The sequence below is a fragment of the Aulostomus chinensis genome, chromosome 18 (assembly GCF_037954235.1).
Source record: "Aulostomus chinensis isolate RoL2024-O1b breed Wild chromosome 18, RoL_Achi_v1.0, whole genome shotgun sequence".
NCBI lineage: Eukaryota > Metazoa > Chordata > Actinopteri > Syngnathiformes > Aulostomidae > Aulostomus > Aulostomus chinensis.
This window is the reverse complement of record NC_141337.1, coordinates 8,859,373-9,002,634: the sequence shown is the minus strand read 5'-3', so window position 1 is coordinate 9,002,634 and position 143,262 is coordinate 8,859,373. Positions and strand designations below refer to the sequence as shown.

At 42.1% G+C, this 143,262-nt stretch overlaps 7 protein-coding genes across 13 annotated transcripts in view; 2 read left to right on the top strand and 5 right to left on the bottom strand.

Annotated features, from left to right (window-relative positions):
- Nucleotides 1-3,104: 3,104 nt before the first annotated feature.
- hs3st3b1a (heparan sulfate (glucosamine) 3-O-sulfotransferase 3B1a) lies at nt 3,105-16,162 on the bottom strand. The gene is made up of 2 exons (XM_086184706.1): nt 15,374-16,162; nt 3,105-5,189 (listed from the first exon to the last, which is right to left on the bottom strand). The coding sequence occupies exons 1-2, from the start codon at nt 15,865-15,867 to the stop codon at nt 4,571-4,573; spliced, it is 1,113 nt and encodes a 370-aa protein (XP_086040832.1). The 5' UTR covers nt 15,868-16,162; the 3' UTR covers nt 3,105-4,570.
- Nucleotides 16,163-30,684: 14,522 nt separating this feature from the next.
- On the top strand, nt 30,685-57,782 carry arhgap44a (Rho GTPase activating protein 44a). 6 transcript variants are annotated; one of them, XM_086184415.1, is made up of 23 exons: nt 30,685-30,789; nt 30,908-30,982; nt 41,754-41,793; nt 42,315-42,434; nt 42,555-42,631; nt 42,785-42,896; nt 43,922-43,998; nt 44,117-44,231; nt 44,370-44,438; nt 44,591-44,672; nt 44,980-45,107; nt 45,406-45,517; nt 45,896-45,977; nt 46,078-46,158; nt 46,694-46,807; nt 46,887-46,978; nt 47,420-47,603; nt 48,762-48,779; nt 48,879-49,067; nt 50,160-50,672; nt 52,358-52,503; nt 52,586-52,987; nt 54,684-57,782. In XM_086184415.1, the coding sequence occupies exons 2-23, from the start codon at nt 30,930-30,932 to the stop codon at nt 54,836-54,838; spliced, it is 2,961 nt and encodes a 986-aa protein (XP_086040541.1). In that variant the 5' UTR covers nt 30,685-30,789; nt 30,908-30,929; the 3' UTR covers nt 54,839-57,782. The 6 variants fall into 6 exon arrangements, with proteins under 6 accessions (XP_086040541.1, XP_086040546.1, XP_086040544.1 ...); XM_086184420.1 differs by adding an exon at nt 53,618-53,669 and having other exon boundaries at nt 30,687-30,982; nt 52,586-52,660; nt 54,684-54,829; XM_086184418.1 differs by adding an exon at nt 53,618-53,669 and having other exon boundaries at nt 30,687-30,982; nt 54,684-54,829.
- LOC147245019 (RING finger protein 222) lies at nt 57,729-60,115 on the bottom strand. The gene has a single exon (XM_086184423.1). The coding sequence runs from the start codon at nt 59,803-59,805 to the stop codon at nt 59,185-59,187; it is 621 nt and encodes a 206-aa protein (XP_086040549.1). The 5' UTR covers nt 59,806-60,115; the 3' UTR covers nt 57,729-59,184.
- An 858-nt stretch (nt 60,116-60,973) lies between these two features.
- Nucleotides 60,974-70,101, top strand: ndel1b (nudE neurodevelopment protein 1-like 1b). Its single transcript, XM_086185414.1, has 9 exons — nt 60,974-61,130; nt 63,170-63,266; nt 65,605-65,758; nt 66,371-66,519; nt 67,111-67,247; nt 67,347-67,514; nt 67,599-67,690; nt 68,356-68,501; nt 68,636-70,101. The coding sequence occupies exons 2-9, from the start codon at nt 63,181-63,183 to the stop codon at nt 68,724-68,726; spliced, it is 1,023 nt and encodes a 340-aa protein (XP_086041540.1). The 5' UTR covers nt 60,974-61,130; nt 63,170-63,180; the 3' UTR covers nt 68,727-70,101.
- A 204-nt stretch (nt 70,102-70,305) lies between these two features.
- LOC147245017 (medium-chain acyl-CoA ligase ACSF2, mitochondrial-like) lies at nt 70,306-78,241 on the bottom strand. Of its 2 annotated transcripts, XM_086184370.1 has the most exons (18): nt 78,151-78,241; nt 77,739-77,784; nt 77,542-77,610; nt 75,639-75,834; nt 74,644-74,772; nt 73,899-73,952; nt 73,643-73,761; nt 73,374-73,536; nt 73,128-73,223; nt 72,902-73,053; nt 72,713-72,804; nt 72,540-72,616; nt 72,361-72,468; nt 72,137-72,288; nt 71,922-72,063; nt 71,663-71,773; nt 71,515-71,583; nt 70,306-71,429 (listed from the first exon to the last, which is right to left on the bottom strand). In XM_086184370.1, exons 2-18 carry the CDS (start codon nt 77,780-77,782, stop codon nt 71,379-71,381), a joined length of 1,824 nt encoding a protein of 607 aa, XP_086040496.1. In that variant the 5' UTR covers nt 77,783-77,784; nt 78,151-78,241; the 3' UTR covers nt 70,306-71,378. The 2 variants fall into 2 exon arrangements, with proteins under 2 accessions (XP_086040496.1, XP_086040495.1); XM_086184369.1 differs by lacking the exons at nt 77,739-77,784; nt 78,151-78,241 and having other exon boundaries at nt 77,542-77,685.
- A 12,183-nt stretch (nt 78,242-90,424) lies between these two features.
- Nucleotides 90,425-97,499, bottom strand: metrnla (meteorin like, glial cell differentiation regulator a). The gene is made up of 4 exons (XM_086184357.1): nt 97,119-97,499; nt 94,785-95,170; nt 92,098-92,157; nt 90,425-91,286 (listed from the first exon to the last, which is right to left on the bottom strand). The coding sequence occupies exons 1-4, from the start codon at nt 97,217-97,219 to the stop codon at nt 90,973-90,975; spliced, it is 861 nt and encodes a 286-aa protein (XP_086040483.1). The 5' UTR covers nt 97,220-97,499; the 3' UTR covers nt 90,425-90,972.
- Nucleotides 97,500-128,876: 31,377 nt separating this feature from the next.
- tbcd (tubulin folding cofactor D) overlaps nt 128,877-143,262 on the bottom strand; it is a 23,772-nt gene continuing 9,386 nt past the window's right edge. Inside the window, exons 14-39 of the mRNA XM_086184617.1 lie at nt 142,925-143,081; nt 139,427-139,484; nt 139,297-139,326; nt 138,900-138,985; nt 138,500-138,580; nt 138,336-138,409; nt 138,135-138,252; nt 137,846-137,906; nt 137,740-137,762; nt 137,598-137,629; nt 137,430-137,492; nt 137,265-137,323; nt 136,977-137,058; nt 136,106-136,224; nt 135,930-136,021; nt 135,538-135,678; nt 134,896-134,979; nt 134,307-134,465; nt 133,835-133,973; nt 131,874-131,995; nt 131,570-131,647; nt 131,406-131,492; nt 131,230-131,317; nt 130,794-130,903; nt 130,620-130,704; nt 128,877-130,527 (exon numbers count right to left, since the gene is read on the bottom strand). Of these exons, the coding sequence (XP_086040743.1) occupies nt 130,507-130,527; nt 130,620-130,704; nt 130,794-130,903; nt 131,230-131,317; nt 131,406-131,492; nt 131,570-131,647; nt 131,874-131,995; nt 133,835-133,973; nt 134,307-134,465; nt 134,896-134,979; nt 135,538-135,678; nt 135,930-136,021; nt 136,106-136,224; nt 136,977-137,058; nt 137,265-137,323; nt 137,430-137,492; nt 137,598-137,629; nt 137,740-137,762; nt 137,846-137,906; nt 138,135-138,252; nt 138,336-138,409; nt 138,500-138,580; nt 138,900-138,985; nt 139,297-139,326; nt 139,427-139,484; nt 142,925-143,081 (2,249 nt within the window). The 3' untranslated portion in view covers nt 128,877-130,506. The remainder of the gene's footprint in view (nt 130,528-130,619; nt 130,705-130,793; nt 130,904-131,229; nt 131,318-131,405; nt 131,493-131,569; nt 131,648-131,873; nt 131,996-133,834; nt 133,974-134,306; nt 134,466-134,895; nt 134,980-135,537; nt 135,679-135,929; nt 136,022-136,105; nt 136,225-136,976; nt 137,059-137,264; nt 137,324-137,429; nt 137,493-137,597; nt 137,630-137,739; nt 137,763-137,845; nt 137,907-138,134; nt 138,253-138,335; nt 138,410-138,499; nt 138,581-138,899; nt 138,986-139,296; nt 139,327-139,426; nt 139,485-142,924; nt 143,082-143,262) is intronic.

The following is a 143,262-nucleotide window of genomic DNA, read 5'->3' as shown; positions in this document are numbered from 1 at the left end:
AGTGAAATGTAACAATCTCATAGGGCAAACTGTTGCCGCTATCAGCTGCTCTGCATCATTTTAATGGGTAAAAGATCCAGAATGTTATGTTTTTGACCTCTGTACAATTGAACTGCAACCAGAGAACCCGGAGTAAACAAAATCTCTTGAGGCACCCTGACAACACTTCCATTAGCTTTCATGATACACACGCTTTAAAAAGACTGACAAGAACATGAAATGAAGCTATAATTATTGAAAGCTAATTAGAGTTAAAGCAATTACTAAATCAAAAAAAGTGTGATTAGAGAAGTCTGATGACTCTTTCCCCATCTGTTTCAGCCCTTAATGAACTAAAAATAAGCCACAGATCAAGAACACGGTGAGCCGCCGCAGCATGGCACGAGTTAGAGACCTGATTGTATCCACAGGTGAACAGTGAATTACAATGATGGACGTTTCAGACGAATGGCTTTGAAAGCGAAAATGTACTTTTAAAGAATGTAATGGGTGCTTAATGTGACTCCTTTTAGCTTTAATGTTCCAGTAAAATTATTTCTGATGCGCCTACATTGTCCTGATGATGTAATCTGTTCATCTGAATATTGATGAATCTCGTTAAGGGATGTAATAACTGTACTTAAATAAAAATCAAGGGTAGTTTTTTTTTTTTTTTTTTTAATACCTGTGTTCTAATTTATCCGACACACCTTTTGTCACAACGGGTGAAAATTGTCTGCCGAATTTCCTCTGATTTCTGAGATTTATAATACAGAGAAATGATAAATTGGACGGGGTTGACACGTTAGAAGAGAAGTTGCAGTCGCAGCACATCTAACTCTGACAGCGGTGAACTCAGCGTGTAGATTTGACCTGACAAGCCCAAGGTGTGGCTTTGTTATTGTTCAGATCAGTGATTAAGTGAAGCATCAGCCATCATCTCAACTTTTAAATTCTAATGTTTTGTTTTATTTGAAGTCTTTTTTTTTTAATCAAGTGGGTCTCACACAGTGCTGAGAAGCACTCTTGGAAGAGGATTTAGATTGGCTTTGTCAGCGCGTGTATGTCAACTCAGATTATTGCTTGCCCTGTTTATCGGATTAGGATTAGAGGTTGGACAATGCAGAGTAAAAGATTCAGAGAAGAGACAATTGTTTTAGAAATCTCTGTAAAAAAACTTTACCTAAAATGTATTATTATTTTATCCTTTTCATTCTGATGTTAACTTGTACTGTACTGAGAAACTATTTAAAGTGGCTTCAGCTGCATCAGGGCTAGTATTTCTGTGACTCATCCATTAACAATGCAGAACATTTGGTGTTCTTAAACTCTAAATCTTCTTTCAATTCTCAGAGAACAACTTGAGTGCATCCCTGACCATTTTCTGAAAAAACCCTCATCGCTAAAATTAAAGCGAAAATCTGTGCAACCTCGTTTCGCTGTCGCATGCTTTCTAAAGTTCACGCAATAACCCCCCTTCTTAATTTTTTTTAGTTAGTTAGTTAGTTTGTTTGTTAGTTAGTTACAGGATTATGCAACAACTACCAGACTGATTTTAATTAAACTTAGAAGCCATTAAATTATAAAGCTGATCCAGATCAACAGACCGAGCCATTAATTTAATTTAATTTTCTTTTACTTTCCTCAACATCGTGCAATAAAAAAACAGATTTAAATACGTTTCTCGAGAAATGTTTCATGGAACTTTGTGGGGAAACGATTGTGAACATCTAAATTGTGAAGGACTTACTTTTGGCCTTGGTGAAGGTGTGAACTCTCCCTCTGGATTGACTTTTTTTTTTTTAACCTTTGTCCGCTTGTACTTCAGTTATTTCTTGTTCAGATTCATCCTGACATTCTCTCCCCTCATCTGTCTTAATTGTTGTAATTGCTGTTGATGTCACATGAAGGCTTAATTCTCCGTTTGAAATGGTGGTTTTACAAAACGAGTTACGACATAAATGAAATCTCGGAATGAGTGACTCAGCCCACAATTAAGTTCAATGTAAAGTGGATAAATGACGAGCAATTCTGTCTCTGCAGGCGTTCGCCATGCATATTTATCTTGTTCTTGCATGACTGACACCTGACAAAGTGAAATGCAAAGACATTTTCAGTGAAAAGGTAATGAGGCTACACCTGATTATACTGCCTGCACCCAATCTCCACATTTCCTTACATCTGTTCTCCAAGCCAAACAGTCGACACTTGTGTGATGTTTTATTTTCTTTCCCTCTGATTCTATTCCCAGTGGTAGCTGCTGAGTTTATGTGTGAAGTTGCTCGATGCTCAGGGCTGCCAGGTGTCTATTTTCCTTGTCTTCCCTACCTTCAAACACAAGCAGCCTCCCTTACAACAGCCTGGAGGGATGTGTGCTAACAGCAATTCCCCAGTTGGGAGTCTAGCAATTACAGCGCTCCTCCTCTATCCCTGTAATTGCAAAGGGAGCTGCTTCCTGAGCGATCAGATTGCTGGCCTGCCACCAGGGAGACTGGATTCATCACCTCTGGAAGCCCCAGGTAAATGAGGGTGTTTTGCCGAAGAGTTAAATAAAGGTTGTCCGTTAATAGAGTGGGGTGATTCATATCTCACTTGAACCGTAACCTTTGCTGCATTGTTAACTGTTAGCCGCATGACGGATGGGACAGTTTGAGGGAGGCAAATGCGCAGACAAGCTGTGACGCCACTATAAAATATGACGAAACAAATCAACAGAATGTTTCTGAGATAAAAAAAAAACAAACACGTGCAACACTGGGTTCCTAATGTCAGAAGCTTTTGAAAGACCCTGATTGCTTTCAGGAAAAGCATCAAGTGTTTACATCCACATTTAACAATCAATAGAAGCTTAAACCCTGCACTTTATTCTATGAAGTGTCACCCAGGGACAAAAGAGGGGAAGACAGCTTTTCAGAATGTCATTTCATTTCTGATGAGAAACATGACGCTTTGTTATGTGTTTGTGGGGGTCATGGCAACAACGGTGGCAGCAGAGGCCTGAGATGCTCAAAGTGGGTAACAGCGCTGCGCTAATTAGCTCGTTACCTCTATAATGTGCAAGATAGTAAATTACACACAGCAGCGCAGCATTGCCTGCTGGGAGATGATACAGGTAAAGTGGGGGGAGTGCAGGAAAGTGAATGATGCAAAATAGAGAAATATTGCATGATAGAATGAAACAATAGGATTTTTGGTAAAACGGATTTATTCATTACTTCATAAAAATGACATGACTGCACCATTTCAATCAGTCAAACCTGCTTCATTTCGATGTTTTACAGCAAAATTGCGCCCCTACAACAACAGGGTTGCACTACAGGTCATGACACAATGACACCTGTAGCAAACCTGACAGATGTGTATTTAGAAATGTTGAATAAAACTCAACTACACATAAAATTTAAAGCGTTCATTCTGCCCCAAGTTTGATATGTCAACCAACGTTATCACCTGTGTGTGTGTGTGTGTGTGTGTGTGTGTGTGTGTGTGTGTGTGTGTGTGTGTGTGTGTGTGTGTGTGTGTGTGTGTGTGTGTGTGTGCGGGTTTGTTAGCAGGATATCTCTTAAAACAATTGGGTTGTGCTGAGTTTTGGTGGACAGATGAAAGATATTGCAAGAAGCGAGCGCTCACATCTTGGAGGTGATTTGGATCAAATAATAGATTATGAACACTTTTCTAGGTCATCGGCAGAGTTTTGCTATTTGCAGTATTTTTCTGGGCATGACAAATTTTCACCTACCACTGATTATAGACTCCAAAGATTTAGAGAAATATATCTAATGGTTGAACTGTCACTCTCTCCGTTGAAATATCACTGACAGGGGCATCATTATCACTTCTAATGTCACCTGTGATGAAACTGCTGCACATACGAATCTATGAGAGCCACTTCAGGTCAACTCAACCAATGTGATTGAATCATGTGACTAATGTTCATTTTGGAAAGAGAATTAAGCAGTTATTGAAAAATTGATCAAATCATTTTCAACGTATCACGACAGAATCCTCGAATCTATCGGCTACTCGTCAACATTCCCTTGTAGAAATAGCAGTTAAGACCAAACATTGTTGTGGAAATTTCTATTATTATATTAACTTCAAGTTGGCTCAAAGGTCAGCCGTAAACGTACGACCATTAATGGATTCATGTTTTATTGCAGTGCTTGAGAGATCCAGGCAGAGCCATCCGTCTGCTCTAATTGACATGATGAGGAGCTTTTACTGTATTGATCCACCTGGCAAGTGACACTGGATCAGCTGAGGCCTGTATCGACCTTACTAAGTGAGTCGACGGGCCCCCTGAGGGGTCAGACCAATGTTAAGGGGATTACTAGTTTGTACAGTTGGATCTCATTCAGGTAAAGTAAAAACAAGTGGTTGCACATGAAGCCAAATTAATAATAATAATAAAATAATAATAATAAACCTGGTTAGGCAGCTTAGTGAGTTCATATCGTAACAATAAATTATCATAAAATAGACTTCTGAACTTTGTACACATCCAGCAAATACTGTATATACACTCGATAACAATGTTTCCAGACTGAAGAACAGAATTATAAAAAACACAAACAAGGAAGCAGTTTTTCTCTCAGTCCCAGCCAAAGTCATGACCAGTCATCTGGTAAAACTTGCTGTTAAAGGGTTTATAAAAATCTCGTAGCCTCTGCACCACCTTTGGGTCAATATTCGGATGGGTCCTGCCTTTGGTTTTACCCAGGCAGTGTGGTTTGCTGTTCACCTCAGGTCTCTTCAGGCAGGGGAAGCCTTTTGCTGGGTTAAAGTGGAAATGCTTCTCCGTGACAGCCCTCCTGAGTCCGAGAAAGTCCTGAACGCGAGCTATCTCACCAGCGGGGTCGCTAATCAACCGTTCTCCACTGACAAACAGCAGCTGCTCCATGGGGAAGTACTGGAGCCAGCGCTCAAGGTGTTTCGCGTACATGCCAATTTGAACGGCACTCCATGTGGTGTCAATCAGACCTGCTGACATGTTTTTAAAGGTCAAACTCTCAAAAGAAGGAATGTCCGGCTTTTTGGAGCGGGTTTGGGTGTAGTCTGAGATGGCTCGTGTGACAGGATCCCGGACCACTACAATCAGCTTTGTTTCTTTAGACATGGTGTAAATACGAGCAGGGACCTCCTTGGTGACGTAGTAGCTGGGGGTCTTCTCCATCGTCAGCTGGCCGTCAGATGATTTAGGCATCAACTCCCTGCAAATGACAGAAATGCACATTTCAGTTGTGCCTCAAGCACCTATTGCAAACAAAACTGTACATTTTAGTCTTTGTATTCCAGCACCTGTTAAAACCAAAAAACCAAAAATATCCCATACAAGAAGCCGGGACTAACCTCGACACATCCTCCATGTTACAGGATTAAAGTTCTGTCAGGAGGGAGCTAGTCAATCCCAATCAGCAGGACAATTGTGGATATCATGAGCAACATTAATGGCGTCTGTGAGTACACCTGAAGTGACTCAGGCTGGTGGCTCAGGCTGGATTCCTATCAATCATATGTGATTCCGTGTGAGCAAAACACACAGTTCATGACATGTTCAAAATAAAAACCCTAAAGGGAGACATTCATCGACCGCCTCTCTATTTAATCCAACTTATGACCTCAATCTTCTTTCAAAACCCTAACATTGATATATTCCACACCTCCATTACAGAATACAAAGGATGGTTTAACTCTGAATAGGCAGTATTATGCCTCTTACTGCCATGCCAAGACAGATGCCTGCACCTTTCGTCTCATATTTGCTTGTAATTTTGTGCAGAATGCAAACCTTGAGAGCTGTCTATTCCCATTCTTCTTGACCCAGGATGCCTCTGGTTGATCATAATATAGCCTGTTAACTGCAGCCCTGACTGGATAATGGCTAAAGTGAGCTAAGGGGGATTAGGACTAAGCCAAACACACTGGAGCATTAATGGCTGGTTGACTGTCTTGCTGGCTGTTTGTCTCTTTGGTGAGGCGGCGTGGGGGGGTGGGGGTGCATGGACCCAATAAGGGGAGTCAAAGGGGAAGATTCATTCGCGCAAACTATAATTGCCCAACACAGGTTGTTAACTTCTTCAGAGACTTATGTGTAAAGGTTTCTGTGTTTTAGGAGGAAAATAGTCCTTAATGTACATCGCTGGAACATTCAGCAACGATCTAAAAATAACAAGCAAAATCAAGTCCTGTCATCAGAGTTTTTGAGGTTTTACCCCTCAAAACAAACAAACAGTAGAAGCTTTGGTCACACATTCACTTTTGAAACTTAAGTTTATTTTCAATACATGGTAAGAGCTTTTTGTTTGTTTCCATTACGATTAGTACCTGTCACCAGGGTTGTTGTCAGCATTTGGTTTATTTCATAGTAAAACCTCTACCTAGATTAAATAAAATAAATGGAAGCAAATAATGGCCGTAGACCTGCGAGAAGTACAAGGGAAGACAGCCACAACTTTGCAACCTCTTTGTTGTCATGATGAAGACGGCAGATTGTGCAAATTAATGTTGATTCAGTAACTTTAACCGTGAATGTTAGACTGCTTTTTTAGTTGGTGGGTTGTAGGGAAGCTCACCTCCAACAGTCGAGCCTGTTTCCCTCTTCATTTCGTGTAAGATAAACATGTTCGGGGCCTAGTTCATCCAACAGTCCCCAGCTGTTAATAGCATGTGAGACAAGGAAGAGGAGGTCGGTATTTCTATTGCAGGTGTGTTGAAGAGGACCTCTTCTCCTACATTCCTGCATGTTCTTTCTGCAGGCTCCAGATATTTTGTCCCCTGCAGTCATTCAACCGACCATGAGATTCAAAAACTGAGCTGATACCAAAAAAAAAACCTAACTCAGACTAAATGAATGATTTCTTCTGCTAAAATGTGAGCCTGAAAACAAATACAAGCGACTAATGTGCTCATGAGCATCAGTCCCCCCACGTACTTCTTGTAGATCTCATTTGATTTTTTTTCAGGGTTTTTTTTTTTTTTAATGCTGGTATTTAGTAATGCTGCCGTGTTTTGATGGAGGGTAGCTGATCTAAATCAAACAACAGGAAAGCAGAGGAGCCATGTCATTAATGTGATTACCATCATTTCCAACCATCTGTTGCCACACTCCCAAGGAGCTTCAATATTCCTCTCCAAACCCAGCAGCTTTCATCTTACAAATTTATGTGGTGGAAACAAGCAGATATTTATATATAGAGAGAGAGATATATATATACATTTATATAGATTTTTTTTTCAGAGCATAGGGGAAAGCTTTAGCGATTATAGGACAAGACGCAAACGCACACATTCTCTCTTCTGCAACGTCATCACCTACTGTCACCTGCTCTTTCGATCTGTCTGCAGACTATTATGCATTTATTCCACTTTCTTTCCCCAAAGGGCTTTAGCCATCACTGTACGTGGCAGGGAAAAAAAAAAACGAATCAAGGTAATAGGTATGAAAGAATCAAACACCTCTATCAGAACTTGCTGTAATTATCTTCTGCATCTCTTGGATACACACAAGAGGGCCACTGTAGGCCTTTCTGGTGGGTCACAAGGGACACAAAAACTTACAACCAATCAAACTTTCCACTTAGCGAAAAAACAATCTGTGTGAGAAGTGCATGTATTATTCATGGTAGTAGAGATGGAGCACACATCTAACTGTATGTGTGTGTGTGTGTGTGTGTGTGTGTGTGTGTGTGTATGTGTGTGTGTGTGTGTGTGTGTGTGTGTGTGTGTGTGTGTGTGTGTGTGTGTATGTGTGTGTGCAGTTAGAGAGGTGCCTCGGGGGGTTGCATGTAGCATGCTTTCACAATTTGTTCTGTTTCATAAACAGTGTTGACTGGAACAAATAGTGCATCCTCGTCTATCAATAAGCCGTACAAAGGCATCGGCGCTCGGTGTCAAGACAGTAAAAACCTTAACTGAGTGAATTTTTACCCTTAATGAAGTTTACATGTTTCTATTTGACATCATAAAGGTTTAAAATACTACTTTGCTCTAAAATGCGACATCTAAGTGGGTTGTAAAATGTTCTTTTTCAGCGTTGTAAAGCATCAAACTGAGCTTTGAAGTGTTTCTACCTATAACTGCCCTAATAAAAACAAATCTACATTGATGATTGCTCATACACATAAACACATCTGCTCTCTAACCTGCCTTGTTGATCCTGCAGGAGAACAGGGGAGATAACAGGGGAAGGCGTTTAATGACATAAACCAAGAGGAGTAAGGAGAGGATAACAAGGAGATGAAGACTGCATACATTGACCCCCGTGACCCTGAAGTTTAAGGTCTATTCTTGAAAAGCTGTGTCTGCATGTCCTTTGTAGATATACCTACTATAATATACACAGATATTAATCCAGGGTGGGTAATATGCCTGTTTTGTCTGCTGGTTAGTCAGGTGTGTCCATTAAACTGGCTGCTGGGGAGATGGCGTTTGAAATCTAGAGCCGTGTTTACATTCAATGCTATCAGGAAGCAGGTTCAAAGATAGGAATTTACAACGTGCGGCTGCTGGATGACGCCCTCGGTGATGAGTTCACTGTCGTGTGTTCACTGGTGAGGGAATCCATGAGTAACATCTCTACTCATGAAAGGAATGAAAATTTAAGAAAATTCTATACATATTTATTTATAAAGAATTGATTAACCTCAAAGTGATAGTGTGCTGTGCTTTTTAAGTGTTCACAAACAAGTGTACTGAGCTTAGATATTTCCCCCTCCTTAATATATGTGGCAGGATCTTTCTGCATTTGTCACCAAGCAGTAATACAGGAGGTACAAACATCTTTGTGAACTCGAGGCACTTATTTGTTATAAATTCATGCTGTAGCTGTGGTCGCTGCAAGAAGCTTATTTAGCTGTTAATAAGTGCATAATAAAATTGTAACAATTCCTTATTATTTGAGGTAGTCATGTCTTATAATCTTACAACACATTTTTATGGTGCAATTTGTAATTTATATATTGTCTTATTGACACAGACTTTATGGGCAATGACAATCTGTTATTAGCTATTAGTTGATGCTTATTACAAGCACCTCAAAAGAAGTGTTAGCCCTTTTCAGACCCCTGAGAGTCAGTCCCAGTCCTAAGGGAACGCTAGCTAACCTCAGCTTTATCTAATGTTCTGAAGAGGTTTTAATCTCTCCGCAGCACTGAGAGGAGCTTAGCTACTGTTCCCACAAAGAAAGGATGAGAGGTGGTGGTATGTGGCCACTTAGAATAGATTTACAATGAGACAAGTTCCAGACAGAAATCAAAGGCGACGTGATCTTCAGGAGAGGTGTGCACTGACCACCGCTCGTCATCTTATCATCACGAAAGTTGTCGTCATCCGGTTCTTACACTTAGGACCTCATTACATGACACTGAACAGTCTCTCTGCAGCATTCCTGCTCAACAATACAAAGACAGCCTTTTCCCATCCACCATTATTACTGTCTGTGTGCAGAACTTAAGGCCACCTGGCTGTCTGGTGGAGACAGGCCCGGTTTGAGGAGAGGGGGAGGGGGCGGAACAGTTGTGTGAGTCATCCTGGCTGCTCTCACACAACTGTCAGCCTTGTGTTAGCACATGATTCTGACGGTTGCTTGTTTATAAAACCAGAGAATACTTTTGATCAGCGTGTGGGTGCTGGTAACCTACATTGGTAAAACTTTACTAACTGGTAATAAACCAGTTATCAGACATGAATATCTGCTGTGCCGTATAGATATGTGGCTCTCAGCTGTCACACGAGCTGCTGTGCTGGCATGTGCCAGGGTGGAGCAAACACATTCAGTCAGTTTGTGCTCACATCTTTTTGTGTTTGTGTCAGGGATTTATCCACAGATGTGATATTTCATTACCAAGATTTTTAAAAAAAAAGAGAATGCAAGAAGAAATATTTGTTACAGAATATAACCAAGACAAATGTTCTTCCATAACCCTGCATATGTAACAGTATATAACGGTCTGGTAAAACTGGAGGGTGTCGAAATTTTAGAATAATCCAGGTTTAAATGAAGAATTTGATTTCGGCCATTTCCTGTCCACTGGTCCTAAATGTTACTGGTGATATTCTGGTCAGTTAAATTATTACTATTTTATGAATAAAACAGGTTTTCATCAAACTTTGTGTAGGGGGTGTAAAAAGGTTCCAAGAGGGAAGGATTCCATAGAATTTGGGGAACAATGGGGAGGTGATAGCATCACCTGGTGGCAACAGGAAATAACTTCTTTTTTTTTTACTTTCTTGATCTCTTGAAACTGGTTTGCATCTTCCTCTGTTTTGTGATTTTTTTTTTGTGTGTTTTCTAATACGCACTAACTAATAAATGCGTTTTGACAACATCCTCGGCTCAGCGTCTGAGGAAAACCCAGTGCTTCCTTTATTCTAAACAAATCTTTCACTTTCAGACATTCCAATATCTTCCACTCAGAAGGAAATGGAGATACTGCATAAGCTTTATTATTATAGGCCATTCAATAGAATTTTATTTATCTTGTGCCAATTCATAACAGCATTTAGGTGCTTTTCATGTGGAGCCGACCTTGCTCTTTATAGGACGACGGTGTTAGCTGAAGACTGATAGGAAGCGGCGCTTCTGTTGTCGTTGAATGGTTTCATAAGGCTTCGTTTGGTGTTGTTCTGTAGCTTAAATGTATTTTGGTCCCTAGGGTCTCTCCCAGCTGCAGTATAAGCACACATTTCAATTTTGCTGCGCTTCCATGGGAGACTGAGGCGTCACAACAGTAGGTGCTGTCACAAAACAATTTGCAAAAACGAAACAACTTATTAATTTATTTGTGGGTTGGTTATATTTGAAATATCTACATTTAAAAAAAAAAAAGTTAATATAGGTTTTTAGTTTTACTAAAATGATGATGTTGGAGCTTCCCTGTGATGGACTCAGAAATTCATTCATTTCCTCAGATGTGTAAGTCTCCACAGTTGCAAGCTGGTACGGGAGGATCAGCAAAAGCAAACAAGACTTCAAAGAAACAAAACAAAGATGGCTGAGGCAGATTGTTGCTTTCTAAAGTTGCTCTGACTTGCTGTCAGGGAGCCTCTACAGTGGAGGGGGAGATAGTGGCAGGAAACAACTCAATCTCTCTGAAGATTCTACAAAAGTGAGAGAGAGAGTGAGAGAGAGAGAGAGAGAGAGAGAGAGAGAGAGAGAGAGATAGAGAGATGAGGAAGCCAACAACTCGAGGGGATAGAACGGAGTGAACTTGTTTTGTTTCAGTGTTTCTAAAGTGCTGTAATAAGTGGTGCAGTTTGACAAATTGCTTCAAGCAAAAGCCCAGGGGGTTTGCTGCGGCAAATTAAATCTTCAATCTCCAGAATGGAGAGGGGAGGTGCACATTATCAGTACTGACAATCTAGTGGACTTGTTCTAGGAGAGCCGGCATCGTCGGACGGAGCACAGCGTGATATAGAGAAGCTATGTTTAGGTTTTTTTTTTAATGAAAGCTCTTATGGTTTGTGGAGATGTTTTAGGAGCATTTCAAACAAAAGCAAGCATGTGTGAGTTGAAGCATCTCATTATCAACCCGAATTTCCTTTTTTGCCTTTTTTTTTTCATGCCAGTGTGCTGACACATGAGTTTAAGCTGGGAGACACCTATATCCAGAGCTCTCTGACTTACACCGATCCCCCTGTGCCCTTGCAACCAGCTCGATGCGCTGACTAAGCAAAAAGTCCTGAGTGGACTTGAAGCAAACTGCTCTTGGGAAATTCAACTTTGCATCTTTGAAAGTCAACATTCAAGCAAAAAAAGGAAAGAAAGCAAGAACACTTAAGTGTTTTGAGTCTTTTCTTGGTCAGATTCCAGTGAATGCGTTTTGTGATGAACTCCTGCTGGGCTTCGTCAAAGGGCACTTTCACCCCTTTGAGCACATTTGCATACAAAGTGAAGGCAGAGAAAACATGTTTCACACTAATTGTCTGCTTCGTTATTGTCAGGGCTAATGCAGACCTCAGGGGTCCTCCAGCATCCTCATTCATTGAGCTCCATAATACTGTTGCGCTTTCTAAAGACTCCGTTTAAATTTACTGCCCTCTATCTGCTGCTGGCCTGCGGTAAGCTTCCCTGGGGCTATGAGGAGGATTAGCCTGTCGTCTCTGACACCCTCAGTGAGTTAGTAAGAAGGCTGCTCATTGTTCTATATATGGATCCTCAAGAGGAAAAACATGATTCGAGCAATTAAGTCACATCTAGTGAGTAGAACCCAGAAGACCTTGATTTGTGGAGCATGCAGTAGTGGTTAACTTGTCGAGAGAGAAGAGGAACTTGTGATGCTATAGGGAAGGAGGGGGTCCGAGGAGGAAACTGTTCCCACGGCTTTAAGAGTTGCCTTCTGTGCTCTGTGCGAGTAAGCGTGCACAATTGTTAGCTTTAGTGAAAACGTGCTGCATTGTGGTTGGAGTCCTGCCGTGTTGGGGCCTCTTCTCTGTGCAGGACACACACAGCAGACCTCCAGCAGTCTGGACACACCAATCACAGTAGATAAATGGTGTGGGCACAACTCAATGCCACCACAGGAGCTGATAAGCCCACCCAGCAGACTGCTCCTCTTCCCAAGCTACCGCTCAACATTTGTCCGTGGGACATGAAGGGAAACATATGGGCCAAACAAATCAACACATACACACACACATGCACACACACACACACACACACACACACATTCGCCTCTCAGCATATCTGCTACTTTAGACAAGATGGGGGAATCCATGATGAAGTTTTGACAGGCCTCACACAGATGGGCACGGAAGATTACTCTTTTATCAAATGGGGCGCTCAATGTTGTATGAAACAACTCATCTGTCCAACATAAAGCACCACCATGGCAGGACTAAGTGTCACGTTGCTGAACAGGGTCGGCCTGAGCCCCACCAAAACTGTTTTAACAAGCCCTGCCACTTCTCCCTGTGAGGAAGCCCTCATTAGTCATGTCCCGAGATGAAACGGCCTCGCACATCCTCTGGCTGTTTGTTTGTTCTGCAGATGTCACAGTGAGCACGAAGCCAGCGTGCATATCTAGCTGCTTCTTTGACTATTACTGACATTACAACATCTAACGTGTTTGCTTGACTACTTGTTCTCAAGTAATACCATGGAAGATGCATCAATTCTGACAACACCCGCTGGTTCGAGAACTCTTGGCGTTTTGCAATTAGAGGTGACCATTTTTGGACGTTAGAACCAGAAAGTCTTTATCATTTAGTTTACTCTAAAGGTTACGACATAGCTGCTGCTAGTCTCTAGAAGAGTAACGGCAGAGACTTGGTGACCAGTCAGCTCGGTTACATCACATTTCCTCCCACGCACTCATTTCCACTCCATCTCCTCCACTGGTCTTTTCGGCAGTGTATGTCGCTACTGCTCGACATTTATTAGCGCCAGTTCCAAAGTGATCTACTCAGTTTCAAGGTTTTTTTTTTGTTTTTTTTGTGAAGAACAGCACAAAAGCTCCACCACCAACCTGTGTTTTGATGGAGTAATTGCAGCCTGCCACAAGTATAGATGCTCACAACAGCACAGGACACGTGGTTAGCAATGAGTCAACATACAGCTTAAATCAGCCTTTTAGTGGAACCATAATTTACGCACACTTCTGTTGAATCCCATGTAAAACAAAAGATTTTTTTCATAAACAGAAACCTCACTGCAAACGGTACTAAACGGTACGAAGGTACTGATATGAATGTCACGCTACGCTGAAGAACACTTTGATAGAAATAGCTTGTGAAAATGTTTACTGACGTAATTCAGTAAGTTCATCTTATAAGCATCGCTCATTCATGTCTGAGCTCTAGCTTTTTTTGTGCACTGTAAAAAAAAACAAAAAAAAACAGCATGAATTAAGGTGATAACCTCACACCCGTCAGACTATTTCAGTCTGGTTGAACTGCTCAGTCTGTAAAGGTGGACAAAAGAGTGCTCTTCACAGACTGATGATCCAAAATGTTCTAAACCTGTCCGGAAATTCTTAAAGGAGCTTAAGCAAGAAAGTCCTTTGAACAATGCTTCACCTCCTCTATTGTAACATTTTGAAGCCGGCTTTGAAACAGTGTCCAGATCCTGTTAATCCCTCAGCTCTGTCAAAGGGACATTTTAAACAGCAGTATCTCTTATTATCTCTTATTAAAAATATGGTTGCTGTAATGTAAAGCATCTGCTTCACTGCCAAATCATTTCCAGGCAGGTTTTTTTTTGTTTTGTTTTTGTATGGGCGAAAAGAAGAAATCAGTAACTTCCAGGGAAATGGTGTGTTTGTGATTAGTTGTGTAATAGTGCAGCTGAGTCAAAGTAAAACGCTTTATTGGGATGCGAGAGCAGCTTCAGGAGCAAAGTTGAAGGTGCCTAAGATCCCCTGATCTCTGCCTCTGACACTGATGTCCATTTGGATTAAAGATCAAAACAAATTACTGCCACTGAATCAATAAGCGGGAATTTATAATCTTGAATCATCCCCCCTGCCCGCTCAAGGATGACAGCGTGATGTAACAAACTGACTCCTTCACCATAAATCCAAAGGCTTTGAACTGCATTCAGGTCAAATCTAAATGATCTCAGAATGTTCTACCTGTGGCCCACCTCCCCAACACGTCAGCATTCAAGGGCAGATGGAGAAATATTCCAAGAACACTGCAAAAGGTTACGCAAACACGCAACAAAAAAAAAGAAAAAATCGATTTGTACTACGTGAGTGAAGTCAAATATTGGCTCAAAAGTTTTTAGTTTGGAGAGAAATGTGTGCAAGTGGTGTTGTTACCTGCCCTGTGACATCCTGACATCTCAGGTTTGATATAACAACAAAGAAAGACACCATCTAGACGGTGAAGCCTGGTGCTGCTACAGTTTAGACAATCAGCTGCTGCTTCATTTACGAATTCATTTCAGGAAGGATGAAACCAACACGTGGGTTTCATATCTTAAAAATTACAGTGTGAAACTTCAAGTCAGCTTTAGTATTTCTTCCTCCTAAACTGACCCCTCCCGAGACGTAGCAGCTTCATCTTAGTTCATGTTTTCTTTTGTTTTAGAATTATTTCGTTTATGTGTAAACTTCGAACAGCTAGAGAGTATTATGCTGCTTTCTTTTCACATATGCAAATAATTCTTATCTTATCCATATGTTTGCTGTTGTGAAATGGCGTGATAGCTGCAGCTGACTTTACTGCAACTAGATTTTACTTTTTTTTCCTTTCCTTGATAGGTTATTATTGCTATTCATACTTTCATCATACATGTTCCAGCTTGTACAGACATTTGTAGAAGACTAAATAAAAACACCTCATAAAGATGTTCCTCTGGATTTACCAGAAACAAAATACGCTGCACAAAAACACACACACACACACACACACACACTGTTCGTCTGACTCCGAGTCATAAAATCACGTGTACTACCTGTACCACTCCAGCCCCTTGTCATAGTTGCGGTCGAAGAAGTGCGGCTCGGCTCCCACCGCTCTGACGTCCGGATGCAGGCGCAGAGACTCCAGCAGCGCCCGCGTTCCTCCTTTCTTCACCCCGATGATGATCGCCTGGGGCAGCTTTTTACTTTCCGACTCATTGAGGAAACCTGACATGGCATTATCATCCAACGCCTTCGCCTCGCCTCTAATTTCATCCCACTCGTCTCCTCTGCTGTCCAAATCGTTTTCGTTATTAAGCAAGTCCCTGGACGCCCCGAGAGAGGACCCCTGACTGTCAACTTCTGCGTCAGTCTCCGGTCTGTTCATGGAACTGTACGCCAGGTTTGGCACAGTTGAGCAGTAGCCGACACAGCAATAAATCATGTACACCCAAAGAGAAAGCATTATACAGAAAACAAAGAGTTTGTTTTTCACGTGGGGTGATGGCACAACATGTAGACTGTTTAAAATCGGACTATATTCCATAGGACCGCCGTGCAAAACTTATATTCCAGTTCACAGACATTTTGGCAAAGGTATCACTCCTCTGCCATGGCTCGAACTCCGGCCAGTCCGTGCGTAATTTCTCAAAATATCTCTGGAAGACCTGCGATCACACCCCCTGCTCCAAGATGTGGTTATTGTACGGTGTATCGTTTTAATTAGGCCTGGCAATAAATTTAAAATAATGTAAATAAAAACAACATCTCAAAACAAGAAAAGAAAATATCGCCAGGTGAGCGATACGCGCCTAAGGGACTAGATTCTTCTCCCATCACTTGCTCTCAGAGAATGAGCGCACAGACACCGCAGCACCAAGTTATCCGTGCTTGGAGGTATCGTGAAGTACCCGAGAGTATAGAGACGTGACTTCCGGCTACAATTTCAAAATAAATGAATTGCTGAACGTTGCAGCAGTTGTATGGAGGAAATATGTTAATCACAGTATAATCTGATATTTTCCTTGCACCCTTTTTTGTAGGTTTTGATGGGTTTATTTTTTCATTATTATGTGTACATCACTGTAAAAACTTCACAAGTAGGTCCAAGGTTCAAGTCCTGCTATTCCCACTTCCTATTCCTCACAGAGGCATCAAATTGTTGGCAAATCAAATTGTAGTAGGAATGGAGTTCCTCCAAATGCAAACATTTTAAACACAGAAGGGTAAATTTAACAACAATAACAGTTTCTTCCTCTTCTTTCTCTTTTTCTGCTTCTTCTTTTCCTCATTTTCTTCTTCTTCCTCTTTATCATCATCTTCAAAACCACCTTGATTTTTTTTATTCTGTCAATCTCAACATTTTGGGGTAAAACCACTCATATACTGGGATTATCTCAGCATAGAGTGTTATTGGATAAAGTGGAGGGGGGGGGGATTTAAAAACCTTACTTTGAAAGTTTGTAACTTCCGGTATCAGCGAGCTATTTTTGTCTTTTCTGACGCGTTAAGATTGCTGGGTTGGATGACTGCAAACACAGACGAACAGTCCCTTCAACCTTGACAGATTACTGCCTTTAAAGGCATCTAAATTAATCAGTCACTTTATTTTGAATAATAGTCGAGCCTCTAATCTTCAGACATTTCAGACTTTGATTCGATTTTAAAGTCCAAATTAGTTTCTTTGTGTCAAAAGAGCTGTCAAGCAAATGGGGATTCACAGCAGGCTTTAGGATTTTACTGAAAATCTGCATATTAATAAAATAAAAGCTTAGATGACAGGCTTCAGTACCTTCCAGATTTATGATCCCATAAAGTTGAAATCTGACATGCTTATGAAAAAGTATTGTTCTTAAAGAAGAGCGTATGCACTTATGCATTGTAAATGTTTAATATTCCATCATTTGAAAACATCATCAGGATGGTTGGAATTCCACAAACTTCAGGTGGCGACTAAAAACAAGCGTCACAGATCAGCTGCTTGTTTAACAACTTCACACGTTTCCTGGTATTGTGGGATGCACGGTCAAGTGAGTCGCAGTTAATACGCCTCCTAATCCCACCTAATTGAACCTCTGAACACTGTGAACACTGCGCCTCTACATAAACAAATGTTATTGGCACAATTCAGGGATCCATAAAAGTGAATCATTTACTCTTTAGGGCTGCCACTGGATATCACAGTTAAGATATGTGACTTTGAGTTCCATCAAAAGTTTGTCGCGCGTGTGTGTGCGTATGTGTGTGTGTGTGTCTGTGTTTTTGTTAGCACCTCATCTTGCGAGGTCAAAGGCCTCCGGTTCCACTGCACCCCTGAGCTAGCAGAGGATTAGCAGGATTACCTCAGAGCTGCCATGTCAGTCAGAGTTTCACCAGAGACAACCCTGCCCCCTTCATCTAAGCCCTTTATCTCATCTCTCAGACACTGCTACATATGATATATGTCCACAGTGCATATGTGTGTGTGTGTGTTTTTGAATGTGTGCTTCCTAATCACCGTAGCTGCAGTTCCACAGTGCAACAGCGCAAGATAACCTATTTGCAAAAACCGTGCGGTTGGTTGGAGCTATGCTGTCATGCTTTGCCCTTTCTGGTCTGTGTACAGATCGTGTTTATCTTTGCAGTGTGTGCTTGTTGCTCTCCGGGTGGAGTAGATGAGTTCAAGTGTTGTTGGAGTATTAAGTTTATAAGTTACTCTGAAGTCAGAAAAGCTACCCTGATTTAGGAGGTGGCGTTTTTAATTCTTTGACAAGTCTTCCCCAACACCTCCACGAAATGAGAAAACTGTTTGAAAAAGCAACAATCTGTTTGTCTAACTTGGCCTTTGACGTATCACAACCCACACAAGTTGCTCTGACAAATTCAGTCATTTCTGGCCAAGTGTAAATGTAGTGGAATGTGTTTGTGGAGCCCAACCTGTAAGGCAATGTGAAAATGTCTCTATAGTATCTCAAATAATGTTTGGAAATTGATGTCCTGATGAAGGGTTGTGCCTGGATTAAACAACAAAAAAAGACAAAAGTGAGCGCAGAAGCATGAGAACAAAAATATCAAAGGAACATGCCAACTTTTTGGGAAATACATTAATTATCCGTCCTCCCTTTAGCCAGAAAAGATGATAGTTACAATTTATTCATTCCCTCGTTAGCTTCACAAAACGAATCTGTCAAAAGTCACCAAATCCCTCACCAAGACCCTGAACCTTGTCTGTTTGTACCAGAGTATAAAGAGAATGCTGAGCGGGTGAGCCTGTGGAATGCTAATCTCCTCATCCACTACCAGTCATTGCGCTAAGCTAACTAACATCAGCTGATGACTGTGGGTCTTAGCCCCCTACAGCGCACATCCAGGAGGGAAGGGCTTCTATCTTCTTCCCTGGGATCTAGGTCTGTTTCCTGAATTGTTGCTGTGTTCCTTTAAGAATGTTCTTACATGTGAGGATCGACACACAGGCCCTTTTTAAGCAGATTTAGCAAAGCACCATTATTCAGTTCATTATTAAGAAAAATAATCAAGCTAGGCACCGTCATATATTCAAGGCAAAAGTTAATGCTAAATCATAGCGATGGAATTTAATTAAGGTTCCGTGAGAACACATTATTTATTGATCACTTGCATGACTTTTTAATTCATGGAAATGATTTATTAATCGCTCTAAAATGTATTTATAGGATAACACTTCATGTCATGTGTTTGCCCTTTTCTTCAGTAGAGCAGCAGCCTCTGTTGCGATTATTCCACGTTAATTTTATTTTGTGATCATGATCAAAAATGATTTATAGATGATGAAATAGTACACATTTTCAGCTTTTATTTAGGCATTATAGCCTTGGTCTTATTGACCTCCTTTCGTACAACTTGCTTTTGTGTAAAATAGACTATATGGTGAAACATAGACTGCATTTGTTATGAAATCATGTGAAATGTTTAAATAGTGGAACAAATAATAGCACTTGCTGTGCTCCTTTTCAAAACTGATGAGGTTTTTTTACTTATGAAGAGAGGGCTTTGACCTAAACCAATACATGAAAAACCCGTGACATAATCAAGAGCTTCACATGCTGTATAGGGTTTGATTATTGTGCTCAGGGACATTTTGGTGCCCAACAGGTGAGATGAGGATTTGGTTTGTGTTTGGCGTTGAGTCCAAATTTGTAAAAATGTTTTTTTAGTCTGCTAAAATTGATTAAGTGAGCCCAAAGTCTTAGTGGCCGTCGTATTTCTGGGGAAGTACTGGACATCCCCTTAACATTGTTTACATATTCCAAAGAGAATGCAGTGTGTGTGATGGCACACACTTCTGCTTATTACATTTTCTCATCTCTTGTTTTTTTATCTGAATATTTCAGATCAAAATTGGTTGTTTGGTGTTGTTTTCTCTTCTTCAACAGTTCCATTTCAAGTGGCCAATGGATTCTTAATCAGGACCAGCTATCATGACTACAGTACACACACACACACACACACACACACACACACACACACACACACCCACAAACAATCACATTTTCCTGAATTCTGTACTATGTCCTGATTTGTTCCATCTGTTATGCTTGATGATGCATGGAAGCAATACTTCATACACACACACACACACACACACACACACACACACACACATACACACACACAGAGTCATCTCTGAAGGACTCAGGAAATGTAAAACGGACACACTAACAGGAGTGCTTAACTTCCGTGCACATCCTCAGTATGATTACGCTTGCTGAGCCATTTAACACACCTCTCTTCTGTTAAGCCCTGACACACAGTTATACAGGCATATCAGTGACTATTTCCCTTAATCCACTAAACATATATCAATTAAATATGACTAAATGAAAGTTGATCTAACTGGTGCCAATGTAGCATCCTGTAGCATCACACAAGATGGCTGTTTCATTGCCAGGAGCTGAATCTTTCCTCCAAACACGTGAATATCCCATCCCACACATCTGCCAACTCAGTATAGTTTGATGGAGGCGCTAACAAGCTGCTTCTCTCCTTGTTTTCTCAATGTTTACAAAACTCAGTAGTCCTGCAGGTGTGCGAATCAGTTGTTATTTTGTGTTGTTGTTGTGAACGAGTCTATTATTTTGTCTAATATACATGAAAACACGTGATGTCGGACTAACGTCACTGTCGGAACAACCTCCAGATGTCAGAGATCTGAGCCTATTAGAGGGTAAAGTGGTCTGATGGATGATCTCACCCGCCGCCTCTGTCCCAGAAAGAACAAACAAATCCAAACAACAGCACCGACCCAGGTCTCACATACGCAAAGCTCTCAATCTAATGACAGGGTTATTAGGTGAGCTGAGAGGCAGCTCAAGACACAGCTCTGACTCCTTAAGTCTTCCTCCAAGGTCTTTAACTTTGGCTAAGGCCATTTAAAATATCTATAAATTCTCCAGAGCAACGCTGCAGAGCATCTATCCTTAAGGAAAAGCTGCAGCCTGAGCGGATTTCCTCAGTTGATCCTGTAGGAAAGGTTTTATCCCTCACTACTGTCCTCCTGGACATGGAAGCAGGCAACCTTGTGGCAGGTTGGAAGGCTCAAAAAAGGCTTAGCTCTTCTGGTTCCTGCCAAGTCTTGCACAAGTTTAAAGAAATCCCTTCACGCTGTTTGCACTTCAGTCATGTTAAGCGTAGAACAGTGGATCCATTACATGAAAGATGCTCTGACATTTGTGCTCGGAAATGAAGATTTATTGCCTGCAAAAAAAGAGAGAGAGAAGAAAAAAACATAAGGCAGCGTTTCCGTTTTTCCAACTGCTGATGACAAGACAGATGTGGAACATCAGGGCACTTTTATCCATCAAGACAAACGGGAGCTCAAACCCGAGTAACTGTGTTGGATCAAGAAAATCGCCTGATCAAGACATAGCCTTATTTGGACTTTCTTTCATCAAGAGGCTTGTTGTTTGGTTTTTTTTTTGGGGGGGGGGGTTGGGGGTTTGTCTCTTTCTTTCTTTCTTTCTTTGTATAGAACAGCGTTTTGTTATCCTGAAAAAAAAAAATCTTCCAGCCTTGGACTAATATGAACAGATATTAACAATCTATAAAATGTAAAGATAGCTCACAACTTGATTACCAAGGTTTGCTGTGAATCAAATATGTATAGAATCCAGTAAAAGAAGCCTGGGAATTAAAAAAAAAAATACAATGATTCTGAGTTTTTAAAAAAAAAAAACTCCAAATTATGAGCATAAAAGTGTAGAAGTCAGAATGAGGATGATGTGATATAACGCGACATGCAGGAGGCAGAGAGCAGCTGCCATTTAGTGAAGTGTTCATATCTGCTGACAGTCGGCCTCCGAAGGTAATTATCACAAACACGAAAGACCCTGCAGATGATTCCTAACTGCCCTTAGACACCGAAAAGTTTTGGAATATACATGATCTTTTATAAAAGGTTGGTTTTTTTGTTTTTCTCAGCATATTATACAGATAATAATTCCAGCAATCATTACTCTCCTGACGGAGAAACGAGAGAAAACAACACAGTCCTCTATTATCGTACACGCACACGATAACTTAAAAAGAGAACACACTTGAGTTTCAAAGAAAAAAAAAATAGATCCAACCGGTCAGTGAGCACGTGTTGACTGGTCGTGTTCAAAAGGTTGCAACGAACAATAAATTGGCAACAAGATATCCCTGAGTCGTCCCTATGGGGGTTGTATCCTGGAAGAAAATGCAGCCCGTTATTCCAGGGAAGAACAGGTGCTTTCAACAAAGAGCCCTGCATCATTACGGTCCGCTGGGAAATGAAGGGAAATATCAAGGGTCTGGAATTTACGATGTGGCCTTTGGAAAGTGAAGCAGATCAGATGCCAGGATTGTTGAGGCGAACTGGTGGTTTTAGAATAAAGTTGCACTCATAAGGCAGCATCAGCGTTAAGAGAGGTAAAAATATATCGAAGGTTAATTGGAAATACACATATAAAAATTATGAGTTGGTCAAAAGGTTTATTATAGCTATTACCGTGTATCACTGAATGATGCAGAAACGCATAAAACCTTGCACAAATATTAGATTTTATTATTGAATAGATAAATTCTCTGAAATCTCTTTTTTTTGTGACTTAAACAAATAAAACTAAGAAATATGTCCATGACTACAGCTTCTGCAGCCATTTGCTTCAGGTTTGTGCCTTAATTATTTGATCTTTGGTCTCCGCCAGTATTTATTGTTCAGTGAGGGAGACTGTGCATGTCAGCAATACTCTGAGGTCACAAGAAAGCAGGGCTGTGGCCAAGAAAAATGTCTCAGTGCAGCTCCGTCTGGGTGGAGGTCCACTAAAGACACGTTACGCTCTACATTTTTACCTCCTGTCTCTCCCCATGCTGTTTTTTTAACATTCCTGACGTGCCTCACATCCCACTCTATCCTCCCAGATTCTCGCTGCTCACATCCTTCAGCATCTTTCCAAGCTTCTTGGTCGAGTATCCTACTATCTTCCAACCCTGGTGTTGTTCAAGCTCAGCGCTCCTAACTCCATCTTTACCTTACAGCCTTCGACAAGGGTCCTTGGCTCCTGTCAGACCAGAGAGGGGTCTCTTTGATCTTGGCTGAAATGACAAGGCTGTGTGGTCCCAACGCCCCAAGCCTCCTCTGTCACCATGCCAACAGGCAGAATATGACAAGGTCACTGAAAGCAGGGTGGGGGCCACATCTCCAGCCTACCTGTTAGACCGGTAATCTAATCATCGCTGTCCGTAATGAACTCTTTTGAGTTATACATTAAAATTGAGTACCAAAATGTCATGTCTTTTTACATGTTTATTTCAAAATCCAGTTGTTTTCTTCCTCCTGCATGTACTAATCTATTTCCACCAATATCATAACCCATCCATCAATCTTCAACTTGAAACTGAATGTGTACGAGCCAGCAGAAACGGTACACTGCTATGTCTTTAGCTGTATATCAGCTCAAATCCTGTTTTCTTTCTCCAAAATACCATTCCCTCTGGTTTGCTAGCGCCAATTTATTCATTTTAATATTACGTTATGGCACGCTCTGGACACGCCCACTTTGCAATTAACTACTTCTCTGTGTTGTTTCCGGCCTTCCTACCCAGTTTCATGATCCAGCAGCAAAACACTCTTGAAGTGCTGTTTTCTGCAGGTTTGCTGGACATTCTCTGATTAGAAAGTGTATTAATGACACCCATTTTATGTGCATTACAGCATTTTGAAACAGTAGGCTGTCATATCTGTCGATTGTATCCTTTTAGATCGAGGGCTGAAATGAAGTAATGCTGGTTTTGTGGGCTAGAAGTTAACACCCCCCACCCCCAGGTACAGAGACTAACATGACTACAGGCTGTTGGTGAAATTACAGACTGCAAGCAGCTCTTAATGGGGTTCAGCTCAGGGTTGAGGGAAGTGAGGTCAGTCAGTCATCAACACGGCGGCGCTCATAACACTTCCTGCATTCCACAAATTCATCGGGAAAATGGGTTGATTATTGTTCAGTCTTTTAAGGAGAAATCCTTACAGATCAAAAAACACACTGTGAGGTTCAGTATTGTTGCTGTTCTAAAGAGAATAATTTTACCAGCACACAGATATCAGGTTAAAATGGCATAAAGCAGATGTATGAGGCCAATAAAAACACAGCACTGACTATGATCAGCTCTCTGCAGGACTAAACACATTCATTAGCAACACATTAATGTTCAAATGTTGCATATTTCATAAAGGTTATTACAGTCCAGACAAAGTTCTACCAGATTTACTTTGCTTGTCGTAGTATTGTGGGTAAAAAAGCATCATCAACCGCTGTTGTTACACATTCCTTCCTTGAGGTCACAATCAACATTTTTTGCCAAATGTACACAACACAAATCTGGATTTGGGGATTATTAAGAGTTCTGTGAACATTTGATTTATGGACCCTTCATTTCATTTTGCTGGAGCCACTCTTGACCCCAGTCTCTGAAGCTTTAGGTTACAACAAGAGCTGTGGGACCCGGCGCTTTAATTTACCTTTCAAGCCTGCTGCAAACGTTTTATGTATGTTCCATGTACATTTTCATTTTCCCATGGTCCATAAACAATCAGCTCTAATATCCTGCCTGTAAATCTTTCTATCACAAGCGGCTGGCAGCCTGGGGAGAAGCTGGCGTGTCCCTCAGGTTGCTCGCCTCACATCATAAATCCTGAACCTTCTGAGCGCAATCTGTCTCTCAGATCCAGGAAATGTCAAGGCTACCTCAAGGCAGGGTTTTCCACAAGTGTTAATCTCATAGCAAATGTGCTCTAAGTGTGTGTGTGTGCGTGTGTGTGTGTGTGTGTGTGCGCGCGTGTGCGTCCGTGCATGTGTGCGTGTGTGTGCGTGTGTATGTGTGTGTGTGTGTGTGAGTGATGTGCTAGGGTACATTTTTTGATGTTCCATCAACACTTACAACATCATGATATGGAGTTAACAGGAGCAACAGAATACTGAGGCTGATTTTTTTTTTTAATACTGCAACATTAAAGTGTTACTTCACCTTCTTCTTACAGATAGTTATCTTTAGCTCTCAAAGATGCTTTTGCTTCCTGTATTACTACTTAGTAACTCTGGAATGCAGTAAGAGTACAGTATTTAGCTTGAAGTTAATGAATTAAGGCTAACGAAAGTTACCAGCAAAATTCCCCTAAAGAAATCAGTTTGCAAACTCTCAAGCACATTGTCCGTAATAATCCATTGCTCTTTTATCCAGCTGTATACTCAGTATTTAACCGCCACTTAGATTTAAGGTAAAAGCAAAGAACTATAACACTTTCGGTTCAGCGCTTTTAAGCCCAAATCAAGGTGTTTGTGGATTACTGAGCATACAGCTGGACAAGGAGGATGTGGATTCAACTGGAGTTAAATTGATTTGTTAGCTGTCGATAGCCATTAGCTTCAAGCTAAAGAGTGCATGTTTGTTCGTTCTGAACACTGGAGTCACGATTGCAGTCCTACAAGAGGAAAAAACTGTCTTTGTGAGCACTTAAAGGCACAATGCACATTCTGATTTAAGTATTTTAAAGTAAGATTTGCTTATCGTCATTCGTAATCCTTTAGGTTTTTTTTTTTTTAAACACAAGCACGAATCATAACACAAGGCAGTCCAACAAAAACAGAAAGACTTGCCCTCTGGACTGTCTTTCGAGTAACACTCACAGTTTAATATGCATGTGCTTGCATGTGTGTACATGCGCCGTCATAAGTATATACACAATGTGCTGCAGCTGGAGCTCACCACACCCTGGTAAGCAGTGTTTGAGCTGGGATTCAGGAGGTGGTGGCAAAGACAAGTGTGCCAAGAAACAGAGTAAAATCGTAAGACTTAATGCGTCATTGGGTTTGCCGCAGGCTAATCCCTGTCAGTCTTGTGAACTCCTTCCTCCTTGTATGCTACATTCTGATAAGATGATTCTGAAAGCCTTTTGTGCCTAACAGAACAGTTCTGACAGACACCTGGTCCATGAAACTCCCATGACGAGGACCAAAGTGAGAATTTGATCGTACTCGGCGAGGTTGAAAGGTTACTGTCAGTGCTGCTTCAAAGTATTTCAGTCCACATCAGTTATATGTTAATGAGTGTGGAATGGTCTTCTCTGAACCACCACACTACTCAAATTATCTGTTGCCTTAAACAACGCCATTCAAACAAAAACAGCCTCAAGTGTCCGTGCTGTAAACAGGTGGGAGGTAAGAAGAGTTCCAGGTATCTGTACTTTACTTTTGTAACTTTACTCTTCTGTATTCTTTTGATCACTTTTTACTTTTACCTACTATATGTACTTATATGTACTTAAACTACTAACATTTTCAAAACACTTTTTACTTTAGTTTTAATGCCTTCATCCATCCATCCGTTCTATTTTCTACACCACACCCCCATTACAGGTCACGATCCTAAACAAAGCAATATGAAGCAATGCAAAACAAAACAATACGATATGATAGGATATACCGGTAACAGGACATAATATGACACGATGCTTTACAGTTTCTATCGTTGTATGATCAGAGGTTCAGTTAGTTTTCCACAAAAACAGCTGGTAGAAAGGTCATCCCTTTACTGTTTGCACCTTGCTTATGTCCTCTTACACTTTTGAATCTCCATATTGGGACATCATTTGTTCTATTATGAAGTCATCTCATCCAATGCATCACTTCTGTCATGGAATTTTACCCTTGCAAAGCTTATTATCCGTCAGTTTTTGTTGACTCTGTCAGAATGCCAATAGCGCTACTGGAAAGGATTCTTTTGAGGGATTTTCCTTATATTCTTCCTTTCATATCTTTAAACGATCTGCCAAAATATTAGAGACACCTCTCTTTGACAGTGAAAATCATAACTGAATATTATTGTATTTGCAAAGGCAGAAGTTTTGGCTGAGCTGTTGTCTTGGATCACATTAGGACCCAATGAAGTGACAAGTGAGTGTATCTCAAAGCAATAAATGTTCACTCGACCATGTACCTATTTTTAAATAGCAGCACATGTTTGGGGTGATTAGGTTTTGCTGCACAAGTTGCAACAGTGTTCATACTGATTTCTGCATATAAAAATGTTTGTCTGTGCCTTGAGGTGAAACGGCAACATGTTCCAGCCTTGTGCACTGCAGCAGACTTCTGACATTGATTGAAGCTGACAGATGTGGAGAAACTGAGTAAATAATTTCTGAGTTCATTTTCTTAGTAAATGCAATAAGAACTAGTTGACTTCTCAGATATAATCATCACCTGCTTTCATATGTTTGTATCTCAGAGGAGAATGGTGATAAAAGATAAGCTGTGAATGACAACACCCTCAGAGCTGATACAAGAGAATCATATCCTCAAACATATGTCCACACCTTATAAATAAACGTACTTATCTTCTTAAAGCGCCAACATTATCCTCTTGCTTGAACTTTTTCGTCTTTCATTTTCATTTTTTGTGCTCCTTCTTTCAAGGACCTCTTCTCCTAGCTGCCTCTCCAGCAGACCTGTCTTCAGTGTTGGTGATAACTATCATTTTCTGTCATTTGATGTATGTTAAAGCAGTCGCCGAAGTTAAGACCTATAATATTGTCCCCCTTCAGAAGTCACAGAGTCCCTATTAGAGCTGGCGCTGGGCTTGCTGGGGCTCATTATGGCCTTAGATAACCTTTTAAAGACACACCACAAAGTCTGGCCACAGCATCCCCCTTAAAGGGCTGATTTTAATGCCTGTGTGGGGGTTTGTAGTTCCACGTCCAGTCCTCAGAGACAATATCAACAGTGGCACACCACCATAACAGAGGTGATTGATCCATGATGATACTGGAGGTGGAGTTAGCACAAGTTTCTATGGGTTAAAAGGACTTCCTTGATGAATTTGTCAGACCAGACCAAAGGCTTGTAGCAACCCACCCCTCACACCCAGACTGACTGATCTGAGTAACACGATGCCGCATCACTGAAGATAAAACACAAGCATGATTTACATAAAAATCCCACAAATCTTCCCTTTGTTGACAAGACAGCTTTTAACCTGAGCTCATAACATGCCATTAGATCCTTCCTAACGCCCTTCTTTTGTTTGTTTGAAATCAAAGGCAACACTCGATGCACCATTATTGTGCTTCCAGAAAGATCTAACCCACCTAATGCAAAGTGTTGCTCTGCTGGTGTCAGTGAGGGAACCACAGGGCTGTCTGACTAGGTCTCAGTTCGAGGTCTGGCCATCAGGTGGAGAGGTCATGACCTGAGAGAGAGAGACAGAGAGAGCAAGTTATTCCCAAGATGTCCATTAGGGTGATATCTGTCATGTCATCTGGAGACCATGAAAGATTGTCATGAATGTTCTCTTTTTTCCACCATGAAGTGATTTTAATCCTAAGAGATCCAAAATTGTATCTAAGGGTGAATTCTTTCTTGCAATCCCATCGTAGACTTCCTGTTTCTCTGCATGACTGATCCTGGCAGAGCGGATGTGAGGAACCCTCCATGTTGATTTATACATGTCCAGAGACCCTTTTGGAACAGAAACTTTTGGGGGTGGGGTTCGGACTAAAGAAGACCCCTGGAGATGCTTTAAGAATGGTTGGAGAGGGGCAGGGGTGTGTGTGTGTCTGGGCTGGAGCTGACCAGCTTGTGTGAGTGGGGGCTAATGAAAACAAATGATCTGACAAGGTCAGAGGGTTGAGATCAAGGATGAGGGATACTCCGCCCCTCTCAATTTCCAACTTGGGAGATTAATGAGGCCACAGAACAGCCATTTCTCTGTATCATTTACTCCCCGAGGCCTCTGAACCTGGTGTTAGTGGTGTGTAGCCCACCTGTTGGCTCATTAAGGCTGTATGACACTGAGCCAGAGGGCATCCTGACTGGGGATTCTAACTGTTCTGTCCTGTGCTTTGGAGACAGCAGTTTAATGTGTTATCAGGGCAAAATCCTGCACAAGGGGGTGCTTTAACACGTCAATTTAAGAAATTGTTCTCCACTCAAACTTAAAAACCACCATCAGCGTTTAAGAGAGAATAATGAACAAATGAACGAATGAACAAATAAGGCAACGTTATAAAAGTTCTGAGTCCCATAAAGATAAAACAGTGTTATTAAATGTAAGTCGATTTACCAAAATTCTCCTCTCCTCACAACTGAGCTGGACATGAGGTGGCCTTTAGTGAAGAGCTCAGTCGTGACGCTGGAGCAGCTGCTCCTCAGTGAGGAATGAAGATGCTTTACAAGGCAAGACTGCTCTCTTCTGGACAGTTGAACTCAGCAGCACAACGTGTGAAACATGAATAAACTCTTACCCTTGCAAAAAATAAACATAAATTTAAGAAATGGATTATTATTTATAAACCCCAATATAAATGTCATTATGCCTAACAGTATGCCATTCAAAAATGTGTTTTTTTAAGTCATCTGAATTGGAAATTCTTTACAACATATTGTTTTTCCATTTGTGAAAAGTGTATTACACAAATTAAGTACATCGTCGAGGTACACATTGTACTTCATGGTGTGCTGTTCCTTTAATATATTTATCTGAACCATAACAAACTAATTACCTTTTTTTAAAGAAAAAAAAGAAAGTTTTTGCACAGAAAATATTACAAAACCTGATGAAGATGAAGTTTAAATGAAGAGGACAAAATCTGAGAAGCCCACTCATGCCATTGTAATGTAACATGAGAGCTCTGAGTTCAAGGAATAAATGCTCCTTAAAGTGTTTATAATGTGAAGTTTTACTTTTGAAACCAACATAAGCTCAACATGAAACGCCTTTTTTACTCATGTATAATTTTCTGGGGAGTCCTTTATATCTGCCAGAGCACTATTTCATCACAGTATTTCTAATTTGAGATAAGATAAACCTTTATTCGTCCCTCAGTGGGGAAATTGGCACTGTTAAAGCAGCAGAAACAGAGAAGTAGCAGCAGAAAAACGACAAGAGCAATAAATAGAAGAAACTATAATAAACTACAATAAAACTATAATACACGTAATAAACTACAATCAACTACAATAAATACTAGTAGCATAAGTGTGTGCTATTGCACAGTACAGTGTTGAGTATTGAACAGCAAAGTGTTGAATATTGCACACATAAGTAAAACCAAATTGCACACATAAGTAAAAAAAGAAAACTATGCGCTTCTTCTTCTGATGCTGTAAAGTTTTTCTTTAATATTCTCTTTAAATGAAAAAAATAGCTATTTCCATATTTCTCATATAAATGTTAATATTTGTTTATTTTTGTTTTTGTTTTTTTCTTATTTCATAAACCTATCTGTAAATGCTGCTGAAACTATTTCATTTTGCCGGTGTCGGATAAATAAAATATTCTTTTTCTTATTTCTTATCATTCTTGTACATTGCAGGGGCAGGAACAATTAGTCTTCGGTTGCATTTGCTCATGTGAGACACTAGATGGCAACGTTAACCAGGCTGGCTCTCAGTAACAATGGCCGCCGTTTGCACTTTAGTTCATTTACATAATTGCCCTATTATTTCTAGTTTGATTCCTCAAAATGTGCAATTTAACGCAGAACACATAAATACAACAACTTGCATTTATTTCCCCGACGAAAGCCATTAATGACCTCTGAAAACATTTTCAATTTTGTATCTGTGGATATTCTCAATTTTCTTCATGCTGTTAGAGAATGGCAATCAATTTAACTATCCAGCTATGAACTATTGCCTTTGACTATTAAGTTCTATTAACGTTCTACACACTAAAAGGGTACTGCAACATGCCCTTTGTTACTGAGTCTCGCGGTTCATTTAGAACCAAAATAATTGCTTTCTTTATGAAGAATCAGCCTCGCTACTTCATTTCCCATACTGCATTGCTGCGCAGCCGCTACTTGTCACTGCTGTCGCTCTGCCTGTGAGTGCCCGCGGTGAATAGCTCCAGCATCCCTACGCAGGCTGTGTAGCAAATGTAGATATAGGAGGAGGAGGGAAAGAAATCATTTGAAAAGATGTAATCGTGGAATAAATGTAAGGTGCGGGCAGATTGCGATGAGGAGAGGAAGATGTGGCAGACTGGAATTTTGTGCTGCGCCTGTGTAGTGCAAGGACCGTTATTTTGAGAGAAATAATGCGGAATATTCCTCCCTGTAGGTGTTAACGCAGAAAATTCAAGATGAAGAAGCAATTCAATCGCATGCGACAGCTCGCCAACCAAACGGTGGGAAGGTAAGCAAACCATTTACGTGCGCTATTCTCTGCGGGGCAGGTAAGCTGACCCCCATGTGAAATATATCCATGCAAATGGGATTTCTGCTTAATATCATACGTCTGAATATGTACTATATATGACTTATTAATGAGCAAAGAATAGTCCAACGCGCCTACAGCTCTACTATGCGTAATGTTCATTGGAATAAGCTACCGCATAGGCAGCGTGTAGGCGCATTGCCCCACTACAACCTGCCCACGGAAATACACCACATCTAGATAATTGCAGGATAGCAGCCGAGCGAGCTCTCCTGCAACAGCCGGCATCGCCTCTGGAGAGTGAAAATATGCTACTGAGAAGTTACATTTCGATTATATCAACCTCCACTCATCAAACCTGTCAATAGGTGATGCAGACGGATGCGGTGTGGGCTGCGACATGAGGGGGAAAATGGGAAAAGGCGCAATGTTTTCATTACGCAGTCAGCTGTTAGGAGGGGAAGCACCTCCTAGGCGTGGGTTATCAAGTGCATGAATTCCTGAAGGTCGTGTTTAGGCTCTGTTATTTACGTTGCTCTCCCATTATTATTCTGTTAGTTAATCCAACTAATTTATGTGGAAGGATTCCCTCTCCTCTCGGGTGACAAGTGCTTCCCCTCCATCTGGGTGGCTCTGATCCCCTCCACCTTCAGGAATGGATGCTTTGTTGACCTTTTGCACAAGTCCCAGGGTTTATCACTCTACCCCCACCCTGCTCATAGAGCAGCTTGTCAAGCAGTGCAGGGCCAGAAGGTGTTCTTTCCTCAGCACCGGGAGATTAGAGCCGGGAGGTGTGGGTCATTATTATTACAGGAGTGGAATGCTCTCAGAGGGAGCGCTTGCAGCCACTATTTGTGCTATCATACCCCCCCCCCCCCCAACCACCACCACCTTTACAGGAGGATGGGGTTTTCTACTTCCAGTCTTTCTATGATCATATGACTCATTGGAGAGTGTGTGTAGGTGTGATTCTAGATTTGTGAGTGGGCTGAGCCTTCAAGCTGAGGAGGGAGGGCGGCTCCTCGTTGCATGTGTGCGTGTGTGTGTGTGTGTGCATATGTGTGTGTGTTAATTTAAACCGCTCCCAACATGTAGTGCTTGTCACCACTGTCTCAGCAGCAACCTTTCAAGGTGGTCAACAGAACCATAAAATTCAACATTCTTTGAGGTTTTTTGACTGGATTTGGATCATTGCAGAAGAAGCAGGTCTTCCCTTAAGTTGACCTTGAGTAAGAGTTGGATGTGGGACATCAGTGGGAGAGATGGAGATGAACTAGATAGCTACCATCCCCAGCAAGGCGTTTTAAACAATCATGCAAAGACATCACATAACTTTCTCTATATGAACACCTGTGACTGACCCTGACACAATAACAGAATTTGCCCACTCTCGCAAGAATTTCACCCAATAATATTATCAGAAACTACCATAAAAAGAAGTCAAGATGTCTGTGCAGATGGTGTCACACGGAGGGCTGATGGGGGAGATGAGAATAGACTTCTCATATGTTTGGGTGTTAATGACCCTTTGCAACAACACATGGAACATGGATGTATGTATCTATGGATGGATGTGTGTGTGTGAGTGTGTGAGGTTTTCTCATGCATACATGTTTAGATCATGTTTCCTGGCACACATTAGTGTTTTAGTGCAGGATCACAACACAGGATCAGATGAATGTTAGCTCATGCAATCAGGCATCTTAATGTAGCATTCATTTAATTATAGTTCCCTTCATGCTACATTTCCATTCCTCGTTTTACCTCACACAACATTTGAGCCTTTTTCTCTGCGAGGAGGGAGACTTTTTGGTTTAAAACTCCAGCAGTCCTCTCATTTTCTGTAATGAATTACAATGTTCCTAGTTGCTGTATACATTTTTCCCAGTTAAAAAAAGGTGTGTGGGGGGGGGCATCTTGGGTTAGAATACATGAGCAGTGTTATAAACCCTCTATGAATTCATTTGTATCAGTTCATTCCCCTGGCCACAGCGTCTCGAGAAATGTGTCTACAGTTGTTTTGCAAACTAGAAATTGTAAATGCAGCGAGGTAACAACCTTACGTGTATCTAATGTCAGTGTTTTCTGCAGTATGTGTGTGTGTGTGGGGGGGGGGGGGGGTAAACCAGAGGAAGGCCCTTTATTCATCCAGATCAATAAGACAGAACATTTCTTTCAGATTCAACAGCCTGAGAGTGGCCTCAGAAGGCAGCAAGCTCCGTGCATTCTGGTGCTTGTAGGTTTTCTACGTTTTTATCAAAAGGTGATACCACAGCTTGAGTAGGAGCTGAGTCGGAATACGAGTCCTCAGGTCAGCAGCCAATTATACGTCCTGACCTTCACGTACGGTCATGAGATTGCAGCTACAAGCAGCTGGATGGATGGATTTAGGAATGGAGTGAGGAGCTCTGACATCTAACAGGAACCTGGAGTACAACCACTGCTCCTTCATGTACAGAGGAGTCAGCTGAGATGATTTGAGCATCTAGTTAGGGAGGCTCCTGGGTGCCTCTTGTTGAAGGTGGTCTCAAATCTGCATAGACCCAGAACATGCTGGAGGGATTATTTATCTATCCTGATCGGGGAATACCTCAGGGTTCCCTCAGGAGAAGTTAGAGGATGCATGGGAGAGGAACATCTGGGTTACCATGCTCAGTCTGCTGCCAGAGCTACCCAGTCCTGGAGAAGAAAATGGATGGATGGATGGATGGATGGATGGATGGATGCATGGATGGATGGATGGATGGATTTTCTCAACCAATTTTTATGAAAGGATCATCTTTCCAATGGAAAACTGCCTCTCTAATATATTCAATTACGCAGCATCATATAATTTCTGAGATTCTGCTGACTCAAACTTCACCCGTCTTGAGAGAGGAAACCTCCTGATCCTCAGCAGTAGAAACCACTTATCAAATCAAAAAGAAGGAACCCACCATGTTGGAAAAGAGTGGACCAAAAACAACATTTAAGGTCATGTTTGGTTCTGGGAAACAATAACCAGCTTTTTTTCCCACCACCATCTGGATAAAACAACAAGAGAACAATCTACCTACAATCAGTCATGAAATCAGTTGTTAGAGGAGCTAAACAAACCTGTGTGTGTGTGTGTGTGTGTGATGTCTTCATCAGGTGATTAAGCTTCGCCTCTCTAAAACTGCTGAGCCTTTCTTCTTTGACCGTTTTACCACAAGTTTGTTTTATCTGTCTTAAATGTGATGGAGATCAAAGGTCTTCTTTCAGTGCAGGGTGTGTGTGTGTGTGTCTGTGTGTGTGGTGGTGGTGGGGGGGTGTTGCGATCAGGTGTGCTGTGTCAGCATCCCGCTGCTGCTGCTGCTGCTGCCTGCCCGGGTGACATCCATGTCATGTGATTGCCAGTTTAACCAATCACCTCTGCGGGGCAAGCCTTCATAGACGAGGGTGTGCAGCCATGCATACTGTATAGCGTAAAGAGATGTGTAATGGAACACTGGGAGAGACAAAGGGAGCAAACATGCCTGAATGTGTGTTTGCTTTCATTTCTTGTGTCTTGTGAACATTTTAGCTTTTTGACTTTATTTCAGGGTTCAATATTTTATGTTCCATGTTGTTAGAATTCATATAAAAGGCTTGAGAAGTGTACTTATTTATCTATCTATCTTTAAAATGCATTGTTATTCTTTTGTTCCCCTCAAACAAGCCAGGGAAAGATTACTTTGCTTCAACAATCTCCCACCCTCCATTTCTCTTGACCTACTTCTCTATTCCCAATTCACTGCCCTATCTAGGTCTAAGACAGCCTGGTTCAAAAAAATAAGAAAAATCCATGATACCCGTCTGTAAGAATTTATGTCATTTCACATTTTCAAATAAGTGCATCTTAAAAGCAGGGAAAAAACAAAAATGAAGCCTTTTTTTCCATGTCTTCCCTTTAATCTTGGAAACAACTCCAGGACCAACCTCCTGACATATTGCCTCTCATCTTCATATACCGTCTTCAGCGATGTTCACCAGCATCACAAGCTTGTGGTAATAGCATCCACCCTGCTCTAGCCTTTAGGCTAAGCTTTATCCCCCTACCCAACAATACAATTATCAGAAAATGGCAGCCATTTGTGGTTTGGCTGCTGGAGGTGTATGGATGCTTTTGCATTATTTCTTTCGGTTCAGTCAGCCATTATGAACGAGTAGCTGACTACTGATGAGCATGCACACAAGCCTCTTATAGAAGTTAATGAAGGGTCATCGGAGGAGTAGATTGCAGGTAAATGAAGAATAACTCTCCGGGCCTGTTTTAACATTCAGGGCCAAATTAACATATTTGTCTCTTGTATGTCAGACTTTATAAAAGAGGAACCCCGATGGCCAAAGCAGCATCTCTTCGAAGTCTGACTCCTTTGTATCCATGTGGATGTTAGAGAGGCAGAAGAGCCTTCACTGCTTCGAAGTTGATTTTTCCGGTCATGTTTTGAAATATCAATTTAGAAATTTTAAAACTATTCTGCCTGTCTCTTGCTTGAGGTGATTTCCACCTTTTTCAAAGAGCAGATACACAAAATACCTCTGGTTCTAACGAGCTCTGGTGTAGCAGACCTTTACCTCACATGAATGACCAGCTTTTCTGATGCCCGTGTCATCCCAGATATTCCCAAACTTCGTCTGCAACGTTTGATAGTAGCTGGCACAAAAGAGGACTCACAACTTGTACAACTGATTCCTTAAGACCCCTCCTGCTTTTTTGCTGCGGATAGCTGGTGATAGCCAAGACCTCTTCTTCTACTGTTCATATTTTGTTACAGCCGTACTTAGCACTGGTATTATATGAAAAAAAAACAACACATAGCCTTGTGTATTCGCTCCAAACCAGTTAATGGAAATGAATCAAATTTGCATTTTATTTTTTGCAATTTTTCCAAGGTTTGCATTTAATTGACATGACAATGAAATATGAATGTAACTACACATAAATATTAGCTTGCCAATTACAACTTCAGCACATCTTGAGCTAGCAAATGTCATTTTTGTTCAGCTTTATTGTCATCAGGAGTCATAAATCAAGACTTTAGTGTGTTCGAATTCATGTATCTTTCTTTCGGTAAATGTGTTTTGCATTGCAGTGATAGCATCAGAGGTCCGTGTTGATCACTCGTCAATAACCCCATCAGTGCCTCTCGGTGACAGCATACAACAGTGTGGCATTAGTGATAAAGACCCTTTGTTAAGGGGGCATTTTGGTCATCAAAAGAGAGATGATGTAATATCAAACAGAAGCGCTCTCTCCCTCTTTCCATGCCACTGGTTCAATTAAAATCTCTTAAAGAGCCCCTGTACCATTCCACTGTTAGGTTACCAATAATGTATTTTTGGAAGAACATATGAAAGAAATGTCATATCATGAAATATCCTAGCACACAAATAGTTCATAAGTTTTCTTCGCAACTGCAAAAACTTCTTCCAGCTTATGCATCGACAAGGAATTCAATGGAAATTTGTTTGTGACACGTCCAAAAATACCACTAATATATCCTGCTAATGGCTTAGGCCTGTTGTCAGAATGCAGAATCTGCAATTTGATCTTTGTCTCCTCCAAAAGATAAACACTTGTTTCTTTTATTGTATCATTTCAACATTCCATCTATTAATTTTTGACATATGCTGCTCACAAGGTTCAAGCAACAAACAAACAAACGCAGATCGCATTAATGTAAACTCATGAAATGTAAAATAAAATTAGTTCATACACAAACAGGCTACAGCCAAAAATGGTGAGCAAATCAGCAAATACTGCAAACAGTATGTACACTGACTCAATAGAAGGGGGAAACTCTCAATCAGAAATATTAAGGCTGTAATATTAATCATATTTGTACAAATGTTGGGGTGACAGAAGGGTCCTTGCTTGGGAAGGTGATGACCCCGAGGGGTGTATGAACATTGTGGAACTGCAGTAGCAGAAGTGGAGTGGCCCTGTTAGAAAGCCAAAGGAGACGGACTACTTCCTATCAATATGCCCACTTCCTTCCATTCAAGAATGCCATTAAGCTCAAAACAGGAAGCGCTAATCCAGTAATAATAATAATTTTCTATTTTCTCTGCATATCGCTACATTTTCTGCTTTTGGTAATAACGAACAAAAAGAAGCTTCTCCATCCCCCCTCCATCATTCCATCCCCCCTTCATCACTTCAACTACAGTCGTGGTTTCATGTGCTTTGGTTGCCTAGAAACGCTCATTTGGTATTAGCTGTTTTAGCACATTTGTTTGGCTTCTCCAACCCACGATACAATATCAAAAAATGGTGCATAAAAATGATATCAGTACCATCAAAGAAGGAAGTGTGCTTTCATGCAGATAGACAATAACAGGGCTCCATTTGGATGTTGTGGCCTCAATCATTGTGTGTTGATGCTCCCTGCTGCTGGACTGTGGTGTTGTTTAGGTGCTCGGGCAGATGTCCAGTGTAAAAATAAAGTGAATTCAAAGTACAGAGTTCCTCTTGTGGAGATTATTCACCATGAATAAAGTTATTAGAGATAACTCACTGCCTGTGTTTCTCTCTCTCTCTCTCTCTCTCTCTCTCTCTCTTTCTCTCTCTATTGCAGTCTTTCCCTCCCTCTCTGGGCGTGTGTGTGTGTGTGTGTGTGTGTGTGTGTGTGTGTGTGTGTGTGTGTGTGTGTGTGTGTGTGTGTGTGTGTGTGTGCGTGTGTGTGCATGCGCGCGTGCACTGCTCTCACAGTTATTCTTGCATAGTTAACAGAACTGTGACCTAGTTTGCTGGACAACTACAGTAAGTGGGTTTTTCTGTTTTAGTAACCTTGTGTCCCATCAGCCTTCCATCTAGTCATTTGGTAGGAAATCAGTCGGTCCCCTGGATGCATGGCAAAGGTCTGCAGAAGAAATAAAAACAGGATTAAGTTTAGAAATATTCCTATGGCACAACGCTAGCATGTGTGTCTTTTTGTGTGTTGCTGACTGTGGATCTCATGCCAGCGCTCCGGGCCGTGCGGTGCCCTGCTGTGGCCCAGGGCCATCATTCTGCTCCACTACTCTCTCCTAGCACCATAGGAGCTACAGAACCGTCCAGCACAGGCCTCAGAGGGCGGTGCTTTTGCTAGCCAGACGAACCTGTAGACTAAGTAGTAAACCAATATAGACCGTGCATGTTATTTTATTCACAGTTTTGATTATGTTAACATGGATTATTCATGCTTTCATAAACCATGCACAGGGCCTAAGGCTGAGGCTGAGGCTGACCAACATTAACATTTCTCAAGATAGAAAATATTTATTATACAAGACATATTAGTATAGACTGTGCTTTACTGCATGGATTCTAATGACTCGGTATATTTAAGGCACTTGTGAAAATATTCACAATGAAATCACATCCTCAGCAAGCTGTAAATACACAAGCCTTGGTGTCCGGGGCTCAGACCCGTCGTCTTATCGGCGCTTTCTTAATGTTGCCGCCAGTGTTAGGGAGGGAAGTTATTCCGATTCTGGCAGTTGATCTCTCTGTAAATATTGTCTCAACCAATTTCATCTCCCTCTAGTCTTCTGCATTCATCCGTGTTTGAATTGCACAGATATGTTGCAGTCTTGTGTCACGGCGAGAGTCTGTCAACTTTAAAGCAAGAGATATATATCTCAGTGTTTTTACCTTACATGTATCAATCTGTTGGGTTTTGTTGTTGGTTTTTTTAGTGCACGCACATGTGTTTGTGTGTGCACATGTGAATGTGTCTGTATTGAGTCGTCAGCTCCAGGTAAAGGAATGCGGGCGAAGCGGCAGATGGTTGGCATAAACAATGAGCACACCGCCCACATGGCTGCCAAGTCTCCCACGTGTTTACTTTCCTCCCAGGATACATTCTGCACACTTGTTTGTTGAGAGGAATCACTCTCCAGCCTTCACCTCCAAAAATGTTCACTTTACATCAACTCCATTCCTCTTCATTGAATTATATGTTTCTTCACAGGCTGATTATGCTGCTATCCTAAAAGGAAATTCCACAGTTTAAAAACAAACAAGCTAAACAGAACATGACAGTTGGCTGACTTTGAACAGATTTATCATGATAGGCTCTGCTCCCTTTGAAGTCGAGGTCATAGCAGTGCACTAGATGTCTGTGTTTTACATTCTCATTCCCATGTTTTACACATCGGATGCAATAAAAAAAAGAAGTGCTTTTTTGTTAATCCACCCATTTGGCGTGAACAGCATTTGCATTCTTTCTGTTTAAAAGCCCTCAGGAAGAAACTCTCCCACACACGCTCAAACACACATCAGAGACAAACTTTCTGGCATATGCAGTCGTCATCTTGTCAAGACTGTGATGAGCCCCTGTCACCACCATGGTGGGGGGTTGGGGGGTCTCTCTCACAGGTTGTCCATCTCTCTCTCTTTGTGCCAGTAACAGTCTTTATATCTCAATTACTGCTGGATCTCTTGTCCCGTCTGTGCTATGGTGCCTCTCTGCCAGCCAATCTTGTACCAGATTGACAGTGACGAGCGTACAGCTGCATTGCAGACCTTCAGGCTACACACTGAATACATGTGATCTTTACCCACGAAGATAACGATGGAGATTTTCAGGGTTGTTTTTTTTTAAAGGCTGTTGCTAATAACTCTGTGCCAAATTTGTGTTCATTGCTTTGGGTTATTTTTGTCCCCCTCGCTGTCATGTAATCAGCAATCTGTGATCACACTTAAACATCGTGCCACAAAAGACAGAAGAATATCTCTGGCATTGCTGCTTATATGCGCATGCATAAATGTTTCCTGTTTTTGCTCCCTAGCTCAGAGACCAGAGTAGTCTTGATGTGATTATATTCATTGCTGACCCAATTCCCATGGCTTCGTTCTCAAATCTTGGCTGTGTAACCAGAGACGCTAATAAATGACATCATTACAACTTTTCTTTTGTTCAACAATGCATGGAATCTGGCATAAATGACTATTAAGATCAGTCTTTTCATGTCTGACATGTTTCAACTTTAATTTTCTTCAGAATAAAGGCACAGTGCTTTGACAGACTTGGTGGTGAGGCATTGTACAATAGCTTTCCTTCGTTCTTCAAATGTATTTTTCTCTGGTTGATAAAGGACAGATTAAAAACAAAGACTTTTTTCCTTTCTGTTGGTCAGCAGAGAGATAAATTTAGATTTAAATATAATGATACAACAAAGTTATTATTCTTGACTGGTATTGGCATGGTCAGGGCACAATAGCAGGAAGAGGCTGTGCAGACAGGAAGGGGAAGTGCCGAGAGAGTATGTGCACCACTGGGTGATTGTTGGGGTATGCTGGCGTGGTTTCTAAGAACTCAGACTGTCTGCTCAAGTAATCCCTCTCTTGTCAGCCTTCAGCCCCTTTGAACAAGAAGTACATTATCTTCCACATGGATCAGGTCTCGTAAAGGTCCTAAAGGAGATATATCCAAGCAGAGCAACCCAATTTACTGTAATATTTGCGCGCCAAGAGACGATTAACCTATTTTATCAGTACAACTCCATTTACTTATGATAGATTATGTCATGGCTCATTCACCAGTCTTCATCGGCAGTGCAGCTCGTCCCTGTCCTCTGGTTTTTGGCAAAGTCCCCAGTCTGCTGGATTCACTGCGGGATTTGATGCTCCTCAGTGTGAACTTGCATGTTTAAATCGGTGGCCTTCGCTCATTTTCCTTCAAACTGTTCGGTTCACACTGGCTCCAGCATGTGTACAGCGTGAGTAAGCTGCCATATCATTAAGGTGTTTGTGTGACAGGGAGAGACAGTCTCACAAACACATGGACACACTTACAAACCCACACACCTACTCCAAGGGGACATGTGCATACATTCGGTCCAGCCAAGTTGAAGCACTGTCACATTGATCGTGTGCAGAAATTTGCTGAATTTTGTAGCCAGTGTGTTTGGGTCCATCTCTTCAGAGCTTTGTTAGCTTAGCTCACAACCACGCTGCTTTCCACCACGGTCGTAGTTTAAAAGCTACAGTTGTACGGCTACTACCTAATGGTACATCATCAAAATAGCGGCCACGTGTCTCTCTCTAATGTCACACCGGAGTTAAAAGACAAAAGTAAAAGAGGAGGTTAGAAATATGTTTTCATCCAAAGCTGCTCAATCACTAAGGAAAGAATGGTGCCATCTAATGCTTTTGTATATAGGAACATTGCAGAATTTTGACAGCTACATGTGCAAAGCAGTGGTAATTATGGCGCCTCTATCAAGAAGTTTTCACCTTCATCTGTTTAGCATTGGCAACGGCTGCATCTAGATCTGCATAGTGGTAACATTATGTGTTCTACTTTACGCCTTCCTTTTTTCATCAGGATTATGCAAAAACTACCCGTGCAATTTTCACAAAACACGGTGGAGGTTTAGAGCAGAACATAATAACATGTGGAACTGCTTCCAAACATGACATACAACCATGTTTTATCATAAGAGATGTCATGTCAAGAAGATTGCATGATTATAAGCGGACGCAGACACCTGAGGAGCATCCCAAATGAGACGAGAGATCTATGAGTAATACTCATCATCACAGGCCATGTAGCTTGTGATGCCACCTGAAAAGATTTGTTAGAAGCAAAATGAATCTCGGTGACATAATGGAAATGTTTTGTTCTTTCTAACCTTTCGCGGATCTGTATGACAGTAATTGACAGAGTCAGCACATGTACGGTAGCCTTTTTTAAAATACTGTCATCAGCTGATTTGTGTCACCCTATCCTCTGACGACTTCAATATTTTATCCTTGCAGAGCGGAGAAAACAGAGGTGTTAAATGAAGACCTTCTACAGGTGAGCACGCGTGGAGTACTTGAGTGAATGACGATCATTTACTAATGACTTTGCTTATATTACTAAAAGAGGTGTAATTAGGATTTCAACGGCTGTTTAGCCATGATGGAGATCGTTTATTATCTCATCAAATCAAGGCTTCGAACAGTATATGTATGAGTTCTTCAAACAAAGAGAACGTTTTTTTTTTCCTTTGAATGATAAGTAGAGGCAGGAAAAATGAAAACCCAGTATGATGTTTGAAAAAACACAAAACTGTATTATCTATTCATTTTGTCTTTATTCTTTTTTTAATAAAACAGTAATGCCTTTACTTGGTTTGATGTGCGATACACAATCGAATTGGAGGAATCGCAGACTGATGACTTGTGTGTTCTCAGTTTGCTGATACAGTAGCTGGCGCTGATGCATGACACTACAGAAATGTGTTTTATTTGTACAATACATTCTGCATATATTTGCGTGTGTGTTTGTGATCGTTCTGACAAGAAGTTTTTGATGTGGATTCGACTGTCTTCCAGGTGGAGAAGCGTCTGGATCTGGTCAAACAGGTGACACACAGCACTCACAAGAAGTTGACGGCCTGCCTGCAGGGTCAGCAGGGGGCTGATATAGAGAAGAGATCTGTCAAGTCCCCTTCTGTGAGTACCCGCGCTCTCTCTGAGAGTGACATGAAATGATATGATATGGTTTTGTGATGATGCATTGAATCTTGTGTGATTCAGGAGGACTTGTGATATGATTTCTCTCTCTGCTGTCAGAAAAAACTACCACTCACCATCCTGGCACAATGTATGGTGGAGGGAGCAGCAGTGTTAGGGGATGACTCTCTCCTGGGGTACGTCCCTACTGTTAAGTGACCCGCACATACATACATACATGCTCATCTTTAATTATCGATTTGGTTATTGAATCCCTCTCTGTCCTTATTGCTGTTGTCTTTATTTGAACTGTATTTGATTGCTTATGACTTTTTGTGTCAACCAAACAGGAAGATGCTAAAACTGTGTGGGGACACGGAAGAGAAGTTGGCCCAGGAGCTGATCCAGTTTGAGTTCCAGATAGAGAGAGATGTGGTGGAGCCTCTCTACGTGCTGGCTGAAGTGAGCCGGCACTTCTTCATACACCAATTAGGACATAACACGTTACTGATCTTTCAATTTTTCAAGCTATTGTGCAGACCTTTTGTCTCTATCTTCTGGCAGCAAGTGTTATTACAAGAAATTGTCAACATGTTTACGCTATAGACTCCCCTGTAACCTCCTCTAGGTAGGTAAGTCTAGAAGAGTCAGACGATTGACTAATTAAGCCGCAAACAACTTAGTAGAAGGCTAACTGAAAATAGTTAGCCGTTTATTGTTCCATTGTTGGAGCTGCTGCTGTTTAAAACTGCATAAATTGTTTTGAGTATCACAAAAACTCTGCAACGTGACTTGTTTCGTCATCAGAATTTGATCCATTTGGTTCTGATAACATTTGGAAAGTCTTCAAAAGCGACAGAATTAACTTAGTAAATCCACATTCTAGTTAGCAGAGGGCTAATCAGAAGCAGGTAACTTTGCTGTAGCCTGTGAATGCGCCAGTGAAAAAGGGATGCATTGTGCATGCAAAAGGACTCAAGGCACCATCAGAATTTGGTGGCTGTTGTCTGAAGGAGGTGCACAATCAGTTTATCCACAATCGAGTTAGCAAAGGGCTAACCAGAAGTAGCGAACTCCACCAAAGCTGCTCATTTGTTACTGGTTTGATTTTAAAATAGCGGATGAAGTGTTCTGAGTGTCAAATAACCCCATGAAATAACTCATTTCACGATCAGAATTTGATGCAGTGTGTCAGAAAGTCAAGAGGAGCTGCACAATTAAATTATTTATCTGCTTTCAAGCTGCAAAGGGAGCCTATGTCTCTGTGTGCATGTGCAAAGAGCCCATATTGCATGTGCAGTATGTTACTACATAAAGAGAAATGCAGAGAGATTCACCTGGTAGCAATGAGCTTACTGAAGGCAAAGTTGTTTGGCAAAGGACTTAAATATAAGGGATGTACAGTTATATGAAAATGTGAAGCGCAGTATAATAAAAGAAAATAACAAGCATAGCTCTAGTCATGCACTGAAATTTTCCTTTTGCAGGTGGACATTCCCAACATACAGAAGCAAAGAAAACACTTAGCTAAACTCGTCTTGGACATGGACTCCTCACGGACAAGGTGAATGGCTTCCACATTTAGAAAAACCTGTTTTTATTCATTTATCACAGTGATTATGGAAATGAGGTCTGTAAAAGAAATATGATATAAAAGCAATTTTTGTACCATTTACATACAGATATCAGCAGTCGTCCAAGTCATCCAGTCACCCGAGCACCCTGCAGCCTGGCGCCAAGTCCGAGTCCCTCAGAGAGGAGATGGAGGAGGCAGCCAATCGGATGGAGATTTGTCGGGTGAGCCCCCAAATATATTATCTTGTTACGCTGCATTTGATGAATCATTCTCCTGCATGTGTCAGACCTAAATGGACAAATGCCAGGATGATATTACACTCTTAAGTAGGACTGGAATCAGTTTGCTTTTTGTTTCAGGATCAATTGTCCGCAGATATGTACAATTTTGTGGCCAAAGAAATAGACTATGCAAATTACTTCCAGACAGTAAGTATATCGAAACATCAATGCTCCCAGAGGGGAAATACTATCTTTTTTTTTTCCGCTAATAAAATAGTTTGCTTTTATTTGAAATAAATTTGAAATACAAATATCATTTGTAGATGATTTTGTTTTTCTCCTGTTGTTCCCATCTCCAGCTGATAGAAACACAGGCGGAATACCACCGAAAATCATTAGAGATTCTTCACAGCATCCTGCCCCAGATTAAAGCGCACCAAGGTCAGTCATGTACTATGTGCATGTAATGACTTGCTCCAATGCTGCACCAGAAGTAAGATGACAAGGAATTTAATAGCCCTGGCATGTCGCTTAACAATCTCATTAAGCTATAATTAGCCGCCTTCGTATTAAAGCTAGTTTACAAGTACTAAATCAAACATAGATATTGAAGATCATATTTTCCTAATTATGTGGCTCCGGTTCAAGTCTATAAATTGTATCTAACCTTGTCCATACATGTCATTAGTTTAGAGCCACACATGGTAGGTGTCTGTGTTTGACTCCGGCTGCTGTTTTGTTATTGCAGAAGCGTGGGTGGAGAAGCCGTCATTCGGCAAGTCTCTGGAGGAACACCTGAATATTAGTGGGAGAGAGATCGCTTTTCCCATCGAAGCTTGTGTCACCATGTTGTTAGAGTGTGGCATGCAGGAGGAGGTAGACAACACACACCTGCATAGATATACTGTCCACACTTCTCAGGCATTTTGAGTTTGTCTTATCTTGTCAGATAGCAAAGACATTGGTCTCCATCTCCATACTTTTTGTTGCTATCATCTTAACCCCTGAATTGAAAATGGTGTAAGTTTGAAAAATGCCATGACTGTGAAATAATTCAGTTAATCTAAAATATTCACTAGTATGTACTTTTTTCAGGTGCATTACAAGAAATATGCAGGTCATTTTTCAGCTTATAATTAGGCATAATGAAGTGTTTCCTATGTGTGGGCTGCAGGGCCTCTTCAGAGTGGCGCCGTCAGCCTCCAAGCTGAAGAAGCTGAAAGCCTCCCTGGACTGTGGAGTTTTAGATGTGCAGGAGTATTCCTCTGACCCACACGCTATCGCAGGTGACCTACACCCCCCCCCCCCACACACACACACACACACACAACCTGACATAAATCATGAAAAGGAGCTTATTTTCTTAGGTTTTTGGATTCATTTTGAGGTAGTTCGAGGAAAATATGAGTCTTTAGGCAAGGACACCAATCATTAGTCTTCATTAGCTTTGCCCCCAGTGCCCCTTCTCTGATGGCTCTGTTTTGATATCACTGTCCCTTTCACACATTAGCATAAAATCTGTGTTGAGTAATCTGAACCTGGCAGCTGCACTTGCTTCATTGGCCCAGTGTGGGCCAGTGCAAATTTGGGACACGGCCTCATCATTGCTCTTCTCTCAAAAGCTGATCAGTTTTTACTCTTCTGCTTTTTTCCCTCATCCACAGGGGCTCTGAAATCATACCTCCGTGAGCTACCAGAACCACTTATGACCACTGAACTCTATGATGAATGGATTCAGGCCTCCAAGTGAGTGACTGATTAAAGCATTTTTCTGGAAATTACAACCACTGACCAAGAGTCATCATGTAAGAGCCTAAAAATGTGTAATGTGTTTGTGTTTCCCTAGCATTCAAGATATGGACAAGAGATTACAGGCATTAATGGCAGTGTGCGAAAAACTCCCTTCAGATAACTTGAACAATTTCAGGTTAGTCACATGGCTGTGCTGCTGTAAATGACAAGAAAAAGAGATCTTAACGTGAAAAACGTAATGATCCCCAAAGCTGTCCTACAAGTCGAGGCTATATCCCTTTCAAAAAGTGCATGTTGTCATCAGCTAATTATCCAAACTCTAGATGGTATCCAACTGACCTGAGTAATCAGGTAGCTTCAGTTCACACTGCACCACCTACGGGCAAGAGAAGTGACCTTGCGTTTGGATCACTAGACTTGGTGGACTCTGCAGTATTGACTTGAACAGTTTTAAAATTGAAGCTACCATGATGCTCTGTTTTAGGATAAACCATCGTTACCTCTACATTCAGCACTGAACTGCTGCTACCACATTTAAGTTGCAGATGTGTGAAACTTTAATTATCTGATGGAGCAGCTCCACCTTGTGGAGCATCTGCAACCTGTTACAGTAAAAGTGAGAAGTCTGTAGGTTTGTGAATTGGTTCAGAAGATTTGTGTCTGACAAAATTTATCTAATTCCAATGTCTTCTTATGTTTAAACACGACAGATATTTAATCAAATTCTTAGCCAAGCTGAGTGAATATCAAGATGCAAACAAGATGACACCTGGCAACATGGCGATTGTCCTCGGCCCTAATTTGCTTTGGACGCACACTGAACCGTATGTATATGAGTTCTTACATGAGAATCACACAGTTTGACTTGTTTGTGCAGTAGTTTATCTTTTCTTTCCTGTACAGGAACATGACGGAGATGATGACCACGCTGTCCTTACAGATTGTTGGCATCATAGAGCCGATTATCCAGCATGCAGATTGGTTCTTCCCTGAAGGTGGGGATCATATACTGAAACAGTTGCCGGGCAACATATTCTTTACATTTTTAGTCTGTTATTGATCTCTTATTATAGAATTTATGTCATATATCGTGATGTGTTATGCAGTAATTAATTTCTTAGCGAACAACTCTTGAAAATCTTGACTTAACTGACAGAAATTATACTAACTTAAGTTCAAATAACATCATGTATCTTTCTTTTTGTTCACCGTACTGGTAAGACATCAGAGAGTTCAGATGTGCATCAGCTTCATGTTTGTTTCTTATTGAAAGAGAAACACCAGACAAAACTGAAAGCTGCTGTTTTGAATGGATTTCATTTAATTTTGGTACATTCTACTGCAGCTTTTCATTAAAGACTAATTTCCCAGTGCAAAATTGCTACTCCCATGATAATTTAACATAAATGCTGATGATGTGTCTGCTTCTCCCTCAGAAATCGAATTCAATTTGACAGGCAGCTATGGCAGCCCGATCCACACCAACCACAACTCCAACTACAGCTCCATGCCTTCACCAGACATGGACCAGTCTGAACGCAAGCAGCAGCACGACCAGGGCCGACGCCCACTAAGTGTTGCCACTGACAACATGATGCTGGAGTTTTACAAGAAGGATGGGTATGACGCCAAGTGCATCCTTATTCTTCCCACTTCTCACTCACTCTTTCCACCCACGTCTCCGCTCAGGCATCTGATATTGGATTTGTGTGTTTGAGGAGTGCAACTCTTCTCCAGTTGAAATTCAATATCTGCAAGTTGTTGTTCACATGAGTCAGAAGGCAACAGAGACCTGATGTTTTTACTTTATAAATATATTCCCTACACATACAATTACTTCCCCTATTATTAGAATTCATCTGATGAAGAGGCCAAAAACTCATTTGAATACAGGGGGAACAAAATGCCTTAAGTGGCATTGTCGCCATAGCAACAGGCTCTGATAGAGGGCTGCTTGTTTCTTCTTTTTCTCATGAAATATTTCTCCAGTACCATCCACCCATCCTCCCACACCCAGCTCTTTCTTCACAGTCTGGCTACCACGTCATGACCTGAGTCATTCATCCAGCTGGTGGAAAATCACTGGCAAAATTAGAACCAGTCCCTTCACCAAAATACAAATTGAGAAAAGTACAGGCTGTGATATCGTTTGTTCATCTTATAATCAGAAACAACTAATATGTACCAAAGCTGAGCTGTGCTCGTCATTATTTCTTCAATGCTGTTATCATGACGCCGCGAGCGTTACAGCCAGCCATTTTTTGTGTGTGTGTGTGTTTTGTTTGTAATGATAGTAAATATCTCCAGGCAACTAACTGTAATGATGGCGTAGTTTTTCTTGGTTAATGAACACATTATTTTCAAAGAGAATGAGTTAAATATACCTGCTCTCACAAGAAAGTGATAATTCACTGATGGACTCAACATAAAAAAAAGAGTATTTTTAAGCACCTGTGCACTTTATTTTTGTAGAGTAACAAGATACTCAGGAGAAACAGATTTAATTTGGAAATGCAAATGACTAATTGATGCTCAGTAGACATCTCATCTGTATTGTCTTGCCTCTGGAACATTCCTCCCTTCCTCTGCAGGTCCAATCTCCCTGTCATTTACAGTGCATATAATACACACACACACCCACACACACATAATTGTGTTTCCCTGTTTGACCCTTCATGGCGTTTCTCAGACTTCATCCAAACTCAAGTTTTCTGTTTAACTAAGTGTGCATCATTTCTCCAATCATTTCCCTTTGCCTCTCTTTCCTTACTAATGCAGCATTAGGAAAATACAAAGGTACCGTATCATTCTCTTTCCCCTACTTCTTTCCTTAATAACCAGACTCAGTTTTTATTTTTCTTCATTGTTAACAACTGTATGTGTGTTTCTCTCCAGCATGGGTGTCCGAGTTATGGATACTTCCTGGGTGTCTCGCAAGGGCTCATCCACACTGGCACGCAAGGCCTCCTCCACCCCTCCAGGCATGCAAGGCCCCAGCTCTCCTGCAGACACTCTCATCCCTGAGCAGCCCGGAGAGCTCGCCACCTCCCCGTCTGCGACGCCACCGCTTGGAGAAAGGGTCGGGTAAGTCGCGGAGGAGACAGCGTTTCCCCTCGTCCTGACGCATCTAATCCAGTTCATTGTTACTGTCATCATCATCATCACCATCGTCGTCATCATCATCATCATCGTCAGTGTTCTCAGCTGTGTGCGTTCTTTGCTCTTGTGTTAATTACAATGCCATTCATTTGATCTTTTCTCTGTCATCTACTTCATGTTTCATTGTGTTATTATTATGATTTCTCACCCTCTACCTAGTCCAACTGTCAGGTCACTGTGGGACAATCAAAAGGATAATGACTGATGTGTTTTAGTCCAAATGCTGGATGGAAGTTTTGTTTATGGCACTAAGCTTCAATCTGCAAGTCTTTTATGAGCATGCTACAGTATCCCATCGATGTGGCTTGGCTTTCTTGGCTTTGGTCATAACTATATCAATTTCTGTTGACTTATTTTACCATTTTTCCATATGGTATGATAGATATCAGCTCATGGTTGCTGCCTGTGTGGCAGACAAGAGATAACATGGCTTCTGGCTTGGCTGCCTCTCCCCCCCCACACCCACACCCCACCACCTACCCCCTACCCCCACCCCTCTCCTGTGGCTCTTTCAGCCAATGAAAGGGTTTTGTGTCTGTTTCACACTGCCCTGGGCTGACTGTAGGACCTAATGCAAACAAGTCATATAGGATTAGAGCAGAAAGGGTTGCTATATACATCAGAAAAGACATTTTAACCATAGCTAAGCTTGATAGTGTTGCAAGCTGCAGCTCCGTAGATGATCCTCGCAGCTCCTTGCAGTGTGCAGACACAAGGTGATCACAAAAAGAATGTATTCCTTTCTTTTGCAATAAAACTGCTTTCTTCCTTTGCTGTTTCTTTGTGCTTGTCTATGTATTTCCACTGAGCTGACAGTGTGCAAAGCTTGGTGCCCACCACCCACCTAAAAGGCAATTTTTTTTTTGTCTTTCTTTTCTTCTTTATTTGGTTTCGGACCAACTAACACACTAACACCCTAATCATTAAACCAGCTTATCCTATATCGCTCCGATGCGTCTCCCTGTTCAATCATTAGAGCTGTGTCTTTTGTGCTGTCTATTCTCTTAATATCTACAGCTCAGACAACGTGTTGCCCAATCGGCCGGACACCTCTCATGCCCACCCACCCCCAGGGGAGGACCGGCCACCCCCCCCTTATCCTACCTCCTCGTGCCACACTATTCACCACCACTTCTATCCCAAACCCCCTCCCTGCGCTCGCCCCGTGGCACCGGGTCCAGAATCCCAGCCCCCTGCCTCGCCACCGCCCCCACAGCGCTGGTCTGGCTTCACTCCCCCAGCCCCACTACCTTCCTCCTCTTCTTCCTCCTCCTCCTCGTCTCTTGACATCAATTCGAATCCCAAACCCAGCTGTCTGCACTTCCCAAAGCACAGCCCGCCTGGTGATATGTCGCATGCACCCCCGCCAGACACTAATGCTTCACCGCTCTACATCAAAACCCCCTTGGTACTAACCCGCCATGACCAGGCCCTTGGCAATCCCCCTAGCCTCCCTTCAACCGCGCCCCCGCCCCCTCCGTGGGCTGCCTGTCCATGTGCCAGAGAGCGAGGACCCCCCAGGCTGACTAGGTAAATATAACACACCCATGGCGAGTGGCAGCCTTTATCTCTCCTCTCCTCCAGCTCGCTAGCTCATATTTTCTTTTTTGCTTTTATTTTTTTCTTCACCCTTCAAAATATACCACAGATTGTGTAACATTCAGGTTGTCCGGCGATGCCTCTCATAGGGGTTGCCTAGCAACTAAGGATGTTACTGGCTTATATAGCATTTGTTTTGATGCTGGTATTGAGTGGAAAATAAATACATGGACATTGCTGCATATGGCTATCAAGTTGCATATGAATGTATTTATTCTACAGTTTGCAGCAATATTTTGATGAGAAAGCATCTGGGTTTTTTAGTAAAGGTTTTCACAGTTAATGATATAGTGCTTTGTTTAAAATAATGTCATGGTAACCTGCAATATAAAACCTTCAGACATCAATCAGCTATATGATGTATAGTGACTGTGGTACTTTCCTGACTCATGATCTCTTAGGTGTTACAATCAAATAAGCCAGTGTGATTCATGACAACATATTTTCTTCAGCAGTCAGAGTGGTCTCGCCAGATAACGCCTCGTCTTGTGACTCCACGAATTTCTATGCAGATGGTTTATTTGTTGAAGACACACATATCGGTGTCATAACCCCAAATAGGACTGATAGACACCATTATTTGCTCTATGTGGGTGAAGTTCAACTGAGTCTTACATTTGCATGTAAACTATGCTGATTTATAAAGTTACAGACGATTGTTACATCATCTTTCCTGTGCATCCTCAATTCTCAACTGTATTTAAATTAATCTCAGAGAAACCAACCGGTCAACTTTTTAGGATGAGCACTTCGAGCCAGACAAGTGGCTAGATTCCCTTCTCTTTGCGTGCAACTGTTACGTGCAGAACCCCACAGGACAGCTAAGAGCTAGTTAGCTTCGCAGCACTGAAGGCTAGCAGACAAGCACTAGAGAAAGCTGTCTCAAAAGTCATCAAATCCACTTTTCTCATTTCCACATTCGACATTTGCCTGGAGTAATAAAACTAGGGTTGTGCTTAGCATTGGTGTTAGCATTCATTGCAGCTATTCTAACTACCAGTCAGGGGGTCTGGAGTTCAGCAATGCACACAGGGAAAAGAGCAGGGTGTATTTAATCTGCTTGTCTGGCTCTGATAATGATACACAATAAGTATGAATCCCAAAATGTTGACTTGTTCTTTTAATGCTGTAGAAGTTTGATTGATGAGTTTCTGTCTGTCAGTGAATGCCAATGTACTTTCAAAATTGACACAAGCTCAGTTGTGTTTGGTCAGAAATCTCCTGCTGAGCTGTAATTATGTCCCTCAACATCACGAAATGACCTTGGACAAGCTTTTTAATCTTCTATGTTAAGTGTCCATGTATTGCACTCATGCATTTACACTTTGAATGTTCAGAAAGATTCACAGCTTCAGAGAATTCTGTGCCTTATTTGTGTTTGTTAAAAATATGTGTTGTGAAATATCCTTCTTTATCTGTTATCAGCCTTTTTCTCGTTGGTCGACTTGATTTATGGGTTTCGGTGCTAACATTGGAAACGATGTAATTAAAAGTCATGAAAGTCTCAATAATGATGGTGGTGTGGTGGCTGGTGAGGCAGTGACGTGATAAAAATGACTATTCTGAACTGTGTCTGATACCATACATACATATTAATGTATTTCTGTGTTTTTCAGTTCACTGAAGAGTAAAGAACTCTCCCCTGTAATTGGACACAAAGCCATCCAGGTGGCAGGTCCAACAGTCCCCCCCAACAGTAGTCCTCAGAGCAGCAGTCAGTCTCCCCATTCCATCGAGCACAGTCCGCACACGCTGCGCAAAGGTCAGCACCTCTGCTTTTTCTACGCTTTTGTTTTTATTAGTGTCAAACAGGAGGCAATGATTTGAAATGATATGTGTTCCAGGTTCCAAGAAGTTGGCCCCTGTACCTCCCAAGGTCCCTTACGGCCAGTCTGGTGGGATGTCCGACCAGTCGACAGGTCAGCCGTCACCAGTCAGCCTGTCTCCCACCCCTCCTAGCACCCCATCCCCTTATGGACTGGCCTGCAGTCCAGGGCAAGTGCCCCCATCTTCCCCAGGGCAGACCCCATTGGGGGCACCTCACTCTCTATCATCCCCACCCTCCCTAACTGGAACGCTTACCAAGTCACGGCCTGCCCCTAAGCCCAGGCAAAGACCCAGCCTGCCCCCTCCTCAGCCGCCTACAGCCCCCCCAGGGCTAGGTGGCCCAGCCACAGCCCCAGTTCCCCAGCCCCTGGAGCAGGGCCTTCTAGATGGACTGTCTCCTGGGGAGAGCATGTCTACAGGTAAACATCAGCCCTTGGCAACAACACCCCCGCCACCACCTCAGATGGGGCTGCAGCGGCCCTCTCTCAGACTCGCTGTGGCTCTGTCCAACGGAGATGGTGGACGAGTGTAGGACTCTGTAGAACTTTAGATATGAAAGATTCCAGTCCCCCTTATTGACTGTCCCCAAACGAATGTCTGAATAAAATTTGCCTTTTAGACGCAGTTGCCTGAGAAAGATGCAGTGTAAATATTTTTGTGCAATTGTAGTTAGCGGAATTCCTGGCCTATGTATTCATTGCTTGTGTTATGTGACGATGTTTCCGGGTAATGTGTGGAAACATCAGAGAAGCATAGCTCGTCCTGCTTGTATGGAAGTTGCCATTAGATTCATCATGTGCTCTCTGTTTATCTGTGTTACCCGAACACTCATTCAGCAGGGGTAGACCAGAGCGTTTACACAGTCCACCACAGGTCCAGCTTCTCTTAGTGCGCTGCAGGCGTAGAAAGCTAGTCAGACAAACCTCGCGATATACCTGCAGTATGATGTTGTGATGATGAGGTGCTCTGTTAATTTATTCCAATCATCCTGTTATTTTGTTATATTTATCATTCTCTTGTTCCCCCTGCTACTATTGTGTACCTTGCAGCTGTGTGAGGCCAGGGATTCAGTGTGGGCTAAGTGTGAGGGGGACTTTTAGGGTAAGCCAGACCGCCCACGCCCAACGCGCTCCATCTCACTGCCTGGCCTCGTGTTGTGGTTGCCTCTGGGGTCTCCTGCAGCCTGCCTCAAACACTTTCTAGCTCTCAATCCAAACATTCTTCCTATTCCCTCATAGGCGGTTGACATGATTGTCTCTTTGCATGATAATGCATGGCTCAAGGACTTCCCAGAGTGCACCACACTGCGCTCACATTGCAGACGCCGTCGCTTACAGAGGTCCATCTTAAAGCCCCCCTTCTTTCTTTCCCCATTACCAGCCCTATGCTAGCAGACATTGCCTCTGCCACGGGTACAGGGGGGCTACAGGTAACCCCCATTCCTCCTTTGGCAGGTTCATTGCTTTTTATAACCTCTGCTCCGTTTTACTACACTGCCACGCTCCATCTCATTCCTACACAGGAGTAGCCAATAGGCCCTGCTGCTTTATGAAATAAAATATAATAAAAGCAGCAGCACTGTAGAATACCAATATTTAGACTGAATATGGTCGTCATGAGTTTCCATTGTTACCCAAAGTCCACTTGGTGCCATTTTTTCACAGAGTCCCACATACATCCTGTTGCCTCTGTGTTGGTTTACCTGGCCATCGTTGTAAAAGTGTAATGTGTCATTGTGCAATCATATTGACCTGTTATTGCATTTTATCTGATACAGTATCTGTTGTTGTTGATGTCTCAAAAGACACAAAAAGCTGTGACTAACCGCTCTAGTCTCTACCTAGCTTGCTCAGGTGTGACTAGCAACACACTGAAAACATCTGTGTAGAATGTAAAGCACATGTCTAGCCACTGAATACTTCAATCAAGTAAGACATCATATGCCGCTTACCATGAGTTCAGTCCCAAAAAGATTAATATTATTTCTGCTCTCTTCCGTTTTTTACACCCCATCGCCATCATCATACGCCCTCTTCTCCTCCTTCTCTTGCTCATCATCACCATTCCCACCATTCTGCACATCACACTCACCTTTCCCGCCATGCTCACCATTAGATATCTTCAATTATGAAATCCCCTCCATCAATGTCAATCTGGACAGCCTCATCGATGAGTTCAGCGGTGCCCCCTGCAGGAGGTCCCTGGCAGTGGCAGACTCTCCAGAGGGGGATGCTGTACCTGAGGAGGAACCCCAGAGTACCACTCTATGACCTATCACAGCTTACCAGTACCCCCATGACTGTACATACTCTTTAACTGTCACCGCCAAGGCCTGATGGAAACACCAATTGGCCTCACCAATGCCCACCTGAAACCAGAACCCCCTCCTCATATCTGCTACAAGCTGCAAAGAAACAGTTGCTCGCTAGTGCATAAATGTGACGACAATAACAGAAAAAAACAAAAACACCAAAATGCCATTGTGGAGGAAAAGCTGCCTTTAGGAGGAAAGACTGGAATATAGAAGAGTATAAAATGAAAATTGTTTTCTTTGCTTTGCTTTGATCATTGTTGTAGTGGCCTGTATTTCTGATTTCATTTGATTTCTTCTCTTTTTTTTGCCTTATTAGAACATGCACTTAAATCGCAATATGATATTCACATGTTGTAGAACTTTTGGTTGAGGAAACTCAGAACCTCCATCAGGGTGAAACAGAGATTCGTCTGGTTATATTTCTCACAGGGTATTCAAGCTTTGTGCACATTAGGAAAATATCCATACAAATAGGCGATTTAAGGCAGTTTAATTATGATAGTGAACCTCAGTTTTGACTCCCACACACATCACATATTGCAACTTTATCTGCCATTTACCTCCATATAGGTAAACTCACTCTGTACCAGCACAATATGAGAAGAATGTTACTTCAAACTCAATGAACTCTTTCTGCTTCTCAGCTAGTAGGAAGACAACACCATGATGTGTTTGCATGACAAGTCGATATAAACAAACTGCTTAAGGGCCTCAGAGGGGCAGTGATTTATTTCGCGCGAGTGCTTTCGTTATCGTCGTCCTTGGGCGATAAATTTAGACCACCCATGTGCTGTTGATAACAATGAATGGATGACGACACTGCCTTTAGGTTTTTTGTATGTTCTCTCTTAACCTTGTTTAAGTGCTTCAGGTTCAGTGACCTTAGACCCCAAGTGTAAATACAAAGACTGTACATAAATAGATGTATATAAATCTGAGAGGAAAAGTATATGTAAAATGCATATCTTGAATATTATAATAATAATAATACATGTGCTGATATTTATCATGTGTAGGAAATGTAATGATTCGAAATTTGATGTTATTTTTGTCCCTGCACACACTTAACAAGCTCACATTGAACTCCAGACAACCATGATGCTGCAGCAAAAAAAAAAAAAAAAATGCAAGATATTTCTGCAGGAAATGTCTCCTGTGGTTTTATGAGTTGCACACCAATGCCCTATCTGTTTTTGTTCATTTAACCACTTATTTAGATCTCTGTGTAAATAATTCAAGCCTGCTTTGATTGTTTCATATTGAGGACAAGTTTAGTGTGTAAAAAAAATTTCCTTATGTGATACACAGTCAAATTTGGAACACTCCTTACTTTTAAATGTTCTGCTGTGTGCTTGGTTCTCACCACAGGAAATAAACTAGAAGGCGATATTTGCCAAACCCAATGTAAAACACAACAACAATGACATTTTTTTCAATGTTAAATAAGTCCCAAAATGTAGTGGGTTCTTCCTTGGCTCATGCTACACCCCTCCACAAAATTTGGTAAAAGTCGGCCTCGTGGTTATGACTTAATCTTGTTAACAGCCAAACAGCACTAAAAACACAAGGTAATTTGGCATATTTCAACTTCTGACAACAGATGCTGCAGTGTCACCTTTTTGATTTCCTTTCAAATACCTTAGGGCCATCATTTACTCAATTAAAGTGCAATTACAGTTTTTTAACTGACCCACCTCTGTCCAAAAGCGGTGACCAATCCCAAAAGAACAGAAAAAGCCATTAATTTTCTTGCGAAGCAATGTTTTTTCTTTTGTTCCATGTGTGAGTTTACTTGAAAAAAAAAACAAAACACAAAAAATATTCTCGACGAACCTCTCTCCAAAAAGTGATCTATGATATGCCTCGCCGTGTGTTTTCAATGGATATGTTTTATGGAGATTTTGGTGATGTTAATAATTATATTGATAGTTGTGGTGATTATATGAGCTGAGTTGCAAAGTGCCCTCACACTGGTTGTTATTTTGGAACGATAGGCATAATCAGTATGTACTAAGAGATTTTTATTTTCTGTGCTGGATCCATACGTTTCTACAAGGAGGCAGGGGTATCTCGCTGTGAGTGCTGACTGAATGTGACTCGCTCGGACAGTACAGACTACCTGAATTTTGTAATAAATAACAGTGAATGAGTGCTTGTATTTGGATGAAGGTTAATTGGAGCTTGCTGGTATGTATTATTAACATCATAACTGGAACTTTCAAAACACCTAAATGCATGCATCCATATTCATTATTGGTGTGATTATTATGCTGCTGAAAAGAAGAATTTGTAAACTCCTCCCCACCAAAAAAAAAAATAAAAAATGAAAAGGCACAATATCATCATTCTCAGCCAGTAAATTACAACATTTTTAAAGGATACTGACAGGAGCAACCGTGTGGGAGTATTTTAACTACTGGAGACCTGCTAACTCACCTCTCCACCAATAGGCTGCTGGGCTGAAGTAATTTGTTTACATTTCGTGGGGGGGGATTTTAAATTTTAAAAAAGAAATTTCTGAAAAAGTTTCATGCATGCGCCTAGATAGTCTTTTGATAATCCATGTTTTGTGTCAATCACTGTCTTTTTAGGGATTGTAAGAGGGGTACAGAAGTGCTAGAGAATGTGGATCAGGATAAATGGTCCTTTGTGGGTGTTTGAGCAATACAGTAGAGGAGTGGATGTTGCCTGTGGATGTACTGCCTCCTTCTGCTTTCACTACTAGTGTACAAACAAAAATCTGCCGCTTGTCAAGACCACCATGCCCACCCACCCACCCCCAACCCACCCCTTTCCTCCTCTGCTTAGCATATCAAGTGGAACACAGTGTGTACTGTGAAGCCTACCTGCAATCCTTATCAGAATGTCAGAAATAAATATAAATATATATATATTAAACTCTACATTTTTAATAATCTCTGTACGTGTGTTTTTTGGGGGGTTATTTTCTTTTTCATATATGTGGAACTGTCTGTAAAGAATGGACTGGATGGAAAATTCTTTGGAGATCATCCCTCCCTGTGCATACAATAGCATTTTCTAACACTCTGTGCACTGACAAGAGTCACAGAGTGACCCTCAATTATCTCCATGATTAGACAAGAAAATACTTGCTTTTTGTGCCACAGTTAATTCTGAGTCCATTTCATTTCACTTTAACTATACAATGATCTGAAGTCTGACTCATCAAATGATCTTAATCATTACAATCCTCCTCCCAGAAATCAGGTTTGGCTTATAAACCGAAACCCTCCAGTCGGTAACCTGCAGGACTGGAAGTGCAAGAGGCTGAACTTTTGTCACATGAACAGGACAAGAATGTTTGTCAGGTGGCAACACTCAGAAGTTCCTTTTGTTACTCACAAGTATGTTGACACAATGTTTGCACAGGACCGTTAAACTTAACTCTCATAAAACTGTTAGCGCCTTTCCAGTCTCTGTTTACCTGACATAGATTTGTCTTTCATTAGCCCGGTTCGTTCGAATCAGTCTCGATCTGGATTCTTGAGGTGTCAGTGGTAATCCAACGCTGGTGTATCTTCTTACAACAGACGGCTCATCTTTACCTGCAAGTCTATCTCCTTCAGAAACCAAGAGTGCATCAATTATTTCCTCCTGAAAGTTTAAAAAGTCTCTCAGTTTACGAGGTGCACTTGAACGGCTTGTTATTTGAAAGAGAGCAATAGCTGATCCATGTGACCTCATGGAGCGGTAAGGGTCTGATGTTTATGCAATTTGTTGTCCTTCTAACCAAGTTTGCACCACGCCCTTTCCCTCTTGAGGATGTACACATGATGTTATAACTAAAGTTTACAGCTTTGGCCCACAAAGTTCATGTCTGCTGCCTGGAAACAGTACATTCAACAACAGAGCAACACAATGAATTGAGCCACCTTGAGCCACAGCATTCGATATGTTACATGCTTTTTATTTCATTTTTCCTCCTTGTTCCCCTCCGCGTTTTAAATGTTGATTTAAATGTCTGCATTATTTGGGGTTTTGGAGGGGCTTCAGGGGAAAAATGTAAGCGTCTCATTTGACAGGTAGGACACAGTCAGGAATGCAGAACAAAAGAAGTGTCGAACCTATAATCCTCAAGTTTAGACTGTTGCTAGGTAATGCAACATAAAGCACATGACCATGCCTTTAAACTAGACACCACAATGTAAGGGAAGGAAATAGCAGCTTATGTTGAGTACCACACGTGGACTATGTCAACATTTAATAGATTAAGGTTTGTTATTTGCAGTGCATTCTCATTCTCTATTGGCACTTCATAATCCAGAGGTACATGTCGCTTTACTATGCCAGTAAAATCCAGGGTAAGGTTGCAGCCACCAGTGCAAGAATAGTAAATGCTGACAGTAAAATGAGCAGGCATCGCGCAGTTGTGCAGATTCTGCGTCTTCGTCTGCGCCGAGGCTGAGCCACAGTCATCACGACGCTGAGCGCATCATCGTCAGCCATCGGTCGCCCTTCAGCGCTTATGATAAAGATCTGAGATGCGTTGTGACTCGGACGGATCGACCTCTGTCGACGTAATCGCTCTGATATCCCCCTGAAGCAGCGCGCCATCCACTGAACACCCCTCCGTACAGTGTCCCCGGAGTGGCGCCCTGCGTCATGGAGCTGCCCCGGTGGCAGCGGGAGAGGGACCTCCAGAGTCTGACCTTCATCTGGATCTTTATCCGCCGGATGGGAAGCCAACGCTTCTTTCTGTTTCTTGATGAATGTAAGATGTCGGCAGATTGGGCAAACAATCGTGTCCCTGATGTTTCCATCGACGGTGACCAGCGTTTTAACCAAACAGTCGTGGCAGAACACATGACCGCAGCTCAGAGTCCGCTCAGTGCCTGACAGACACTCGTAGCACACCGGACACTCAAGCGCGTCCTCCTGACTATCGTCCTTGTAAAATGCCATAGATAGAAAGGAAAAAAAAAAGACAAAAAACAACAATCACCAGCAGCAGCTGCTGCAGAAGCAGATTAGCCAAAATCCACCAAAATTATTTAAATTATACTCCTTCGTGTTGAGGTATATTTTCTATCAGCGCATGACTTTCTTCCCATCTGAGGTGGGTGCAGCAGTAGAACCGGGCCTGCCACCTGTGGCTCCACTCGCTGCTCTGACTGGGTCCCCTGAATGGAAGCATGACTGCGACGAGTCAAGTGGACAAGCCGGTTCACATGTCAGCTTCCTCTTATAACAAAAGCAAAAAACAAAAACAAAAAAAAACAACTACTGCCATTCATAAGATTGGCCACACTTACATAAGTTAATTTTCAAAAACAGTTCTGTTATAAAGATATGGCGATATCAGCGTTTAAGGAATCTAAATTAAAGCTTATCAAATGGGGGAATTTATGGGGTTTAGGTCTGCCCTGTGACCAATGTAATTAAATATTGAACATTTCGAGCTTGCACACTCAAAAAATGCACAATACACGCTGCTTTCGTGTATGTGTGCTAATCTCTTCTTCTCTTCTTTCAGTAATAATATTTTTCCATGTAACATGTATGGGGCTCTGGAGGGGCCATAGACGGAGAAAAACAATGAGGGCAAAATATTTTGAGGCCACAAGATATAACTTGTTCCCTCAATTTAGTTATTTTATATTTTTTTGAACAAGTTATATCACTCCAAGGCTTTGTCGTGATACATAAATTACAATAATACACTGTATGTATGAAAAGGGTGGAAAAAAACAGATTGAAAAGACTGAAGCCAAATGGTCATAAAGCATAGCTGGCACAGTAATATCGGTGGAGCAAAGAATAACGTAAGTAGTTTAAATCCGCTACTTTATCAAGAAAGTGACTCCTTTTTTTTGTAGATGTCACAAACATACACAACAACAAGAGGAATTTTCCTCTTGTTTGTGGCGCAGGGTCGTTCATGCGTTGGTAATCTCGTGCCATCTTGTGGTCACTGCAGTGAAAAACTACAAATCTGCAGCACACACATCCACGATCCGCACTCAAGAAGGTGCGGTCGATTCTAGCAGATCTACTTCTATGGCAGCCCTGCCCAGTTCTGATGTAAACCTCATGACGTAAGCGCGTTCCTCCCTGTCAGGATTTACGTCGGTTCCGGGAGACGCGTTGGCAATTTCCTAAACACAGTAGCACAGATACTTGTATGTTCCCAAGGCCGGAGAGAGAGGTGGTGTGTGTGGGGGGGTTCTGGGTGTAAAGCCGGCTGTCTGGATTCAGTAAACTGTTGGACACCGACTTGACATGAGCAGGTACGTGTTTTTGATATGAAATTCTTCATTTTCGGTGTGTAATGTTCGACCTGTGCGTGTGTGGAGCCGTCGTGACCCCGGGTGAGATGACAAGCCGACCTCCCTTGAAACGTCGACAGGTTTCTGGTTTGAGACGAGCTGAAGTTTACGTCTCCCATGTATTCCGCACCTTTTTTGTTGTCGTTGCTGTTGTTAAATTGAGTAAATCGTAGTGTTTAGCCAGGTCTAAGTTAGCTAACCACAGCCGATTTACACTGGGTTAGTTAAATCGGGTGGGACACGTTTGAAATTTTGTGTGTAGCTGTGAATTCAATACGTTATTATTGACGAGTTCTTTTTACTCGCTGTTGCTGCTCACGTTTACAGCTCTCATGAATCTCCTATCATGACTCACTAAGAACCCAATTTAGGGGCTACCACCACACCCTGGGAAGTATGATTATTATTCATATCGAGGCAAATCAATACCTCGAAATATATGGAAATGGAAGGATGTTATGTTAGGATGTTGAATCATCCCCCCGCCCCCAAGACCAAAATGTGACTCAGTCAGCACTTGAACCCTTTAAAAAAAAAAAAAATCACTTTCCTGGAAAAGTGAACGTAGGGAAACTCTCCTCCTTCTCTCATCTGTAATTTCCAGATGGCTCCTCAGATAGCGAAGCGTCCCCGTCAACATGTCTGCTGACTACGGGTATTGTTACGACAGAGAAGTAGACACAGGGGTCAGGCTGACATCTGTGAAGGATGCTGAAATTAGAGATAAGAGGAAGTGTCCTGGCAGCCATCATGTTAAAGCATAAGACCTTCCTTAATTGTGCTGTTGTTCTATGTTCTAAGATATCACACGCTGAAACTTTGTTAACCTGTTTGATTTCAGTGTCTTTTCATCAGTCCCTCTCTTTTTTTTTTTGTATTCTGGGTGTGATGTTCTTTTTCTTTTGGTCTTTGATCTGCATCACCATGGAAACAGCACCCCCGTGTTTCCTGTCCGCTCATGTCTTTTGGAGTTTTTTAACCATGATCAATAGACACCCCCATTCAGTCTATTCTGCATCACAACAAACAGGGATTTGTTACATTTGGTAATCACAGTCTCAGCTGGTAGCTTTTCTCTGGATATCTTCAAAAAGATCAGCAACTTCAGATGTTTCCCTTTCTCCACCCTCACGGTATTTTGGTCTCCAGTTTCCCTTGTGATTTTCAGTGTAGTTTACTGACACGTGAGGGGCCGGCAGCAGACAAATTGTTTATGACGCTGTCTCTGAGGAATGTTTAAAGAGAGGAGCAGGCGGTCTGGACCCTCATCATCATGGGAAGGGGAAATGAAAGGTTCTCCCTTTCAAGCAGTCAACAACCACCTGAAACGGCTGAGATGAAATAGTTTGACCCTCGGTGCGGCTAACATTTTCCCGTGTTGCCTCATCTGGAGGAGGAGGAAATCTTTATAAGCTCTGAGCAAATCTGGAGCTACGCTAGTTTGTGTGTAGTGGGTTGAAGCTGTATCCCCTCATGAAGAACACACATGGTGGCTCTTTTGAGATGTGTTAAATTATTTCCTCAAATCTGTCTCGCAGATCCACATAGATCAGAGTCAGGCAGAGCTTAATAGCTCCAGAAGGGAAGCAACTGTCTCCTAGTAAATTGGTAATACCGCAAACAAGGAGGGCGATGGAGGAACTTTGAAGCTTTTGTCAAAACTGCAGAATCGGGCTGCAACTTTGATCTCCTTTAGCGTTAGCTGCGTTTCATGACTGTGGAGTGCAGATGATGAATTACAGAGGCTGAGATCTTGAGACATTTCACAGGCTGCTGGTTGCATGTTGTCACTGAGCGGCAGTCACTTTTTTTTATGTGTCCACGGATGTTTAGACAGTGTTTCACCATGAAAATGATCCTCACAACCAGGGGAGAAAGACCTGTTGACCAGTTCATCAACCTCATGAGCACAAGCTTGCATCACGTTCATTTATACTAACTGCACCCTACATCCTTGTTGAAATGACAATCTGTCTAATCAGTCTGTCTGTTATTTTCAGGGAACCCTGACATGGACACAGAGATGATTCCCAAATTTTCGTCAAAGGATGAAGAAGTTGATTACTGGAAGTCTCAAGCCCTGAAATACAAGAAAAGGTAGGAATCAGTTACCCTCGAGAAGGAGATCGTGTTTCTGCTGCTGCTCGTCTGTTAGCAGGATTACACAAAAACATGTGGCTTCTTGTTGTGAAGAAGTGAACTTGTGAAGGAGTTGAGTGTGTTTTCGGGGCAGATCCTTTTCCTTTTTCCTTTTTTTTTTTTTAACATTGGGTTTGGCAGAGTTTCCCTCAGCGGAGGTGCAGTATCTCATCTCCAAGTGCCCTCTGGTTGCACTGGCGATAATTTAACACAACATAACATTTGCATGTATGGGTTGACATGTCAACTAGATACTCTGACTCGTATATGGCTTTTTGCTCATGGAAAATATGACTGTTTGCTTACTAAGCTCTTCCCTCTAAATTGCTTATATAACAACGTTTATTTTGTAATCTGTCTGGCGAGAACTTTGAACCAAATCAGATTCATAGACGGACTCATTAATAAACACTGAAAAATCTCTCAGCAGCAGTAAGTCGGCTTTGTTTAAAAGCTCCTAGACGCTCCGTCTTATGTAATAGTCTGATTCTAAGTTGGTGAATATGTGGTTGTGACCAAATGTTTTTTTAGAATACTTGTGGATATATTTCTGTTTTAGGTTTCAGCACACAGAGCTCAGCCGCGCTTGTGTTCAGCCATATAAGGCAAATGACCAGACAGGCGTTTTGCAATCCAACCACAAACACTGGTGGCCTGCTCTGGAGGAAGTGACTACATCTTTGACTTCTTAAAGGGAGACCACAGCTGATATTGGGATAGACGGCAGCGGCACACACGTGAGGGTCCGTGTTGAACCGCTGCCGGCTTGTCTTTGTCATTCATGAGATTGGGACTTCTGTCTTCTCTCAGAGGAAGAATCAAATCCTGTGTGGTTTTGCAAAAAAATTCCTGCTGTGGGTCCATAGGTGGAAAAACATCAACCAGTGGAAAAATAAGTGTTAAGCAGCAGTTTGCCTCTCGCATATTTTGGAGTGTGTATATTTTCTCAGGAGGCCCTGTACAGTGACCCACTTACTGTCAAAACGCGCTGGATTTATTAGTTACTTATTGGAAGTTATCTCCCTAAAGTGACATTTTTTAAACTTTTCCGTTGTGTTGTAATTGGGTCACTGTGACATCGCACAGTTAATGATCTCCCCCAGAAGCACTTCAGTCCCCAGATTCGAACATTAAAGCAATACTTCACCCAAAGTGTTTTTTTTTTCCTTTCAAACCCTCACAAATTGGTATCTTGAGCTCATTAAGCTGCTTGTTTCCCTTCCCACAAACAAAAAGCCATTCCAATCTGAGTCTCGTTCACGGCAGCACCAAACTCAAGGTTTTTTTGCTTGTTTTTAATTGTAACAAATTACATTGTTTTGTTTTGTTTTATGCATGTTTGTTGTTTCCGGCATCACAAAGAAGTGATGAATAAAGGAGAAAACATCTTCCGGAGCTCAAGGCATCTATTTGTTGGTACTTTAAAGGCAAAAAAAAAAAAAAAGTCTTTGAGGGAAATATGTCTTTAAATTTTCAACCGTGACATGCTGTCATGGTGAGGAGGGGCTGTTATACAGCCCAGCGTGCTGATGAGGCGGCCCCTCTGCAGGGCTGGTATGTGTGCAGCGACTCAGCACAACAACTGATTCATGGATTCCAGAGCCACTGTGAAGCCATTATCCCAGCAGGGGTCAGCTGATCACAAAACTGTGTTAGCCACGGTGACATCATATGTGCACACCCTTGACATACGGTGAAAGGTGCATTCAGATGACCTAAATTCATTAATAACGCATCACACATTCTTGAACAATCTTGAAAAGTATGAAGGGGTCGGTCCTGAGCAGAACATCCTGTATTTTAGCCACTTCCTCATCCTGTTTCTGCCCTCTCTCCCTTTTTCATCACCCCTGACCTTTAACCTTGTTCACAGCTGAGGACATTTGACAGCAGGCCTGTTTTTCTGAGTTACCTGGAAGTCCCTTCTGTCACCGTTCAGCTGTCTCTTTAGAGCCGTATATTTAGAACGCTTAGCTGGACAATGCTGAGTTGCACACTCTTTTCCTGTTTGGCAGGGGCCAGATTGACAGTTAAAAAATCTCCAAATATCTCACAGGCGCTCGGTTCAGATTTATTTTCAGCTATCAGAGATAGAGCTACTAGAACATGCCCGAGCCTGGCGCCTCTTACTGGACAAAAGCTGGTTTTCTAGAGCTGTTACCCACAGCCATTCAGCTCTGCACAGCTGAATGGTGGACAGACAGTAGAGAGGGTCGTTGCTCACTGACAATGACTGTCTCTGTAACCCCGTCCAACACCCACTCTCCCCACCTCCCTCTCTGTTTGTACCATTCAGCTGCCATGATGCACAAGAGGAGCTGCAGGAGTTCCAGGAAGGGAGCCGGGAGTTGGAGGCTGAGTTGGAGGCCCAGCTCAGCCAGGCTGAACACCGGCTGCGAGATCTGCAAACTGAGAACGAGAGACTGAAGAACGAGGTGGCCAACCTCAAGGTAACTGAGCCTGGTGACTCGCCATGTTGGTTATTTTAAGATTTGGGTTGCCTGATCCCCCGGTTATACCATCAATAAAGTCATTGGTGGTTACTTAAGAGGTTATCTGAGCTCCGTAAGATCCCGAGGGCAAAGTCCAGTGACTTGTATTTATTTTAGGTGTCAATTAGGTGTGTCTGTAATCCTCCAGCACTCTTTAATTAGTTGCAGGATAAAGAGGAGAAAAATAGAAAACTACAAGAGCAAGTCTGACGGTACCATTGGTGCCATAACCTCAGCACGCACCCCACAGAGAAGGGATTTTTCACATGGCCTAACATGCCATTGTTATAAATTGTTAAGTCCTTCTGCCTCAGGAGCAACAGTTTGGGCATGCAGCCTTGCTACTGACTGTTCTGTTAAGTATTTCAGAGAAAAGGAGGCACAAGAACTCCCTGAGGAAAAAAGAGGCCTTTTGAAAGTGAAATAAACTGGAAGAAGAGGTCTTATGTTAGCTGTCTTATGATTCATCAGGTTTTGCCCTGTTGTCGCACATGACTTTTATACTTAGCACATCATGTTTTTCCACATTTCCTGATTTCCAAACTCACGTCTCATGTTCACTCTCTCCAGGAGAAGCTGGAGCAGCAGTACGCCCAGAGTTACAAACAGATATCGATGCTGGAGGATGACCTGGGCCAGACACGGAGCATCAAGGAGCAGCTCCACAAATATGTCCGGGAGCTGGAGCAGGCCAACGATGACCTGGAAAGAGCCAAGAGGTCAGATTGAGACTGTGTATTTTTATCCTTCAACAGATTGTCTCCCCCTGCAGTTCAATCAGAATCACCTGAAATAAAGAGCAAGGAAATGCGCATCTGTTCAGGATTTATGGCTCTGGCTGACTGGACACGGCCATCTTACATGGCATGTTCTAATAACCCTAACCTGAATAAGGTTATGGTCGGAGTAAGCAATAATCAAATCAAGGCATGTGGAGTATTTTAATCTTAAACACCTTAATCACACACTATGAAGTCCAGCTAGCAGTCGAAGTGCTTTATGATGCAGCTTTAGCCGGTGCGCCAAATTCAGCTCCAAGCCCATTTTTTCCCATTGTAAGCAAGTCAATACTTAAAATGTTAGAACATCCAGAAAGAACCTCTGATGTAGGGATGAAGTGCGGCAGGCGTCTTCAGTCATTCGTCGAGCTTGAGCTATGTTGCATGTAAACGGGAACATGAGTGGAATGGCTGTAAGAAACTCCACCCTCTTGAGACTCTCAACAAAATGGGCTGATATGCTGACTCAGAATGATTTTGGAGCTGCTGTGATGGATGGACCATTCATTGCCTCGCTGGATCTCTGTGCAGGGCAACCATAGTGTCTCTGGAGGACTTTGAGGGGCGTCTAAACCAGGCCATTGAGAGAAACGCCTTCCTGGAGAGCGAACTGGACGAGAAGGAATCTCTTCTAGTATCTGTACAGCGGCTGAAGGATGAAGCCCGAGGTATGGACACAAAGCAGCTGGAATAACTGTTCCCTTCAGGCAGTATCTGTTTAGTGTAAGCTTTGTTGGGGGAGAATGTCATGAAACTGTTCTCCACAGACCTCAGACAGGAGCTGGCAGTACGAGAGAGAACCACAGACAGGATGTCAGCACCCAGCTCACCTACCCTCGACATTGACAAGATAGATTCTGCTGTCCAGGCGTCTTTATCGCTCCCAGCCACACCTGTAGGAAAGACTGTAGAACACCCCTTCATCAGCTCCAAAGGTCAGGATTAATGTTCCTCTTCTTCACACACTGGAGATGGCAAATCCACATATATGTGAACTAATTCTGGCTTGTGTGCTCCAGCACTGACCAACGGCTGCGCCAGCTCGTCCCTCACTCCCTCTGCCAGAATCTCAGCTCTCAACATTGTTGGGGATCTCCTCAGAAAAGTTGGGGTAGGTGTTACTCCATTGCCCTGCCTCACTTGTCCATATGGAAGTGTTGTTAATTATACGTGGGTTTAAGGGCGCTTTCACAACTGTAGTTCATTTGACTCATCCGGATCTATTTGAAATTAATGTATTGGTTTGTTTTTCTATTTTAGTCCCATTTGGTTTCACCAAGCATGAAAGGAAGCAGATCAAATATAGTTGCTGAGGGGTGCACACGAAGGAGAGAGCTGGAAATGTGCTCACAGAAGTCTTTTTATTAGGTCAAAATCCTGCGCCTGAGCCCAGATGTCTGGGGAACATTCCAGTAGGAGGCCAAGTCATATCATGCTCAGTTTCAGTCAGAGCAAAACACAGATTGCACACAAACATCCTCCTTTGGGTTCCCTACCTGCAGTCGGGTTGGATGAGGATGAAATTGTGCTCCCACTGCAATCAATTGTTTGCTTGGTGTAGACAGAGACCAGCTGGGAGAAGACCTGTTGTTGCTGGTCCGCATGAGAATGCGACTACTGCTTCACGAGAACCCAAAGGAACAGACCAAATATTTGGGTTTCGAAAGCACCCTGAGATCCAAAGAAAATGCAGAAACTTACAGGACCTTTTGTGAGGAGTACTTCTTTATTAATGTTGAGGCTAAATACAGGTTGTGTTGCCTGCTTTGTCTCCAGGCTTTGGAGTCTAAACTCGCCGCCTGTAGGAACTTTGCCAAAGACCAAGCAGCAAGAAAAAACTACTCCACCGACACTGGAGTGCTCACCAACGGCAACGCCACCAAGTTCTCTCACGCCCTACACACCACTTACTTTGACAAAACGTGAGTCTTTGCTTTATTATTGTGTCTTCCACATTCTCAGCAACAATGATGCACCACAATCCAAATATGCAGGCAATACTAATACCTGATGATCTAGACGTTGTTTTTCTGACACTGTGCATGTAAAATGGCAGGACTGTTAACGGATTGGACCCCAGCCCCTTGACTTCTATGACATCATCCAGAAACGTGTCTCCACCAGGCTTGGTGCCTCTAAGTGTGTGAGGTGAACCCATGCAACACACACTTCTATTAAAAAGATTCATCCAAAACAAAAACAAACAAAAACACCGGAGGACACTTGACAGACCATTACATTGTGTTTGTGTGAGAGAGTGAGAGAGGTGATGTTTGCCTGGGGGTGTGTGTTTTTGGACTTGATGTGTGGGGCCTACAGATTGCAGCTGTAAAATGCATTTGTGAGTAGGCGCATACGTTCCTATCACACACTTGCATGTGCCTAAAGCTGTGCTGTTGCTCGTATGAGTGTCACTGCAAAAAAAGGTGTTGCTCCTCAAGATTACACAAGCCCCCCCCCCCCCATTTCTCTGAAAGCTACTATGACAAAAGGTCCTCAACAGACTTTAGCTTCTACTTCGCCCGTATTTTGACTTAAATTGCACAGTCATTTCAATTTAGAATGTATTATATTTAAAAGAAAAAAAGGGAGGTGTTCATAATTTATCCAAAATGCAGTATTTCTTGTTTCTGTTTTGTTTTTTCGTTTTTTTTTTTTTTTTTTTTTTCTTGCATGTGTGCATTCATAAGAATGACTGAAGTGAATGTTGATCGTTCAAAGCCACCTAGCCGGAGTGCAGTCCTTCCTCTTGGCTACTAGCAGGTTCGGAAGCATGTTAAAGTTTGGAACTTTCAGCCGGTTCTGTCCTCTGGGTTAAACCTGCACTTAAGCTACCTGCTCCTCACAAGGTTTGCTGCAGTTGAATGTGTTGGAGTTGAGTCTTTTTTTTTTTCTTCTTTTTTTTTCAATGTTATTGATTTGTTTGGGGTTTTTTTTTTGTGTGTGTGTGTTTTTAAATCTTGCAAATTTACCTCATTCTGATTTGCTAGCAATGAAAGGTTGAATTGGCCCTTTAAAAACTCGACAAACATACGTGAGCAAACTTTAAAAAAAAAAGAAAATGTTTGTGAGTTTATTGTTCCTTTTCTGTCAAGCAGCACATTTTGACAATTTGAGATATTAGCTTTTGGATTTTAGCAGGTTGGACATCAGCTCTTCATCCTATTAACCCACCCAAACTTGTCTGATCCCCTGTCCCATATTTCTTCGCATTATTCCGTCTTGACATATCGGGGATTTGTTTAAAATGCGCATTGTTATTTAATAATTGAAGCCGTCATTTTGAGCACAGTGAGAGCCTGTTACTAGGCCGCGTTCCGTCAGTGTACATAGCTTGTAAGGATGGTAAATTTTACCACATTTGTACATAACTGACAGTTGGCATTAAGGTCCTATTTATTTCAAATATATGTATGGCATGTGTTCAGATATGAGTTTTACAGTGGTCAAAGCCATTGTGCGATGGTATCAAATTGTTTGTCAGAGTTGTTTAAGTAAATAAAGGTTGAGATGAGAAACATGCTTTCTGTGTGAACTGTTGATTCCCCTTGGATGAACTGTGAAGGTCTGTGGAGGTCAAAGGTCACCGGCACCTCCATGATGATGAAATCTCTGGAACACCTTGAGGGACTACCTTCTGATAAGGAAGGAATATACACTTGAACCTCCTCTGTCCATAATTCCAAATGATACACAGTGAAATTCCCTGCAAGAAACTATTTTTTCTTTACAGATGGATAGAAACACCACCTCATTAGCTGGAGCACTGCAGACATGGTAATAGCTGGCTAATGCTAGCATGCTGTCTATGGCCTCTCTCAAATCTGCAGCAAAAAATAAAGATTTTTCAACATACTCAAGGTCAAATTTGACTAAAACTAACTGAAGAGGACACAAACACAAGCACTTAAGTTCTGTTGGGAATCAATTCTGGTGGATTATATTGATTTACAAACAATTGACTGAGTGGAAATGAGTCGTAGAAGACGTTAAGGTTAGATTTTGGTGCCTGATTTCAAGTTGCCAATATCTTATCTGCTGATACTGTGCAACAGATGTGGCCAATGGCCCATATTTCAGAATAACTGTAGAAAAATGAATATATTTGTAGAAAAACAAGTTTATAAGATAGTCACACGCCAAAAAACACACTGCTAATTAAAAAAGTAACGTTATTCTGTCCAAAACATTGGGAAAAGTCCATCAATCCTTTATTCAGTGGATTGTGTCCTTTAAAAAGAAAGCAGAGACATCAAGACGATATCACTTTATTGTGAGAATGATCTGTCTGCTGATTATCATGCATCCCTAGTCAAGGCCACTGACTACACAAAAACATTCCGAGCTAGAATTCTTCACGCACTTACTAATTATGACATTTCACTCAGAAGTCTAATAGAATGACATGAATTCAAAGGTCAGCTTCGATGTGACATCATAATGCTTCAGAAAAAAACATTGTCTTCGTGAAACCTTGAGAGCTGTTTGTTTTTTTGCAATTCCCTCACAGTCTGCACCACATGTATTAGGAGTCTGGACAAACATCAATGTAAAGTGCAACTAGACTGGCTGGCGGTGGCAGACGACCTCCAGGCGGTTATATTTATATTAAAAAAAGTTTGGCACCAGGTCCACACATTGTAATGAGGAGTGAAATCACGTCTCCTAAGATATTTTGTAAAAGGAACTGATGATTGCAGGAGTCCCAGTTCGGCTTTAATATTCTTTTCCACAGCTCCGTTTATTACCCTCTACAAATAATTCTATAAAAAGTCCATCAGCCCAAAAAAAACCAAAAATTAAAGCCCAAGTTTCTCTTCTATTTCTTCCTTTAATTTGTTCTTTATGACCTAGAAAAAATTAAAAGCATTTCATGCTAATAGTCTATAAATCATTCGTGTTATCTTAATAGTGTATAGAGCAGAAGCATCGTACCTTTCCAGAGACCGTTAGAGGGTATCGGTCAAGAAACATCACATAGTGAGGGATCTTGAAGTGAGAAATCTAGAAGAAAAACAACTGGCGTTCATCTTCTTGCCTGATTTCGATAATGTCGACTTTGTTTTTGATCAACTCCTCTCACCTGGCCTTTGCAGAATTCTTGAATCTCCTCTGCGCTGGAGGTTTGGCCTTCCTTCAACCTGATACAAGCACACACCTGCTCCCCCAGCCTCTCGTCTTTCACACCAACCACCTTGGAAACAACCCAGGAAATACAACACCCAGGGCTCTAGTTTGTTGCAGCATAACAACCATCTCAAGCAGCAGTAAAATGTGACAGGGGTCAATGGATGTTATCTGTTAATGGTTTTTTGCTACCCTCTAGTGGTTGTGAATCTCACCTGCACCTCCAGCACTTTGGGATGCATAAACAGAAATTGTTCTATCTCAGCAGGGTAGACGTTCTCCCCTCCTCGGATGATCATGTCCTTGATGCGTCCTTCAATGCAGCAGTATCCCAGACTGTTCAGACTGGCTGTGTCCCTGTGTTAACATGTATATAATATTTCCCACAATCCTCCACTGTGGCGTGATTGTTTCATAGACATGATCTTACCCTGTCCTGTACCAGCCATCTTGGGAGATCACCTCTCTGGTTTTCTCAGGCTCATCCCAGTACCCATCCATCACGCAATAACCTCTGATCATCAGCTCTCCTGTGACGCCCAGAGGGACCGTCTCCCCGGTGGTAGGGTCAACCACTTTAGCCTGTTGTAACACAGTCATACCATCAATCACAGTGTTGTCATGGTGACATGCAGAAAAAATAAGGCCTACTACCTCAGTGAGGGGCATGATGCATCCAGCAGTATTCAACATCAGCTCCTCCTGACCTCGTGGGAAGCCCATAAATGTGATGGGACTATTTTCAGTGGTTCCATATCCCACCTGTTCAAATACACATCATCCTGAAGATGCCTCAAATGATTAAGGACAAGAGTATCTGAGAGACCACTTACTGCTATCTCTTCTATTTTCATGTTCATTTTCAGTTTTCTCACAATCTCAGGAGGGCAAGGAGATCCTCCCATAATTGCTGGAAAACACACACACACACACACACACACACACACACAAATACCTTAAATAGTAGCTGACATCACACCAACTTAGAGAAATTTTAGTCTCTTACCCGCTTCAACAGATGATAGATCATAGCTGTGTAAATCTCTTTGGCTCAGCATGTCTATGTACATTGTAGGAGTTCCAAAGAGGAAATTACACCTTGAATTAAATGATTTTTTTTGGAAAAAAAGATGAAGTTATTTGAAGTCTTTTAAAATGTTTTAAGTCCTTTAAATATCATAAAGGTGTGCCGTACCTTTCTTTCTGAATAGCCTCCAGGTTGGCTCTACTGTTGTAACCAGAGGAAGGAAAGACCAGCGTGACACCGCTGACTGCCATGCTTATTCCTCCGAGCACTGAGCCAAAGCAGTGGTACAGTGGTACAGGTACACACACTCGCACCGGAGGCTGATGGGAATATAGAAACTTAGATCATGTACATTTCAATCCTTCTAATAATCAAGAGACAAATATGGACTTACTCTCTGGGCGTAACTCATCCTGAGACCCAGGAAGTAGGCATTATTTACAATGTTGTGGTGGGTAAGAATGACCCCCTTTGGACTTCCTGTAGTCCCCTAAAATGAATAAACCAGCAACATGGTGAAATCTGTTAAATCTACACACACCAGAATGTCACTCCAGGAAAACTGTGTATTATTACATCTGCCAAGGAAGTCAGTGGTGTTTGTTTTTCAGTCTGTTAGTCAGAGTGTTTTCTTGTTTACCGATGTAAACTGGATGTTGACGGGATCATCAGGGGACAGCTTCATCTGCAGGTCCATCAGCTCTTTGTGGTGCCGACTCTCCGCTGCCTGAATCACGTCCTCCACATGGAGCATCCCTGGCTGTCGGCTATCCATCACTATCACCATCCGCAGATCTGGCAACCTAACACAACCAAGACTTGATCTTTACACCAGTCACACATTATTGAGTTTGAGCTATCAGAATATTCTACAGGAAAAAAAGGTATCTGATATATTAAACATCATACCTGGAGCTCTTGATGGCGGCCGCTGGCGTGGTGCTGATCTCTGGGCAGATCTCTCGCAGCATCTCACAGAACTGTTGGGTTTTGAATCGAGTGGGACAGACCACTGCTTTGCACTGGACCTGCACATGCAAATATCAGTTCTGTTCAATGTACAGTATGTGTGTGTGTAGTAAACTGCCACGTAATCATCTCGGTTGACTATTTGTGGATTTTGATGAACCAATCCAGTGTGACGTAGCTCTGGCCTGAAGTCTACCTTCTTTAGAGTAAACTCCACTTCCTTCAGCTGATACGCCGGGTTCAAGGACACCTGTGAGGGTCAGAGTTATAGTGATGTATGTACAAAATAGTTTTTGTGTTTTGGGCAAAAAAAACACAATCATATTTCTTGCTATCACACACACTGAAGACCAGAAGAAACCTATAAACACTAAATGATAGACCATATTTTATCATTATTATATCAAAAAATACTGTCATTCTATGTATGATTTTTATTTGTTACATTTCTTTTTGTCACCAAGCCTGAAATTGAACATCCATTCATGCTTAAAATTCAGTTGAATATTGATAAAAATAAATTAACTTTAAATACATAAAAATGCACATTTTAATTACGCTCTTAAAAAAAATACTAGTATTTGATGGGGGTTTTTTTCCATAAAAAGAAAAACACTCGACCATAGAACAAACATGTCATGGGAACAAAGCAGATGGAAAGTGCATAACTTTGTCAAGATTTCCTCCTTCATAGTTGAAGGTTTGCACTTTAACGATCTGGTAAACATTAATCAGCGTAGCTCCATGTAGCCTCTGCTGGACCGGTTCAGTGTCCTGCTCACTGACACTTGACAACACTTCAGGACAACATTTAAGTAAAACAAGCTGACAGTGGCTCATCTGATATCTTACATCTTTAATAAGAGGGCAGGATTCAGGATGAACAGTTAATTACAACATGTTCAAAGCCGCTACTGTAAATGTAAGTTTTCTAAACTGACCAGTATGATTCCAGCCTCGGCTGTAGCAAACTGGAACAGGATCCATTCGTACGTGTTGGGTCCCCAAACACCCAGACGCTCACCTCGCCTGAGGCCCAGAGCCAGGAGACCTGCAGCCAGGTTGTCAACCTGTCAGAAAATCAACGGTTTATCATTCAGTTCTTCAGTGGCATTGATATAAATCAAATCATGTCAGGTGTCAAAAACTACAAGGTAGCATAACGGAACCGAAGTCAGTGTAAATGAATCAGGATGTTTTTTTTCTCTTTAATTTCAAGTATCAACCACAGAAGGACCCCCACCGACTGTCAGATCATCTCCATGATGCTAGCATGTCATTTGAACACATTACGTGTCACCACTCCCTGATGCACGGATATGCAGTTGTGATCATTTTCATGGTCTGAGGTGGGTCACATGTTATGTCCCAGGGCTGCCACATGAGGTGCCAGAGGGTCAAACAATTAACGTGTTCAGGGTTCCCTGTGGGGCGGCACGGTGGTGCACTGGTCAGCACTGTCACCTCACCGCAACAAGGTTCTGGGTTCAAGCCCCCGCTCCATCACAGCATCTTTCTGGGTGGAGTCTGCATGTTCTCCCTGTTCCTGTGTGGGTTCTCTCTGGTACTCCAGCTTCCTCCCACAGTCCAAAGACATCAAGAGAGGACGAGGCTGATTGATACTCTAAATTGACTGTAGGTGTGACTGTGAGTGTGAATGGTTGTCTGTCTCTATGTGTTGGCCCTGTGATGGACTGGTGACCTGTCCAGGGTGAACCCCGCCTCTTGCCCGTAGCCGCTGGGATAGACTCCAGCCCCACACTACCCTTAACAGGAATAAGTGGAAGAAAATGGATGGATGGATGGATTCCTTGAGGAGTTTCTGTTCATCATAAATATGGAGCAAGACCAAAGGAAGGAAGTACGGAAGGAAGGAAATGTGCATGTCAGTCGGGAAGGATTACAGTTATTGAAAGGCACAAAATCTGAAACCTACCTCTTGCTGAAACTCTGCAAAGGTTTTCCGAATGCCATCCTGCAGGAAGACCACAGCTTCACGGTCGGGCCAGCGCTGGACCGTGGCCCTCAGGATCTGGCCCACAGTCAGGTGGAGCAAAGAGAAAGAGGAGGTGCCGTGGACATAGCTGGTGGTCAGAGACGGTTTGTGAGGAGGACTGTCAACGTGGAGTGAGCTGGTATGGAGGACAACATTGAACAAAATTTCTGTTAATGCGTGATTTTCCTATAAAAACATGCATCGTGTGCTTCATATGAAGGAAGGTGTTTCAGTCTCAGTTTAAGCATCCATCTGGTTTATAAATGTAGCAATTGTATGTTTTTTTAGGTTGGAAGATATATACTTTCATCATCTCACTGACATGGGTCTTAATCTGAGATAACATCAAGACTTGCAACCTCAGATTTAGGTAGTTTAACCCAGATTACAGCATTTCTATTGTTTTTAATTCTGCTCTCGGGCCGACAACTGTATGACTATGGATACTCTGGATATCACGGTCAACCAGCGAGAATAATAATCGGTTTCCAGCATTTTCTATGATACTACTGGAAATGGAAGTTTTGCCAAACAAACATTGGCTCTACCAAGGGAAGTTGTGATTACAGTGGCTTTTGTTTGTCAGCAGGATTAAGCAAAAACCTGTTGCGGTTCGATGACTGTTTTAACACTGTACTCTACTGCTCCTAGTGGGCCAACCACATCCATTTCAGTGTCAGTCAGAGAAACCTTAAGAACATGGTGACTGGTTCTTCTGAGGACTGGGAGTTTTCATTAATCACCAGCGTTGCCATGGCGAGGTTGGCCACATTTCATCATAGAACTGAAAACTGTTTCGAACCCTTCATGGATAGACATTTTCTAAACTTAATATATTTGATAAGAATCCCAGCCTGAATGCGTTTAAAAGCTGAATCCAAGTCATAACTATAGTGCCACCTAGTGGTTGCAGGACGTAAACCTGATATGGCAAATGTCATTTAATTTACGCACAATTTACTGTGTTTGTTGACAGACCGCAACAAAATATCATGTCTTTGTTCTCTTAACGCCACCTAATGATTGTAGGAAGTGATATTTGTGTCTCAAATTCCAAATATCATCAGGTCTCCTCGTCCCTTCGCTCCCCAGAACACCCCACTTTAGTTAGGGCCCCAAACATGAAAGACCCAGGGGCCTCTACAGACGTTTGTGTTCTCTGGGTGCTGACTCCTTGCTATTTCAGTGACGACACTGTTTAACTATGGAGGATTTCTCTCAGTTGTGTGCTCCTTTTTTTTTTAAACCTTTTTACCTTTTTTTGGAGCAGCAACAAGGTCTTACTGACACTTTCAACCATTATACTTTATATACCCTCGGACTCTGAGTTAGTACCACACTTTATCAGCTCTTAGAGCTCGTGACAGAGTAGTAGTAGTAGTAGTAGTAGTAGTAGAAGTAGTAATCGTAGTAGTTTGAAGTAGTGATCAATATGTTAGAGGTCACTTTCATGTAATGATAAGCGCAGATAATTCTGCTTTGAACTCAAGATGTGACAAGCCTCTGTCAGTTGTGGCATTTAGCAGGCTGAACGAAGACAATGCGAATAGTTTTCCTCAATCACATTTTTAACTGGCGATGACATGAAAGAATGGCAGTCCGTGACCCTTAAGTCAAATGATCGTTCTTATTTATTCAATCTGAATTGAGCAAGAAGATAACCTGTTGAATTTTGAGCGCTAACACGTAGAAAACCATGTCGTTTATTAACTTCACACCACTCAACACGCTCATTTATTTCGTAAAGATCCTACAGAACAGTGTGGTGCATAAGGAAATATCACTATCCAACAAGATCAATGACGCATGCGGGTCAGTGTCAGATTTTAAGCGTAAAACTTACCGACACAATCGGAACCGACCCGTGCTGCAGAAATTCCACTTCCCACCGAGTTTAATTCCACCCATGGGTCTGAGAGAACGAGCGCATGTCTTCAGCCGTGAGCACGACATCAGAGCTGACATGGTTCTGAGGTGTGTCACACACTTCTCAGTTTCATCTAAATGTGGACTGAACACTTCTGATTGCGTACTACTCACCTAACCTGTCTGTGCTTTTGTGTAATGTTGAAATGCTCCTTCATCCCTGAAACAGAGACATGCAGTTAAGAAAAGATATTTCTTTAATTTCAGCATTTTTACCACATTTATCCGTCAATATACTCGTTATGTAACCACGAGGTTAAATAGTCCATTTAATTAACTTAAATAGAATCTACATGCAGGTAAATTGGACTTAATGAGTCAGAAATGTTGTCTGCCTGACAGAATTCATAACATAGCTCATCCTTTTTTTGTTGTTTTTATGTACAAGTCGCTTATGTCCAAACAATTAAATTCGCACATTTATATTTACAACAGTTGATGTCCGCAGCTTTGAGATGTTATGAGGACAAGTGGCTCAGATCCGCGCATAAAAAGATGAACAGAATTTTAGAATTGGGGACATTACCATCATCCAGGAGATTTGAAGTGATTAGATGTGATTTGAGGCCCAAGACAGTTGCTACTCTCTGTTTTGTTTACACGATTTAATCTAGTGAGGCGCTCGTAACCAAGGTCAACATTGGACAAATGAAAAACATTAACCCCCCCCCCCCCCCCCCCCCAAAAAAAGCTCAGTAAAAATCTAGTAATAAAGAAGAGGCCCCCCTGCTGGTCTGGAGTCGGTGGCGAGCTCGCCAGCTGTCCTGCATGCGACTGACATGAACCAGCCAGCGGGAGCGGCTTTGAGTAAAGTAAACCTGATCAGTGCTCCTTCCTGTGCACTACATTCTTGCTTGGAATGCTGCTGTGCCATGTGACGCCAACAATCCTTGGACAGCATAGATGAAAGGTTATGATGTTCTCGTGAGAGTAAAGTGTCACGTTTACTGGTGCGCCCTCATCTTGATGTTACTGTGGGGTTGATGCCGCAGTGCATGTGTTCAGCTGGGAGTTGAGGGAGAGGTGGCTATGAATGATGGAGCAAAGGTAGGTGAAGGCCTCCGCCACCTCAGGCATGGAGATGTTACAGCTGACGTCCGGGCCCATGATGTCTGTCCAAAAAGAAGACATCTGAATAAAGACCTCTTGTATTTTTTTGTGAGTAGATTGCCTTGCTACTTCCTTTTGGATTTCTTCCCCCAGTGTACGAGTTGTGTACTGTATTTTATCACTCTACTTCCCATTTATTAACTTTTAAAGTAGACAAACAAAGAGTGAAGTCCAGTCCTGGTGAACTACTGGATGTAGCTGTTTCATGCGCAGAAGAAAATCAAACAAACCTGACAGTTCAGATTCCAAAACAAATGTGCTCGGGGGGGGGGGGGGGGGGTGATCCATCTGATGATATTGCATTTGTCTGGATTGGAAATCTGGAGAGTCTCCAGGATGGACAGCTGTGAAAAATAAGAAAGGTTTGAATTTTACAGCTCACGTCAACTCCCACTGAAAACTGGCCCAAGGGGAGCGATCCAAAGACACACTGCATGCAAATCATCTCTGCAAGATTTTAAAATGCGAGTGTTGTAAATGTAATATATTTCTTCTCATGCAACTTCCAAGTTTGACAAACAAGCCTGTGCTTTGAACCACTTCCTGAAGCTTTCTGTTTATGTTCACAGCCTTCTTCCTTCTGGTGTCCTCAAATATGAAACCGCAGCCAAAGCCACCTTCACACAGGAATGTCTGGATCCTTTGGAAGGAGACGAGGAGGGAATATCAGCAACGGAATATCGGAAAGTCATCAGTGGGAGACACAGAGAGCAGGAAGGGTGATTTAAAAACAGGCTGTAAGAGTCTGTCAGGAGTGTAAATCCACACCACCGAATCGACGTCAGGAGCAGTTTTCAGTACAACACGTCCGTCCGTCCGTCCGTCCGTCCGTCCGTCCACTACCACTTATCCTGTTAAGGGTAGTGGGGGCTGGAGCCTATCTCAGCAGCTTTCAGGTGAGAGGTGGGGTTCACCCTGGACAGGTCACCAGTCCATCACAGGGCCAACACATAGAGACAGACAACCATTCACACTCACAGTCACACCTACAGTCAATTTAGAGTATCAATCAGCCTCGTCCCCTCTTGATGTCTTTGGACTGTGGGAGGAAGCTGGAGTACCAGAGAGAACCTACACAGGAACAGGGAGAACATGGAGACTCCACACAGAAAGATGCTGTGATGGAGCGGGGGCTTGAACCCAGAACCTTGTTGCGGTGAGGTGACAGTGCTGACCAGTGCACCACCGTGCCGCCCCACAGGGAACCCTGAACACGTTAATTGTTTGACCCTCTGGCACCTCATGTGGCAGCCCTGGGACATAACATGTGACCCACCTCAGACCATGAAAATGATCACAACTGCATATCCGTGCATCAGGGAGTGGTGACACGTAATGTGTTCAAATGACACATGATGCCGTATTTTAAGATACTTTCGGCATTAAAATTCGTTTTTGATAACAGTTCGTCATGACCTGCAACCCAACGCGCGCGCACACAAACACACACACACACACACACACACACACACACACACACACACACACACACACACACACAACTATGATCAGGGGTATCCGGAATCCCGAGTGATGTAACAGCCTCCATCGCCTCCCTCTAATGCAATACCCCAATTAACCAGCGAGAGGCAGCAATATGCCGATTGGCAGCTAGCCTGCCAGGAAAGAAGGAGAAAAAGCAAAGAAGAAGAAGAAGAAGAAGAGGAAGAAGAAGAAGAAGAAAAACTTTTCCCGCGAATTCCAAACTCGGCTTTCAGGTATGTATAATCGATAATTCGTTGATTTCCGGCGTGTATGTGTGTGCATGGGTGTGTGTTGGGTTACACAGTCATATATATAAATATATATGTATATGTGTGTGTGTGTGTATATATATATATATATATATGTGTGTGTGTGTGTGTATATATGTATATGTATACATACATATGTGTATACATATACATATACACACACATGTTGCAACATTCCCTGAAAGTTTATATATATATACATACATACATATATATATATATATATATATATATATATATATATATATATATATATATATATATATATATATATATATATATATAAACTTTCAGGGAATGTTGCAACAAAGACCCTACCAAAATCTTGAACATCTGCATCCAGTTTTGAAATGTAATGTTTTTCACCCAAATCTGTTGCATCATGTGATTCAATGTAAAAAATATAATAAAGTATTTCCTCATGTTTTTTTAACACAACTATTTATTGCAAATTTTTGCCTGTTCAGACATGCAAAACAAACCCCGATACTGCACCATATAATAAATGATGATATACAAATAGCACTGGGTACACATGCAGGAATCACACACAAACTTACTCTGCCAACAGATGTGTATAAATAGACGTATGTTAGACGTTAATCAACATGACATCTTTTGTTATAAAGGTCATATTGTGATCCCAATGTTTAAAAAGTTACCATATCTTTTGTTACCTTATCTTTTGCCTAACTGCAGTACCTTTACTGTCCACCAGAGAGAGGTAGGGTCCACTCACCTGCATGATTGATCATTAATAATAATTTTGCAAAACACAAATACCCAAAACTTTTCCTTTATTTGGCTTCCACCACCTTTATTTACCATCAATCCTGTTTGTCTGCATTTTGTTTTGATATGATGTACATTTGCTCTCGCTCTCTCTCTCTCTCTCTCTCTCTCTCTCTCTCTCTATTTTGTGCGTATTAAAATCACTCTTTTTGGTCCATTAGAGGTTTGTAGAATCACTGAAATACTGGAGTTTTTTCTGTTAAGAGAACAAGTGAAGAAAAAGAAAATGAAGCATGACACATTTGTTTTGTTTCTTCTTAATTATACTTAAGTGATTCATGAAATTGGATAATGGAAAAATAATTTCTTGCTTTATGTAAACAACCCCGCAGATTCCTTCTCAGGCAAACAGCTGTTATTTTATTACTGGATTTCTTATGAACTTAACTTGATCCGTACAGCCATGTTTTCTTTCTAAATTCAGTGTTAAATATCCTCCAACACTTAGTGAGAAACAAACCTTTGCCGATGGGTTTTTAAGTGCACCCTCGGACAAATCACTCCCGGCAGAAGGCAGAGTGTGGTTTACGTCCCCGGTGGACGGTGTGACTCGTCAGGTTTCAGCAAAAGAGAAGAACTCTTTTTTTTTCTTCTTTTTTTTTGCCTTTTATATATTTCTGCAGGTATCAAATGCGGGTAGATCCACTGTTAGATAAGAAGAATCTGCGTCATCCATCAGTGCGTGTCCGCAATAAACATAATCACCACTTCAGCCCCTCTTTTGACAGTCTTGTTCAGAGTTTGTTATGACTACAGCATAAAGTTTCACCTCACCACAGCTGGAAAAGTGATCTCTCTGGGATTGGAGAGAGCCTCCAAACCAAAAGCCAGCCTTTTATATTATCATATTATTGTGGTTTCTGTTCTAAAATTGTACACGTCCATCAGTGCAGACCCGGTTGTGATCAGTAAAAAGAGTGTTGGATCACGTCTATCTCAGAGCTGCTGCAGGTGAATTTCTTCCTGCAGGGGCCAGCACTGACCTAAGAAAGACAGGTCTGTGGGCCCCTCGTGTGTTTCCAGCATCAGCAAGAATGTGAAGTTCAGTCATATGATTTCAAAATCCATTTATTTACTTTTTTTTCTGTCTCAAATTTAATGGCTGAAACTGCGGTAATTCCCAAAATGGATTTGCGTCAGAGGTGTTTTATGTCACATCAAACCATCTTGTAAAACCACATTTCTGTGTTAGAAATTGGGATTTAGCGCGCATTCACTTGAGTGATCAGTCACAAGTCTGCTTTCATGTTTAGATTCTTACTGAGATAAGACAAAGGTCAGGTTTGTTGTCATTTTATGTACAGAAACAGAGATTAAATAAGAGGCAGTGTGACGTCAGATAATTGGCCTGTGTTGGAACTCTTCTGAAAATGGAACAGTGAAGCAGGGAAGGAGCGAATTTCACTGGATTTACTTTTATGGGGGGATTTTAATGAAGTATTGTTCTACAGTCCGTGAGTTCATCAAAAGTAAAGACATGGAAAGATATGAATGTGAAAATTACATGGCACCAAAAAATTCAATATGTGAAAGGGTTTTTTTTTTTGCGGGGAAAAAAAAAGAGGAAGCACATGTTAACTCGGCGAGCAAAGATTGTTCGCACGACGTTGGCTAATAATGCTTTTAAGTTCTAAAGATCTTTTAAGAATGTATGAACAGCTTTTAATGAGTTCTAATCATTTTCCCGTAAGGTTAAATATAGTTTCTGCAGAATTCTTGGGATGTTTTGTGGATTGTGATGAGTATATGATTCTGATGGGGCAATCGATGATTCACACGAGGGTATTTTATAATGCAATGCATAAATACCACAACCGTCTGGAGATTATTAATCCCGGGCCTCATTAACATTCTCATGACATCATCTGAATGTCGCAGTTCAGCTATGCTGAGAGCAGAGGAAAAAAGATGTCTGACATCGGAAAAGTTGCTAGGACCCTTTGTGGTTATTTTATCAGACAGTTTTTGGAGCAAATATTTATCGGGTACGTGACGTTGAGGAGAAAAAAGAAATAAGTGAGAGAGAGCATAAAAAAAAACAACAACAACCATTTCCTTACTCGCAATAATAATCATGATAAGTTCAGCAACCAGGATATAAATACTGATACTGATGGCTAATGATTTCTTCAATGCAATGCAAAAGCCAAACTTGAGCTCTATAAATTCAATCAACAGAATATGGAAACATGTTGCGTGTGTTTTTTTTCCCCTTATCCATTTCAAGATTACAAATATACCAGCAAGTACATGGCAGCATTTCAACAGTGCCTCTTTTTTAGACAGCAGGGTGAAGGAAAATGTAGCCGTCAGCATGTTCTGTGCCTTCTCTGCCACTCTCTCCTCCTCCAAGCAGACATGTTATGCGTTCCACAGCGGAGCGGCGATAATCCTCCCTAAATCTACACATGGTAGCATGCCGAGGATCGCTGGCCTCTTGGTTTCGAAAAAACCTTTGTGAACCTGATGTGACTGCGGTGCAACTTGAGCTCCGTCGCAGCCTTTCTCAAGAAGCTGCTTGACACAGAGACTGAAAACACAGCAAGTGGAGAGCAGAATTGAAACAGGCTGCAAATCAATGGGGATTAAATAAATATGCTCTCCATTCTGAATTGATTTCTCATGTTTGTGGTCTCATGATTTGAACCCATCCTGTTTTTTTTTATTTCATTCCTCTCTTGTCTTCGCCAAGGGTTTATTTTCTTTTGGCTCAACTTTTTTTTTTTTTTTTTAAACCTTGGTACAGTTGTTGATTATATCCTCTTAATCAGTCGGGTTGACCTTTAACCTTTTGGAATGTGACCAGGTTTTCTCTGACCTTTGCTGAGGGTCATTTTCTGTCACCTGTGCCGGGCTACTATGTGCAGCAGCTATGTGTGTGTGTGTGCGTGTGTGTGTGTGTTAAGAAAGAGACAGTGCCGTTCCCTCCACCCTGCCCCCCCCCCCCCTCCTCCCCAGCTCTACTTTCCCTCGGCTCAGCCATTCTTTTCCCAGCTGACCGTTCAGCTGTTGCCAACACTTGTCCACTTGATAACTGTTGACATAGCTCAGAACTCAGCACGCTGGTTTACAACCAATAATGGTTTTAATGAAATCCCTCTGCTACCAAGACAACCCACATAACTGAATATTTGACATTAAGACATACATTGGTAAGTTAGTGATTAAAGTCATTTTAATGCGTTCGAGCCTCTGATACATTTCTCTGATGATATCCTAAATTATTCTACATACTTATTGGTTTTGGTTTTTCCATTTAATACACTAAGCCCTACTTGGCAAAGTTCTTTTTTCATGTATTTTTATAGCCCTGTATTCTTTATATGGCTAATAAAATTTAAAATAATTTTGTTTTGCACATATTGCAACAATCTGTGTTTGTTTTTTTTTCTTCCTTTTCACAGCAGCTTCAAAAGCACGTGACCCATAGGGATACCAAATCAGTCATTTTTAGTCCTAGACTGGTAATATATGAAACACCTCTTCTTAATGCACTTTACTGTCTCTCATGTCTCGTATGAATTTGCAATTCTTTTTCAATGCCCTCCTCTCGTCTGTGCTCGCAGAAGGGAGCTGAGACTGACTGACCGCTAGTTAGCTTAGCACAATGAATGATAGTAAATGGGAAGTATCAGCATTAAAAAAAAAAACTCGAAATGTTGTCAAATGAACTTTTCTCATCTTTGTCTGCTTTCATAGAACCAGGATTAAGCATAACATTAATGTGAGAAATTAGGAGATTTTGAAATTCTGGAATGGGTTACAGATCTGGAACTACTTTCTTGACAAGGTGCAGTGATTTCACTCATCTCTTTCATGTGAGAGAGGATGAGGAGGATTACGTCTGGACGAACCAAGATCCTTAAGGTTTTGACGGAGGCTTGCCAAAAACATTTCATTATGCTAAGCTAACTAGCGGTCAGCCAGTCTCTGTGGGTCTCAGCTCCCTCGTGCAACCACAGAGGAGAGAACAGTATCCTGTGTGGTTCTGGGGAAGACCGCAATGATTCGATTTCCCAAAAAGTTTGCTGTTTGAATGGATGTAGCCATATAGACAATAGACATATTGTGCATGTGGTTCTGTGTCAAATCAGCACTTTATGTCAGATTGGCTTCCACCTTAACAAATGTTACATTCGTAAGTGAACATGTGATGATGTTTAACTTACACTTCACATGGCAATTAAATCAAGAATATGATCTTGGATCAACGCAGCAGTCCCTCTTTTGCTTCTTCCCTCCTGAACCGATCGATCATTCCCTGTCCCATGAGCAAACAGCTCACATCCGCTCTTGTGTGAAAATCTTAAGTGTTGGCTTCCTACCTATCCATCATGCGGCCTATTATACCCCTCATTTAGACATCCGTCAAACGTCACATGTTCAATTATTCAATCCATCACGCTCTGCACTTGTCTCGCCCTTGGCAGAAGATCTTTGTCACCTCACAATACCCAAAGATGTGTGTTTCCTTTAGAGGCAAGAGGGTACACCCCGTCTCCTCCTGATTCTAATGGCTGGATTTAGACAGGAACCATTTTTCCTCCTCTTATCCATAGGCCACAACCAAGGTCAGAGGTCAGAGGGGGTTGACCTGGTTGCCATGGACAACTCTTACAGCAAGCCACAGCCACTGCTGCCCATTGAATGGTGCAGACAGCGAAACGTGAGCCTGACAATCTAGAGAGCAAAGATTGTTGTATACCAATTAGAAAATATGTAGGTTGCATATTCTTATTCAAAAATAATTTTAGACCAAGAGGAGAAGACAAACTCTTGTTGCTGTGCATCAAATTCTGCTATTCTCTCCCAATAACTCATTGAAATGGCACACAACTTGACTTTACCGCCAAAGTGAAGCTCGAAAGATTCAAAGGAAACATCAGGGCCCTTCATCATCATCTCAGAGCTAGCAGACCCCGAACCCTTATAACCAACCGCCAATCACCGTTGCATGTTGACATCATGAGAAAGTTGTACCCCTGTTGACAAGATCTGTTGTTGCCATGGCGCGGCTGGAAACGGCACCGCGGCTTCCCAGTAAATGAAGGCTGCTGGGGGAGGGGATGCAAACGCAAGTACATAAAAGTGCCATTTGCAGCGTGTTTGCTTGGCGTCTTCTGAGCCAAATTCTACTCTTGTTATTAGGCTGCTGAGGATTGGGGGCTCCCAGTTGCTCCCTTTTTTTGGGGGGGGGGGGGGGATTCTTTTTGCACCAAGACCCCCAATTTGAGAAGACATGGGTGTGTTTGCTGAACTGGGAGCACCCCAATGCGGCCTCTGTGAGCTGACACTTGCTGAGAAAGGACAAGGATGCAGGACAAAAGGAAGAAGGAGACAGTCTTGTACAGGCAGACTGCAGCCATTCTGAAACAAGAAATAATGAGATTTAATACAGACATCAGCCAAAAGAAAGGAATCTGCATGATAAAGCAAGGAGTTTTCCATAACACGCACAAGTTTCCAAACTTTGCGTTCATTTTTGGGATCCCCAAAAGTATCCAAATTTAAGATAGAGTGGAACATCATCTTGACATCAGCCAAAATCATCACATGAAGACTGTGCCTGCTAAACTTCATGCACGCCTCAACCCCGATTCCCTTTGATACCTGATATTTAGACGTTAGCCCCCACTGTGACCCCCACAATCAGTTTTTGCTGGAGACACCCAACACCCTCTAACTTGCCGTGCTGCTTCGGTGAGAAAGGCAGGGTGCAAGAGGCGTCTGCAAGGCATTTCATGACTGGAAAACTCATGACCCTCTGGGGATTAATAAGCATTTTGGGAGGCGCCTTGTTGGCTCGTTGACCTGCACTCTCCTGACGTGTTCATCTCTCTTTTTTGCTCAAGTTGGGGGGGGGGGGGGGACCTCACAGACATATAATTGTAGAAATAATGGAAGTCAAACTGAATTTAGATGCGATAATGCATTTGGAATATAATGGTCAATGTAATAATCTAAAGAGGAGAGTTTCTCTGTGATTGCTTTGAGGAATGAATTTGAGAAAAAATAGGAAGGTGAATCCAAAATGCAACTTAAATGCATGACAAGTCCAACAACATCTCCATTTTTCTGCACAACAGGACAAGACATCTTGTGTGGAGCAGTTGAACTGTTTAAAAAAAAGATGGCACGTACGTCCAACCTTTAAATCAGACAAATGTATTTGAATTGTTTGTGGAGAAAATATGATGCTGCCGAGGAGGAAATGTGGTCACCAGTGTGTGAGAGTGTGTTAGGTTTTGCTTTTGCAGGACATCTCTGTAGGTTTTAGACAGACCTGGGCGAAATTTGGCAGAAAGTTTAAGATTGGTTTTACGTGAAATCAACAGTAAACGTTTGGAGTCGGTCAGGATGCAACGTTGAGTATGGATTATGAGCGTCTGCTAGATATTAAAAAAATAATTAACAAATCAGGCTCAGGCCCTAATAATTAAGTACTTGAGTTTTGGCCGAACTTTTGAGGTTTAGATCTTCAAGTGTTTTTGAATGTATTTTACGCTTTTAAATCAAAGGAGGGTTTCTATTCATGATACATATGTGGAAAAGATTCTATGAATGGATTGAAATTATGGTTTTAAAAAGGCTCCGAGTTCTGTGATTGGACACAAACGAGACAGCTGTCATCTGGTGGGTTATGTTGTGCAATTCTGAATGAAGAGATGAGATTTTCATGAATTTTAAAAATGCGAGAGCTGCATTACAGAAGAGTCAGGGTGGCGTTGTGTCACCGGAGGTGTTCCGACCGCAGCCACACAGTGAATTGTGGCTCAGTGTGGGTGGCGGCTATCTCTCTGTGGGGCGGTGTGTTTATGTGTGCTGGGGTTAGGGCCACGCGCATAATGCAGGAATAAGTGCTAGGGCGCACACACACACACACACACACACACACACACACACACACGCAAAAAGAAAAAACACAGAGACTCTATTGATTCCAGCTAATCAAGGCAGCCAGGCCGAGGGAAGCTGCGCACGCGTGTGTGTGAAGTCAACACATTCTCCACATTCCAGCACTTCCCAAAGAGGCATAAAATATGAGCCACAGCACTGAGCTCACCAGCCTCTCGACTCTGCAGGGGTCCTCCTGCTCTTTCACTGTATTTCTCTCCACCTGACAGTTTTTAACACTTTAGTTATTTTTTTTAATTCCACCTGTGAGATAACCAGGTATAGTGATGTCTGGTTAAATGTCAGCGATAACACAACGGCTCCCAGATACTCACGTCTGGTTCAGACTGGTCACTCTCTGCTGGTATTAGCAGATAATCTGACCTCGCCCATGAAGTTGCAACCGATTATATGTGCTTATAAATAATTCTGTCAGATAAATTGAATTAGTCATATCAAACGCTACTGCAGCCATGTCGCTCTGAGAGAAACCTGCTGAAGGATACACGATTCTTTGAAATTCTTTCAGAATTGCAAATATATATTTTGTTTTTTCAGCCAAATGCAACTTTGTTTAAGCCTGGTGACAAATTCTATTTCAATTTTTAAGAAGCATTTTTGCCAAATGTCCCCAACAAGCAGTAGAGGTTTACATCAATATTTAGGAGGATATTTCTCACAGACGTTTACCAGAGCTCAATGATAATAACTACAATATATCCATGATGATGTGCAGTACAGCAACAAATGGAGAGCGTAGAGCTTCAGAAAGAATGACGCTCGAGAGCAGACTAAAAAGTGAGCACGTGCCGGTTAAAGAGCTGCGTGGCTTACTGGATTCTCTTCATCAGCTTTTATTTCCAGGAGCTGCTGGTATGAATAGTGATGTGCAATAATCTGAGTATGTCATCAGTATTAGCAGATGTCGGTTATCTTTTTGATATGATACGATATTTAATATGTGCGATGAACTGATATTTGTATCGGCCTGTTTTTTCCTCAGCAGACGATGAAGATACAATATGAAAAAATAAGATTGGAAATGAAAAGCATTGCTTTTTTCACAATGTTTACAATATGAATATACTGCAAACTTGTTCTTAAACAGATATCCGCATCCGCAAACCGGATTTGAACTACATCGGATGTAAAATAGACACACAAAAAATCCAGTTTCGTTCAGAGTTGTTAACAAAACAGGTCAGACGTGGCAGGTCAGGGAGGATGATGAGTAAGCTGGACCAGTTAAAAACCCGACTGCATCAGAACCAGAGCAATGCCCGCTGACCCTCCTCCTCCTCAGCTAGAGAGTGAGAAGGTTCACAGTAAGGCATCGTTACCATAGTGACTCTGTTTGCCTTTCCCAGTGAGCACTTCTAGGACCACTGGCTTTCAGCTGGAATTCAGACGTCCAATTCAATGCTCAGTGCTGTCTGGAAAAGTAATTGTCTATGAGGGGCAACTTAATAAAAGACATTCTAGGTGTGTTTCCGTTCAAGTGAAAAGGCAGACAAAGAGAGCTTCAGCCATGGCTGGATGTCACCGTCACAGGCTGCATCATCAGCTGTGGCAGCGGGGCAAAGAGCTCCAATAACTTCATTTGTTCCTGGTGGGAGATACGAATGAAAAACCTTCATGAAAAAAAAAAAAAAACAGGGAGCTGGAGCAGAATTCTACATGCCAATCAAAATGTGAGAGTGCTGTGCTGCAGCGTGCCCAGTCACAGGACTGTATTCAGGTCTGTCTCCAGTCCTCTTGCTCATACCAGGCTGCTGCGCCTGAACAAAGAGGCCTTTCACATTGACCTTGACACACGGCCACCCCCATCACCACAGGAACCAACGCGGAGGAATCCACCCCAACCCTCTGATATCAATCTCCCTGCACCCCAGACAGACGGTCCAAGCTCAAGGCTGAGGTGAACCTTGAAGAGTTGGATAATACGTATCATATGAAAGTGTTTTTATTCCTACTGAGAATATGGAAGAAATAAGCCCTTAGTACCGCTGCGCACATTATCTGTTCTGGAATTACCCACTATGTCCTCAGTCCAGATGTAATGTATTACACGAGCCTTTTCAAGATAAATTTCATTTAACCAAAAAAAAAAAAAAAAAATCATCCCTTGTAACAATAAATTCAATACAATACCCAGAGCTGAGCCAACAGTTAACAATGCTATGCTTACATTAATCTGTTATTTATTTGACTTGTAAACACCACAGACACGGATGCTTTTCCAAAGGAAAAAAAAGCTTTAATTCTCGAGGGCAAAAAAAAAAAAAAAAAAAAGATTTTGCTTTTTTTTGGTGATTTTTTTGAACAATTGTAACAGCCTGTAATGCACATAAATTCAGGCATTCAATTGTGCATCATTTTTTTTTAAACAAAAATAAAAATAAAAGGCTCTCACTTAATATATTTATGTCACAGGAAATAACTTCAGAACTGTACATTTTTACAAAGCACGTGGAGCTTCAAAATATACAACGTTCATTCACATTTTATACATATAAACGGAGTCTGCTACATTTAAAAACCCGCCAGCTCATCGTCTGCGCGGGGGGAGGCAGTCCGAACTCTTCGCAACACGTTGAGAACAGGGTCCAGCTCGCATGCTGCTTGGCAACATTCAGGAGCTCCAGTCTTTGTCCCGTGAGAGTCACATGACTGCAGGAGACAAGAGAGATGCTCTACCACCGGGCGAGTCTGTCAGGCTCCTCAGCATGAACATTTGGTTCAGCTCGCCCCATCCAGTGAGGACGAGTCCTACTTCCAAGTGTGAGCAGGTAACACACTCAGTCTGTGTCCACGTGACAAGGGTTGGTCCCCTGCTGCTGTGCCTCGTGGTACAACCGCAAGAAGTCTTTGTAGCGCGGGGCGCAACCCATCCAGGCCTCCCCGAACCGCACCGTCCCTGTGAAGAGGAACTCGCCCTCGCCAGACTTCACCCCGCACTGGAGGGGCATCTTAATGTGTCCAGTCCAGCTCCGAACCCTCACACCCCCAGAAATAAACACCTGGGTCTTCTGTCTGTAGAGACGGCTGATCTCCACGGTGACGGACGACTGCTCCTCCTCCTGCTCCACCTTCTTTATGCTGCCTTGCGCCACTGGAATTCGAAGACACTGGTTGTGAATAAATCTACCGCCGTACAGCAACAGCAGCCTATAACATGCTCGGACACTTAGGGCAGGTTCAAGATTACTGGAACCATGTTTTTGATGCCAGTTATTATTTCCTCCAAGTTTTTCTCCCCAATTACACATTGCCAGGTCATCCTACCAGGCTGGCCAGGGCTAGCTCCACACCCTGGGAACTACCACATGATTCCTGTCACAGGTAGAGGCTTTTTCTCACTTGACAGTGAGGCCCTCACCCAGAGGACGTACCACGTGGGGTGATACCCCCCCCCCCCCCCAACACACACACACACTTCCCTCCCTTTACCCCCAAACAGAAGCACTAAATGAGCAGAGGAGGCGCTGGTGCAGCAACCAGGACACAGACACTTGTCCAGCTTCCCACCTGCCAAATGGTACAAGCTGGAGGCAACACAGGGGCCCGAACCAGCTGACGACTAAATGCTGCACTACCTGGGAGCTACACTTTTTTCACTTTTTAAAAACATTAAAAGTCATTGGTTTTAGTTTCCAGCTCCTTGGCATTTTCAAAACACTCAAGAGAGCACAATGAAAATATGAACCAATTTACCAAAATGTGGTTTTACTTCACTTGTTAACTTTCAACTCTTGAGATCTTTTATACTCAAAGAAGCTTTGCAACATTCAAAAATAAACCGCAACATTGAGATTTACCCCTCGGCTATTAAATGACAAGGCATCTTCTGACCCTTGACACAACTGAAGAAATTAGGCCAGTGATAGAAAAGTATCACCCCTATGAACGATGTGGTAACTCACCAAAGTCTTTGGTGCAGACTGCTAGAAGCATCTCGGCGTCGCTGCAGGGCTGACAGGGCGCTAAATGGGAATAAAGAAATAGGACTGGATAAGTTTGATGACATCATTCCACTGAGAACTACAAACAGGAACAGTCTATGATTTCTTGAGCACTCTTGCAGCAGCATGATAAAAATCTTGTTGACCTTGTTGGTCCACAACTTTCCAGAATCCTCCCATACACAATCAGAACTGCGGTCGTGGTAATTTCCATGCCCGCATACAATTATTTATTTGAGATTCCAGAGTGGGAGTCAGCTGACACGAGCTCCGGGTTTTACACCAAACAGAACAGGGTATCACTGCTTATTAAAAGAAAAAGAAAAAAACAAAAACGCTGATGAACGGATGTGTGTGTGACTGTAGAATTGTCATGGGAGTTGTGCAGTCAGCTTCCCCACCACAACAGGAACCCCTTGACACTCCATGACAAACAAGGACCAGATGAAAAGGATAAGGAGGAGCGAAGAGACGAGCGTTGGCCTCATGGCTGACCTGAGCTTTGTTAGCACTTAAGAAAACCCTGCTGGGACTTTCAGGATTCATTTGCGACTGCAACACTGAAGGTTTTTGACAGTCATAGAAGTAGGAAAATAAAAGAAAAAAAAGAACAGGAGAAATTACACAAAAACCTCAGCCATCATCATGTCTCCATTTATGACGAGTCATTTTTCTAAAAAAAAAACAGCACAAAAAAACAAAACAAGAAGAGGGAATAGAATGAAACGTCTGCAACTTTAAAGCATGCCTGAAGCTACACTTCACCTCTGACTGATGGTTGTGTTTTATAGCAGGAGAAAGCTTCCAATATGAGAGCAGTCAAGTCAATGATTAGTTGACTCAGGTGGTCCTCTGGCTGGCCTGACCAGACTGTCTTTATTAGCCATTGACCTGCTGTGGGTTTTCCTTAGTGGCACAGAGGGGCCGAGGGATGGGTGTCAAGTCAGCACGGGTGGAGGGTGGGGCCGAGGCAATGAAGGGCAAACTCGGGTAGATTTGCAACAATGGAAACCAACCTACCAACGCTTTCCGGATAAAAAAATAAGTGGCGTATCATGTCTATAAACAATCCTGCTAAAAGAAGATATTTGTGTCCTCTGGCCCCTTTAGGAGCAGAAGCGTATTTTTAGCTGGCTGCTCTGAAGTGGAAAGTATGGGGGGGGCATGCATTAGGTCAGCATGTGCAGCAACACGAGGCGCTGCCGCATCAATAGAGAGATCAGAGGTCAAAGGGCCACAAGCTCAGGCAGCTCGAGAACAGCTGGAGAACCAGGAGACTTCAGAGCGACCCACCTCGCCCAGAGCCTGGAGCCGAGAGCAAAGGAGCCTTTGAAGTGAGCCTGCGTGCTGCAGCATCAGACGGCACAGCCAGCCTCGACCTAAACCCTGTGGTGTTTTTGCTTTCCTCCAAAGTAGAGCCGAGCGGAGCTCGCGTGTCAGACATGAAACAGAACCACAGGAATGAACGGAGTCAGCATCTCACTCTGGCCCGTACACATGCAGCAGCGCTCTGATCAGAACCACTTCACAAGAGCATTGAGGGATGGGAGGAGCGGCGTAAGGGAAGGGCGGAGGAGCGTGATATAGTGTCCCTGCAACATCTGGACTCTGACAAATTCCACTGTAATGGAGCACAACTTGCTAATACCACTCAGCGCAGATGAAAACCACTTCACATAGCCAGGAAGGAAAATAACAGACTGATAAATATACAGGAATGAAACGGCAGAAATAGTGAGGGAAAAAGGAGGAAGAGGGGGTTATGAGGGGGGGAAAATAGACGAGGTCCTCCCAACATCTGGTTGGACGTACATTCCAGCATGATGGTGAACAACTCAATCCCAGCACAGCGGGTCAGAGAGGAGGAGGAGCGGAGGGGGAAGAGATGATGAGAAGAAGCAGAGGAGCAATTAATCCGGCAGTCCGAGCCTCCGATGACACGAGACCACTGTCTTTGTGAATCACGCCAGGACTATCTGAGGCGGCCACATCACAGCGCTGCATCGTGCTACTGATGTGGTGAAAACAACTCCACGCTACTTTCAATTAACCCTTTCCTTCTTTCTGTAGTGCCAGTGGGCCATAACAAAAACCCCCATGTGGGCCAGATACTACTAATATTTTGCCTTAGATGGAAAAAAAACATTTGGCAGCGTAGCTTGAAACTATGTAGGTTTGGCAGGTACGCAGCGTGAAAATAGATGGTTGTTTTTCGACGGAGGCCCACTGTTCCACCACTTGGCTTCTCACACACACACACGCACACACACACACACGCACACACACACGTAGTCAAAAAATATTATTAAAGGATTCAGATTTTTATGTTTTGATACTCAAAGTGAAGGTTTGATTTTGACAAGATATAAATTCTTCCAGAAAAAACTGTGAGAAAAATACACGTTGGCTTGGGTATGTTGGAGCAAATGTTAAGTTTCCTACTATTAGAGTCCAACTTAATAAAAGTTTCCACCAGTAGATGGCTGTATTCAGAGTCCACCACAGTCACAGCACAGATTTAGAAGGAATCATTCAAAAAACAAGGCTGCAAATCTTTATAATTACTGCTTTTAGTGAAATGTGAGACAATTATCAGCAGTTTTACCTCTAAATTCAACTGTGGAAACATAGTAATAAGAAATAACTACCCAGTGAATGCGCTTCAGCACCCAGCCTCTCGCTGATCAGCTCGTACTGGAATGCCGTGATCCTTCGGCTGATGTCCATATGTGGAACCGCCTCAATGAAGAGCGCCCCCTCCTGGATGCTGAAACAGTGCACCTTCGCCTGCGCCTGGTCCTGTTCCCGCAGCAGTAACCGCAGTTTTCCATTACGGTCCAGGTAGATGTTGGTGCCACTGGATTCTGTGGAGGTTTTGATGCAGACAGAAAGGTGGGCGGCAGCAGGGGAGACGGTGTTGGGTCGGAGATTGACGATGATGGCCCCCGTGGGGTACAGCCACTCCAAAGATCCTTGGGAGCAGCGTAAGTACACCTGTTCCACGTCCCGGGTGTGGCCCTCGTGAGTCAGACCACTGGAGGAAAAGAGAGGGTCGGATGTGAGTCATCGTCATCTTAAAGCTTTTTATTGTGGTGTTTTTCAAGCTAAGTCGTCAACATGTTTTGAAGCATCGCATTAGAAAAGGTTGAGAGAAGCCGCAAAATTTGAAAGAAAACCTTCAATTTTGTGAACATTTGCTCCGTTGAAGTGGTTTTGCACTTTTTTCGAGAAAGAGTGAACATGCAAAATGGGAGCTGGAAGCCACTTTTTTGAATCAGCACTGATGTAGCAAATCTGACGAGTACGGTGGATCCTTGGTGGGACCAAAGAACACCTACAACTTGCCCAACTGAAAGCAATCCCTCAAGAACCCACCGCCATTTTTCACTGATAGGTGGCCAAGACGACCTCTTCTACTCTCCAAGATTGTGTGACGTTGCCTACACTGCCATCTCCCGTTGCAATTACACACTGCACAATATCGTTGATTTGCTCCAAACCAGCTGATGGAAATGCACCTAATTCCTTTCCAATTTTTAATTCCTTTCCAATTTTCACTTGAGTATCACATGGAAACATCTACTGGCGGTTTTTCCTCTTAAATACAGGGATCAACCGAGATCAAGATCAAGACTGGTTAGCTGACCAAGGTGAACACATTACGTCTCGCTCCTGCTAAAGTACTGTGAGGGCTGTCTGTGCACAAGACTGGCTGCATGACCAGTCACGAGCCGAAGCAGCCAAAATGACCTCAGCTCCAACACACACTCCCCCATACTGCATTGTCCTTCCCAGAGCTTTGGCAAAACGCACCGCTGGCAGACTGCCTTTGGGAAGAGTTTGGAAGCAGAACTGGATGAATAGACGGACACAGGGGCCTCTAGGCAGACAACGGCAGCAACAGTAGCCGGGCCTGCAGCATGCAAGTGCAAATGCAGGTCACGCACCGAACCTCCCCTTGCTTTCAAGCCACCAAAGAGAGTGGAAGAGACTTGTCCGGGCAGCACTTCGGACTCTGGCGCCAGCATGACCAAATGACTCCCTCCAGAACTTAATGCCTGGTCAGGGTTTGAAAAACTCCAGTCCGTCAGTCATTCTGTGGTAAAGCCAGAGGCAGGAAGCCATCAGCCGTCCTCCAGCGTGCGCATGCCAAGCTAGTGGTTTGATTTTAGAAGGAGAAACGCCCAGTTTCCTGAAAATGAGATGCTGAAATTCAAATTTGCCATAGATCTAAAGTAATCCATGGCACATGCTGAGCATATGCAGTCGAAGCCTCATAACCAAGCTCTCCTCAGCACGCCTCTAATTAAGTCCTTTCTAACTTCATCATTTCTGCATGCAATTAAAGGGGCTTAGTCAACAGCCTCGCTAATGAACAACAGATTATTGGTTAAGAGCTCAAAGTGGTGAATGCTCCTCCTGGCTGAAGGATGAAAAACTAAACCACACTGTTTGAGGCTGCAAAACAGCCTTCAGCAGATGTTTGATGGAGGGGTGAAACTATATTCTGCCTGAGTTGAAAGAAAAAAAAAAGGGTTTAAACCATGAAGTAAAGAATTAAATACTCCAGGGCAATTTGCGCTTATAATTTATATGTGAGGAGTATTAATCTGAGACATATGTGGACTGCTGAAATCAAAAGATAGTTTGATTTTAGTTCAGATGGTCTTGAGTGTTCTCTGTTCACTAATCATTCACTCAGGTAAGCCAGTGAATGATTAAGTCCATGAATAATTCCTAAATAAAAAAAGGAGTCTCTCCAAATGTCGACTGTTTAAAAATAAACTTTCATTTCACCAAGTTCATATCAGTTTCTTTCAGGTAATTATTTTTCTTCATTTTCTGCTCATTTCAACCTCTTTCTCCTTGCCTGCTCCTCTTGAGTTTCTCTCTTGAAACTCACCAAGTTGAAGAGATCATTTTTACATTTTTGTCCGCATACTTTCACCTGGCATGTAAATAAGCGGCACAAACATCCTCACCTGCCCTTCCAGCTGCACTGGTCGCTTGAATATTGACCGAAAGAAATCCGAAAAAGAAACAGAAGAGGAAGCAGCAGCGAGGCCAGCATCGGGCTGAGCATGTTTATCTCACTTCGCCTGTCCCCGAGTGAAACTAAGATCAGGTCCACCGTCGTACTTCCAACCGCATCGCGTTTCCATGTATGTGTCCCCGGTCCGCTCAGCGAGGAACCCCCGGGGGTTCTCTTTCTTTATATTCTCGGGGATTGGAATTTTTCAAAACAGCGCTTATTCACAGCTGACCCTAAGCGCTCTGAACTGTGACAGCCCTCCGTAAAATGTGTAGTGAGTTTCGCCTGTGTTGCTGCAGCCCTGAATGCTCCACACGTCACAGCCCATCCACAGCGGTTTATCACGTATGATGCCTTCAAATACTCCTGCCGGGCTCGGAAGTCTTAGCTTCAACGTGAGACGGTTCAAGGCGCTTTGTTTTGTTTTGTTTTTCCTCCCTAGGAAGTATGTGATTTAAATAGTTTTAATTTGAATAGGTTTTTAATTCTAATCAGTTAAAATAAAACATTACTTGAAAAGAATCCCCATTTGCCATCTTTTTAGGGAAAAAGCAACGGAATTCACTGGATTAAGTTTCCTCCTTTTTGTTGTATATAAAAGGTTTAGGGTGGATAATCAAAGTCTATCACTGTACTATCTCTTGCGATATAATATTGATACAAACGCACCAAATAAAAGCTGGTATTATAAACAATTGGCTTTATTGCCCAGTCCATGAGCATTTTTGTTGTTTCATCTCAGTATTCGTACTCTATCAAACAGACACACCAACACTGTAATGAAATACACATTCTTGCTTGTAAGCCAAAAATGTAGGTAGTTTTACTTCTCTGGTCACACATATATAGTAATGTATCACTTATTGATTGTATTTCAATAGCGATTATCATACATAAAGTGAAACACATACACATTCCACATTTATTTTTTTGTCATACCATAGCTAAATGTATCTTTTCATTCACAAAAACAACAGATATCCCCCCCTCAAAAAAAATCTTTTCAATGTCTGCTGACAAAATACATGAACGTGTAAACAAAAACTCAAATTAATCATAGCCCATTTAGATGAAACAAATCTCTGGAGGTCAAAATTTCAACTTGTATGTAGCAGTTACATTAATGACAGAGTTAAACATGTTACACAAGTAAAGTATTGTTTGACACAATCATCTGACTCTTAGAACTTCAGGCTTCATTTTATTTTGTTATCTTACAGATTCCCGGTAGCTCTTGAACGCACCATAACTTTCTCGGCCAAAAGGCAAAAAGACTGTTTTTTGCTCCATGACCGGCCAAGTGACCGGAGATCTGCCCTAAAGACTCCAGTTTTACATGAAAAAGGGGAGTTTTGACAATACAAACAAATCATTGATACCACTTTATAACAGTAACAAGCCAGTTGAGAAATGTCTCTCAGTATAAATCGGTGTTTTCAAACAGTTAACCAGTATAAACCTCCCATCTGATCCAGATCAGCTGATTTGGCTGCATCCCTGTCCCTCTAGCTTAAATTTGAACTTATGTTATCATTCCCTGTGTTATTTTGACCAATGAGCTGGATTCAATGACGGGACAGATGTATGAAGCCAATACTGCTGGCAGGAATGGTGCTGAATGCAAACGTTGGCAAAAAACAACAACAACAACAACAACAACTTCTGTCTCTGGATATTTGAATTGGCTTCCTCTGAAAAATCAGATATACTTGACAGACCTCAGAGGCAAGTTTAAATCAGTTCATCGTTTGGCTACATCTTTATGCAGGCATCTACTTAGGATTCGTCTCTAAGAGAGTGGAGTGACTTAGAATTCAGTTTTGCATCGGAAAAAAATACAAACATACGCGAAATATGATGTAGACTGGGCATATACACTACTTTACTGTACGATTACTCAGACCCACCATCTCTGAGCATGTTGGCTGTCGTTTACGATCAGATGGTTGAAGAATCGATTTGGTTTGCTACTCTGGCAGTAACCCTTGTAAATATTAGCCACATCAAAAACAAACAAACAAACAAACAAACAAACAAAAAAAGCCATTAAATTATTCCAGCAACCACAATTTCACATGTTGTTTATTTTGACATAATCATGATTCTGTGCCAAAAATTTGGGTACTGTCACAGTGGCCCCATGATTTTAAGATAAGGATCTTGGAAACCACACACACTACAAAAACCAAAGCTAATTTCAATAGTTTTGGAACATAGAGTTGAAATTTATAGAGCTGATTTCATTTCATTTACAAGTGAATCATGCTTTAACCTTCTATAACCTCCTAGCATACAAAGCTGCTCTGTTTCCATGCATGGGCTTGTAGAGCAGCGGGGTCCGTTACTACACCCTGCATCTGTAAACACAAAACTCATCCCTCAAGATAAGTAGTACATCATGCATGATTAATATTTTCTTATGAAACAAGATGTTTTGCGTGTGTTTGGCAAGGGAAGGAAACCCGTCCAACGAGGAAAACCAGAGCTGTTTGTAACTGCTACTTTTCCGATCTGGTTTCTTAGGGAACTTGGGAGTAGTTGTGGCGGGATAATGATGACATGTCTAGAACAAGGAACTGACTCGCAGGGTACGTGTCCTGGCTTGGGCTGCATGCCACCGAAGGGCCCCACAAAGCCCAGATGCTTATACAGAAAGTTTAATTTCTCAACCAACCTCCAGACTTGACTAATACATTGAGCAACTTCTTAGTATCGTTTGAGTCGTGCAGTTTTGCTCTCGTGCTGAAACCTCATCTTCATAAGATAAAGGAAATGGTTTTAACATTGAGTTCTAACATTAAAAATGAGGTCATGTATTCTCGTATTTCATCAGGTAAATCACGAGGGATTAATTTCATATGAGGGTATAAGAATGAATTAACGGGTGTTTGTTCATGGGAAAAAGGGAAGTCAGTATAAAGACAGGAGGCGTAGGACTGAATAAGTTAACACTTCTCCTTCTCTTTCTTTGGACTATTTTCTTTGTATTTTGACCATTTCTTTTTGTTTCTTGTTCTTTATATGTTTCAAAATAAAGTTTTATGCACTCAAAACTTTGCCTGGTGAGCGCGCGCTCTGGTTCATGTGTAGTTCTTGTCTTATTACAGCCTCTCGGGATGTTTCTCCTTGATGAGATAACAAGACCACAACACGCGTCCAGACACGACGCCCATCACACTTGTTTCTTTTATTACACCATTTAAAAAAAAAACAACCTTTGGTTGCACTTGCTTGGTTCAAAGTGTTGATGACCGTTAAAAGGAATCAACTAAAAACGCAAAGTTTTACTACTCGTTTTATACGGTTTGTGTATCAAAAGCAAAAATCATCATTTAACTCTCGGAGACAGACAAATCTTCTCCTCTTTTCCTCGCTCTGCTCTTATTATTCCAGTTGCTTGGTCACTTGCTTTTGGTGTTTGTTATTTTCTCTCTCAAGGCAGCTTAAAGGAAACAGGTTTAGCTCTCCACCTGTCAGGAGATTCACTTGTAGGAGGCCTGGAGAGCAGAGACGTGGAGGCGGGGGGGGGGGGATCCAAATTGATGACAGATAGCAGGAGGCTGAGAAGCACAGTTAATCATACGCTCCTGTTATTGGCTTTGGATTGAAATTTGGCAGAGACACCCTGACAATCAACAGAGGCCTGCTTCAATGAGAGGATTTGGTGCGTTTGGTAAATATGTGTTATAAAGGCTGGGATAGAGAGGTGGAATGAAAGTGGAGTTTAAGAAGTGAGGGAGGTGCGATTGCTCTGGTTCCTGGGGGAGGGTGGGATTGTTTTCTTTGGCAGGCCAGTTGTCCCAAACTCTTGCTGAGTGTGTGACTCACTTTTATGCCCAAAGTGAGTCTCCAGGTGAAAAAGCAACCATAAAGTGGATGAGCTTGCTGACAGGATGTGATTTTTATGTCTGTGTGTTTGTGTGTGTGTGTGTGTGTGTGTGTGTGCCTGAACTATTGCCTGTCCTCAACTGTCCTCAGTGTACCCTCTTTTCTTTAACGCATCTCATTTTTCTTTAATCGTTTCACGAACTCTGAAGCCTTGTTTGCTCCTTAAATTATGTGAACCCATGCCGAAGTTTTTTAAGTTTCAAATCTTCAAAAAACAAACAAGATTTCTCAACATTTTGCAAATAAATGACACTCATGACGATAAGTCCAAGCTATGCATGTGTCGTAGGGACTGGCTGGTCATGAGATTCATTCTTCAGAATCATTAAAAAATATTTTTCCAAAATGAAAAAAGTCTGCTTCTTTGGCTCTGCTGCTCGAGTCTCTTTTTGCTTTCTTCCTCTGCACCATCTTGTGACGCTGCTGAATGTGGACCACCGACTGAGACGCATACTTAAGTGTTTTGTTTTGTTTTTTTGCTTCGTTTTATTTATACTTGATTTACTTTATAAAACTTCAGGAAGCTCGACCTCTTGTCTTGTGGGGTTTGAAGATATTTTGACTGGTAAAGGGAGTCATGACCCTGGACAGAAAACAAGAGCGTTATTTTTCAAGAGCAGGTAACTCACTAATCATCAATTTCTGGAAGTGGATGAGGTTACTGATACGCCCCTGTGTTGAGAAAAAAAAAACACATGTAAAGAATAATCTGAAAACCTCGTTGCACCAGAGGCAATGTGAGGTAGCACAATGTAAACAATAGTAATATCCAGCTTAAAATCACCTTGGAAAACACGACTAGCGCATGACTGCAGGCAGCCAAGAGAAAAAAAAACCTGCTCTGCCTTGCACACGTGACCACATACTGTACCTGCCTGGTATGTGATAAGCTTTATTTTTGAGGAAAGAAAAACTTACCTGGAGTTAATTTCTAACATGTTAAACATTCTGCTCTTGTTAGATATCAAAGCTGCGGCTGTTTTTTTTTTGTTGGGTTTTTTTTTTTTAGTCTAGTCTCAACCTGTTGCCACTATCATGGGTTGATAAAAAGTACACTTCAGTCACACAAGCATGTCTTGTGGTATGCACACACGCAGATTGGAAGGTACTGATAGCATCGGCAGGCCGCCTGCCTGTCATCATCCCTCTCTGGCTCAATTCCAGCCTGTCAGAAATGCAGCTGAGCTCCAACCTGTGTCCACATTCCTCACAGTAAACAGGAACCCTGTCATTTTGAAGTGCCAGCCATATCTGAAGACACACATGATGCTCGTATCTCCTCCGACACTTTGCATGAGTACGTCACGGTCTTTTCTCCTACTTAAACTAGATGCAAATAAGCATATTAAACATTCCAGCATTGCAGCCCTGTGTGTGTGTGTGTGTGTGTGTGTGTGTGTGTGTGTGTGTGTGTGTGTGTGTGTGTGCAATTCGTCAGCTGTTTACCGCTAGCTCGTGTTGCTAATGCAAACATCCATCTAGCGAGTCAGTCGAAAAGTATGCAGGAGGAAAGTGACATATTGAAAGTATGCAGCAACTTGCTCATCTCACTCCAAATTCCATGAAGTATTTGGAAGCCAAGGAGGACAGAGCCTGACTTTTGTTTCAGCCCTGATGACAATTCTTTGGTGATTTGTCTGAGAGAGAGAGAGAGAGAGAGAGAGAGAGAGAGAGAGACAGACAGACAGACAGACAGACAGACAGACAGACAGACAGAGAGAGACAGAGAGAGAGAGAGACAGAGAGAGAGAGAGCAATTGCACATCATATCAAAATACAGAGAAAAAGAATGGGCAAAGTGAAGAGAGCCAGAAAATGTGATGGCTGTGTTCTTTGTTTTGTATCTGTTACAAACCATGTGAGGGGTGGCAGAGGAGATTAGATATTTCCAAGGCCTCATCGCAGGGACTTTCTCCAGTCCATGCTGACTTAGCCCCAGATGCCTCCAAGCTGTTCGTAACACCACACTATCAGCCTCTTCATATCCCCCTCTCAGCGGCACGCAGAAACCTCAGGAACTACAGCTCTGAGGGCTCACAGGAAGAATTTGGGTCAGGGCTCATTCTGACAAGGCACTCACACTAGTAGGGTGCAATACTTATAAAAGAAACACAATAAAGTGAATTCAGCCTAACCCTGCCTTTGAATTCAGTTCAGATGTGGATTAGGCTTGCAGATTCCGAGGCTGGAGGATTAGCCAGCTACCCTACATGAAGCTAACCTGACATGTCAGATGGTTTGTTTCATAGAACCATATGAGAAGTGGCCCATGGAAACTATTTTAAAAAGTTTAGATTCTCATTTAAAAAAAAAACAAACTTGGCAGGTGACCAGTTGAACCATCTGTCTATTGCAGGCTAATCAGATCAACGAACTGAAGCCGAAGCCAGTTGAGACTAGCGCAAAAATAACTTTACCACTGAGAAAAGCCTTCACAGTCGCTCTTCACTCACCTTTCTAAGACATACTTTCCACTTCCAGTAGAACTGATGCTATAGCAGCATCTATGCTAACTTCTTTAGCCACCATTGTTGTTTCTAGTTGTCATGGCACCTTAGCCATGCCTGCACCTCCTCCAAAGATGCATAAAGGTCCACATCAGACACAGTAACTGGAAGCCTGACAAGATTGTTTCTTGCACCATCTTGGGAAATCCTAATTTCCCAAAACCAGCAGCCTTGCGAGGTAAACATGAAGCAAGGTCATCTCGGAGAAATGGCATGAAGTGACTTGGACCTCTCGACGCTGCGTGGTGTCTTGGTGGCACATACTGTGCTGAAATTTTGTGGCACCCAATGTCGGTGTAAATCAATACCCTTTTTCATGACACAAATTTCCTGGTTCAGCAACATCACCAACAAACATCAGACTCAGCAGCGGGATTTTGTTGTTTGATTACCATTCTGGTCTCGTTTATAACTCTGTTTCAAGTTAGCCTAACTGAGAATGTTTCCCGGTCCTTATCCGCCTTTTATTCAAGACCTTAACTGTACTTACACGTCATAAAACATTGTTTTCTAAAAGCGAAAGTTATTTTGAGAAGTTTTTGTCAGTGAATCACTATAAAATAATGTTTACTAAACTATAAAATAACAGTAACCAGCACCCAAAGCACTAAGTTTTGATTATCTGTGCTTTCACCGGGAAAGGATCTGAGTTCATTCTCTACTGACATTGTTTCTATGGTGTGGGCACATAATTCTGTTGCATTTCTTATGTTGTATTTCTATGAGATCCGGTTGGCATGGAGATTGTATAAAGACCAGTACAGAGGGTAGAATCTGGCACACTGGAGGAAGCAGCTCTCTATGACTATGGCACCCTTCCTCCACCATGAGCAGGGCAACTTCCGCTCTCCAGATTAGCCTCAGTGATCTGATTCTCATGGTCTCCAGTGAAGGAAGTGCAGTGGCTCTCATCCCTCCTTCTTCTTCATGGCCCTTTGGCATGTGAGTTTCCTTGATGGGTACACTCATTCTTCGATTCGCTCAATCAGTCCAGGATGCCGTACACAAAAAGCCTCAGCCATTAATCTCGCTGATCCTGGGTGACAACCATGATGAACTCCAAGACGGGGGATAGGGGGGTGGGGATGAGAGGGAAGAAGCAAGGGGGGGAGAACTTTCTTTGTTAGTTCCAAAGTTGTCTGGTTTGTGCAGGGAGATCAGTTCCTTCTATCTCCCCACAGACTCTGGCATCATTCCTGTGCAATACCCCGTATAATTTCCCTCTCCTACAGGCTGTTCTGGTGTTTGTGTTCTTTTTGTAAGTTGGGTTTGGAAATCCTGAAAAAAAGGCAAACATTTTTATGGAGTTTTAACATTGCAGGGGATGTCATCTGTCTTGAGTCAGAGTAGCAGCGATCTGCCAGCGCAGACGCGGCTGAGTCGGACTCCCTGGGCATTTTCAATCAGCATTCGAGCTTATGTTTACGGTTTTGGCTTCTTCATACTTTGCGGAGGAGATCTTTGAGGAGATACCTCCTGCGCTTTCCTTTTGAGGATTATTTATTGGTGTGTGTTTTGAAGTAATGTGCTCGCAGAAGAAAGTCGAAGAAAGACACACTTTCTCAGTGGACACACACAGCTGTCAGCGGTTCTTTTAGAGTAGTTGTCATTGATGGCCTCAGGTGTTTACTATTTACAAAGGAAGAGAGAAGGGAAGGTTCTTTTGTCCTTATGCACGTGTTTTAGTTTTATTAGCGCATAGTTTGCCGGGAGAAACCAACCAACAAGCTATTTAGAACATATAAATACGTCAAATCTTGGTATAAACCAAACATGATGGGGAAATTCTAATCCAGTGGTGTTGTTTGGAACACTCGCACAGAGGGTCTTCAGTATCCTCTGGCGCTAAAATGGATTTCATTTGGTTTGTAACGACAGCTGGATTTTGTAAACCCAGACTTTGGTCTGTGGTCTGGTTTGTTCTGAGGGTTCATCTGCTGATTCTCAAGGTGGCTCAGTTCAATTAAATTATATTTATAAAGCCCCAATGTATAACAGACGTTATCTCAGCAAACTTTTTTTTATTTTTTTTTATATAGAACAGGTCCTGACCACACTGTAAATTTAAAAGGACCAAAAAAGAGAGAGCAAACAGTTCGTGGAGAAAAACTCCCTTTTTAACAGGAAGAGACAGAGGAGAACCAGACTCAGCGTTTGTGGCCATCTGCCTCGACCAGCTGGGTTGAGGGAGGGGTGCTACACTATAATTATTATATAAGCATTGTTAGGTTCCTTTGAGGATTGACTGACCGATGAGATTGGGGCACCCAGAGTATTGTGCTCCCTACCAGCATGGGGGTCAGTGCTTCGGCTCCCTGTGTTGCTCCCATCTTGGCAGGGTGTTTTTACAGACCCCAAAATAGGGGCAGAACTAAATAAATAAAAACAAGATTGAATCCCCCTCCCCCCAAAAAAACGGCTGCAACTCCACCCCCTCATCTGTTATCTTGAGGTTTTGATACAAAAATGTATGGATCGAGAAAACAGAGTTTATTTTGTGAAGTGCAGCGTCTGGTTTCAGTAATTCAGAATCTACCCCTCTAACCCCTGACCCCTAAATATACATAAATAAACCTGAACGCTTCCTTTTCTTGTCCTTTCTCCAGTGAACTGATTTATTGAGCAGACCTGAGTTGACACATTGGGCATTGTGTTAAAGTCATCAGTGCCTTATTCAATTTAATCTTGTGTTTGCTGTTTTTTTTTGTTGGTTTTTTTTTTTGCCTTATTTAACAGTGGATTATTTACGCAGATGTGACATCACTACCTGCTCTCCACAGCAATAGCGAGACTTTCAGGCCAGTTTGAAAGGAAATGAGACTTGACTATAGTTGTAACAGGGAGCATGCTGGCTGTTCCAGAGTATAAAATAACTACCGGTACATTTCCTCATCGAGTTGTTCCTGCAAAGGAGTGCAGCAAAGGGATAGACTTTCTGGTGAGAGATATAGAAAGGAAAAAAATGTGTGGCAAAGTTTAATGGTCCTCTATGCCAAATCATTGCTAAATACTCAAATCTCCCTTTTGTTTTGTGGCCCTGAATGAGACGAACAATACAGACGAGCTGAGACATGAGGTATGGCATTAATAAAGAGCACAGAGAACACAACTAACCCGTTAGGTCTGTGTCCTCCACAGGCTGCTCAGTTTTAAGCTGTTAAATCAGTAATCATCACAAGTGTAATAAGACTAACCTTTTGGGCTTTGAAGCATTGGTGCCGCCCTCGATAAAAACCTGCCTGAATGTGCTTAGTGTGGCTCGGTGCTGATACTGAGCCAGCCATTGCTAAATAATGATGATATTAGTCACTCGTTTTGAAATAACCACCACAGCGACAGCGGATAGGCCGAGTTACACATGGCGCCCAAAACAGGTTCACATCAGGTCGTCAAACCAGCCATTGTTTGTAGCGCTAGAAAAATAGGAGGTAACACCTGCAACTGTATTGCATGGTTTTTTTCTGACTTTGCTAGATGCAATGAAACGACTCAGATGTCTGCCAGGGACTCATCGTAATGGTATTTGTTGGAGTGAAGCCCCTGATTAAAGATGATTGATCCTGATCCCATTTTCGAGGAAATAACGAGATGCCTTTCTGTTTTTCTTTCCTGGTGCGTCACGTTCATCGTCACTGGCTTAGTCATCTCACCTGAATCAAGCGTATTGTGTTGTCAAAACAGTAGCAGACTGTAACACAATCTTTGGTAGCTGCAGTAAAAGGAGCATGGAAGACAGTGATGCTGTTCCTGTGGTATTTGCTGCTTCGCTGCTTGACTTGAGACGGGTTGAATTTGTGGCTGAAACGACAAAAAGTCACGGATGTTCACCGGCGGAGGTGACAAACTTTCATTCCTCCATGTATATTATTGATTTTGGCGGTCCAGCCGCTCATCACATGCGCATGGCAGGGATTGGAGCAGCCAGAAGCTGGCCGTGAATTACAACTTTGACTTGAGTTTTGTGTTCCCAGTCATGTCTACTGCAATCACTGTATCAGGGGGAGAGGAGGAGATGATGTGCAAATACATAGGAAGCTACGAAGCAGATCAGTCACACGCAGCTGCATGTCTGTGGAGGTGCACAGGTATGTGGCCATGAATGTATGAGCCTACAATATACACACAAGTATTAATTTGCATTTACAGGGAAAATTCCAGCCTTTTCAAAAGCCGTTTGACAATTATTAGTAATATGATGATTTAATGCTGCGCTGCAGTAATATATGAAACCTTGAATCTGCTGAAGGTTAGTCTTATTATTTTTAAAACCTCCATTTGTCAATTGGCTTTCCCCAAAATTCACCAAAACGACCCATTTAAGGGTTTATTTTACAAAGTTTTCGATTTCAACCACCGGCTGCCCTCCTCCTGCACTCATCCTGAGCTCATGTCAGAATGTCAACACAGCCTGCGGTGTAATAAAGAGAAGTTGAGTGGGTAACCAGACAGCACAAATGGAAATTTCCTTTTTACTTATTTCTAAAACACCTTTGGCCATCACTTTTTAGTTTATTTTCTCTGTACAGACACTTGTGGTGTTTGAAAAGTTATTAACTTACAGTGATACTTCACTCAAATAGTTTTTAGCCTTCAAAGTACGAAAAAATAGGTATTTTGAGCCCATGAACATGTTTTTTTTTCCCTTCCTTTATGTTTTTGTGACTCCACAACCCAGAAAGAGCCAGCCACGTATATTTAGCTGGAAGCTAATGGCAACATATGGTTAGCAACAGCAAAACCCATGACATCCATTTACAAACTCTAAGAAAGTTCATCATGTGGTAGAATTCATTGTCTTTATTCAGAAACACTTTATTTGGAGCTTGAACAAACAAACTATAACCCTTCCTCCCACCTGATGCTCATTCATTCAGATGAACAAAACCGTTCACTCCCATCCACAGTTGCACTAAACCAGAGGTGCTACAGTATATGTTTTATTATATCTCAAATCAATGTTTGTGGATTATTGAGCATAAAGAGGATGTGGATTATACTTTTCGATGTGCTTTGTAAACTGTCATTTTTGGTAGTTTCGTTGTTGTTCTGTTGCTCTGATTGTCAGTAGCCTTCAGGATGCTGTAAATCAATAAGTGGCTGGTTCTGTCCGCATTCTAGGGTCACAAAGAAGTCATTCAGGACAGGGAAAACATCTGCATGAGCACAAGACACCTATTTGAAAATACTTGAAGGGGGGGGGGGGGGGGACGACACACTTTTTGGTTGACATAGCGCTTTGAAATGAGCCAGTGAATATGGGAACTGTGGATAAAATCACCTGCCGGGGCACTGAGCACTTTTACACGCAAATGACTCTGAAACTACACTTTAAGGCCACATCAAGAGATTATATTAAGGTTCCAGCAGGTGATACTGAACACAGAAAAGGTCTTATGAAGTAACCTGGATGAGGTTGAAAGTAGCTGAAGTGCTGACTGAATGGAACACAGAGTCCACTGCTGCCAGATCAGCTGCAGGATCAGCTGAGGGATCACAGGAGTCGAGGGTGGAGGCTGTGCTCTCTGATCTTATTATTGTGCTTTTCTATTAGTCTGCACTCGACGCCGCTCGTCAACCGCCCGGCTTAGCCCGCCTAAGTAGATCATGGTCTGACACACACACACGCACACCTTTGGCACTGCGGGGCTGAATCAGCAAGTTGTCTGGTTGGTTTGTGCACATCTAGATCCAGCACCATCACATTTACTGGTAAACTCTACACTCCAAATGCCTCAGGGTTACATGTTCCAGTGTACGCAGACAATCTATAGCAGGTCAAAAGTCATGTGGTGCCGCATGCAGAAACATATCAGATAGCCTATGCTTAAAGCAGAATACAGAAAGTTCACAATGTAAGAACAAATGTGTGATAAAAGTTGAGCTCATGACATGTGAGATAAAACTGTAGCCTTCCTTATTAGGGGTACATGGCAGATACAAGAAAATATGTTCAGATGGAGGCCTGCAGAGAAAACAGAGAGCGTCTGCTTCAATTTATGTGTATAACCGCCAAATATACCCTCATGGAAAGGAGTTCACGTCATTGTGGCGGCTGACACCTGCTGAAACAAAGTCATGATCAGACATGAGTCCATGCAGGTGAATCCAGAGCAGCTGAAAGAGTTGCCGCAATGACAAAGCCACAAGACAAACACAAGCACCCTCACGAAGGTAGCATGTATCGGGAGCGTATTACTGCTTGTCTGAGCGAGAGACAAAGTCACGGCTGAAATCATTGGTCTTTTCCAATGATGTAGTATTGTAACTGACCACTACTTGCTGTAAAGGTGCTGATTATTGCCAAAATGAGGAGTTTATACTCCAAACACTTAGAAGGCAATATATTCCCTGCCCATCCCTATTGTGAAACAAGAAAATGGACAAAAAAACAGCTAACAGCGTGGCAAGAGCGTTGTCGGAGAAGCACTAACCACTGAAAACACAAATAATACAACCTGTAGGGTACGCTGCCATGATTTCATAACAATCACTTAAGAATTTAGGCTGTCTGCGTTTGTTGACAAGTAACAAGATATAGTTGCTGTACATTTGAGGTCTAGTTTTGGGTAAAAATATCCCCATTACTTGATATTTTAAGAAATATGAGAAATCATACTAATGTGCTCTGATGTCTAAATATATAGAAGTTTCACCTAAGGCACCCAAAGGGATTCTGATTTTATATACTTAAGGGCCACTGATTACAAATCTTGCAAGGGCTAGCTGGTTAGCATGCTACCAGTAACAAACTGTGTAACACAACATCAAATCTGTGATTTCAAGTAGTTTCAGTTAATTTTTAATTTTTGAAAATATGGAACATTTTAATGAAATTGTGATTACGTAAAAACACAAATGGTTTTGGAACCTGAGACAAATTGTGTTCAGAGCAAAGCTAGAGCTAGCATTTAAGCATTCATTGCAAACTGGTTAGCGTGCTAACTGCAACACAATATATTTCCAAACCAACATAATAACAATTACACTACCCAGCTAATGGCAAAGTAAAGTACTGTGACTTTTAACTATATTTTTTGTACGTAAAACGACATGCAAAATGTTTTGGGAACAGAGACAAATGTCTTCAATGTTCGCAACAAGTCTAGCCAGGGTTAGCTGGTTAGCATCTTCAAAGCAGCTATTTCAATGCAATCTGTTGGTGGTTTTTGTCAATTTTTCAAAGTTTTAAACTTTATTACTGTATATTTTAACCGCAGATGGTTTTGGACGACATATGTGTACAATGTTCATAGGGAGATGAAACATGTGCAAACCTGACTACAGGCAATAAGTAAAGCAGCTTTGAGCCCCAGCTAATTCAGCTGTATGTTCAAAATCCCAGGACATGTCTGCAGACAAAGCCAGCGATTCAGCGGTGGGCTCGCTCTGCACCTCACTGATGTCCCACTCTCTTCTTGCCAAGCCTCAGATCCTCCAGCAGCCTGAGGAGTTGTACATTGCACAAAGGGCCCATTGTGCAAGCTGAGGTAACATCATAATTGTTACACACGTCCCATTCAGGTGCAAAAACACACTCACTTTCGACTCACAGGGTTTTGAGAAGTCGGCTGCTTTTAGTGATGTTGCATTAATCAGATATAATGAAAAACGTGGGTGCCTCGTGTAACAAGGGCCATGCTAAGTCAATACTCTGACCACAAGCTCTGTGGAGCTGGAGTGACAGATTTAATAATATCTTCATATTTCCACAAGATGGATCCGCAATTTATGAAAAAAAGCAGTCCAGTGGAGAAGTTAAATAATTCCTCCCTGCCAATGTGAAACCCCGAATGAGAAATCATTTTTCCACTTGGCTGATTTTGTCAAAGAGCAGGCCAGTCTAATAAAATAAACAAATAATCTTAAATTAGATTTCTTTTTTTTGGCTTTATGTCTTTATTTTATTCATTCCCTTGACTGTCTCTTATCATGACTCTTTGCATTTAACGACAGGGATGTCAGCCCCCTCATCCTCCCCACACGCCTGCACATCCTGGGGAGATAAATCACAACTATAGGTCTAAGCCTGGTCCCTCACCATCGAGGAGGAAACAGAGTGGGGATTTGGGTGGTTCCAGTTGGTACGTTTCCAACTCTTAGTTGAGTCTAATGCAGGTCTGGTAGGAGCTTCCCTGCCTTTCATCCGTTTAGGAAACATCTGGAATCATCTGCCGGTTGAATGAAAGTTTGCACGTGTGCGCGTCCTCCAGGAGGTTTGCCAAGAATGTTATCATTGTGTAAAGATTAACCTTGCTGTCCAGAAAATAAATTAAGGAAGCTCAGTGGTATATTGCCAATAAATGTTTGGGCTTTGACATCACCCCCAGTGCACAAATTCCACACTGAACATCAACAAGCATTTAACGAGCAGACCCCTCATTACTCCAGGACAACGTAACCGTGCCACAACGTCTGTGCTAAGAGGAAGAAATGAAAGATTTATGTACAAAATCTCCCAGTTTTTTGTTTTTTTTTTAAATTTTCCCTTCACTAGCACGTACTTTAGAACGGCTGAACATTCAAGCCCTGTCGCACATTCACACCGTTGCAGTTCAACAGAATGGATCTTGTATCCAAGCAGGCAGGTGAGCAGACAAAGCCTATGGTGGTGCGGTGTGTCTCTCCATGCCCCGAGCCTGAGACGTCAGGCCCGCGTGTGTTGACAGACGCAGACACAGGCAGGGTCAAGAGTCACACCTGTCGATGAAATATCTCTTTCTCTGCGCACGAGGCTTCGGCACCTCAAATAATAAACACTAACTGTTCTCCACCTGAATGGCCATACCTGCAGTCTACACACACACACACACACACACACACACACACACACAAAGTAAAATCCAGCTTGTCAAGACTGGAAAGAAAAACAACATCTGCGTTTCAGTGTTTGCTGTGTCATTCTGGGGTGAAACCCTGAAAGAATGTAGAATGTTGGCTGCACTGCAATCAGTTTGTTTTAAAGGTACAATTTTTAAAGTGGAAAATTTCATATTTAACAAATCAGGCACAGCCTGCACTTGTGTCTGAATACCACCTTGTTCCTTGAGAGGTAACACTGGAGCATTGCATGCATGGAGTCACTTGACAAAGCTCGTCACCTAACATTGGCGAGGACAGTGGGACATATCTTAGCTGCCACGCTGTTCAGATTCTATTCAGATCTCATTCTCGAAGTGACAACCAATCATGACCACAGGTGACTCACCTCAGCTCATGCTAAGGAAGTTAGCGTTTCTCTCTTGAATTAATGTTGGACACCCAACTTTTCTGGCAAAATGCTTGCCCTAATGATTCAGAGTGTGAAATATGAAGCAGTATCTCATTGAGGTCATCAAGAAATTATACATTTAATTTTTAACTTTTGGAGATTACCTGAAAGTCAACAAGTGGCTAAATCATGCAGGTAACATGTACAACACTGTGTGTAAATGGAACAACACGACAGAAATCCTACTCTGAAATCGCAATCACAAACTTTAACATAACTCATTTTTCAAGGCTAAGATATGAGTTGCAAACTAAGTGTGTGTAGGGAAGAGCTGCGCTGTGTTTGGACATAGGAGAGGTCTAGCTATGACACCAGGGGATGTGGTTTTTGGGAGTATTTGGGAGGATGTTTTGCCTCCTGTGTGGTGACTCCTGACCTCCGCCATCCTCTCCCAACCTGCCTCACCTCTGTCCTAGTTCTTATCAAATAGCTGTAGATACATTCAGTCCTCTTTTGCATACAGGAGATAACACCGTCTCTGCTCTCCTGCCAGTTGTTTTAAGAGACATTAAACCTTCAATTGTGACCCGTATGCAGAGCGTGTCCTACCTCTGTGTCTACGAATGTAGCTTCCATGTATTTCCCTCCCTCCTCCCCTCTAACTCTTTCCCAATCCAAACTCTTCCCATCTATCCCACTGGCTTCTTGTCCAGTGTGCCTTCGACTGCTGGACTCCGACGTATCTCGGTTGGCTGTTTTGTCAATGCTGCGTGACTACCTCGCCTGCTAAGACAACACAGTGTTGTCCTGAGGGTGCACCGTGGCCCCTGCTGATCACACTCCACTGAGCTGCACTCGTACCGCTTCGCATCTACACTAACACACACTGACATGGCCCTTTGAAGTCATGAGGAGCAGCGTGGACCTGGGACCGGCCCAACAAAAGCAATCTGATTCTCCACTGATGTGTCAAAGCATGCCTTGGACCCCGACAATGGGCTAGGACAGCAGGGGCCCCCTTTGTTACTTTTGTGTGTACCTAGGAATGAACCTGCACGTTGTTCATGGGGAACTGGACATGTGAAAGATCTGATGAGAGGAGATGCTGTACTGTGACTCTGAAACGATGGAGGTCAGCAAGCCATATTTGGCTTAACAGTCGCTTTAATATGCAAACTAGAAGTGTAAATGCAAACCAGATTGTGCTCATCATGAATGATGGCTGGAACCACCAACTCTTTGCTTTGGAGTGAGATCACCACTGTTTTCATTGGAGATCATTTAACACCGACTTCATTTATTTTCGGCACGAACCTCTCATACATGTCTGTGTGTGAAATGCAGGCTGCAACTACAAGAAGTTCAAAGGGTGTTTTACATAAGGAGACTCCTGTTTGTGCCCCCACGAGTGTGTTGAGAATGGGAGGAAGAAGTTTGACTCACTCGTGGTTGCAGGACTGGATTACGTCGGGGGGGGGGGGGGATACAAGTCAGATTTTTATTTGCTTTAAGCAGCTTTTACTGTAAAAAGATAAAAAGTTCATATCAAAAGGTTATCACACCACAGTCAGCATGCAACCAAACGTAAACCCATTCATCCCATTCTCTTGAGCTTGATACCAAAGGAATGCTTTGAAAGAATTTCATCTACATTGGCAAAAATATTTTCCGGGATCTCAAGGAGGAACTGATTGGATTTTGATGGTCGAAGGTCAAGGTCACAGTGACCTAAGAACACACATTTTGGCCCATATGAGGCAGACGTGTGTCGTTCTAAAAATGGATTTATGCACAAATACTTACCAACAAATAGTTCCGATTTTCCCTTATTGATTTGACTGTTTCAACATTATTTTGATGCTGCCTGGACCGGTAAATACGTAGAGCGTTGCTTCCTTTCATTCCTTCTCCAAGCCCCCCCCCCCGCTTGCTGGTGTTCAGGAAGCAGAGGAGAATGTTTATGGAGATTCCACTCGATTCCGATATTTCCAACCCAGTACCGCATCTTTTCCTCTTTTTGTGAAAAATCATTTGAAATCATTTTACAATTAAATGAAATTTCAAATGTGAACACACCAACATCTTGCATTTCACCACTTGCATTACAAGCTGCTCAGCAAAACTGTGTAATTGTGCTTTATATAAACAAATTTCCCTACACCCAAGAGTTCAGAGGGAACCTTGACTTGTGAGCCAGATATATTGTTTATCTTGACATTCTAGTTTGTACCCAGTAGATGTTGTTTGTTTACATCTGTTGATATGTATGTTCTACCCAAGAATAGATCAAACCCTGATGTCTTTGTATTCCTGAGGTCAGGGTCTTGCACATCCTTTTTTCTCCACGTGGTACACGGAGGGAGAGGAATTATGCTTTAACTATGTTTTCCCAACATTAGTTTTACTGTATACTGTTAAAATTCAAACGTTAAATACAAGTCAAAGATTTATTTCCAACTTCAATGTAGCAAAACAGCACGTGGTGTTAATGGCAGGTTTAAACTTGAGCTGGGAGAACTGTGTTATTCCCCTTCACCATGAAGTCCTCAAGAGAGGAAACAAAAACCTGCCTCGAACGTGTGTGGTGACACTGCCAAAAGACCATAGCAAGGAACCATGACTTCCACTGTAAAATTGGTGTGTGTGTGTGCGTGTGTGTGTGTGTGTGTGTATTTTTTCCAAAGCACCTCCCTCTGCTCCATTTCATATAGTCATAATTTACTTTACCCACTTTGGAATCACTCAGCATGCTGACAGGGGGTGCAGCATTTTCACACCTGCACAAAATACTTCCTTGTTTGTCGTCAAAGTTTACACAATTGGGGGCGTGCAAATTATATACCATCGCAGAAACAAAGCCCAAGTATGACCTCAGCGCACAGCAATGCAGCACGTCCCCTCCGATACATCTGGTTCACTTTATCTTCGGCATCAACAAGTGCTTCTACCTCTACAGTACTGCTGCATTTCACCATACACACACACACACACACACACACACACACACACACACGCTCTCTCTCTCTCTCTCACACACACAAGCAGTAAGTATGGACCATTGGAGGATACAACCACAAAGCTTTGCACTCGATGTATATTTCATGAGGACACTGTTATTCATACAGCAGGTCTACTCTGCTGTTTTGTGTTAGAACAATACATTCATGGCTAACAGTGATAGCGGATTAGCATACCACAAAGAACATAAGCACCCTTTATTCACTGGAGGGATCCATTCATAATTGTATTGAATGTTTTTCTTTGGAGGACTTAGTATTAATCATTCTGGGGGAATTTCTTTCCATAAAAAAATGAGTCATGTTTTTGAGCCAGAGGTGGGAGGAAAATAAAATGGAGAGATACTGGAAGATAAAAATTTGCTGTGGAAAAAAATTGAACTTCCTCCAAAGTCCATGATGTGCTGGATAATCACATTTCAACAGTGAAACTGTGTTTGGAACTAACCACAAACTAACCTTACTCAGAAGCTGAGTGTTTTCAGGAGAAAAAGAACATTCACCATAAACCTCTATAAACCTGTTTCTCGTACGGCCTGTTTCTTGAACAACGCTCCCTTTGTTCTCCAAGCGAAGAGTGGAAAATGAAGGAGACCGTGGTCCTGTGCTGTAAATCTTTTGAAAGCGGTGGGGTCGCAGGTTTTAGTGGTAGTTTATAACAGCTAAGCTTGCTAAGTCTCAGCCCCATGAGCGAGCAGCTCCTCTGAGGCCTGCAGCTGCAGAGCTGAACGAGGCTAACTGGGCAGGGAGCAGGCACTGAGTCCTGCCACATATCAAACTTCTTTCTGAATATGTAAAAGATGGAGGATCCAAAGCAAACTGTATTACCATGCATGTCCTGGTACATTCCAGCAGATGAGAGTGTGATGACAAACTCTACTTGGGACAGAAACCTTCACAAACAGGTATTGCTGTTCCCTCTGGGCTGTAGATAATCACCATCTACGTGTGATGTATTTGTTGATGCTTCATGAAATACAGAATCATTCATTTATACTGAAATTTCGATGTAACATGCCAGGTATACAGTAGCACATTTTACCTTCATGAAGAAGGAAACCAGCTGGTGTTTAAACCAATACGCCTGACAAGTAAAAGCAGTTTAATGCGGCTCCTCTCTTTGCTCTGCCTAAGAGCGCCTGAAGGATGTTTTCTTTTCACTGACCGCATTTTTTTCATTTTCAAGAGCACCTCTTTAGCTTTCCTGAACTTGCAGCATGCAGGTTCTGTAGATTCAGCAACGGTCTTGTCATGACAAGGTTTATAACTCACATTTCATCATTTAAATAGTAAAAGTGTTGTAACAGTAAAGCAGCAAGTGTAGAGTCTTCAGTTATGCTAGCAGCTGATAGCGGGGCATTGAGATCAATGCTCATAATGCTACCATGCTCCCAAATTTCAAAGCCAATGTAATAACAATCTCTATAGCATGTTAAGACACATGCTAGCAACAGCCCCCCTGCCGTGTGGCCATATCAGACATCCTGGGATGTAAATAATCGAACGGATTCAACAATGAATGTTCATTTTAAGGGGGTTTTAGGATGTCTAAACCACAGAAATGTTCAGAAAAACATGTGGAAGCAGCTAAAACTTTGAAGGATCAACAAAGCAAAAGGGGCTGCTGGGGCACAAGGAGATTTTTTTTTCCCTTTAAATAGTGCAACACTGACATCTCCACACCACAGTGAGCCTTCTTCAGGAGAGATCAGGTTCAGATCCTGGCCTGAGAAGCACCAGAGATAGACCTCATTTCAAGAAGTGGAAGTGTGCGTATTTCTTGCAATTACCCAGAAAGACTGAGTCTTCAGGAAAGGTTGTTGAATTTTAAAGAACTAAACTTGATATGCAGCAAAGATCCGTTCGAGCTGGCTCCTTTGTCTTATACTAAAGATGAACCAACAGTTCTGCCTTCCATATCCAAGCCTGCCTGAACTATTTTTCAACAGCAGTAGGCTATGAAATGAGCAAAGAAGCTGAGAAGCAGCAGCTTCATATCAATATGCATGTAAACTGTTCCACTATACAGTTTCTTTGTACCTGAAAAGATTTTGCCCTGGAAATACTGCTTAAGGTTTTTTCCATAAACACCTCCTTTCCTATGCCTTTTTTTTTGTTTTTGCACTTTCATCTTTGATTTCTAATAACTTTGGGCAATCTGAAGTACTTCAAATGCTTTTCTCCGTCAGACCATTTAGTACAGCTATAATCAAAGTTCTAAATTACCATTTAGAGCAAAAAGAAACGAGAACACTTGCTCATTCAGTTCAGTTCCCTTTGGATACACTGTTTTCAGTATCTCCAAGACGGCCGACTACACGATTGATGACTTACCATGGCGAGACACTTAAGCAGCTACTTCAGCGTGCGCATTTCTGCTAATTAGCTCTAAACCCATTTTTGTACGCATTTTCACGTGTGGGACATTCCACTTCACATAGTACAACCATTAAGCCTGACACTGTTAATATTCACAACCATACCATCATGTAACGCCTTTAAAGAGCTTATTCAAATCCTAAATTAATAATATAATCATGTAATGGAGGACTCGCTTTTGTTTGTTGCCTTCTAATGCACATTTATCTATTCCCTCTGTTCCTGCTTGATATAATACTTCATCGCTTTATTTTTTGTTCCTTTGCAAACTCCGACTTCATCATTTTTAACAGCGGACACCTGAGACATTCACAGCTGGGCCCAGTGGAAAAAGCAACATTGAGAGGAGCAAGGATGGAGAGAAAGAGAGAAAAAGAAATAAAAGAAGGGAGAGGCGGGAAGACAAAGTGAGCAAATCCAGTTTAGTCATATGTGATCCTATCTCCACGGCAACTCTTTGTGTTTGCAGTCAGCAGTCTGTGGGCTTTGGCAGCGTCCTATGCGTATCCCCATGCTAGCCCCTTCCTAACTGCCATCGCTGAAAAGACCAGCAGACAGATGGTGAGGGACACGAGGAGGGAAAGAGATAAAATGTCAAGTGATGTGGGGAGAGTCAAGGGAAAAAATGGGGAGAGAAGGAGAAAAGGTGAAATTAAGAGAAACTGGGGGGACAAGGAGGTGATGAAGAGAGACTTGAGAGGGGAGTCGTAGGACATTCCACGGCCAGCTGTGGGTTGGAGGGGGAATTCTCACTGAATGCCTGACAAATAAAACAAGGCTATTTCAGTACTCTAGTCAAAAAAAAAAACACAAAAAAAAAACCACTGGCACATTACAGCAGAATGAGGGGGGAAAAGAGATTTTGGAAGGAAAAAGAGTCCAGCTAATGACAGAACCAGCAGGCTGCACAGTCCTGTAAGGCAGGCCTGAAACCGCAGCAGTCCAGCGGTTAACCTTTCGCTGCCTCTCCCTCTCCTGTCCCCTTCCAAAATGGAGGCAGCAGGAGAAGCGGATCTCAACAGCGGCACACATTCCTTCTGGACAAGACAGGTGGTGGGGCTGTTTATTAAATACGGGATTTGATGGAGGGAGTCAGTGATGGAAGGGGGGAGTAAAAAGCCATCACAGAGTGTAAACAGCAGAACAGAGCAGCCATAACATGGCTACTGGTCATCGGGGGATAGAAAACCTGGACTCCTCATAACTCCTTGTTAATGACTCACCCATTTAAGTGAAAAGCTGCTGACACTATTGTTCCTGTAGACAGATCGCAGATGGCCAACCATATTACAGGAATGCTCATCTGCAATTCAGGCTTGTAAAATGGCTAAAAAGCTGAAATCAGTCTCGACAGATTGGAATGTTTTTTCAAGCCACATAGAAGCTGCAGGTCGTACATTAGTGCACCATTTTTGCTCAATGACTTTTCGTAGAGTCAAACAGACTTTTAGCGAGTCGCGGCAACTAAAACTCCCGCTTTTGCTTTGTGCGAACTGAAAAAAAAAAAGTGGCTGAATTGTTTATAAAGCCCACAGGTCCTCCAACCTAAACAACCGTACTGTCATTGGCGCTGACTTTATGATACGACACAAAAGCACACGTCATAAAATAATGATGTTTTATTAACGCTATGTTAAGGTGTGGTTAGCGCAGACACACTTGGTGAGGGTTCGGAAAAGATCATGGTTTGGTTTCAAATAAGCAGTCTGGGGAAGTTTAAGGTACAATTGTGGTTTGGAAAACTTTTTTCGACCTGCAGTCGAAAACGGGAAGAGAGCGACTGTCTCCAACCATGAGTACAACACCATCCACTGGCCGGTGTTACTGGGGACTGATTATTCGATTTCTGCACCAGATGTCCTACTTTCCTGTGATCCCACATCCCCAAGATGGTGCCTGTCAGCAAAAACATGAATGTAAATCATTTTCACCACTTGAATTATGATTTATCTGCTTGTTTGTTTGTTTGTTTTTTTAGCAGGGCACTCTATGAAAAGTGGTTCACTCAAACTTGTTAAATCTGTTCATTTTAAATCGCATGCAAACTAGTGAGCCAAACACTAAGTTAAGAAAAGTTTCTTTTTTTTATTTTGTTTTCCAATGTTAAATCAACCTGCCCCCAAATGTTGTGGCCTCTTCTATGAAAATCAGCCTCATGCCGCTAACAGACAGACGGCACTGAAATCATCAACTCCTCTGTGGAGGTAAACACAACAGACTATTATCAAGTACATTGGTACGGCTTGTTGTTGTTGTTCCACATACATGTAGCAACTTGTTTTTTCACCACAGCTTAAAGGAGGGTGTCAGTGTGTCTGTGTCAGTAGGAGGGGCTGAGCTGACAGCCGGTGACACAACGCGATTCTGATCCACTGATTCACTTGGATGAACGCCACAGCAATGTGATGAGCTGCACCTGTAGCGCAGCCATGACTTATTTGGACATTTGTGGTCATCTACAACCTGAACCAACCTGTTTTTGATATATGTCATTTCCCCTTACTGCCAAACCAGCAATAATAACAATAATTATTACTAGTTTGATGTCAACACCCTGAATGGTGGCAACACTGGTTGTTTGCCGTCTCCAACCACTTTCCTGTCTGTCCCTGCAGGGCAGTGGCGGCTCTGAGGTGACAGCTCATCCACCTCAAGTTCTTTTTGTGTCATGTGGCAGAATGAAGGGGCTTTCCGGTGAGAAAGCATCCAGCAACACAAGATGTCAGTGATGTCTGTCAGACGGCAGCCACATCACAGCCAGCTTTCCGCCAAAGCCTTTGTGATCTACACAACAGAGTACAAGCACCCCTCGTGAATGCTCTCATTCCTTCTTCTGCACCCTCTTAACCACATAGATGAGAAGCGGGAAGATAGGGTGAGTCCCACATCCTTCAGGAACCACAGCAACAGATGACAAAACTTAAAGGGTACAGCAAAAACTGGGGTAAAGAAGACATCAGTGACAGCGGTGCTCCTCTGGCCCATTCAGGTCAATAACAAAAAAACAAGCTGCTGTACACTTAATCAGTGTAGTTCAACATGCACACTTCCTTTCCTCTGCGCTGTATGTCAAAAGCCACTTCCTAGAGTTGAGCTGCTCATTGAGGATGACAGCTGCTGGTAGACCACGGCAACCACATCCACGGCCCTTTCTTCCTGCGTCGACTCATCCTAAATCTCCTTCTCTTTCTTCCTCAGCACTAGAATTAAGTCCGCGCGAGCCGCACCGCTCTCGCTGGGTCAAAGCATGAGTGACGCAAATCACAGACTATTTCAAAGGCTTTTTCTACAAAATGGTAGCTGTGCGGTGATCTCTGCTAAACCATTTCAGAGCGGTAATGTGGATAGTGGATGTGCCTCATGGAAACAGCCCTGGGGCGGCAGAGGAGTGTGGGCCCTGCTCTGTATTCCACATCACTGATGGAAATGATTAAGTATATTGGAGTGTAATTCCACCCCCCTCGGCCGACCAGCCTCTTAAAATAGAGAAATAGAGGACGGCTGGCTCAGGCAAATGTATGAATTCCATCATCTGGAACGAAGTAGCAACTTGTTATTAGGTAGATGTGGACATATGACCAACGCCAGCAGGTCTGCCGCACTGGGGGGGAGAGGGACATCAAATCCCTCTCTCGGAAACCTCTCTCCCTTTCCAAAATGCTCTCTGCCTAGTGTGTTGCCAGCTTGCGGTTTTGCTGATTACAAAGATATTCCATTTGAATGTAAACACAAACACACGTACATGTGCTTGCACAATCATAGTCTAACCACACCATGAGTAGAATCCAGCAGCAGAAGAGGCAGAACTGAGTCACTTCGTTGCGGGGGGATGGCCCGGTATCTTTATTTTTTAGTGCCTGTTTATATCTTTCCACTGTAACTAGTGACATTTAACGCGGTAATAACCTCCACACGTGTGCCACAACCTCTCTGGTCAGTGTGTTCCATGGAGGCTGGTAGGAAATGATGCATGAACAGCTGAGAGCTTTCAAAGGAAGCAGAGGTTACGCTCAGTATGTGTACTCCAACCACCTGAAAGTCGCTTCCAGCCCTGTAATTTGGAGCGCCTGCGAAAAGACAAGGCAATTGCTACGAAAACAGCAGAAATGGTTATTAAAAACAAATAAGGACCTGGCCTTCTGGTGAAAGTTGAGGGTGTTGGGGACACACACAGGAAGACAAGCAGCTTTTGAATACAAGACACTGGTCTGTCTCCGCTGAGGTTAACCATACAAGACTTAACAGTGGCCACAACCACAGTTTAGACATTAAAACTCTTGTTGCACGCACCAAAATAGAATTATGGAGTTTAGAGAAGGTACTGAAAGAAATCTCATCATATATAGACTACAGGATTTCAGAAGGGCGGCTGTTGATGCCAGTGTGTAGGAAAGAGCTCCCTAATCCCAACAGCTACTCATTTTTTATGCGGCTTTGATACTTTGAAATCCCTTTTCATTGCCACAAACATTTTAGGAAAGTCCTCAACCTCCTATGCAACACCCTCAAAGCAAAAGTGTCACGTCGTATCCTCTCACTGTAAACAACTGTGAAGTAAATAAAGAACGTATTGAAAGCTGATTCCCCCCCCCAAGTAATAGATCAGACAGTCTCTTGCATCACATGACAGGGGGACATAACTGTAAAGTTTTTTTTCAGCTGGCGTATCATCTGATTTCAATAGTCCTGTGTTAATCTTTTGGGCCCTGCAGTTGTGAAGTCTATTCGAATGTTTCAAGTACAAGAAGACCAGTTCCGGTTAGATCTAAAGAGAGAGACATTAGCTGCACCGTCATCACAAACACAGTCAGGACTGCGGCTATATCACATGTTCCAACCACAAACTGGCGGCTGCTTCCGTCCCTCTTCACAAAGCCGACTGCTAAAGTTAAAATTATCGGTAAAATATGAGCACAAACAATACAGCTCCATGCATTTCAGATCACATGGTCAACTACAGCAGATGTGCATGATATGGGGGGTGCGAGAGTGGAAACATCAACTTGAACTTTGAGATGAAGCTGTGAACTGATGCTATCTGATGCGGAAAATCTGTTCTATTGAAAAAACATAATCATAGCTATTTTAGTTCTGCATGGCAATATGCAACTCTTGGTTCAGATGAATTCCTCCCAGCAAAAATTTTCCACTATGACATTTATCATTATTTATGAACTTATTTAATGGAATAAATGTATTCAGACAGAGGTTTTATATCAACTCCGCATCTTTTTTTAATAACACTGGAATAGCAGGTAGTATGTTATGTGACTGGGAAAAGAGAGATGGAGCGCTAATACCAGTTTAAGCCAAAACCTAATAACATAAACGTAAACAATGTCAAACCCCATTTAAGAGACATGGGATGAATCTGATCAAGGCGCTGCAAGTTTGTGTGTTTTTTTTCTAGCAATCACAGTGATTCTGACCTCAGTGTTTAGCCCTAACCTGCCAAAACCTGCAAGCAGATCCAACCGGGTCCAGAGTTGACAAATAGGCCCAGAATTAGCCGTACGATATGAGAACCACAGCTCCCGCCTCTGTGGGGAATACCTCCCATAAAATGCCCCTAAAGACCCTACTGGAATCCAAAATCCCAACAACTAAATGAAGACAATTCATGGACTTGGCACGTCACGGCAAACCCATCCCAAGGCCCTTCGCTCTCAGCCGTGGAGTCTCCAGAGTACCCGCCTCCCTGCTGCGTTTGTCCACTCACTGGTGGATCCCAGGGAGCAGCCGTTAATCTGAGGGGGAACGTTGGAAAGCGTCTCCTTTTAATTATCAGAAAACTCTGAAGGGGTTTAGATAATGGATTCCAAATGGCGAGTCTGGCAAGAGCGGGTAACAGGGTTTGGAGGAGGTGGCCACGTAGGAGGAGGTAGATGGGAGGAAGGAGGGGGTGAAGAGATATGACTTCTTCTGAGGCTCTGACCTTTGGCTGCCCTCACATTCGTGTGCCTGGCCGCAGATTGAGACCAGATTGAGTGTGTTAGCTCAGGAGATGACAGAATAATCTCAGAGCGGAATCACACACAGTCCAGCGGAGCTATCTTTCTCCTCTGGGGCGATTGATAACTTACATGCTGCAGACGTCTTAAACTCACGCCCATTTTAATGATATTGCGGCTCCACCTCTCAAAGTGATTATTTATTGGGTTGTGGTATTGTGGAACAAGCAACTTTCTTTGTCCTCGAGTAGAACTGAGCCTAAGGACCAGAGGCTGATCATCAGCATCTATCTTAATACAAATAGTTGAATGAGTCGGAGCCATAATCTTTTATGTGCTGTCCTCCTCTCTATTCCCAGGACACGCCAAGGACTTGACAAAGAGAGGGATCTTACAGGCCTGCAGACTTAACACTAGAGCAAAAATAATAGAATCACAGCAAAACAAAACACAAGCTAATTATTATGGCTCCAAACATACATTCACACACATGGACTACGGGACCACCCATGAGAGCTGACCTGGCCATGCCCCCTACCGCTCAGCATTGGCGTGTGTCCAGAACAAACTGGGCCTCTCCGTAGGGAACAGTGGAGGCCTGAGGCCGCGCTGCTTAGCAGGCGCCGAGGGGGCGGCAGGCCGCCAGTGGTCAGTCCCCGACGGAGCTCACACTCACAATATAACTCCCATCCTCGCTGCCGTCAGCTCCTGGGTGCAGAGGTTGAGAATGAGCAGCACTCCTGCCCCTCAGCAGCTGGACTCGCTGTCATGGATGAGCTCATTTTGGCCACCGTTCAAGCGAGAGGCGAGCCAGGCCAGGCCCCTGCGCCGTCTCCATGAAGTCACTGTCCAAGCACAGATCAGCTTCAGCCCCATAAACTTGAGACATCCTGTGGGCCAGGCCAGAGTGATGACGGGATGACATGCATTTTAAGGCTGGTTTATCGCATCTTTAACTGGACCAACGCTAAAATTGACTGCCCACTTAAAGTCTGACCAAGTTAAATGTCTTCATTAGCAGTACTTGCTAAGGGGCAAACAAGAAAACTTGTCTTCAAAGCTAAATTTAGTCTTATCAAACCCTTGACCAGGCTGCTGTGAAAAAATAACAAATCTTATCTTACATAAAGAACCTGACAGCTTCAAGTGATGTTAAGCAAGCAGCTTGGAACTTCTCTCATCAACCCAGCGCAGTTACAAAAGAGAGGCCCACCAGAAACTTTCCATATCATTTTAACTCTCTCCATTCCTCTCAAGCAAGCATCTGTCTTTCAGACTAGAGAATTATGAACATACATAAAAGTGCTATAAATGTGGTAAGTATGACGTATGACATGGATGTGGAATCTGGGAGGTTCTGGAGCTGATAGCGGCTGTCAGACTCCTCCAAGTGAACAGTGATAAGTAAAGAAGACTGATTCCAGGACGTCCACTTTACCAAGACAGGCAAAGGAAACGGCTTAACAGGCTTAAATCTCTTTCTCTAGATGAGACTCTATTTGGCTTATCAGGCGGGTTTCTGTTATAATGAAACCAACAAGAACAGCAATATTTTCATTCAATTAACGAAATTATCTATAAGCATCTGTTTGCGCTGCTGATATAAAAAACAGACTGCCCATTAACCTGCGGTCTATAAAAGGACTCAGACTTCACAATTAACCCACATTCCCAAAAGTATCCAGCTGCCTCTATTTCCAAATGACTATAATTCCAAACAACGTGGTAATTTCCAGGGCAGAGAGCGCATGCCTGGTGTGCTGCAGATTATGGCTTTTTGGAAAACTTATAAAGATTGTGGTTTCCTGGAGGGAGACCGCATCAGCTGTCATATTCATAATTACAGCATCTCTTCTATTTCCATCAATCATATAATTACCATATTGCTTCTATTTCTCTCAGTCATACAATTATGATATTCAGTTATTTCGACCTAAAACTTTGTTTCTGCAATTTCCTTGTTTTTCTTGAAAGTTCAACACCCCGTGACACAGATGATATTTTGTACAGCGCGTGCTGCTTTTCATTATTTCGGCTCAATCCACTCTTCGATATGATTTGATTTGATAGTGATATTTATATTGCTAATTCACTACAGGCTTATGCATGTGAGTGAAGAATAACACACGTCTGAACAGGAAGTGTGTGCTGCTGTCTTTACATTAGATAAAGGTCTGGCGTAGCGGCAGCATGCGTGGAAGATGAATGCTGCACATCGCGTGCATGAAATGAGGAAAGTAAATGTTTCATCTCCTTTTGAATGACGTTGTCCTGAACTCAACGCTGCTCTACAGCTGCTCCACACAACCTCCGCTCCATAAATACAGAGCAATTAAGGCCCCGGCTTCGCTAATGAACCCGGGTAACAAGCCGGAGGAGAGTTGCTGCTCCCTCCCCAGGTGTTGAGGCCATACACAGGAAGTCGCAGCAGGAGAAACACCTGGGAACAATAAACCCAGATATCTCAATCAGGGTTGAGCCTCACTGAAAACACAGTAAAAACTTGAGCCCAAAGTGAAAATGACCACAGCTACACAAGTTTCACCATAATTAGATGCAATTGAGAGTTAGTAGTTATTGGGCCACTCAGCAATGAATTTTGTATTTAATCTGTGTAACATTTGATTGTTTCTCAGACAGTCATAAATCCCAGAATAACTGCAAACATATTCCAGATTAAAGCCTTGCCCCAGTCAAAAATGTGTTGTTTTTATCTTGCTGCCTCAGTAGAATGTTAGTTTCCCTGTGTTGAATGATGTATGTGAGGAGACTGACACTCAAAGGCTGACTTCAAATTCTTCTGTCAAAGTGTATATTTTTTTCTGTCATCTGTGAAAAGCAGATTTTAAAAGGTGGGTTTACAAGCATGATTTATGACACCAGAAATATTTGGGAAGCTGATCTAGCTCTAGATTTCAACATATAGAAGGAAACTGTGAAGAGTACAATGTATAAATGCACCTTCATCATGATTAGTTGGGCAAGTAGTCATATAAATACGTTTTTGTTTTTAATGAGGTTGCTGTTTTCAAATCGGACAACAATTTTTTGGACCAGACAGACGCAGAATAAAATTACAGGTGAAGATTAAAGAGAAAGTATATCCACAAACTGGATTATAACCCCTAATAACCCCCCCCCCCCCATAAAAATCCATTTGTGGTTATGAAGCTATTTTAAGCAATGTGGCAAATCAAGAAGTGGCTGACTGTTTCACCTCAATTGATCACCAAATTAAATTGTATAATTTGATATGAAGCACGTAATATGACATGAACTGCGATGCCATCAGTAGCTAAGGATACTGCCTTGCTAATATGGAGCTTGGAGTTAAAATCGGGAGATATTTATACTCTTGTTGTCTTCCTTTAGCTCCCTTTGAAGTATAGGCAGTGTCGTTCTGAACTGAGCAAATGAATGAATAAACAAAGGTTATCCTGAGGGCAATTAGCGCAACATTTGGCCTCCTCTTCCACCACAGTTGGGTCATTCATAGCTAAAGCCCAGAAGAGATTTTGATTATCTATGCCTTTGTGATGTTGATACCAATCTATGGGTCATAAGGGGAATTAGAAACAGTGATTCTCTGCACAGTAACGGTAACTCGTCTTCCTATCAGGGCCTGACTTCATTTACAGTACAACGACACAAGCATTCACATTGTCCTCTTTGCAGCCCAGATGACGCATGACAAAAACAAAGAATGACAAGTATTATTAAAATCATGAGCTCCTTAAGACTTTCATAATCTGTATGTGGGGAGAAATGCTGCAAAGATGTGACACACACCCTAAGTTTAGTGTATTTATCAGCTTAACATATGTTTAATATCGAGATGAAGACTCAAAATGAGTTATGAAACAAAAGTATGAATATTATAAGTGTCATAAAAAATCTAAATGGACAGATCTGATAGTCTGTGTGCTTAGTCACATAATAATAACCAGAACAGTGGAAAGAGCAAGGAGGTCTTTCCTAATATCACACCAAACTGAGTCAGTAAGGGAGCAGACACACACACACGCACTTCTCCACAAGGCCACCATTGTATCTGAGGAATTGCCATGGCTACTGCCTGCGAACTGTAAGCCTTTTAGAATTATTCATCTCTACCCTGAGCACCGCAGAAAGCTGCTCACTTTACCATCAATCCGCCTTGCACGAAACACAACATTGCTTTCATTAGCAACTACAGGAATTTCCATCTGGCTGAGAATTAATTAAAGTCGAATTATGGACTGCAGCAATTTTGGACAACCCAGACAAATTCAGCAACACCCATGGAGGCTAAGAGTGAATGTGGCCTTGTTACTGGGCATGCAAGAGGTTAGCAGGGCCCCTTGTCAGTGACACGAGTGATGGGGATGTTTAGCGATGAGACACTCAACAATGTGATCATCTATACAACCGATTATCTCCACCACAATTGATGCTTGTAGGGGTTTAGGGGTATTTGTTTACCTTCACATGCCACTGTCAACACATGATGGGTAGGTTCTATAAAAGTCAATGTTCCGCTGATGCAGAGTGGAGCTCAGTTATCAACTGAGAGACTTGATGACAAGTAGCTGTCATATTAAATATTGAAGATTCTTCTTTAAAAACTACATTATCACATAATAATTTGATTTCATTGACACACTGTGGGAAAACAAAGAATAATTTTTGATAATTCCGATTTTTGTGTCTTGCTGACACCAGTTCGAAAGATGTACCGGTGTTAAGAGAGTGGACATAAATCACATATCAAGTTCATGATGATCCAGTTTAATGGTGTTAGTGTAATGGACAATGGAATGATACAGAATAACTGGAAATATTGTTGCCTGTGAACCAGCAAAACATAAAACATCATTGATTAATAAACCCTGGTCTCAATTACACAAAACTGACAATCAATGAGGTCCAACCTTACTGATACAGCTAACGTGACTAGTAGCGACTTGCTAGCAGAGTTGATGGAAATCATGACTAAGTCGGGGGAGACCAAGGTATTACATTTTATAGTAAAGGGGGGGAGGGGGTGTTATGGTAGTAAAGAGTCGGAGTTGGGCGAAAAAGTATTACAAATTTGACGTATTACACACAGAACACAAAAAGATGGAGTGATGTTTGCTAATCACATCAAGAGAAAATTTAGCATGACTTCAGGTCAGAATATGTCAGAATAAGGCTCCCAGGTCAGCTCTGATGAAACAATAATACTTAAAAAAAAACAACTGCTGCTTTTAATTTGAATGTAAGATCAGAGTGATATTGTAGGCGAATGATCCAGGATCTGTCCTGATGAGACACACATGCTGCCGATTCTATTACTGTTGTTGTGAAAACCGCATATGAATTTGTTTATATGGTTATAATTTAGTTGCTTCATTTTTGGAAAGAAACTGTCAGTCGGTTATTGGAACCGATTGTGGCATATCTCTATTTCTCATAGTTATATATGAAGCTTTAAATGGCCAGTCCTGTTAAGAATGTATTTCTGTCTATCCCCAATAGAAAAGTATCAATAGCGGTACTGATTAAGGATCGAATTGTTTGGTAGTCTCAATAATGATACAGATATTAATAAAAGTTAATGATCCCTATCCTGATGCATAATTGGAACAGCTGCTGAAATACACAAGCCAAACACAAGGAATAAAAACAAGACTTTTTCCCATCAGCTTTTATGAGAGACACTTTTCACAGGAAAAGATAAATGCAGTTACATTAATCAGATTACAGAAAAATGTAATGTAATATTGTGATTTCTACCCTGGAGTATTGTATGATAAACAACCTGAAACTATAATGCAACAACCGTGTCTTTGTCAGTAAGGGACGCTGGCAGAGACAATGTGGCCACTATCAGCCTGTAACGAGAAAGCCCGGACAAATAAGAGTCACAACAGGCCAGCAGGGAGGCTCCGCTATCAGGCCTGGGACCAATCCAGTTCCTGTCCCCTCCACCGATGCAGAAAAAGTAGGTCTGAATGGGACCCAAACCCAAGCAAGGCGGCAGAGACATTCAATGCCAGAAAAGCTAAATGGCAAACTTTTCCCTGGAGGGCACTCAGTCCAGGTTCAGTTTCACTTATTAGTGGTAGTCAAGGTACTGGTTGCAAGTAACCAGCTCTAGCGAAATCTTGAGTGACATTGTGTCACATGACAGCCATCGAGAATTTCCAAGCTGTAAGAGCGTTGTAGTTGTAATAACAAAATGGGCGGTGTAACAGATGTTTTTGTCTATTTATTATCAATTCCAGATTTGTTCTAGGTTGTAATTCACTCCACGTTTTCTGGCAGACACACTGATAGGAGAGAGCTTCACAAGAGTCCGTTCTTAATTCTTACAGGATGTTGTCCATGTAGGTCAATCGCTGCTTGTTTTTACCGTCATAGGTGATCAGGAAGCCTTGACGGAGCTCTGCAGATCAAAGACACGGCTTAGATTAAGAAGGACACGAGTGTGTAGCTAATAAATTGAATCAAACACGTAATTCCCAATTGAATGTTTACCTTGGCAACCACCTGTGGCCTGGCAACTCCTAGCCAATCACAAATCTGATTCCTGTGGGCCCGAACAGTGACAAGGTCACTTTCCCTAAAAGGGACACAGTGAGAAGGAAATGTGTCACATACACAATTTATGCAAATAATCTAATAATTAATGAATTCAATGTAAAAATTTACCAGTTTATGTCACTGAGCAGGGTCATGACATCATCCAAAGTCTCTGGATCAATGACATCATCGTAGGTTAGCAGCATCTCATACATCTGGCTGGCTGTGGTTTTTCTGATCTGGAGTTAAAGGAAGGAACTTTTTCAACTGCACTTGTCTTTACACAAAGCAATGCAATGTAGCCATATATCACAATAATATATACGAGAATTTTTGAAGATTAAAGGGATCATTCGGATTGTTTCATGTAACCATCCATTACAACCCCACTTCAATAAAACTGGAATATCCCTTTAAAGATACATTTCAGCGGCATATAAACATGGTGAATTTTGGACACTAAACCCGAGCAGCTGCAATTTTTTTTTTTTTTTTTTTACTCAAAATTACCCTTCGTCAGTACACGTTCTGAGGCTGGGTGAGTGTTTGTGACTTGAGCATTTACCACAGGGAAGGGGTGGCAGAGTAGCATCAGCAGCTGGGACAAAACCCTCTTCCTCACCTCACCCTGGAACTGGATCAGGCCACAGAAGCTGGAGAACACCAGACAGCACACTTAATATCGATGGTTCCCTCTGCCTCTGACAAGCAGTTTATTTTTAAAGTACGACCAACACTCACACAGATATCGTGGCGCACAGCTTGGTAATGTCTTTGGATTTCTTGATTTCTTTGCAAAGATCCAAAAGCTCAACACAGAACTGGTGACTTGTTAGACAAAGGGAGAAAACATAAGCTTTCACAGATTATATCTACATTTAAAATAAAGGTGCAGCGACACTCACTCCTCTTGTGTGGTGAAGATCTCAAAGCAGCTGTTCGAGAGTATCTGACTGAGCATCTTAAGAAAAGGAATAGATACCCTAAAAATAGACAAGGATATATTGTCAGCTACAGATATGTAATGTAGCATGTTCTATTATTCCCTGGAATTTATTAATCAATGTATCAATAAACTTATTAGCCTACCGAGAATTAGTAAACGCAACCAAGAGTGAGCGATGCAAAACATATCTGTCTCGGGTGCAAAGGTCACTAATTACATTAAAACATCTCGTAGAGTGAAACGGGGTGTTTTGTTGTGTGTACCTGTCATTGCGGAGATTGTCTTTTAAAATGCTTAACAATGTATTTCCAAACTGCTCCAGTTCAGCGTTATTTTCCTGGATCCCTCTCAGATAGTCAAACAACCACTGGGAGGAAAACCGGACCTGTATGGGAGCAGCAGAGAACAGTGACTACTGTGGGGCAGCAGGAGCCTGATGGGTAAAATAGTGGGTAATAGAAGAAAAATATTATCAAGGTTAGGCTGTATATGACTGTTTATCAAATGTTCTTCCAAAATAAAACTAGAAGGTATGAGTACAGAACAGATTGTGCAATGCATCATTAAATCAGCAGCTACCAAAAACGAGAGGCAAACCAAATGCCCGATAAAAGTAAAGAAATTGACAGTAATAACAAAATTACTGTTGCAGAAAAACTGACTCTGATTATATCATTCAACGGCAGGAAATGGGGTCAAAACTTTCATCAGAACAGCACAGGATGCTATGTATTAAAGGTCGCAGGGGAACTGTGGCTGATTTCCTCATCTGCACTCTCAGAAGATTTAACTTTTCATGGCTATTTCAAGCATACAGAAATAATAAAACCAAAAAGTGTATGTATAAATAACTCTCTCAGAACTTGAAAACCATTTCTGGTTGCAAACCAAATCATTTTTAAAGGTCTTGGGACTGGCTAAGTTTCTGCTGTTGCTTTCCCCTGAGCTGTGAAGGCTCTCCACACTAAAGCTAGTCATTTAAGAGATTCCTGGAAAGCTAATAGATGCTTTAGCTCATTCTGTGTGTGCCTGTGGTGTGAGAATGGTGATCTTGGCCCAAGTAGTGATGCAGTCTTGGCTCATTTTCCTACATGTAGCCCTGTATAAACATATCAATCATTTCCGTCTCTGAGGACGTATGTTTGGAAAAGAAAGGCCTGGAAGAACAAGAGGTAAAGTCCAAATGAGAGCCAGATTCCCTTGGCGGAAATACGTTTGGGTCACCATTAGTGGAGGAGTTCAATTCATGGATCTCACTACTGCTATTATAACATGTTTTTATTGATAATATCCCCAAACAAAGTACATTAAGAATGACTGAACCCTTGCAAACAGGTGAGTGGACAGGACAGTGGAGATGACGGGATGGGTTGTCCTGGAGGGGCCCCAAGCTAACCTCCCAAAAGATGGTTGAGTGAGGGGTCAGAGTGGAGAGTATGGATCGAAATTCTTGCTGGCTAGTATCACATGGTTCGAACCAGACTAGTTGGTTTTGAGTGCTTCAGCTTTGTCTTGTCAAAGTTACCAAGCACAGGATGGAGATGATCAACACAGCTTGATAGGTACTGTTACAATTCATCTGACAGTCATTCTGGAGAGAGTGAGGCCCTGCTAGACTACAGAGACTTAATTAGAGAAACGGCTCCCCCTGCTGGCCATTTGCTCCTAAAAATAACATCCGTGTGCTGAATTTTCCACATTAAAAAATAATATATAAATAAAATTAACAGTCGAGCCTGGCTGTGGACAAGAACTGCATTTCTATGATTAAATGATCTGTTTGGTAATGAAACACAGAAGACACTACTCATTAATTCTTAAATATGTACTGCTAAGTAAAATCTTCCTTGAGTAACACATTCCATTAAAAACAAAACAATGAAAACACAACACATTTTGGGGTAATTAAACCCCAAATAATCTTCATTAATTCGCTATACCCTAATACATACAACATGCGTTTTGCGGCCCGTTATAAAAAAAAAAGCCTACTACTCTCCCTTTTATGCGGTTTTCACTGTGAAACAAATCCATAAATAATTATTAGAAATGTAGCGGGAGAGTCATGCCAGCTGCCACTAAGGTGATGAAGTCGTTGAGTTTAGATCGGGGTTCAGTCAACAAAGCTTTCTCATGTCCTCTGTGAGTCAGCATCATTATTTGCCAACAGTCTGTACATTACACTGTTCTACACCCTGGTAATTATTCTATGTCATCAACCTACTGTGGATTGGGTGATCCCTCCCACAGACAAAGTGAGGCCCATCAAGGTGTGGTACTGATACTGGGGCAGTCCCAGCAATTGGGTGATGTACTGGAAAGCTTGAGATGGGGCCTTCCAGTCCAAACTGGTTTTGGTCTCACTGGAAGACACAGTTGGAGGATGAATTAGTTTACTTTGGCATACCTGCTACTTTGTGTTTATTGTTTCATACACAAGTGTCATGAGGAAGTGTGTCTGAGTATGTGATTCTTTGACTCTGAGGAAGACCGGTGTATAAAGATGTTGCATGAGCCACTATAATGAAAGTGTTGTAAATTCTGTATAATTATTAAGTATTGCCCCTACAAAGAGAATATTCTGCGTCTTACCTTAATATTACAGGTACACTGCTTTCAGTTTGTACCAGCACAAAAAAAATAAACAAACAAACAAATTAACTGTAAAAGCTGCAGTTCAAAGGTGATTAACTCACACAGGAAATATGTTCAGCAGCTCCTCTCGGTGGGGGATGTGAGGTACTGCCGGCTCTGAGTAGTGGAGGAGGTGCAGGAATATATTGCCAGCATGCGCTCGATAGCGGTCGATCCTCTCCGCTGCCTGCTGAGCCAGGTGGCACATCATAGCCTTCACTCTGCATGTGGAGTAATAGGAGTGACACAGTCAGAAAATAAAGAAAATAAGAGCCATAATCTTTATTCATATAACCAGAAAACCACACTGACATAAACAGCCTAATACTTCACATGATCAATCTGTTTGAAAAAGCCCAAAGGTGACACTAGCTTTGAATATCTGGTTAGATATTATTTTTTTTATATATATAAACTAGATTCAATTCAAAAATAAAACAATTTTATAATATTTTAAATGTACTGGTCCTTCATTAAAACTGCAAAACTCACGTTTCCAGTTGGAGTGACTTGGGCCACACCTTAAGACACTGAAGTAACACCAAAGATTACTCAAGCCAAGAGCAAACAAGTCTGAGACTGACTGACATTACAAGTTTTTTAGGACACGCGACACAGTGTGCGAAGTTCTTCTAGGGTGAAGCTACTCACTGGTCTGGTAAAAGGATCTCTGGAGCACTGCTGGTCAACAGGACAGTCACATCCATCAGACTACTCATTGCTGCCTCTCTTACCCTGATGAGAGCGACAGAAAGATGATCGTGAGCTCCAGTCCCTTTTACATTGACTGACACTGGTCGTCATATATGTATTAAAGCAGATACACCTATGATATAATCTACTAAAAACTGCATTACTAAGGATTCACATGAACACATTTGAAATATAAATCATATTTTCCATGTCACTGACTTTGCAACTTTATGGTCAAATCAGTGTAATGGTTGCACAACTTGTTGATGATAATCAGGTCATTCATTCAGTAATACTCTTGAACAGATGAACAGGTGACTGGCTTAAGATTAAGAATGAAGGAAGTAAAAAACTAATTAATAGACAGAGTGAAAGACGCAGCCTGTCCCATGTTGTGAGGACGAGGGACAAGCCTGGTGACATTCCTGGCAAGTAGGTAAGCATTGCCTTAGGCTACCAGTCAGAAAAGCATGTATGTCATGTCTTTGTGTCCAAGGGTGGGGGGACAGAAAAACACCACAGGCCTCAGGCAGCGGAACATTCTCAGTACCTGGGGCATATCAAAAAAAGCAGGTGCATTAAGCAAGGATGTTAACTCACCAGGCTCCTACGTCCCCCCTGCTGTCTGTGGTGTAGTCATTCATGCAGTTGAGAAGAGTGTCGTACACCGCCCCCACGTTCTCCGAGCATAGAACAGAGTCTGGCGAGCCACTGGCACAGACACCCGCATTTATACACACTCTAATAGAGAACAAAAAGAAAATATGTTCAAGCCAAGTCAAAAACTCAAACTGAGGACATATCAAATGATATGAAGGAATAAGATTAAGTAGGATTTTTAGGAAAGATGGAAAAAATATACTGGGTAGACATGTCATTCAGGTCTTGCAGGTGTACTTGTTTATCTTAGCAGTACAACCTAGTAAAGCTAAGACAGGTGATGAAAGATTTAAGCCTAAATAAAACAAGAATATGGAAAACTGGTTACTCACTGAGCAATAGCTCTGACTGCATCTCTCCTTGCCTCTGTAAATGTCTGCTCCTTTTGACTGACGATACACATCTGCTGAAGGCCGCCGAGGATCTAACAAACACAGCAGAAGCTTAACCAATACACTGCGCCAGTGAGACGCCATATTACTTGAAAACACACATGCTTTAAACACACCTGCTTCAGTTTGCTATGGAGCATAAATCTTGGCAGGCAACCCAGGGCGAGGGCAGATCTGGAACACGTGTGCAACTGTGGACTCTTTAGGCCTTCAGTGTATTGAGATACCAGGACATCTACATGAACACACACACCAACAAATTTGTATATAGCTACCTGAAAAAGGACATTGAGAGAGAGAGAGAGAGAGAGAGAGAGAGAGAGAGAGAGAGAGAGAGAGAGAGAGAGAGACTGATGGAGGATCTCGGCTGTCCTTCAAGAGTGGCACACTGCTTTGTCATTGCATAAATGTGCCTGTGGGATGCTGCAAGGTTTTTCCTGTGCCAAGTTAAATGCTGGGGAGGGAGGAGTTCTTGTACTTGGTAAGAATGTGTACTTTGAGCTGCCAGTGTGTGACAAGTTTAATCAGGAGATGTCAATCCCAGGCCTGAACCAGCTGTAATATATTCCCAAATCTGTTTATCCTAACCACCACAGCTAAGTTCATGGCCACAGTTAAACCTGATTATAACCCTGTCCCTGACAACAAGTCTGTAACCCTCAAACTGCCCTTTGAAGGTGGCTCAATAATTGAGAACTGACCAAATTGCCCTCATCTGATTAAGTGTGCTCACTAGGTGGCTTTAAAACTGGAACAGGGCAAACACATTCTTGTGTTTAAGACGTCACAGAAAATGACATGAGTGAATTACATCTTACTACAACCATGACTTACCTAACCCTCCCCAACCCCTCAACCAATTCTAAACCCTGCCATTTATTTAATATCAGGGCTCTTTGTTCCCAGGGCAAGGAAGGAGCCCAGATGTGAGTGATGGGGATGTAATGGTTAATAAGTGATAATTGGACTAGGAAATATTTAACTCACTCTGCTTCTCTGAGTCAGCCTGACCAGGCTGGGCTTGGTAGAACTCTTCACACAAGGCAGACAAGGCAGATACTACAGCAACCTGCAGGCAGAGGGAGGATCTACTTTAGTAGCACATGACATTTTGTTTTTCAGAAAAAAAGAGGCAGTACTTTATTACATATACAATTATCTGCAGTCGGCAAATCTCTTGTTGTAAAATAACAAATTTAAAACATACTCAGCTATTCCAGCTACTGCTTTGTATTTCTTTGCCGATGAATGTATCGTACTTTAATATCGGTTTACCATAGCTGCACCCTTTGCACTACTTGAAATGGTGTCGTCAATCAGCCACTGCCAGCCAGCTGAAACCCACAGTAAAAATATTAGAGATCTTCAGTTCAAATGCTGAATAAAACACCAACTTTAAAAAGCATAATAATATATTAACTGCAACACAAAATGACTCACTGATTACGGGGTCGTTCTTAAAAGGCATTTTGGACAGCGACAACTTTTCTATAAGACTGCACACTGGAAAAAACAACAACAATGTTATATGTAGACATTCTTGTTTACTGCAACATTTTAAATTCACGAAGTTCAATTCCACGATTGAATTCTAATTTCTAGACTCACTTGCTGGCCTCATCAGCTCACCACCAAAACCCCTACACACACACACACACACACACACACACACACACACACACGGAAAATTATATTTATTTGTTTACCATTCTGCAAGCAGAACACAAGAGAATAATTTCTTTCAGCCTACCTGTACTGTTTTCTATCTTGTAGCTGAAAATGTCAACAAATGAAAATCAGTGGAAACAGTAGACATGCTGAAAACAGTATTGTTTGAGATAATGAGGTACACTTACCGTCTGATGAATGTTTTTTAATGCATCAACACATTCTGGGGAAATTATGTCAACCACAGATCTATTGGACAAATGGAGGAATGCATTTAAAGCACACATGTATAGAACAGAGTAGAAAAAGGACATCTAATTAGCTACAAGTAGAAAATTCGGATTGCCTCTTTTTTCTTGACATTAGCTGCACCTTCTGCAAGTTCGTTGAGCCACAAAAACAATATTGTACAGTCAACAAATAAAAAGTCAAGTGTCTGGGCTACAATGTTTCACTGAGTTGACATTCTCAGCCTACCTGTTTGTTTGAAGGCCCACTTTGTACAGTGCGTGAGTGATTTCTGCACATGCCAGGATGGCTCCATGACGACCATGAAGGTCAAGGGCCACCGCCATGGGTAACAGCTGTGGCAAAACTGAAAACGACCGTACAAATAACCAATAATTATTCTGTTCGTTTCAAAAATATCATACAAACAGGTATGGTGACATTGCTCACCTGTAGTTGCCATATAATCAGGAGCTTGAGGCGTCAGGTTGTGGAGTGCCTTGGTAGCGAGCTCTCGGATCGCGCTGAAGAACAAGTGTACGAGTCAAATACACAACAACTATACAGATTCCTTCGTTCGTTCGTTATGAAAACAGGAGAACACAAACACTTACCCATCCCAGTGGTTGATCTTCATGGCGATCAAGTGGTCAATCATGGCTTTGGTATACTCTGGAAAACTAGCTATATAAACACTTTAAACAAACAAAAAAAGATCCATTTGCCAAGCCACTGATGACAACCATGAAAAGACTGATGCATTTTTATGTTGGTATAAATTCCTTGATTACAATCCAGATGTGAATGCTCAGAGAATGTTTTTACCATACACACATTCTTAGCAAAATGACCAAAAAATAGACTGCACATATTCAATAATAGAAAAACTCTCTTTATTTTTTGATTCCATATGGAAACGATTATATTGAACCTACATCTTTTAGGGTATCATAACAAAAATCCTGTCCAAATAGCTTCGATTGACTGCCAGTGAATAAAAACACAATTTCTTACCTAATGTTCAAATAGCAGTTCTTGAGATTCCCAACAGCATAATAGTCAGCTGCAGTTAAGATTTCAATGCCATGAGGAAATGTCTCCTATTGAGAAACAATTTAGAGACTTTTTTCAGTGCATTTCAAGACTTCTTTGTCGTTTAACAATGGGCAGATTGGAAATACTGGGTTCCCAATTCAAGTAATGACGAAGGAGTGATTTATGGGTGTAAAACTTTTAACAAATCAAGTGTTTTCTGCTGCCTTGTAGCTATACCAGAGGGCTATTCCCTAACTTCAGACATGTTCACAAACAAGTTCAAGCAGGACGTGTACATTTGGCACCAGCATATAAACTTAAAATCACAGTAACTGTTAGTCAGAACGTATGCGCAGTCAATATCATAGTCACCAACCTGTCTGCCAACATTTTCCTGGAAGGCAGCCTGGGACGAATAGAGACATAAAAAAATGAAATTCTGTCATAGAAACAACAACTATAGAAAAAGATTAAAGCAAATGTAGGATGTTGACCAGAGAACTTACAGAAGCAGCTTTGCGACAGTTGACGGTTCGATCAAACACAGCTGTGACCAGCAAAGCACTGCAGAGAAATCATAAAGGATGTATTAGAAAATATATTATGTGTCTCAAATTGTCCCCTGGGTGCAATGATTCTCTGATAGAGAATTGGCATCAAAAGAATGAATGCTGGTGAAAACATTTTCCTTCAAAGATGCTGTGAGGTGAGGCTGTGTTTAGAGGAAGCATTTATTGTCATTGTACAGCGATATGATCATATTAACTATGACTCCTCTGCAGTGCTGGAACATATCTATCTATTTGACATCAATATCCCTTCATTCTTCAATGCCTCAACAAGTCTGAGAGTGGTATGTGCGTGCACGCATGCGTCAGACTGTCTCCCCTCCCTATCTCACTCACTCTCACACACACTCACACACACACACACACACACACACACACACACACACACACACACACACACACACACACACACACACACACACAACCTCCTAACAGCAAGATCCTGGCCTTGAGCCGGACAGTTTGGCTTTACAAACTGTCCCTACACCGAGGGCTTCAAAATAAAAACACAGTCCTGATGGCTGATATGATAGTAATGACTGATATGATAGAGATATGATACTCTAGATAGCACCCTAAAGGATAGCCCAACTTGCTACAATCAAAAAGTACACACTGCATCTGCGTAAATAAGCAGATATGAGTCAAGTGTTGATGTGTGTTTTATGTGCAATATGCATTTGCAAGTCACCAAATTTACAATATTGAGTTCTCTGTGACAGTCAGGCTGTGATGAAATGAGCAGGATCCAGCTTGTAGAGGCATTGCTCCAAACACTGACCGAAACTTAAAAGCAACAAGCGAAACCTGGCAATCCTGTAGGCCAGGGAGGAAAAGGGCGGGTGTTGTCACTATTACTGATGTAAATGCTATACACAGTGGTTCAAACTGACTCTGTAGAGCTGGTCTGCACAGTCAGTGGGCCACAGGTTCATACATGCACGCCGAGAGAGGAGAGATCAAGAAGGAGAGAAACCGTTTCTATTCACAAAGACAACATGATAAGAGGATACTGCACCCTTTCTCCTCTGTAGTCATTGGTGATTGACATAAAATTCTACTGTTAATCATTTCTTTTGAAAAACAGCATCAGATTTTTCTCACATCTGATGAACTGATGAATCTTTGTCTTTTGCAGCCTAGAATAGGGCTGAGCCAAATACCATGAAACTTTTGTGTTAATGACCTGCGAAAGGTCCAAGCTTCACCTGTATCAACATTTGATAGAATTCAGTTAACATTGATGAAGCAATCATTAGTCACTGAACATTTTTTTTTGCAAGCACGATGGCTCAGCAGTTTTCAGGTGACTATCAAACTCTCAATGGGTTTGCGACAAGTCATTTTGTTTGGCAGATCTGGCACTTGAGTTTTTGCTGCAAATTTGGAGGCTATTCCAGACACTTGGCTTTTTCAACATCTTCCCTGTGTGGTATTCTTGAAGCCTGGCTGTGGAGCAGTCACTTGTCAACAGCAGGTTGAGTGCATTGCTGGTAACTTCAGATGAGAGCTGCAACTCACAAAACTATTAAGTTTAAGCTCTGTCTAAGAATAAGTAATGATAATTCCTACTCTGCATCATGAATACTATGCACAATGTTGCACCAGTACTACTGCCTTACTTGGGATGATTGATTTAGCCAATTGAAAAAAGGAAAGAAAAAACACAACTGCCTGAATACTGATTTGGGCATCGATCGCCCTACAGCATTGGGTCAGCCCCAGCCAATCTTTGTCCAGTCTCTAAAACAAAACTAGAAAGATAATGCAACTCTATCACCCTGAGCCCCCCCAAAAAATTTTAAAAATTATATATATATATATATATATGTGTGTGTGTGTGTGTGTGTGTGTGTGTGTGTGTGTGTGTGTGTGTGTGTGTGTGTGTGTGTGTGTGTGTATAGATATATATCGATATATAGATATAGATAGAGAGAGAGATAGAGAGAGAGAGAGAGAGAGAGAGAGAGAGGGAGAGGGAGAGAGAGAGATAGACATTAAATATCTTTTATAAATACATAATTTTTACTGTCAGATTTGACGTATTTTGGCAGGTACTGCACATTATTCAGGTATCATTTTCACATTCTCACAAAAAAATATCTATTGAAATGATCATGAAGTTATTTTTGTGGGGATCTGTACCAAACAAAAATGTTTCTTTTTAAGTCTATAGAATAACTATACTATACGAAATCACAATATCAATCAAATACAGCACCTCTTGTGATTTGGATATTGCATTGGATGAGGCTATAATTTGATTTCAACAAAATTTCTACAGATTGTTCAGCCTTATTCATATTTAGCCCTAAATATAATATGTATTATATATACACTTGTCTGCATGTAGTATTTCTAATAAAGAAATAACCTGCAACAAAACCCCAATCCCAATGAAGCAATCAAGCTACTGATGTAAGAAAACTTATTTCACAACTGATTTTCCAGGTCATTGGAGGCCAGGATGAATTAAGGGAAAACAGTGGAACTTAACTCAGTCAGGCAGGATAAACAGGAAAAGGTTAATCAAACACAACAGACCAGCTGGCACCATCACAGCTTGGCAGTTGTGGGAAATGCATGCATTTAAGCGCAGACTTATTTGCAAAGTCAATTTCAATTAGTTATGTTTTAAAAATGCTTACGTGCATTATTCTAAATAGACAAATGTCCTAGTTGAACATGTACAACGCACTGAAGCTTACTTCAACATGTAGCACTAGGGGTGTCATAATAAGATCAGTACTGACAACTCTGACAAAACCCCTAAATGGATATAAAGATGAATTAGACATTATCATCATTATGTTCATACGTGATACATGAATTTGTTGGGCAGTGATAATCGTAAAATGAACATCTGATATCCTGACAGCCCTAGAAGGCACACAAATGGCACAACAATGCATCTGTCAGTCACATAAGGACATGCAAGACTGATATGGCACTGAAAAACTGGTTTGCTTCTGTGCAAATTTTAATACTAATGCAGTTCCCAGTAATTGCATTTTGCTGCAGAGTTGCTCAATTACAGCTTTTCACAGTTATCCCTGTATGTGGGAAAATGTCAGCAAAACTTTAAAGGCTGCAGCTCTATTCATGTTTGATTAGTAATTTCCTCCTTTTCAGGAAATGGCAGTAATTATGTTGCTTTTATTTAAGGCACTGTGGAGTATTAGTTTTGCATTAAAACCACTTGCAACAAACCCAAGCTGGACAGTGTCAGGAACTATTTTGTAGCTTTAGTCTATTCTCTATCTGCTTTTAAAGAGATTATATTTGAGGGCTACCATTCAACACAAGCTTCATTAATGTCACTTATACAGTCAAACTCAATCGATCGATCAAACAATCAATCACTATAAATACATTTTGGTATAGTTCTACAAATCTGAGCATGTGGGTTGAATGGGAGTTTACTAGTCAGTTTACCTGGCGAGTTGATTAACGAATGGCTTGAGCTCCTGAGGTTCGTAAGCTCTGGCGAAAGCCCAACACACATAGCAAGCAGCATCACGGACGTTAGAACCAACACTGCACGGCCCCCTCTTCTCGTCATAGGTCAGTGACTTGATAATGAGTGGCACAACTGCAAAAGAAAGGGATTCATAGGTACTTAGATTTGCTCTAAAAGGGAAACGGAAATCACATGGTTTGTTAAATAACTTCCAAAAGCTTCCATCCAACAGCAGTCTACAGCAACGTATTAGCTTTCTTCTTCTACATCGTTTTGTTGACACAAAAAGGTTTCACTAAATGTAATCAACACC

Excerpts from the sequence above, each read along its gene's own strand:
- LOC147245017 (XM_086184369.1), bottom strand. The coding sequence starts at position 77,663 with ATGTCAGCTCTGATGTCGTGCTCACGGCTGAAGACATGCGCTCGTTCT. Across the intron at positions 73,537-73,642 it reads GCCGCCATCAAGAGCTCCAG|GTTGCCAGATCTGCGGATGG; the intron begins GTATGATGTTTA and ends TGGTTGTGTTAG. Across the intron at positions 72,289-72,360 it reads GCATCATGCCCCTCACTGAG|GCTAAAGTGGTTGACCCTAC; the intron begins GTAGTAGGCCTT and ends GTGTTACAACAG.
- ndel1b (XM_086185414.1), top strand. The coding sequence starts at position 63,181 with ATGGACACAGAGATGATTCCCAAATTTTCGTCAAAGGATGAAGAAGTT. Across the intron at positions 67,515-67,598 it reads CCCCTTCATCAGCTCCAAAG|CACTGACCAACGGCTGCGCC; the intron begins GTCAGGATTAAT and ends TGTGTGCTCCAG. Across the intron at positions 67,691-68,355 it reads ATCTCCTCAGAAAAGTTGGG|GCTTTGGAGTCTAAACTCGC; the intron begins GTAGGTGTTACT and ends CTTTGTCTCCAG.
- arhgap44a (XM_086184415.1), top strand. The coding sequence starts at position 30,930 with ATGAAGAAGCAATTCAATCGCATGCGACAGCTCGCCAACCAAACGGTG. Across the intron at positions 45,518-45,895 it reads TGACCCACACGCTATCGCAG|GGGCTCTGAAATCATACCTC; the intron begins GTGACCTACACC and ends CCTCATCCACAG. Across the intron at positions 46,159-46,693 it reads GATAACTTGAACAATTTCAG|ATATTTAATCAAATTCTTAG; the intron begins GTTAGTCACATG and ends TAAACACGACAG.
- hs3st3b1a (XM_086184706.1), bottom strand. The coding sequence starts at position 15,867 with ATGGAATATAGTCCGATTTTAAACAGTCTACATGTTGTGCCATCACCC. Across the intron at positions 5,190-15,373 it reads AAGGGGCTGGAGTGGTACAG|GGAGTTGATGCCTAAATCAT; the intron begins GTAGTACACGTG and ends TGTCATTTGCAG.
- metrnla (XM_086184357.1), bottom strand. The coding sequence starts at position 97,219 with ATGCTCAGCCCGATGCTGGCCTCGCTGCTGCTTCCTCTTCTGTTTCTT. Across the intron at positions 92,158-94,784 it reads TGCTGAAGCGCATTCACTGG|CGCCCTGTCAGCCCTGCAGC; the intron begins GTAGTTATTTCT and ends ATTCCCATTTAG. Across the intron at positions 91,287-92,097 it reads AGTCTGCACCAAAGACTTTG|TGGCGCAAGGCAGCATAAAG; the intron begins GTGAGTTACCAC and ends TTCGAATTCCAG.
- LOC147245019 (XM_086184423.1), bottom strand. The coding sequence starts at position 59,805 with ATGGCATTTTACAAGGACGATAGTCAGGAGGACGCGCTTGAGTGTCCG.